General features: G+C 45.6%; 1 protein-coding gene across 1 annotated transcript; it reads right to left on the bottom strand.

Moving 5' to 3' along the window:
• Window positions 1-25,368: 25,368 nt before the first annotated feature.
• MAP3K9 (mitogen-activated protein kinase kinase kinase 9) lies at window positions 25,369-105,446 on the bottom strand. Its single transcript, XM_069595161.1, has 11 exons — window positions 104,682-105,446; window positions 96,855-97,268; window positions 57,047-57,227; window positions 46,370-46,518; window positions 45,258-45,433; window positions 39,935-40,175; window positions 37,395-37,517; window positions 35,542-35,695; window positions 31,681-31,793; window positions 29,606-30,412; window positions 25,369-28,054 (listed from the first exon to the last, which is right to left on the bottom strand). The coding sequence occupies exons 1-11, from the start codon at window positions 105,079-105,081 to the stop codon at window positions 27,570-27,572; spliced, it is 3,243 nt and encodes a 1,080-aa protein (XP_069451262.1). The 5' UTR covers window positions 105,082-105,446; the 3' UTR covers window positions 25,369-27,569.
• Between the last annotated feature and the right edge of the window lie 38,733 nt (window positions 105,447-144,179).

Consider the following 144,179-nt stretch of genomic DNA (forward strand, 5'->3'; position numbering starts at 1 on the left):
ACACACACACACATTCCTTCTTCTCTAAAGATCCTTACCTAAGTAAACTTTATCACCATCTCCCCAAAACTAAACTCCCTCACTCCTACATCCAATTCCCAAATCCCACCAAGCTTCACCTTCTTAATACTTCTTTTCATCACCTTTTCTACCAGTTGACTTTAGTCCACTGTCATCTCTCACTTAGATTACTGAAAACAACCTTCTTTCCAATCTCCCTACCTTTAATCCACTCTTTTCCTCTTCAACCAAAGCGATTTTCTAAAACATAAATACAATGATGCCACTCCCCTGATTAAGACCTTTTAGGGACTTACCTAAAAACTGCAAATTATTCCTTAGTCTGGCAAAAGAAGTTTTAGAAAAAATTGCAAATTCCTTAGTCTGGCAAAAGAATTTCTTCGTGCTCTGGGCCCTTCTATATTCAGCTTCGTCTCTCACCCATCCCCCTCAACACGATTACATTACATTACTTTATTACATTACATTATCCTATTACATTACTTACAGTTTCCCAAAGAGTTCTATACTCTGCTTCAGCCTCCAGCTTTTAGACACATTTTTCACTCTGCCTGTACTCCTTTTCTTTCTTTTCTTCTCCTGGCCAATTCTTATTCATATTTTAGGTCTCAGTTCAGACATTTCTTCCTCCAGGAAGCCTGATCATCATTTGAGAAACATCTTTGTCTGCAAACCATTTTCCAGGAACTGGCCTCCTCTCTCATCCTTCACACCCAAGAACACCCTCCCTGGCGAATTCTGTTTCCTAACCCCTGAGATCCTCTTGTCCTTTGTTTATGTCTTTGTTAAAGCATTTATCACACTGTAATTGATTTTTGTACTCCTGTCTCCCCTTCTCATAGGCAAGCTCCTTGAGGACAGAGGCTGTGTCTGATTTCTATGCTAGAAATCTGCTTGTCCTTCCAGATCCCCACTCTGCTCTTCTCTGCCCTGCTGTGAACCCCAAGAAGCTGATTCATACTGACAACATCAATCAATTGTCCAAGGAGACACACGTACTGACTAAGCAAGACTTTACTGGGAAGGGGCCCCCCGGGCAGGGAGCAGCAAGGTAAGGGCACCCAGGAGGGTTGCTGTGCCACGTGGCTTGCAGTCTCAGGTTTTATGGTGATGTGGTTAGCTTCCAGGCTGTCTCTGGCCAATCACTCTGACTCAGGGACCTTCCTGGTGGCGCACACATTGCTCAGCCAAGATGGATTTTAGAGAGGATTCTGGGAGGTTGGCAGGGCATATGGACTGGCATCTCCTTTCTTCTTTTGATCTCCCCAAATTCTTCCAGTTGGTGGTAGCTTGTTAGCTCCACATTCCTTACTAGGACCTCCTGTTATAACTCATGCAAGCAGTTACTAACTTGCCTGGCCAGGGCAGGTGGTTTGGGTCAGTGGTTTCCCTAACAGAGGGAAGTGAGGGAGATCAAGGTTTTTGTTTCACCAGAGAGATGAGTCCTTCAACCTAAGGCTACACAAAGCTCCTGCCAGGTGTTCCTCTCCACAGGGGTCTCTCCTGCTGGATTCTGGAAACATTCTCTCCTTTTATCCCTTCAGCCCAGGGTTGATAATACCATCCTGATGTTTGTAGTTCCAGGGAACTACAATATCCCCTGTTTTCCTATATCTATCCATCTTTGAAAATATCTCTCTATTCAGTTCAGTTCAGTTCAGTTTAGTCGCTCAGTCGTGTCCAACTGTTTGCGACCCCATGGACTGCAGCACGCTAGGCTTCCCTGTCCATCACCAACTCCCAGAGCTTACTCAAATTCATGTCCATCGAGTCGAGGATGCCATCCAACCATCTCATCCCCTTCTCCTCCTGCCTTCAATCTTTCCCAGCACCAGGGTCTTTTCCAATGACTCAGTTCTTCGCATCAGGTGGTCAAAGAATTGGAGTTTCAGCTTCAGCATCAGTCCTTCCAGTGAATATTCAGGACTGATTTCCTTTAGGATGGACTGGTTGGATCTTGCAGTCCAAGGGACTCTCAAGAGTCTTCTCCAACACAGCATTTCAAAAGCCCAAATTCTTTCTTTATAGTCCAGCTCTCACATCCATACATGACCACTGGAAAAACCATAGCTTTGACTAGACAGACCCTTTGTGAATCAAGTAATGTTTCTGTCTTTTAATACGCTGTCTAGGTTGGTCATAGCTTTTCTCCCAAGGAGCAAGTGTCTTTTAATTTCATGGCTGCAGTCCCCATCTGCAGTGATTTTGAAGCCCAAAGAATAAAGTCTGTCACTGTTTCCATTGTTTCCCCATCTCTCTATTAACTCTCCTCAAATGACATGACCAGTTACCCAATTTAAGTTTGCCAGGACTTGACTAGTTTCCTGTTTGAATCCCTTGCAAAGAATCTAGGACGTAAACGTCAAATGAATGAATGAGTAAGTGAATGATTCAGTGAGGGAAACAACCTAAAACATTGACTAGCTCGGCTTAATCAACCTCCAGCTCACCTCTATTTCATAAGGAGAATGGGGTGGAAATCCCAGTTTAGAATTTGGTACTAAAGTGAGAAAGTTTTAGGGTTGGCAAATAAGGAGATATGGGGGCCTTTTGGCAGGAGGTGTGGTGGGTAATTGGTAAGGGGCTGTTGGGCAGATAGATGGGCTTTTACAAGCATCCCCCAAGTTATTTTGCAGTGTTTTCACAGGGTTGGGTACATCCCCTCTGTGAGCCCCCAAGGGAAGTCCATGTCCTGCGGTGACTTCGTCCCAGGCAGTGCCTATCGGTGGGAAAGGCTCTCAAGCCTTCTTTTCTTCCTCTTGGTCTCACCCTTAGAGAAGTGCTTAGAAAATCACTAGATGCTTCGGGTCCTCCATCCTCCCACTCAAATCCAGCAGCCAGAAATTCAAACTCTAGAGGTGTGGGAGGGGAAAGGTCAGCCATTGTCAAAACAGGATCCACTGTACTATTGAGGAGAGTGGGGTTAAGGCCGCAGCCTGGGGGCAGAATCTTCCGGTGTGATTCATGCACCACACAACCCAGAGGTGTCCTCCCACTGTCCTGAGGGCTGTGGCTGGGAGAGACCTCAGTGCTCATCAAACCAGTGGAACCTGGGGCCCAGGAAGAGGAAGCAATTGCCCAAGATCACACAGTGGGTTAGTGGCAAAGGAGGGGCCAGAACCTAGGTCTCCCAACCAACAGGCCTACCATCTCCCTGCTTAAACACACCTCGCTGCCTCCTGAGGTCAGCGGATGCCCCCAAGGTGCCAGGTCTCAGTGGGAGGGACAGGTTTACAATAGAAGAGGGGCAGAGCAGCCACAAGGGTCTTTCGCTGTGTGACTTGGGGAAGGGAATTAGCACTGGCCGAGGCCTGGCTACACCCCAAGCCCTGTGCACGGGGCTGTCAGGGTTAAGAGCACTGGCTCTGGGCTCAAACAAATATGGATCTGAATTATGTGTGACCCTGGATAGATGAGTCAACTTCTCTAAGCCTCAAGTTCCTCTTCTGTAAAATGAAGATGAAAAGAATACCTCATAGGATTTGGGGGAGGATGAAACAAAATAATCCCCATTAAGCACTTAGCACATTTGAAAACTGACACCGATTAAGCCAGCATGCAATATATGTTGGCTATTATTTTCAACTACAGCAGTTGTCTTAATTCTCACTCCAACCTCTAAGGGAGGGAGGACATAGGATCAGAAAAGATGTGACTTGCTCAAATTTATGTATCCATTTATATCTGTTAAGTTCCTACCAAGAGCCAGACACTGTTCCCAATACTGGGGGTGAAGCAATGAACAAAGCTGATGAGAATCCCTGCCCTCATGGAGCTTCCATTGTAGTTGGGGAAGACAGACAATAAGTAAGAAATAGAGCTGAAATGCATAATATGCCAGAGGGTGGTGGTAAATGCTGTGGGAAAGCACAGCAAAGAAGGGGATGAAATGAGGGCATGGAAGACTGCAATTTTATTTTAACTGGATTATTATTTTTTAATTGAAGTATAGTTGCTTTACAATGTCGTGTTAGTTTCTGCTATCCAGCAAAGTGAATCAGCCACATGTATTCATATATCCCCTCTTCCTTGGAGTTCCTTCCCCTTTAGGTCAGCACAGAGCATTGTGTAGAGTTCCCTGTGCTGTACGAGGACTGCAGTTTTAAGCGAGTGAAGTCACTCAGTCGTGTCTGACTCTTTGCGGCCCCATGGACTGTAGCCTACCAAGATCCTCCGTCCATGGGATTTTCCAGGCAAGAGTACTGGAGTGGGTTGCCATTTCCTTCTCCAGGGGATCTTCCCAACCCAGGGATCGAACCTGGGTCTCCTGTATTGCAGGCAGTTCCTTTACCCTCTAAGCCACTCTTACAACTTTTAAAGTGATCATGTTTTAAAGTGATCATGATCACGCTGATCAAAGGCTTAAAGGAGGCAGGGGTGTAGTCATGTGGGTCTCTAGGGGAAAAGCATTCCAGAGAAAGGAAAGCACACGTGCAAAGGCCCTGAGGCAAGCAGCAAGGATTAGGAGGATAACCCAGAGGCTAATGCTCTGAAACAGCCTTGAAGTGAAGTGAAGTGAAGTTGCTCAGTCATGTCCGACAGCCTTAGAAAAATATTATCAACTGTGGCTCTGGAAGCTTGGGTTTGAAGCCAGAACTAATTGCCAAACCCAGGCTCACAAACACACTCTGCCTTGCTCGGTCGCAACACAGGCTCCCTAGATTATCAGCTCCTGTGATTGTGGGGTGGGGGGAAAGTTGATTCTGTTCTTCCTGTGGTTCAAAGTCAGATACCAGGAAGGGGGTGAAGAATTTCACTTGCAAATATGTGTAATATCTCTATCTTCAGAACCCCAATCCAGAATATAAATTCCAGTAAGTACAAATACAGAATATCAGGACATCCGGGACATGATCACCATAAACAAGCAAAAATGCTTTTCGGTCCTGAAGATGCTCAGCTATTTCTCCTTTATCCACTCCTAATAAGGAGCATCTGAGAAGCTTCTTTACTTGACCCAAGGAAGGAGAAACTGGAGAAAGGAGAAGCGTCCCAATCCTCTATCTGCTGTGATAGCAGCAAGGTCCAAGTAGAAAGCATGCAGAAAGGGCGGCCAGGAACCCCAGAGACCCAGGCCTGATTTCTGATCCCTCTCAAGACCTTCTGCATTGCCTCCCTTTTCATCCTCTAGGAAGAAGCCCTCCATTGGCCCCTAGCCCCCACACCTGAAGGTATTGCTAGGAAGGATGAAAGAGAACCTCTTGAAAGGGCTGGTTCCCATTCCAGATAATTGCCAGGTAAACACGCAGTGTCTTTATGATGTAATGGGCCTGTGCTGGCAGAGCTGAAATTGCTCACTTTGGGGAGGGGCAGGAACTCTTCCAGGCCATTACGGTCCACTAAGTAAGTTGCCTCTGCCAAGGTGAAGTGGTTCCCTCGTGACTTGAAAACTGAACTATCATCTACCGTTCCATAAAGCTTTTCAGTTCCCTGGGCCGTGACCTTCCTCTTCCCTCTCCATGAAACATCTGCTGCAGGGCTGCCATACTTCGGGCCAAAAGACTGGGAGAACAGCAGCATCTCAGGAGGGTGGGAGTTCATGCCAAAAGAGGTTGGGGCAAGGAGAGGGTGGCGAAGAGGTGACCTGCAGCTACGGGAGGGGCCTCAGGGATAAGACAGAGAGGACCCTCGCCCTGGCTCCAGTCTGGGCATTTCTTGATTCCAGCCATCCGCTAAACCACCTACAGGAAGTCAGCTCACAATTCTGGCCCTCGGATTTCTCATATACAAAGTGAGAAGATAATTGCAAGTTCATAGTCAGCTCTGGAATGCCAAGATGATAATCAGAAGAAGAAACTGCGTGGGGCTTTTGTAATGGCTGGGGTGGCTCGCGGCTGGGCTGAGATGATCTGTCTCTGTTTCCAATCTGGAAGCCCCCTCAGCTGACTTTATCGCCGCAGGACAGACCAAGACCTAGAGGAGGTTTTCATCCAGGCGGCAAAAACGAAACAAAGGAAGCAGGCTGGTCATTTTTACGTGGCGCTTGGAGGCCCAGAGGAAAAAGGTACAAAGAGGAGAGGGACACACACACACACACGTAGTCCCTGGAATTTTAATATCAGAAGATCACAAGTTGCGACAACAGCCTGGTGTCCCAGTTGGTGCCAACAAAACCCTCTCGCTTAATTACATGCCTAGAGCACCACAATTTAAAATCCTGGCAACGGTGTTCTATGCAATTAGAAACAAACTAACAAACAGCCCTTCCTTGCGCCCTAGTATTTCGTTAGTTTGTTCCTGCTGTTCTCCCACGTCCCTGGTAACACTTAATGCTTTTCGCCAAACAGCCTCCCTGCCCTGTTCCTCCAGTGCCCACCCATCACTCTCTGACTTTAGACAAGAGACCCATGCTCAGCTATGGTTTACTGCCATAAACAACAGTTTTGTTTACTCCCAGCCCCAACTGCCAGGTCACTGTGTTTCCATTTTTTCCTCATCAAGGAACAAGATCTTTGGACTGAGTTGAGGATGCTGAGTGGATTTTGCATTATCACTGGCTTTGAAAATGAGGCTTGAGCATCCAGCTTTGATTAGCCTCCATTCATTAAGCAGCTCTGTTTTTTCTGCCTTTCCAGGTTTTTGAGCAGAAATCTTGAGTGCTAAAGAGATGCTGTCCATCAGCCAGAATCACAGGGAACAAAGAACTCTGAACCCAGCACACACAGTTCCAGACATCATCCCAACCAAATGTTAACCCCAACTACATATTCTTGTGAGAGCTATGAACCAGCAGCTAGCTATTGGGTTGGGCTTGAAGCTTAACATTTCCCCAACCTCCCCACCCCCTCCCATCCCAGCAAATGCTTCCACTTCACCAGGGAGCAACGGAAGCCCCGTGGAGCTACCCTTAGTGATGGAATCGCCACATCAAGTCCATCAGTAAGACTTGGGTGTTCTCCTTTTCTTCACCTAAGGTTAGTTCATTAGTTAGTTCAGTTGCTCAGTCGTGTCTGACTCTTTGCGACCCCGTGGACTGCAGCATGCCAATCTTCCCTGTCCATCACCAACTCCTGGAGTTCACTCAAACTCATGTCCATCAAGTCAGTGATGCCATCCAGCCATCACATCCTCTGTCGTCTCCTTCTCCTCCTGCCCTCAATCTTTCCCAGAATCAGGGTCTTTTCCAATGACTCAGTTCTTCGCATCAGGTGGTCAAAGTATTGGAGTTTCAGCTTTAGCATCAGTCCTTCCAATGAATATTCAGGACAGATTTCCTTTAGTATGGACTGGTTGGATCTCCTTGCAGTCCAAGGGACTCTCAAGTCTTCTCCAACACCACAGTTCAAAAGCATCAGTTCTTAGGCACTCAGCTTTCTTTATAGTCCAGCTCTCACATCCATACATGACCACTGGAAAAACCATAGCTTTGACTAGACAGACATTTGTGGGCCAAGTAATGTCTCTGCTTTCTAACATGCTGTCTAGGTTGGTCATAGCTTTTCTCCCAAGGAGCAAGCATCTTTTAATTTCATGGCTGCAGTCGCCACCTGCAGTGATTTTGGAGCCCCCCAAAATAAAGTCTCTCACTGTTTCCATTGTTTTCCCATCTATTTGCCATGAAGTGATGGGACTGGATGCCATGATCTTAGTTTTCTGAATGTTGAGTATTAAGCCAACTTTTTTACTCTCCTCTTTCACTTTTACCAAGAGGCACCTAAGGTGCCACGGCCTAGTCTAGGCTGCCATCCTTTCCTGGGTGTTGGGCAGACAACTTCTACAACAGCCTCTGTTGACAGCCACGGCTTTCTCTGCTACCCTAGTTAATCCACCCTTCACTCCACAGCCTAAAGAAGCTTTTCAAAATTCAGAGAAGATGATGTCACCCATGACTGAAAACAATGATTTCTTTCTACTTAGAATGAAATACAAATGCCTTACTATGGCCTCAAAGACCCCCAGAGCAGTCCTCTTTTGGTGGGTTCCTCATCTTTCAAATCTTGGCTTCAATCAGCAGTTCTCAATCAGGAAAAATTTTGGTCCTGAGGAACTTTTAACAATGCCTGGAGTCATTTGTTTTTTCATTCTTACAAATGGGGGTGGAAGGTGCAGCTATTGGCATCTAGTGGGCAGAGGCCAGGGATGCTGCCAAACATTCTACAACACGCAAGATAGTCACCAGAACAAAGAAATGTCTGGCCTAAAATGCCAGTGGTGCTGCGGCTGAGAAACCTTGGCTTAAATTGCTTTCCTCAGAGAGGCCTGCCCTGACCTTCTTTATCTCAAGCTGGTTCCAACCCCATTGTCCTTCACATCACTAACCACAATCTGTCCATACGTTTTTGTTGTTTACATACTTGGATGCTCCACCAGGTTAGAGACCAAGTATGTCTTGTCCAACTTTGTTGCTGGATAAGATATCTCACTTAGTAGATGCTCAATAAATATTCATGGAAAAAGAAGGACAGAAAGGAAGAAGGAAAGAAGAAAGGGCAACCAAGATTAAACAGCATCCCTTCCTACTGTTTCTGAGCCTCTTGTATTGTCATGCCCACCTTCATCTTTATGTAGGAAATCTTCCAGTCAACTTGACCAGTTGCACTGATGGTTTCCTAGAGAATAAGCTCAGTGGATTTTGAAACATTTTAAAAAGTCTATGCTGGGTAGTGGCATGAAGATATGTAGATTTCTTCAGTATTGACTTGTGTTTTTTCAAATAAGCCCACCTCAGGGTAGGAACTGTTTCAGGCTCCACTGTAGACAGAGCATGTTGCCTAAGGCCTGGCACATGGATGGTAACTTCCAAATGATGTTTATGAATGAGTGAATGAATGAATAAATACCAGAGGAGGGGACACATAAACTCCCAACCTAGAGGGTGGGGAGAGCTGATACCACCCTGCATCCATTTCTCTAGCAGCTCGTAGGCCCATTCAGAGAGCCAGTTCCCAGTTTGGACTCTAGTTCCTCTTCTTGGTGACCTTTAAAAGAGCATTGCCAATAAACACTTCACCTCTGGAAGAGAATTCTGTCCTTCGTCAGCGATTTCAGACTGCTCTTAAAGGAAAAATATATTTGGCTTGAAGTTTTCCCAACGCCTATTTGTAGTCCATCACACAAAACCCAGACATTTATACTGTTTTGTCATCCAAAAGCCTGCTAACTCTCTCAAAGGTGACCTTCTCTCCACCCCCACCCCAACAACTCCAACTCAGTCACCTCCTCCCCCGCCGGGGGCTGCCAGGACCTGTGGGAAGGAGCTGCTGGCTGTAAGGTTACCACAATGCACTCCTTACTGGAATGAATCTGCCTACATTTCACTCCTAAATCCCAGAGATTAATGTTATCTTATTAACAACACAAAATGGAAAAAGACTGAGCTCTTTTGGTTTAATCTGCTTAGTTTCCAAGACTTCAGGGAGCTTCTCCAAGGAATGTGCTTGGCTTTTGTTAGAAGTTAAAAAAAAAAAAATCCAATATATTATTTGGCATAAATCTGCCTATTTAATTTAGATTGTGAAAACCCACTGATTAAGTCTTGGGTCTGTCACTTACTTTCCTCGGAGTCTACAAATATCAATGCTATTAGGAAATCTCATACCTTAAAACTACTGCAAAGCCCACTTTTATTCTGTCTCCCATTACTCACACACACACAGTCTGCTCTTTATTCTCATCGGCGCCATCTGGTGGTCACTCAAATCCTCCAGGGCTTCTAAAAATTACTGAGGCCCCCAGAGTACCTGTTTATGCATGTGCTTTATATCTACTATGTTCGATAAAGCTGAAAAAATTTTTAAATGCATCAATTCATTTAAAAATAACGATAATAAACCTGTTAAATTGTAAACAAAGAAATTATCAATGAACATAACCATATTTTTAAAAAATTCTACGAAAAGAGAGTCATTACTTTACATTTTTGCGCGTCTCTAATGTCTGGATTAATAAAAGGCAGCCAAACTCTATACCTCCTGCCTTCAGTCTGTTTCAGCATCTTGTTTTGGTTTAAACATATGAAAAAAATCTTGCCTCACACCAATATGTATTTGGAAAAAAGGGGCTTATTTTAATTGCCTTTTCAGATAATCGTGGGTATTCTTCTCTGATACTATACCAAAACTCAACAAGCTATAATTTCTTAAATGCCAGTTGGAATGTGGAATTTGAAACCACAACCTTGAACTTTTCATGCTATGCTGTATTAGAATCCATTGGTCTATCTTGGGCTTTGCGTGGATTTCTGAATGCTTGATTTGGTAACTTCATTACTGTCATATGGAAAATATTGATTCACTGAGTTATGCAGAACTTCTAAGGGTTGACACATTTTATTATATGACATAAAAGAAATCACACTTATTAACATTGCTACCAATCGCATCAGAAAAATCTCCTAAGTATCAGCAGGTTGTCAAGCTCATGACAGACTCGATTTTCCAAAATCCTAATTTTTACTTGAAAGTTTGAATTTTATCATTGGAGACAAATACTGTCAGTTGTTTTCCTTGAAGTAACAGTCTCACTTTATTCATTTTCAAGAAAATATCTACCAAATACTCAGGCCTGAGTAATTGTAGTTGTCTTGATGATCATTCTTTTGAGTAAAACTGGTGTCCTATGAAAAAAAAAAAAAAAAGAGGACGCAGCCAGCTCAGCTGGCCACTCAATCACGTGTATGCTTTCCCTGAGACAAACCTTGTGTGTCTACAGGCAGCAGATACGGCTTTATGTGAACTTCACATTGCATCACACAGAACGCTAAAAAGATGAGTTCACAGTCAAGATGTCATTAAGTTAGTAATGTCCACTGTTTTATCATGGACGTTCTTCAGTGGACCTGACATCCCCGCTACTGTGAGTACATGATGGTGAAGAATACCGGGAGTTCTGTCCAGTGTGGCAGGTGCTAAAAGATGCCAGTAATTTTACCCATTATTGTTTAAAGTCAACATTCAAAAAACTAAGATCATCCGGTCCCATCACTGCCTGGCAAATAGAAGGGGAAACAACGGCAACAGTGACAGACTTTATTTTCTTGGGCTCCAAAATCACTGCAGATGGTGACTGCAGCCATGAAAGAAAAGCTATGACAAACCTGGACAGCGTGTTAAAAAGCAGAGACATTACTTTGCTGACAAATGTCCTTCTAGTCAAGGCTATGATTTTTCCAGTAGTCACGTATGGATGTGAAAGTTGGACCATGAAGAGGCTGAGTGCTGAAGAACTGATGCTTTCAAACTGTGGTGCTGGAGAAGACTCTTTAAAAAGTTTTTTTTAATTTGTTTTTTAATTGAGGGGTAATTGCTTTACAGAATTTTGTTATTTTCTGTCAAACCTCAGCATAAATCAGCCATATGTCCCCTCCCTCTTGAACCTCCCTCCCATCTCCCACCCCATTCCACCCCCCTAGATTGTTACAGAGCTCCTGTTTGTGTTCCCTGAGACATAGCAAATTCCCACTGGCTGTCTATTTTACACATGGTAATGTAAGTTTCCATGTTACTCTCTCTATACATCTCACGCTCTCCTCCCCCCTCTCCATGTCCATAAGTCCATGTTCTCTATGTCTGTTTCTCCACTGCTGCCCTGAAAATAAATTCTTCAGTACCATCTTTCTAGATTCTACACATATGCATTAGTATACAACATTTATCTTTCCGACTTACTTCACTCTAGGTTCATCCACCTCATTAGAACTGACTCAAATGCATTCCTTTTTATGGCTGAGTAATATTCCATCGTGTATATGTACTGTCAGCTACAAACTGGTGCTTACCCAGAGCACTGCCAACGACCCAACCACAAAGGCGTTTGCCATCTGCCTCTACGGAGACTGAACGCCATGCTGCCACATCTGTTCACCTTCAACAACCCCTGAGGGACTTCAGGGCGCAGTGAGGCACTCTGTGTGCTCCAGGGAATCTGGTGGGACAGGTCTTTAGATAGTTGGATGTTTTTAGCAACAGATTTTATGATCTCAATCCTTGCATCTCCTCATATCTAGTTCAGTTCAGTTCAGTTCAGTCACTCAGTCATGTCCAACTCTTTGCGACCCCATGAATCACAGCATGCCAGGCCTCCCTGTCCATCACCAACTCCCAGAGTTCACTCAGACTCACGTCCATCGAGTCGGTGATGCCATCCAGTCATCTCATCCTCTGTCGTCCCCTTCTCCTCCTGCCCCCAATCCCTCCCAGCATCAGAGTCTTTTCCAGTGAGTCAACTCTTCGCATGTCTAGAGAAGCACTAAATCCCTTCATGGTGACATCAGACCCTCATGACTAGCAAACTCCCCCTTCACCCAAATCTTATATATTGACTTTCCCCCCACTACTGCTTTGGAGCAGTCTCTCAGAGCTATCTGAGATGCATAGTCTTCTTTTTGCCCCAAATAAAACTTAACTCACAACTCTCAAGTTGTACATCTTTGTTTAGTCGACAGGGTGAAGATTTCCAGGAATTGGGCCACTGTCCACTCCTTGGTCTTTTGACAGTGCCTTGGAACTGTCATAGCGCCTCAGTTCAGTTCAGTTCAGTCGCTCAGTCGTGTCCGATTCTTCCCTGTCCATCACCAACTCCTTACTCTGACTCACATCCTTGGTCCGTGATGCCATCCAGCCATCTCATCCTCAGTCGTCCCCTTCTCCTCCTGCCCCCAATCCCTCCCAGCATCAGAGTCTTTTCCAATGAGTCAGCTCTTCGCATGAGGTGGCCAAAGTACTGGAGTTTCAGCTTTAGCATCATTCCTTCAAAGAAATCCCAGGGCTGATCTCCTTCAGAATGGACTGGTTGGATCTCCATGCAGCCCAAGGGACTCTCAAGAGTCTTCTCCAACACCACAGTTCAAAAGCATCAATTCTTCGGCGCTCAGCCTTCTTCACAGTCCAACTCTCACATCCATACATGACCACTGGAAAAACCATAGCCTTGACTAGACGGACCTTAGTCGGCAAAGTAATGTCTCTGCTTTTGAATATGCTATCTAGGTTGGTCATAACTTTTCTTCCAAGGAGTAAGTGTCTTTTAATTTCATGGCTGCAGTCACCATCTGCAGTGATTTTGGAGACCAAAAAAATGAAGTCTGACACTGTTTCCACTGTTTCCCCATCTATTTCCCATAAAGTGATGGAACCGGATGCCATGATCTTTGTTTTCTGAATGTTGAGCTTTAAGCCAACTTTTTCACTCTCCTCTTTTACTTTCATCAAGAGGCTTTTTAGTTCCTCTTCACTTTCTGCCATAAGGGTGGTGTCATCTGCATATCTGAGGTTATTGATATTTCTCCTGGCAATCTTGATTCCAGCTTGTGCTTCTTCCAGTCCAGCGCTTCTCATGATGTACTCTGCATATAAGTTAAATAAGCAGAGTGACAATATACAGCCTGACATACTCCTTTTCCTGTTTGGAACCAGTCTGTTGTTCCATGTCCAGTTCTAACTGTTGCTTCCTGACCTGCATATAGGTTTCTCAAGAGGCAGGTCAGGTGGTCTGGTATTCCCATCTCTTTCAGAATTGTCCACAGTTTATTGTGATCCACACAGTCAAAGGCTTTGGCATAGTCAATAAAGCAGAAATAGATGCTTTTCTAGAACTCTCTTGCTTTTTCCATGATCCAGCAGATGTTGGCAATTTGATCTCTGGTTCCTCTGCCTTTTCTAAAACCAGCTTGAACATCAGGAAGTTCATGGTTCACGTATTGCTGAAGCCTGGCTTGGAGAATTTTGAGCATTACTTTACTAGCATGTGAGATGAGTGCAATTGTGCGGTAGTTTCAGCATTCTTTTGCATTGTCTTTCTTTGGAATTGGAATGAAAACTGACCTTTTCCAGTCCTGTGGCCACTGCTGAGTTTTCCAAATTTGCTGGCATATTGAGTGCAGCACTTTCACAGCATCATCTTTCAGAATTTGAAACAGCTCAGCTGGAAAGCCATCACCTCCACTAGCTTTGTTCGTAGTGATGCTTTCTAAGGCCCACTTGACTTCACATTCCAGGATGTCTGGCTCTAGGTGAGTGATCACACCATCGTGATTATCTTGGTCATGAAGATCTTTTTTGTACAGTTCTGTGTATTCTTGCCACCTCTTCTTAATATCTTCTGCTTCTGTTAGGTCCATACCATTTCTGTCCTTTATTGAACCCATCTTTGCATGAAATGTTCCCTTGGTATCTCTAAGATTCTTGAAGAGATCTCTAGTCTTTCCCATTCTATTGTTTTCCTCTATTTCTTTGCACTGATCACTGAGGAAGGCTTTCTTATCTCTTCTTGCTCTTCTTTGGAACTCTGCATTCAGATGCTTCTAGCTTTCCTTTGTCCTTTGCTTTTCACTTCTCGTCTTTTCACAGCTATTTGTAAGGCCTCCCCAGACAGCCATTTTGCTTTCTTGCATTTCTTTTCCATGGGGATGGTCTTGATCCTTGTCTCCTGTACAATGCCAGGAACCTCCGTCCATAATTCATCAGGCACTCTATCTATCAGATCTACACCCTTAAATCTATTTCTCACTTCTACTGTATAATCATAAGGGATTTGATTTAAGTCATACCTGAATGGTCTAGTGGTTTTCCCTACTTTCTTCAATTTGAGTCTGAATTTGGCAATAAGTAGTTCATGATCTGAGCCACAGTCAGCTCCTGGTCTTGCTTTTGCTGACTGTATAGAGCTTCTCCATCTTTGGCTGCAAAGAATATAATCAATCTGATTTCAGTGTTGACCATCTGGTGATGTCCATGTGTAGAGTCTTCTCTTGTGTTGTTGGAAGAGAGTGTTTGCTATGACCAGTGCATTTTCTTGGCAAAACTCTATTAGTCTTTGCCCTGCTTCATTCTGTGTTCCAAGGCCAAATTTGCCTGTTACTCCAGGTGTTTCTTGACTTCCTACTTTTGCATTCCAGTCCCCTATAATGAAACGGACATCTTTTTTGGGTGTTAGTTCTAAAAGGTCTTGTAGGTCTTCATAGAACCATTCAACTTCAGCTTCCTCAGCGTTACTGGTTGGGGCATAGACTTGGATCACTGTGATATTGAATGGTTTGCCTTGGAAATGAACAGAGATCATTCTGTTGTTTTTGAGATTGCATCCAAGTACTGCATTTTGTACTCTTTTGTTGACCATGATGCCTACTCCATTTCTTCTGAGGGATTCCTGCCTGCAGGAGTAGATATAATGGTCATCTGAGTTACATTCACCCATTCCAGACCATTTTAGTTCACTGATTCCTAGAATGTCGACATTCATTCTTGCCATCTCCTGTTTGACCACTTCCAATTTGCCTTGATTCATGGACCTAACATTCCAGGTTCCTATGCAATATTTCTCTTTACAGCATTGGACCTTGCTTCTATCACCAGTCACATCCACAACTGGGTATTGTTTTTGCTTTTGCTCCATCCCTTCATTCTTTCTGGAGTTATTTCTCCACTAATCTCCAGTAGCATATTGCGCACCTACTGACCTGGGGAGTTCCTCTTTCAGTATCCTATCATTTTGCCTTTTCATACTGTTCATGGGGTTCTCAAGGCAAGAATAGTGAAGTGTTTTGCCATTTCCTTCTCCAGTGGACCACATTCTGTCAGACCTCTCCACCATGCCCACCCGTCTTGGGTGGCTCCACAGGGCATGGCTTAGTTTCATTGAGTTAGATAAGGCTGTGGTCCTAGTGTGATTAGATTGACTAGTTTTCTGTGATTATGGTTTCAGTGTGTCTGCCCTCTGAAGCCCTCTTGCAACCCCTACTGTCTTACTTGGGTTTCTCTTCCCTTGGACGTGGGGTATCTCTTCAAGGCTGCTCCAGCAAAGCACAGCTGCTGCTCCTTACCTTGGACAAGGGGTATCTCCTCACTGTCACCCCTCCTAACCTTGAATGTGGAATAGCTCCTCTAGGCCCTCCTGTGCCCATGCAGCCACTGCTACTTGGACGTGGGGTGGCTCCTCTTGGCCATTTCTGTGCCATCGCAGCCTGGCACTCTTGGCCACCGCCCCTGGCCTTGGGCATGGTGTAGCTCCTCCCGGCTGCTGCCCCTGACCTCGGATGTGGGGTAGCTCCTCTTGGGCACCACCTCTCGGGCATGGGGTCCTCCTGGCTTCTGCCCCTGACCTCAGACGTGAGTTGGCTCCTCTCAGCCGCGCCCTGTGTGCCACTGCAGCCGCCCGCGTTCTGTACCATCTTGTGTGTCTGTGTGTCTGCCATCTTGGACCCATTTAATTCTAATCAGTTCATGTTGTGTCCTTGGGCTATGTTATTCTTTCAAAAGTTGTGCCCTGCCCCTTTCCCTCATGTTACAATCTGATTTCCTTGCTTTCCAAGGGATTCTCAAGAGTCTTCTCCAGCACCGCTGTTCAAAAGCATCAATTCTTTGATGCTTAGCCTTCTTTAAGGTCTAACTCTCACATCCATATATGACTGCTGGAAAAACCATAGCTTTAACTAGATGGACTTTTGTCAGCAAAGTGGTGTCTCTACTTTTTAATATGCCATCTATGCTTGTCATAGCTTTTCTTCCAAGGAGCAAGTGTCTTTTAATTTCATGGCTGCAGTCACCATCTCTAGAGATTTTGGATCCCAAGAAAATAAAGTCTGTCACTGTTTCCACTTTTTCCCATCAATTTGCCATGAAGTGATGGGAAGAGATGCCATGATTTTAGTTTTTTGAATGTTGGGTTTTAAGCCAAGAACCTGAGCTAATCATTAAGTCCTGAGACCAAGTGTGTGATTGCAATTAGAAGACAGTGGGTTCAAGTCCCAGTCTGAGTTCTGGCCAATGGGTTCAAGTCCTATTTCAGTTGTGTGGTTTCATGCTCATACAAAGGAGAATGGTTTTCCAACAGGAGGTCTCTGTTCCTGGAAGATCAAGTCTTACAGGTAGCAGAGAAGGGTAGCATCTTAGGTATGGGGATGGCCTGGGGCAGGGACAGTGTGGTAGGAGTTTGGGAAGGTAGATTGGGACCAGATGGTAAAGGGCCCTCAAGGCCATGCTAAAGAATGTGAATCTTCTCTTACAGACCTTAGGGTGTAACATGATCAGACCTGTATTTGGTGAGCATATTTGCTAGGGCTGATCCCCCTTACCCCTTTCACAAGGAAGTCTCCAGTGCCCGCCATTGAGACTGCACAAGAGACCCTCCCAGTTGGGTAGCTGCAGTGTGACCAGCCTCTGAGAGGAGGGGTAGGGCAAAGTGCAGAAGCCCACTCTTCACCACCACCACCCCCATGCCCCTACCCCAGAACGTGTTCTCCAACTTGAGCTGGTCAGACTAGATTGGGTGGGGACTGGAGGGCTCAGAGGATTAGCACATCCCAGCCTTGAATGAAGCACATTCCATCATCAACTAAACAGGGTGTGGTGTGCCTTGGCCCAGCCTGGTTCCTTTCATGGAGGGGTGTGTCTATGTGTTGCAAACCTAAGAGCTCATGACAGGCCCATCCACAACCAGACATTCCTAACCAGCTATGCCCTGTTGAAGACCTCCATGTGCCTTCTCTTTTAGGACTGTCTTCCTGTCTCCTCACCAGGTTTTGCTTGCATTTTGCAGGTGGCTCACCAGTCCAGCACCATCTCTCCATTGGGAGGAAATGATGAGCAAAGGAGTAAGGAAGAGAAGAGATACCATTTGGAATGGGAAGCTGGCCCTGGCCCCAGCACCAATTTCATCTTCCAAGAGCAGGGCTTCTGCAGTTACTGTGCTGTGTTACTTGGCAAAAGGGGGTCAGCCTCAAAGCAAGGGACCTGTGGAGCATCTGCAGAGACCCCTGGGGTCATGAGGAAGTACCCCCAAACTGCTATAGTCATCATTGTTTTACTGATTATAAAATGAACATATATTCTTTGAAAAAGGCCTTAAAAGTTTTGAAAGTAAAGAACATTTTTAGGTTATCCATAACACCTCTCCATAGAGACATCAATAACTGACTATCTTTCCATCTTTTACTTATGCTTATCAAAGGAATATTTTTAAAAGATGGAAAGGAAAGGACGTATATTTTCTGTATTAGGATCAAGTTATTTTTGAAGCTTTTGGTATCCTGCCTTTAAACTTTTGAATGCTTCCCTCTCTTCTTATTCTTGAACAATCTGATTTTAATGGCTACATAACCTCACATATGGTTGAATCGTAAAATCAGAACCTATGTGAGGTATCACCTGGGGTCACTTTCCCACAAGAAGGAGACAGGCATGTACTGCTTGCTATGAGAGGAAGCCATCTCATGCCTTTGTGCTCCACCATCCCTTGAGACTCCACTCGGATGTCACCACCTCGGTGAGGTCTGTGAAGCCCCAGCTCAGGCTGATGCCAATCCATGGTGCTCCTGTAGCACCATCGTAACACTGACCACCTTAAACAGGTGTCTGTATATTTCAATCTCTTCTAGCAGACCATGAAGTCTTGCAGAACTGGCCTGTATCCGAACAAGCTGTAAATCTCCAGTGTCCAGCTGGCACCTGGCACAAAGATATTCAATAAATGCCTTGCAGAGCTGGAAAGTTTAAGCAACCCCATTGCCAGGCATTTAGACTGTTTTTAATTTGTAATTAGAAACATGCTTTCATATTGTTAGATTCCATGTTGACCGAGGAAGAGGGTAGAAGTAGACCCCCAAAATCTTGTTTGGGTCATTTGTAGTCACTAGAAGCCTAATAACACTGAGGAGACTTGTAAACAAGTCTTTGCCTGCATCTGACTCATTCCTATGATATGAAAGCAGAGGCTAGAATCAGACAAAGCCCAGCTGCACTGTTTGATAGTTCTGTGGCTTTGGGCCTGTTCCTTGACTTCAGTCTTCATTTTCCTCAGTATAACAAGGAGAGAATAATGGGATCTACTCTTAGGATGCTGAGATATTGTAAATGAAATAATGCAGGTCAAGACAGTGCAAGGCTTGGCACACTGTAGCTAGTTGTGTTACTAAATGAAATTTCTGAGTCCATGTTATAGAATTAATGCCACAAGATCAAACTGCTCTGCAGAAACATGGAGCAATTTATATACATATGTCTCTCATAGCATTTTTTTGAACAAGGAGTCAATTTTCTCAAGGAAAATTTTGAGTCAATTTTTTTATCCTTGCCCAGTCAGCCTGACAAAGGTCATATGGCCCTGGTCAAACCAGCTTTGAAGTTCAGCACAAGGTCATCTTTCTCCTCACAGTCTAAGCGTCTAGCACTCACCCCGGACACCCTCCCCAGGTAGCAGAGAAAGGGGCTAAGAGGTACGGAGTGAGTGAAGGTCGAGGTGTTAAAGCATGAGCGGGTCAACATGGAAGTTCAGAAGCCGCTTTTCCACATGCAGCTGAGTGATGAGAAACAGCGGACTAAAGAATGGTCCCAAACAAAATTCTTCTGCTTTCGCCCTCAGCGCCACCCAATGTACAGCCACAGAAAGTGAGCACAAAGGCTGCTTTGTGGCGAGCTTGCTCCAGAAGAGGCGCAGAGAGGTTAAGCGGCTTGCCGAGGCCACACAGCTGGCAAGCGCCATTCAGAGTATCAAGGCCACAGGGAGCCCATGACTCACAGCTGGCAAACCTTGTCCACAAGCGCACGGCTCCACTCGTGTTTGTCCTCCCAGTCACATTCCCAGCTTCGCCAGGAACATCAGAGTGGACACTGATGGGGGTGAGAGAGCACATCCTTGCTAGGAGTTCTGAAAGCCAAAATTCACTACCTGGGCAAAGTCAGTTTTGCAAAGAGACTGAACTGCTTCGGTAGACACCTGTTGGTGGGTCTCCATGGTCTGGTTGGGGGTCTCTAAAATCTTCAAGGAGGTTCCTCACCTACCTCCTCTTCCCTGCACCATATCTACCCCTCCCTCCCATTATTTTACCCCTACATATGGCAGTCGTCAAGAAACAGTTACTTGGACATCTTGTGTACTTATGAAGAAAAGATGGGAAAGGACAAGTTTAAAAAGCACCACAGCAAACTAAAAGTCATGATTGTAACAGTTTTATTCAAGTCTGTGTGTGCTCTGGTGGTGAGACCAGGCTGACATCAGCCTTAACGCTGTAATACGATAAGAGGTTTAGCCATTGAACCAAGCCTGCTTGGCATCCCTAGTTAACAATTTACAGTACCTTGAAAAAAAAAAAAAGCCAAAGAAAAGAACCTGATAAGTTTCCTTCAGGACTTTTCTATTTTTAAATATTGTTGACAAATTACAATAACTTAAATCCCAAAGCGAAATGGGAACTCAAGGACACAGGGTCAGCACACAAGGAAAGGACACTGGAGCAGGGAAGGCCTGGGAATGAAAATTAGGAGCTACACACACAGGAACAAAACCAGCAGGGTATGTGAACTTCCATTTCACCTGGACGCAAAGGCTCTAACGGGGAGGAAAATCCCAAAGAAAGGTTTTCTGTGAGTTAAATAAAACCCATCTCCAGCTCCTTTCCTTAACCTCCCGAGAAAATACTGATACAGTCTCAGACTAAATCTGCGTGTATGTGTGTGTGAACATGTGTGTGAGTGTGAGTGTGACTGTGTGAGCATGAGTGTGTGTGTTTAGCGTGGGTAGTAAGGAAGATTAGAGGAAGAAGTAGACAAGTTCATCACCTTCCTTCTTTGCCACAACTGGGTAACAAGGGCACGTGATTTGATACGATAAAAAGACAAAAGCCTGATTTCAAGTTCCCAAGAGGAGCTACAATAAGGCTTCCAAATTCGAGAGGCCCAGAGGGATGTGGGTCGAAGCTGCGGTAAAGAGTGGTCAGTCATGGGGCAACTGTGGGCTGGAAAGAGAAGCGAGAGCCCACAGGTCTTCGGTGATGCTGGGAGAAGAGCTACGCAATTGACGTATTCAACACCCCCTGCACAATCATAAAGAGGAAACGATGGAGAAGAAAGTAGCAGGTGCAGAGAGGAGGTCGGCTGAGCTCCAAGGAGATTGCAAGCCCTGTTGGGTGTCTCCAGTCTCAGAGGCTGGTGGTAGATTAGTCACAGGACAACTCCTCCTTGGATAGAGAACCATCTCAGAGCCATGGCGGACCTAAGCTAGGCTAACTTTACCCCAGAGTGTCTAAACAGTGGCCTAAAATGTGCTCAGGAGAAAACAAGAGATGACTTTGGAGCCAACAGATCAGCAACAGTCCTAGCTGTGTGACCTTGGGCCTATAACCATCTGAGCCTCGGTTTCCACATTCTTAGCTGGAGGTAATATACTCCCACCCCACGCCCAGGGTAAGTGAGTCAAAAAGAAAGAAAAGAATATACACTTTCAGGACAGCACCACTCACCTAGAAGAAATATAATGGTTTCATATAATTTATTGTTAGTCCTCATACCCAGACCAGGATGAACCCATGCCTCATTCTGACAGTGATGAAGCAAAGAGCCATAGCCAGCATGGCCTCTGGAACTGGAGGGAAGGATAAATGATGAGAGTAAAATAAAGATGACAGAGAATAATAACGGTAGCAAAAAGGATACCGATGGAGGTGACGTGATGGCTGACATTATGAAGGTCACTGAGGGCCAGGCAGTAGAGTGCCTGTGGAACAGAATAAAAATGCCTGTCCGTTTTGGTCCTTTCTGGAAATGGGAAAATGGTTTATTCACTTCTCTGCAGGTTCAGAGATGTCCCCAAGTTTTCAGATGGAGACTCTAAAGCATCCTTCCCACTATAATCCCTTCCCTTTACACATGCACTCCTCTAAGCGGCCTCAGGGTTTCAGAGAGGCTGACAGGCAGCTAGGGGACATCCAGGAAAAGTCACCCCAGCCACAGGTCCAAGGCTGAAAACTGCCCTTGGTGTTTCACTGCTATTAAGTCAACACATTCCTATGCAAACACTCCCAGGGTCACCACCCAGCTCAGAACCTGAAAGGAAGGAAGCCCAGAAAAGACCTGAGCCTTCCTCACAGCTCTGCCCTCAGCATGTTCAGGTGAGGGGCAGGCAGAGCTGAGATCAGGGTAAGGTGAGGCAACTCGCCTTGGATGTAAGATTTAAGGGGGTCACAAAAAAACACCAAAAAATCCCTCTGCTATCCAGATGAATCATATTTCAAAGCAGTACTGGGGAGGGAGGTGGGAGGGGGGTTCATGTTTGGGAATGCATGTAAGAATTAAAGATTTAAAAAAAAAAAAAGTAAAAATTGAAATGAATGAAAAATTCATGATGAACATAAGATTAGAATTTTTTTAAATGCCATCTCTCTCAAAGCAAGTAGTTAGAGGTGAAGGATTTCAGGAACACGGGCAACAGGTTATTGGACTGGCCAGAAAGTTCCTTCGCATTCTCTGTATTTTACAGAAAAATCCTAACTAACTTTTTGGCTAACCCAATACTTATGAAACTTGGTTTTAGACTTCAGGAAGTGTAGAGAAAGACCACTATCTCCGTGGGGCCATCATCCACCAGGACCCCTCTAGATAAACCAATCTGACCTCTGGGTTCTGATTTCCTGGACATCTACCCAACACAATCCAACAGGAAAGGCCTGTCTCCGAGCCTCTGGCACTGTACTCTGGTGTCTGTCCTGAGATTCCTATCTAGTTGCCAGGTTCACGCCTGCCCGTCAGGCGGGTAAAACTAGATTGTGGGTATTTGCGGGGAGGGTGGATCAGACCAGTCAGGAGGGAGACTGGGTCAGGGGAAAGGCAAGTCTGTTTCCAAAAGAAACAAAGAGAGGAGTAGACAAGCTCCTGGCTCTGCCAACAGCTGGGCCCTGAGACGCTTCTCTATTTCCAGCTGTGGTCATGAGTGGAAGACCCAAAGCCAGGCCACGGGCGGGAGATGCAGAGAAGCACAGCCAAGAAGAATCAAGAAGGGCCAGTCCTACTGGCTCCAGACCATGGAGTAGCCCAACCTTCAGAAGAACAAATCACGGCTCCCCGAGCAGCCTCTGGAGGCCAGGGTGCTCCCCTAGGGCCCAAGATCTGAAATGGACAAAGGAGGGGGTGAAGCCTGTCTACAGTGCATCAGGACAAATGGAAAATAATCTAAGCGAATGTGAGGCTCACCCGGGCCATAGGGCCATCCAGAAGCGCAGGGCCAGGTCAGGCTAATTAGACACCTACCCCCCCCCCCCCATTAATTAGCCTTAATCAGCCAGGACTCCAGTTTCTGCCTCCTGCCCTTCCAACGCCAGTGACTGCAGTGGTGGGTGCTGGGCAGCAAGGCCAGGGCATAGCCAGGGAATGAGGCCTCTCCAGAAGCAGTAGAGTGTTTCCCTTTCTGATGTGGAGTTTTACTCATTTGAATTCCTGATCTAAGAAAACAATGATACGTCTGACCAAAGAGAGACATTTGGGAATGTGTTCCTCATAATAACTGTGACTTGACAAGAAGGCATCTCAGGCCTGAAGCCAAGGAGAGAAGCAGGTGGTCTAATCAGTCAAACCACATGAGACTGCCAATATTTGACTTTCAAACACACACACACACACACCGAGTCCTCTACAAAGGGAAGCAACCCAGTCAGGGGGTGCTTATCAGTGCTGGATGAGGGGCCCTGGGACTACAGACTTTCAAGCTAGAAAGGTCCCGTACTACAGGTGGGGAAGGCAGCATCACCCTGGGCTCACAGCTGGGCTGAGATCCAGAGAGAGGGAGAGACGTGTGTGACATCACACTAGTGGGTGTGTAGCTCTGATCACCAGTTTCCTGCTGCCCCATTCCCTTACAAGGCACCATGGGCGGCTCTCCCCCGACCCCAGTCCACAGTCTCCGGCAGAGACCTCGAAAGAGCCTGGCACTACAGAAGCGGCAGCACCTGCCCCCTCCCCAAAATTCTTTAAGAGACAACAGTGTTTCTGACCTGCCCTCACACGCCTGAGTCAAAGAGGTGGGCTAACTGAGACACGTGTGGAAATGGTCAAGGTTCTGCATTCACAGCAGGGCCTGCCCCACCCGCACAGACATACCAACCCCGCAGTGCACCACTCACAGCTGTCCTTTAATACCCACTGCTCTGTACTTTGAAGAGTTAGGAAGGCTCAAGACGGGGTTCCTTCCTTCTAGGGGAGGGGGCGGGAAGGAGTCTCCCACGGGGGGCTGTGAGCAAGAATGCTGACACGGTATCAGGCCTAGATGCTCTTGGGGTGACTTGTGTCCTGAGGGAAAAGCAGCTTTGTGATGAAACCCCCACCATGACATGTATCCCATGGGCCAGCAGACCCTTTCCTAAAGATTGTTTCAGGAGCTGGCCTGATTCCTGCCTCAAAACACATCAGACTCCGGGAAATGACTCCAAGAAACAAGAGGCCCCGAATCATCATTTGGGTGCTGCTTCCAGCTCCCTGTCACCCACTTCCTGCTCCATAAGACACTCAGGACAGCGATGATCAGCCTAACGACTTAAGTGGGGCAATTAGGAGTGATGCTTGTAAACACCAGGTGCCATATAAATACAGTAGAAAAGCACATGCCTGACCACGGTCCCCATTAGTCATTAGGCCAACTCCAAATCTTGCCTCTTCCAGAAGCCAGAGGAAGTAGGCAAGTCCCCCAGAGGCAAAGGTGGTGGGGACCGCACCGTCAACTTCAGCAGTTTGTCCTGTTTGCTGGCTGGGAGCCACGGGCTTCTCGGACCTGCTCTGATACATGCTTTTTTTGCCCTTGTGAGGGAAGCAGGTGATGGCTGCTCTTACAGGAAGGAAATCTAAGAGGGACTAAGAGACAAGTCCGAGGTCAGACAGCAAAAGCAGAACAGAGAACAGAGCCAATGCATTCAGTCTTAGAGCTGGGTGCCCAACTCAGCCATCAGTCCAAGCAGCTTATTAACTTCTCTTCACTTGGATCTTCAGCTTTAAGCATTTCCCCTTCTCTACCACCAAGTATATCAAAGGTAGAAGGCAAATAATGTACTTTTGTAAAGGTTAGGAGGAAGGGTTAGCCCTATTCTGAGTCATCCAAATGTCAGGTACCATCACCATCATCATCACAATAGACTCTCCCGATACTAAAGGATGTGAAGCTAAGGGCATCCTTCAAAGCCTTTTAGACATAACATATGAAAATAACTGGGACATCTATTCAGCCCCTGGCAGTGACCTGGATCCTCAAGGACAGAGGACAATCCTATGTAGAATCAGTGGAATGAACTGAAGAAGCCAGAGGGGCAGAGAGCAGTATCTGTTTCCCATCACCATCTTCCATGAAGGAGCACCTGCCGAGAGCAGTGGAAAGTGTCCAAGGAAAGGGAAAAGGGGGGGCAACCCAAACCTTATTCTATAGGATCCTATCCCACCCAAGCCTTGCCCCAGAGAGAGAGAGAGTGGCAGATGGGGGCCCCTCAGAGACCCAGTTTGAAGGAGCTGAGAGATGGAAAGTCCTCCATCATCATGGAAGCCCACAGAAGCATCTTCAGAATAACCCCGCTTCTGCCTCTTGTAGGTATAGCTCCTCCCACAGTTGAGCCCCCCCTTCCCTTGTCATCCCCTAGGCGGATGAGGAAGAAATGGGTTCAAGCTGTCAGCCAGTGGCAAGGGTTTACTCTAGACAAAATGACAAAAAGCAGAAAATGAGCTAAGACTCCTTGCCTCATTCCAGAGCACTGGCCAGAGCCAGGGTGGTCTGGACTACACTGTAGGCTGCACCCACCAGAGGACCAGAGACTGGGGCCAAGGGTTTAGAGATGTGAAAGTGGCTTAGGGCCTGGGGCCATGGAGAGCCCTAGGAAAGGGCACAGGCCATCTGAGGATGAAGAGCAGTCACTTGGTTGGCTGAGCTGATGAGATTCAAGCACCGCCCCCCCCACCCCACCCCCTCTAGCCAAGGAGTGGGGTTGGGAGCAAAAATCATCTCTTTTGGACTGTCTTCACTGAACAAAGAAACAGAGAAATGAGACGCAACAATAGAACCCTGGGCAACAAAACCAACAGTGCCTCCCCGCCCAAAAGTAGGTGGGGCCCTTGAACCTAAGTGCCTGCCAGTGGGCTCGTAAAACAAGGAACAGCTTGAAAACCAAGGCCGCACATTTTGTCATCCTCAGGGCAGGACTTCTAGCAGTCACAGAGAGAGCAGTGACCAAATCCATCACTTGTGCCAACAGCGCTGCTCTCCTGTCCTGCACCCGGGCAGCAAACGCAAGGAAGCTGCAGGTGGGCCCCCAAAGCCTGCAGAGAAACAGCCCAAGATAAATGACGAGGGAGTGGCACAGAGAGTCTTGGGTCGGGAGGAGTGCGAACTATGGACTCTGCTCCTGTCTTATCCCCACTCAAAGACAACTGTTCACACCTGCCTCGGCAGCCTCAGGGTAAGAGGAAGAGAGGAGACTCGTGTGAGAAAGCTCCAGAAGATCAACATTCAAGCCACAGAAATGAATTCCAGAAAAGCCAGGATTGGCCTTTGTTCCTTCCTATCCAACTCATGGTCAGGGGTCCCGCAGTGGGGGCTACCTGTGCACGGAGACAAAAAGCCCTGGTTGGTCTCCCACACTCGCACTTGAAGATGAGGGTACATGAGGAGCTCACAGGGCACCTTACAGGTATCGTCAGCCACCACATCCATTCACGCAAGGAACTACTAAGGGCTCGTTTGACTTTAAGGGCTTTGCAGAATGACAACGGGCGAGCAGGAAGCCCCATGGCTCCAACTCCCAGTGACTAGGACCCAATTCTACATGATATTCTGGTGCAGGGTAGAGACACCTCCCCACCAAACATGTAACCTCAAATCCACTAATTCCAGGGACTGGAGGGCAGATCAAGGCAAGGGAAGACACATACAGATCAGATGACAAAAGGGCCAAACACAGGAACTTTGTCTCTGGTTTTAGAACTGACACCAGAGATTGAGCCTCCCCAGGCAATTCCTGGGATGGGTGCATATTTGATTCAGAAGCAGGTCTGATCACATCTGGACCCCCAAGCAGGAGATGGGTGCTGTCAACATGTGCTGGTTTCTGCCCTTCTTTGAGTGTTTATGAAAGGAATGAGGACAGACAGACTTTGTTACCCTCTTTACTGCAACTCGACTGTATTTCCTAATTCCCTCCTCATTCCAGTTCTCACGGAGGCAGGTCCCGTACCACTGGGAGGCTCAAATAAAGAAGTGGGGGTGCATGGAAGTGCAGCAGGTGGTCCCAGCTCCCTCAATTCCTGTGCCCAACGCAGGGGCACTCTGTCTTCCATTCTCTAGCCGGCACCATAGGGCTTAGGACGCAGAAAAGCTCACATCTCACACCAAACGAGATTCTCATTCATGGGTGTCAGGAAAGCACGTGGAAGAGGAGCAAAATCAATCAGAGAACATCCGATACTGGGTGTGTGCGGAAGGCTGAACTCAGGGCTAACAGAGGGAGCCCAGGAGGGCACCCCCTGGGGGCTGAAGAGAGGGAGCAGCAGGCAGATTCGGCTGAGTGACTGCAGTCACCCTGAAGGCGAGGAAGACTGTGGAGGGTGGGGGACATGCACGCACCCCTCCCTCCCCAACACAGCCAGAGCTGATGGCCACAGCCCCTCCAGCGGACCTGGGGAGAAGGGCCCTGCAGGGTGAGAAGCCTTCTGAAGGGGCCCTGCTTCCATCCCTTCCATCTTCAAAGTGCATTATCAGTGCAAGAAGTAGGGCGGGAGGCTCTGGGGGGGTCCAATTCTGAGAAAGGGCTGTGCCAGCCAGCTCCCCTCCCCATCTCCTCCTGCGTTCCCCCTTGCCCGCCCTCAACCCTTTGCATGCTAAGACCAGAACTCTTGCTGGATCTCATAAGGGGCAGGCCTGTGTGTGTTCAGTTCAGCTCTGCACAGCGGCACAGTGCTGTCCTGACTCTGGCCCTCCGCATCCAGGTCTAGAAGCGTCCGCTCGGTGGGCGGCAGCGGCCCCGCCTGGAAGGGGAGCAGGGCTGGCAGGCCCGGCCGCTCCTCCACGGTGCTGCTGCTGCTGGCCAAGCAGGAGTCCAGGTTGCTGGGCGTCTCTGTGCTGGAGCTGTTGGCTGGGGAGGCGCTACGGGCGTGGCTGGGGGACACAAACCACCATGGGTCCAGCCGTTGCCGGTTGGCCGAAGGACGTGGCCGAGGCAGAAACTCCAGGGTCTTGGGTCTCTCCAAGGTAGAGTCCTGCTGGGTGTTCCAGCGCCTTGGGGTCGGGGGAAAGACCACATTGGGGTCAGGGAGACGGGGGAATTCACCTGGGTCTCGGCTGGGGCTGGGGGTTTTCAACATTCCTGGTCCAAAAGACAAAGAGACAGGCATCAGACGACAGAGCACACTCACGGACCACACGCGCTACTTACTCCCTGCCCCACCCTCCCCCCACACCCGACCACGGCCCTGACCACCTGGGATAACTTGAAAAATGAGCGCCTACTCTGTCATGCAGTGTGTTGGCAGGCACTGGGGGTGTAACAGTGAACTACAGACCATATCCAGGGGACAGACCATGGTCCCTGTATCTTATAATAATGGGACACATGAGGTCATATCTGTAATGAAACAACTTAAGGAAATGTCTTTCATTCTCAGTTCATCCATTTAATAAACGTGTGACAAGAACAAGGGCTTTCCAGGTAGCGCTCATGGTAAAGAACCCGCCTGCCAATGCAGGAGACGTAAGAGACGCAGGTTCAATCTCTGGGTCAGAAAAATCCCAGGAGGAGGGCATGGCAACCCACTCCAGTATTCTTGCCTGGAGAATCCCGTGGGCAGAGGAGCCTGGTGTGCTATGGTCCATACAGTTGCACAGAGTCAGGCATGACTGACTTGACTTAGCATGCTCGACAAGGACAAAGCAGGTATCAGAAAGCTGCTGCTGCTGCCGCTGCCAAGTCACTTCAGTCGTGTCTGACTCTGTGCGACCCCATAGACGGCAGCCCACCAGGCTCCCCGGTCCCTGGGATTCTCCAGGCAAGAACACTGGAGTGGGTTGCCATTTCCTTCTCCAATGCATCAGAAACCTAAAGACTAGTAACCTGGGGGTCTCCTTTTCCAAAGAGGCCACCCGATTTTAACAAAAAATCTGAGCAGGAGAAGGGCAAGCTGAATAGTAAAGTACAGCTGTCACTCATATTCGAGTCTCACTGAAAGGGTATTGCCATGCCCTCCTCTCCTACGGGATTTCAGGTGGTTTTATGTCAGATAGAGGTCTTCTAGGGAGCAAGGGATGGGGCAGGAGTGAGAGTGTATGCTCAGGTGTCTCAGATGTCAGCCAGAGAAGGACTGGGGTGTGCTGCGGCCCAGCAGTTCACCTGGCCGCATCTCCACGTCTGAGCATCAGGTGTGAGTAAGGGATGAGTGATGCAGGGTGTGATGCCCGGCTGGAAGCCTGCCTTACGAGTGTGTCTGTACTCATGGTCTGTACTCACTCTGTAATGACAGGCAAGAGCCGGGCTACGTGCAGAAAATACCGCCCTGTGTGTGGCCAGATTCCTCCCTGTAATTGCAGTCTTCTTTCCAGGGAACAAATAGAGCTTGCCTCCTACCCTTGATGCGCCCTCAAAGTACTGGCCCGAAGGCTCCCAGCATCTCACAGGAGTCCCAGTCAGATTCTCCCCAGATCCTGCCTGTCTGCTTCCCCTCTTCAGGGAAGGCCCCCCTGAGGCACAGGATGGACAGACGTCAGTCCCCTCCCAAGGCCCAGAGCAGCCTGTCTCAACTGGCTGAGGTAGAGGAGGAACTTGAGGTTGGCCTGATATCTCCACTCCTGGGAGAGAGGCCCCAAGGCGAAGGAGGCCCCAAGAGGAAGGAGTAAGGAGGAGGAGGAGGAGGGCAGGTCTCACCTGCTCCAGGGCTGGGACTCAGCCCATTGCTGGAGGAGGGGCTCCTGCTGGCTGGAGGGGCAGCCGGCTTGAGGGCCCCGTCGGAAGGAGTCCGCCGGTGAGCGCTGGGCTGCGCTGGGGCCGTGAGGGTGACGTGGGTGGGGGTCAGGGACTGCTTCGGGTCTCGTTTGAAGCGCTCCACTCGGACGTTGACCAGTGGGTTGCGGGTGCAGGGGCTCAGGGCCGGGGCCTCCACGGGGCTGACGGGCATCTCGTACACCACGATCTCATCGCTGTCGGATCTCAGCAGGGAGCGGGTGGAGTTGCACTCGGAGATGGAGGAGAGAGACAGCAGCGTCAGCGAGGCGGAGGGGTCTCCTAGCAACAGCACGGGCTCCTCCTTCTTGAAGAGCTTCCGGGATGGGGGGCTGGTGCTCCGGCGGGGCCGGCTAGCTCTCAGGAAGAGCCCCTCGCGCCTCTTCTTCTCCTCCCGGGCTGGTGGCTCGGGCTCCTCCGGGGGCGGCAGCTGGCACTTGCCAGCTTCCAGCAGGTCAAACCCGAGGCCCGTGGCGGCGAGGACGGCCCCGCAGCCGAGCAGAGCCACCTCGCAGCGGCGGTGGTGGGGGCCGCCCCGCTTGAGGCTGTTGGTTGGCGTCAGCTGAGGGGTACTGGTGGCCGAGTTGACAGGGGTGGGCTCCTCGTGACCGCAGTCGCTGAGGGGGCCATCCCCATCTTCCCCGCGAGGGAATGGGATACAGAGGTAGGACTGGCTGGGTGACGGCGGGAGACGACTCTCCCCACTCCGTGGGCCTTCGCTGTCTTCGTCCTCTGCGGAGACGAGAGAAGTGGAGGGAGAACAAAAGATGGGAGCGAGGCTGCAGGAATGAAAATCTGGTCCTTCTCCCCTACCCCAGGTCCCTGGCTTAGTGCTAGGGAAGAGCACTAAGGTTGAATAGTCAGGGGTGCAGGACCAGGAGCCAATAGGACTTCACACTCAACAGCGACCAACACGGGGAAGTCGCTCTCCATCTCAGAGCCTGTTTTCCCATTTGCAGAAAAGGGGGGTCAACCAATTTGCTCCTTCTGTCATAGAAGTGCCGTGTCAGTTTCCCAGAACAGGTACATCCTTAATTATTTTACGACTTGAAACTGGAAGGGAATGGGAAGGCAGTTCAAAAGGGAGGGAATATATGTATATGCATAGCTGATTCATTTTGCAGTACAGTAGGAACTAACACTGGGATTCCTTAGTAGCTCAGATGGTAAAGCATCTGCCTGAAATGCGGGAGACCCGGGTTCGATCTCTGGGTCGGGAAGGCCCTCTGGAGGAGGAAATGGCAATCCACTCCAGTATTCTTGCCTGGAGAATCCCACGGACAGAGGAGCCTGGCAGGCTCCATGGGGTCATAAAGAGTTGGACACCACTGAGCGACTAATGCACACACAGGAACTAACACAATATTGTAAAGCAACTATACTTCAATAAAAATTAATTTTAAAAAAATGGGAAGGGACCTTGAATTTCTAGAATTGACAACCTACAGACTTGTCTTAAGACCCATTTCCTGCAAAGGATTAGAATACTCGGCATGGATGAAGGCCAATCTACCCTATGGACTGACTGATTATGACCTTGGAATTCTAGAGAGAGGAATACTTTCTGAGAGACAGCCTGGAGAAGGCCTTCCACATTTAGTAATCACAGGGCCATACTGGAAGAGCTTCCTTGGAGGAACACTGGGGTTCTACTGCCATCTCCCATTCTATGGACTCCCCAAGTTAAAATACAAGGAAGCAGACCCAGGAAAGGCAAGTGCCTGATTCCATGCCTCCCCGTGCCTCACTGCCCTAAGGAGACTATAACCAGCCCCTTGGGACAGGAGGTCAAGGGCAGAGTCCATGGCAGCGGTGGTGATGTGGAAATATCCCTGTAATGGGAGTAGGGCAAACAGAGAGAATAGGGTGCAGGGCCAAGAGTTGAGGAAAGGAGGAAACAGCCCCATGAAGCAGTGCTAGAGGTCTTGAAAGAGTCCAAGAAGCTTGGCCACGAGTTCCCTGAGGGATCAGGGGAGAGTTAAGACAAAGGCAATGCTTACCCATCTCCATAAGGCTGGTGAACGCCGGCAGGGCTGGACTACTCCTCGGGCCCTTCCCCAGGTTTGGGGCACTGGACGACCACTGTTTGTATCCATCTACCAGGGACTTGAGGCTGAACGAGAGGAAATGATGAAACTGTCAGAACTGGTTACTCCTTTTACCCTCAGCTCCGTGGGCCTCTCCCCATCTGCTTCATTACAGCAAAGCCCAAGAGCCTCAGGGTACAGGCAACAAAGCTTGCTGAGCCCACTTGCTTCTTTAACAGAAGTGCACATGCTCTAGGGACAGAAAAGCAGGGGCATGACACACCCCTACACATGCTGCCATGGAGCTGTGGGAGGACCTCCTGGGCAGGCTGGCAAGAGAACAGAAGGAATGAGGACTGCCCGGTCCTGGCCAGGGTCTTGCCTAAGCCCAACTTAAGGGAAAAGCCAAGACTCCACAGACACTGACCATAATATAACACACAGGTGACATTAGAAAAACTGCAATGCTGAGATGTGCAGGGCAAGGCAAGCACTGGGCGATGAGCTCACAGAGATGGGCCAGGCCACTCCACTCACACCACTTCTCAATTTCTTCTTCCAAGCCTCCAACATGCTTAGGCAACTTCCAAAGCCATCCATGTTTCAAATACAAAAATCGACCGACAAAAGCTGCGTCAACCCAGTGCACTTTGGGACAGACCTATGTGGGTAGCACATAAGGCTGGACTCGAACCCTCGGCCTGTCTGGGAATGGAGAGGAAGAGGACAGGAGCTGGCTTTCAAATCCCCGTGATCAGCTCCCAGTGGCAAGTCAGTAATTCCAAGGACACAGACTGGGTACCCCGCCAACCCTCTTACAGGACAGGGCATCAGAGGCCCACAAGCACTGGTCTTTTTCCTAAAGAACAGTGAAGGAGGCCTGAGGAATCTGTGGGCTATGATTGCCAAGGAGATACTGGGATTATAATCAGGGGCAGCTCTCATTTTAGCACTAGAGAGAGCCATTCAACTAAAGCCCACTCTTCCCAGCCTATCTCCAGGGAGGGAGAAGGACCAGCTTTTTCCCCTGCCTGCAGATCTCTGTTTCCAGTGCTATCAGAAATACCAGTGATTAAAGTACATTCCAGACATCAGTGATTTCAACCAAAATACACAGCCAGAGAGAAACATGCTGCCAAACCCACAGCCTGAGACTTCTGACTGAAAATCTTATAAATCCCTTCCAGCTCTGGATCCAGGGAATTCAGATCAGCAGCATCAAAGCCTGTGCTGAAGACCAAAGGATAAACAGCCATATACTGACTCCCTAAAACGAAGGATGCTGGGAGAATCTTAACAACAGGAGTGGTCAGGGCAATGAGGAAACGTTAAGTCGGACCAACACAGGAGTTTTCCCAAGGTGCACGATGGTACTGCTTCCCAAAAAAAAAGTCAGCATGGCGCTGGCAATAATGAGGCTTGATTCTGCAGGGTGTGCTGTGAGGACAAGGAAACAGGGGCAGGGAGGAGAATTACTATAGTACATGTGATGAGGTGGTGAAGATCAGACTCACCCCAAGTGGAAATGTGGAGACTCTGATGGGGTACTTAAACCATTAGCTTTCTCCCGTCTCTGAGGGGATCTTCAATGAATAAAGAGAATCAGTAGCAGGCAACCGTGGATACATGCCGCTCAGCCTCTCCCACCTGAGAACCCTCAAGGCTGGGCTCCTGTTACGTCACCAGCTGCCCTCCCCTTGCAAAGCCCACACCATGAAGGGATCACAATAAGATGGCCCTGCTGGAATGGTCACAGGTCCATGACCTCCCTATCTGTGGGATAAACATCCCAGGGGCAGCCACAGCTTAATTAGCGGGGGGGGGGGGGGTGGTGGTGGTGGTGGGGGCTGTGAATCCATAGATAGCTGCTGATTACAGACAGGTGCATATGTTTCCTATAGAAACATACCGTTGTTTTAAAGGATGGGGATGCAAATCCACCTAACGTTGTTGAATTCAGTACAGCTTTTTGTCATTATATATTTTCTTCAGTCAACAGGAACTAACATTAGAAATAGTACCATACGGAAGCTCTCAAAAATTCCCAACATTAAGTCTTTTCCTGAGAGTTTATTTCTTCAGAGGAATTGATAATCATGAAAAATTAAGTCACATATTTTGAACTGCTTCAAAAGTGTTGAGGGCAAATCTATGTAAGAAGGAAGAAAATTCTAAAGTTAATGTTTCGTGTAATGTTGAAATGCAGTGAGTTTACTGGCAAGACAAAACATACACTGAAATGAAACAGAACCATTGAGACTGTTGGGATCCATAAGCCAACCTGGCAAAGCCTACCTGGAATCACACTAATGTCAGAAATACCAAGGGATTCAGGGTAACTAGGTTCCTCAGCCCGAGCTCAACCCCACTCTAGCCAAGGCTCAAGGGACAGACTGGGGAGTGCTTGCACTTCAGAACTTAGTACAGCAGAGCAACCAGGGGACTCGGTCACTGAATTCTTACATAGCTTAGGGAGGCCTGCCCTAAATATCTAAGTTTTCTGTTCCAAGGTAACTAGTGAATTCCAAAGACTGGCTTCAAAGAGTCCATTCTTCATGAACCAAAACTTATTTTCACCTTCTAGCATAGCAAAATAGATTTTGGACATGAAATCTTAGTATTCAGAGAAATAGCAAGGCCAAGGCCAGTTACAGGTTGAGGGCAACTTTAAGTCTAATAGTCAACCTTAGAAGCTCTTTGGAAAGCCACTAAAAAGGAGGAAGAGGGCTGCTGCTTAGCCTCACACTCAGCAAAGTCAAGAAATATGGTTCTAGATTCCAACACAAGAATAAGAAGTATACCCCATCACGTGCATTCTTCAGGTATGAAGCAGAATTGCATGAGAAGCGGCGTGGAAGAATCATCAGAGTAAGTCTTTACATAAGTTTATTTATGCAAGTTTACTATGAGCTAGCCTACCTTTTAAGGGACTTCCCAAAGATAAGCTTACTCAGGGTCAACTCCATGAGACGGGTATGGAGAGAATCCCCATTTAACAGATGAGGATACCTAAGGCCCCACTGCTGGGTGTGGAGGAGTCGGGATTCACACCCAGGCAGCCTGGAGTCAGTGTTCATGCACTTCACTACCACACTGCAATCAGCTGGTCTATGAAAGACCAGGGCCCGTGGGCCACAAACCCTCAGTGAGAACACGAGCACATCCAAGGCAACAGGGCCTGCTGTGTGCTTTGTCCAGAGGGGTCTCTCACACATCAGCGTGGTTATGGGGTGGGCTCATAGAGAAGGGCTAGTGGCCCTGGAGTGACCTCCGCCTGCACCTCCAGGGCCGGGTAGCTCCGCCTGCCTCTGGTTCAGGACAAGCCTCTGCTCAAGAGCCCTGTCGTCTCGCCTTTCCTTCTCTCTCCTCTGGGCAGATGCTTTAAGGACAAGAGCCAGGTGTAAGTAAAACACAGGCGGAACTCCTCGCAAGTGCCAAATGCTTGGGCTACTTGCTCCTCTGAACAGGATGCTCCAGGGGCTGGCAAACTAACTCATGAGCTACATCCTGCCCATCACTTGTTTTTGTCCCGTTTTACTGGAACACAACCATGTTCATTCATTCACATATTTTCCATGGTCTGTGGCTGCTTCTGCATTACCACCATGTGGGGCTGAGTAGTTACTACGGAGACCACATGGCCCACAAAGCCTAAAATACTTCCTACTGGGCCCTTTATGAAAAAACTGTGCCAACTCCTGAACAAGGCAATTGGAAAACCTTCTTGTAAAGATCAAGAGGCATGTAATTTCTTTGAACAAGGTGAAACACACAACAGAGAAAAAGGTATTTCACGCCACATTTTTAAAGGATTTCCCATCATCTGGCTCTTACCCTTCGTCTCCTGAGGCAAATTCCTTCTGACCAAGTGTACTTGGCCCCCACGTCCGCCCCTTCTTCTTGGGGGCCCTCTTCTCCTCCTCCTCCCCCTCCTCCTTGGGGATCACAGAGCTCCGGCCCCAGGTTTTGCTGCTTTCGCCTGGTGTCACTGTGAATAATAAAGGTCACATGGGATTAGGAAAACAGAGCGGTGTCCCCCTAAACTAGCTTCTCCCCGACCAGACACACACACTCACATAACTGGAGCTGCAGGTGTGGGGGAGTCAGACTTGGTGCCCAACTCTGTGCCCCGCCGGGCATGTAAGGGAGTTCCCAGCCACCATTCACTCTGCGCCCTCAAAGTGCCAAATGTGGGAAAACCACCCAGATTCTTCCGAGTCCAGTGGAAGGTGGATACCCTGGCCAGCCAGTCACCAGAGCTCCAAACAGACCTGACTTCGGGAACGTGTTTTATTGGGGGTAGGTGGGTGGGAATTGGCCTGGGGGATGATGTTGGGGGGGGGGGGAGAAAGTAGGTGGGAGAGATTAGGAGTAAAGATGATGTAAAAGTGAAGAAATTTTGGTAAGAAAGTGCTGGAAAGCAAGGAAGTGAGAAGTTCAACACTATGGAGAGGGAAGTTAGGGACTGGGAGCGACAGGCCTGGAGAAATATAACAGAGAGGGGAGGAGGAACCTTCTCCTGACCCTGACACCTTAGAGCAAGGGCTAAAACCCAAATTCTTCAGAGACTGGCCTTTTATCATCAGTGAGTAGAAGGAGCGTGTTAGTTGCTCAGCCATCTTCGACTCCACAATCCCATGGACTATAGCCCTCCAGGATCCCCCGTCCATAGAATTCTCCAGGCAAAAATACCGGAGTAGCTAGCCATTCCCTTCCCCAGGGGAGAATGGAAGGAGCCAGTTATCAAAACACAAAGAGTTAATGGGACTGAGGCAAAATACAGAGCACACGAAAAAAAGAATCCACTGATTTGACTTGATTTTTCAAGGAAAGCCAAAAATTCAGGTCTTGGGGGGTTTTCTCTGGGATGAAATCTCTCTATCTTTAAATTAGGGCATATGCCCCTCCAACCTCTCCCTCCCACACACTAGGAATATATGTATTTATGTGTGTGTATACCTAAGTTCTTACTAAACACCATCATAAAATAAAATTGGCTCAGATTTGGACTATTGTAAAGTATTTGGCAAGTTTACCTTGGAACCTGCACTTTGACAAAGCCCCTTCCTAGGAAGCATGGACCAAAGAAACACCACGATGCCCCAAATATAGCAGAGGTCCCAAGTCCTAAATATACCAGATCCCAAGTCCAGGGTACCTTCATCACATCCCAAATTACTCTGTAATTCACTAAAGATCCCGCCAACACCCACAAACCCCTCTGCAGGTATCTGGCTAATAGTGAAAGGTAGAGGAGGCAGGGTCAAGTTCACGGAGAGATGAGGTAATGGGGGTAAGGGCCTGCATACATATGTGAGTGCAAGCATGCTAAGTCACTTCAGTCACGTCTGACTCTTTGCAACACTATGGACTGTAGCCCACCAGGCTCCTCTGTCCATGGGGTTTTCCAGGCAAGAATACTGGAGTGGGTTGCCATGCCCTTCTCCAGGAGATCTTCCCAACCCAGGGATTGAACCTGCGTCTCCGAGGTCTCCTGCATTGGCAGGCGGGTTCTTTACCACTAGCGTCACCTAGGAAGCCCTCACACGTGTGGATGTGTACACATATTGTCCAAGAGAGGTGGCAGAGTTAGGATGGAGCCAGCCTGACCAGTCTGTGGCTGGACAGAGCAGGGGACAGGTGGCCTGGTGTGTTCTGGCCCCAGCTAATTTGGGAAACAGACGTACACTGGATGGCGCGAAGGCGAGGGATGATGGTGGGGCTCGCAGGAGGACTGGACCGGCTGTTGATCAGACTCTTCCTTTTATCCATGGTGGGTGAGGCCTGTACCGTGAACTTGTGCTGGAAGTCTGCTTGGGGGAAGACAAACAGAAGTGTGTGTGTTAGAATTTTCCCATCATCAAATTCTTATGAACTACAGGGATATATGGGCTCCCCTGGTGCCTCAATAGTAGAGAATCTGCCTGCCAATGCAGGAGACTCAAGGTTCGATCTCTGGATTGCAAAGATTCCCTGGAGAAGGAAGTGGCAACCCACTCCAGTATTCTTGCCTGGGAAATCCCATGGACAGAGGAGCCTGGTGGGCTACAGTCCACGGGGTCACAAAGGAGCTGGACACTAGCAATTAAACAACAACAACAGGGATATGTGGTCCAAAACAGGAAATATAGCCAATATTTTATAATAACTATAAATGGAATATAACCTTTAAAAATGGTGAGTCATTATGTGTGCACCTGAAACTTGTATAATATTTCACATCAACTCTACTTCAATTGAAAAAAATTCCTATGAGGGAAATGACACTTGCTGGCAGCCTTGAGGGATGGGCACTATGTCCTGAGAAGCTCCGTTACAACTGGGAAATGTCCTCTTTTAGAATCATTTCTTTTTCCCATAGGGATGTGGCAGCTGGATGTATGTAGAGACGGAAGCTTCATTACCCAAGTGAACTTCATTAGACTGTTTTCATAAAGCTGTCCATGTAATGTACATAGAGGTAGCAAGTACCTACTTGGAATAAATTTTTTAAATATCGTGAGACCTTGTCGATTATTCTGTGTGTGTGTGCTTAGTCACTTGGTTTTGTCTGACTCTTTGCGACCCTTTGGACTGTAGCCAGCCAAGTTCCTCTGTCCATGGGATTTTTCAGGCAAGAATGCTAGAGTGGGTTGCCACTTCCTTTTCCAGGGGATCTTCCTGACCCAGGGATAGAACCCACATCTCCTGTGTCTCCTGAGTGGTACGTGGCGTCTTTACCCATTGAGTCACTGGGGAAGCCCAGTTGATTATTCTAGGAAATCTAATATAAACTACATAAACTACTCTGTCTCATATAATCTATTAGTACACATCTCCTTTCCTCAGGGACCAAAGCAGGGAGACCGATGCTTCTCATTAAGTGCAGGGTAACAGGATTAACCCATGGAACCTGAGAAAGTGAGGGAGATGCAGTTAATGGTCCAAGTTCCGGTTTATTCCAAAAGCGTTTACATCAGAGCATGAGGAATGCAAAATGTACATTCTCTGAGTTTCTAGGCTTCATTCTCCCCAACTATTGAAGGGCTTATCACAAAGATCTGCCTGTGGGCACCTAGGTTTCCCCTCTAGATGGTGATCTCCCTGGAGGTGGGATCCATGGCTTTTCTATCTGCTTTCTTAGCACACATCAAGATGCTGGCACGTTGCTCCAGAGATGCTTAAAGACTCTGTGTTGCCTGAAAAAAAAAATGCGCAGCAACACTCACTGAATTTCACTAACTGGATTCTCTTGTCTGTACCTAAGCCACCATCCCAGTGCTTAAAATCATCTACTACTGCTCCCGTTACGCTATTTTCCCTTGATTCCTTACACTTCTAATAAGCCTGCTTCCTGGGGACTGACAGGCTCAGAATAGAATGAACTTTTTAATCTACATAAACACACACTTGAGTACTCACCTCCCTCCGTGGGTACGTAAACTCCAAAGACTCTAATTCACAGTTTCTTACTTCTTTGCATTTTCCCAAGGTGGTACCTACTACAAATGTACCTTTGCTCAACTAATGTGTTTCTGAAAGGTTACGTGTAAATCAAATTCTTAAACATTCATCCTAATCTCAACTGCACATAGAGAACTAATTATTACGGAAACCCTGAGTTATTTTGAAGAGCCAGGAGTCTTCTTATCTCATAGGCACATACACACACTCACCCTGGGATTCTTTTACCCCAGTGACATCTTCATTCTCCAGGTTTTCCTACAGTAAGAATTGCCTGTATGCACGGCCATGCTTTCTAGCCGATTTGACCACGCCACGGTCATGGCCTTGCCCTCATGTTCTGTGTGCAGTCACACTCCAAAATCCCACTTGGAAGGGTGAAGCTTCTCAGCAGGCCAGGATTTCCCTGGAATAGAACCTGGGGTTTCCAACCAGCTCTATAAGGAACCTGGGATCTCACATTTCTGAGCCCAGTCCCTGGTTCCCACAGACCCCGTGGCGCATGAGCCCCTCGGCCCACTCATGCTTCCCCTAGGTTGTGCATGCTAGCTGCTTCAGTCGTGTCTGACTCTTTGTGACCCCATGGACTGTAGCCCACCAGGCTCCTCTGTCTATGGGGATTCTCCAGGCGAGAATACTGGAGTGGGTTGCCATGCCCTCCTCCAAGGGATCTTCCTGACCCAGGGATCGAACCCGCTGGTCTTACATCTCTTGCACTGGCAGGCGGGTACTTTACCATGAGCCTCACCTGGGAAGCCCTCCCCCAGGTCTCCCGGGTACCAACCAGAAGGGAGGCTAATGCGATTTCCGTCCTTGAGCTTCAGCCGGCTCTTCCTAAACTTGCCCTTGCGCTTCTTGACCCGGGGCTTCTCCTGGCATAACTGGTGGATGATGATGTTGAGCTCTCGTTCCAGAATGTCGATCTCCCGCTCAGCCAGCTCCTGCTCCCGGCGCCGCAGCAGCTCCTCCTGGTTCTTCTGCTGGAGCGCGGCCCGCGTCAGCTCCTCTTCCCAGGTGCGTAGCTCCTGTCGGGCAGGTAGAACCATCAGAGAGAAGGGGGCACCCCCTGGGGCAGTGGGGGGGCTCACCCCTGGGAGAGCAGTGCTCACAGCAACCTGGACAGCTCTCCTCTAATGCCCCACACTTCACTCTCTGGAGGAGATGGAGGTGCTGGATAGCTAGTCAGCAATGAACACCTGACCACCCCAAATGGTAAGGGAAGACAGGCTCAGAAGAGACATCCTGAGTACACAGCTAGGGTAGCCACAGGCCAAGCCCTACAGAAGGGGGCTGAGAGTTCCTGGTGCTGGAGAAGACTCTTGAGTGTCCCTTGGGCTGCAAGGAGATCCAACCAGTCAAACCTAAAGGAAATCAACCCTGAATAGTGATTGGAAGGACTGATGCTGAAGCTGAAGCTCCAATACTTTGGCCACCTGATGCGGAGAGCTGACTCATTGGAAAAGACCCTGATGCTGGGAAAGATTGAAGGCAGGAGGAGAAGGGAGCGATAGAGGATGAGATGGTTGGATGGCATCACTGACTCAATGGAGATGAGTTTGAGCAAGCTCCAGGAGATAGTGAAGGAGAAGGAAGCCTGGCATGTTGCATCCATGGGGTCACAATGAGTTGGACACAACTTAGAGAGTGAATAACAACAACACCTTGACTGATTGATTAAAATTATCTGTGACCAGGAAAAACAACAAAGTTAGGTAGAAAATATAATCATAACCATATGATGATGATCATATAACCATATAATAGTCTTGGTTCTATTTTGATTTGTTTTTCTGTTACATAAAGGAAATTTTTTAAAAACCAGAGCCAACTTAAGGTAATCTAGCTTAAAAATGAGCCTGCTATAAATGAGTCATACTCCAGGCATCATCTAACGTGCAAATAAAAATAAATACATTCCCAGGGTGGCTGTTCAAAAGGTTCGTGAGGCATGTCATCTAAATCTTGGTTCACCTTGGTTCAGTGAATCCACTGAAGCATGTGGTTGAAACTTTCATCTTATCTTAAAGGGCAACCATGTGCTCTAGAGGGACAGAGACAGCCCAGCAAAGAGAAGCAAGAACACTTCCTGAAGTTTTTGCCAGGCACTTGCTCTAGAAACACTACCACACTGGGTGGGCAGAACCTCTTCCTTGCCTTCCCTTTGTCCTTCTGCGTGAATTTATAAATGAACTCAGCATGGAGTTCCTAGGAAGAGGCAGGAAATTACAGCATCAGGAAATAGGATAGAACCCAGGAAAGAGAATAAAGCATCCATAAACAACTTTATAGATTCTAAACTATTAACACTGGTTACTGTAGGCCCATGATGAAGTGAAGAAAGGCTGTGGCTCAACTGGTAAGGAACCCCACCTGCCAATGCAGGAGACACAAGCGATTCGGGTTCAATTCGTGGGTCGGGAAGATCTCTTGGAGAAGGGATGGCAACTCACTCCAGTATTCTTGCCTGGAGAATTTCACAGACAGAGGAGTCTGGTGGGCTACAGTCCACGGGGATGCAAAGAGTCGGACATGACTGAGCAACTAAGACTTTTACTTTAAGGATTGAAATGGGGTGGGAGCAGAGGGGTAAAATTTCAGAAGCTTTCATGTCAACAACCTAAGAGAACCAGGTCTAAAAAGGGGGGACTTATTTTTTCTCCCCAATAAAGCAGCCAGAGCAACACTCCTGTGATTGGAACTTAAAATTCTCAACGAAATGCTCCACTCTAAGACGTCATTCTGCTCTAGAAAAAAATATAGAAATGGAACCCAGGGCTAGAAAAAAAGGATGTGAACACATACTGGGGAAGCCGAGCAGCAGGCAGAGAACAGAAGACAGAACAGAGGCAAAATGGGAATGAAATATTCTGATGAAAGGAGTGTTTCATTCAACTTGCCTTCTGTTCGCAAGACTACCTGCTAATGTCCATCAAAGTGATAGAATAGAAATGAGAAGAGGGTGAGCACTTTGAAGGTTGGCTCATTAGTTGCTGATTAACCTTTGAATCAATGAACGAAAGAAATGAGGAGAGGAGAAGACAGTGTTATAAACGCAACCCTTCTTTATGGTAATATGCATTCATCACAAGTGCCTGAGAAATGAGCCTGAACTTCTGAACTTCTTCTCTGATGAACAGATTGACTGCTGTGTGCCCTCCAAATCCTTGGCTTTCTTGTTTTCACCATCAGAACAAAAACATGTAGAAGATTCAGAAAAATTATTCTTGGTTGGTTATTTTGCTGCTAAATGGGAAAGCTAAAATTAGTTCAAGCTACTCTCAGCCTTCCTAGGTCCTCTCTCCTACATGCTTTTGTCTAAGGAATGGCTTGAGTCTAAACTCCTTCCTTTAAGGAAATTCGAACCCCAGCCCAGAAACCAATCCATCCTCACATGCAAGGGAGCAGCAGGTTGAGCTAACCTGAAGAGTGAATTATATGGGAAACCAGGACATTTATGGAGTACTGGCCTATGGCACCATATACCTGGCACCCCTCCAACATGGTAAATCCCCTTCTTGTAGAACACCTATTTGGGCATCAACTCCATACTATATAAATCACGCCTTTCACATACAATGATTTAAGAGGAATCTCTCCAGAGAGAAAGCTCATCATCTATCCTTACCCTCACTTGCTGAACTCCAAGATTTATAATGGAGAGGCATCCATGCTCAAGGCAAGGACTCCAAAACAGAGTGGTTGAATCTGTGGCCTTGGGCAAGTTAAAATGGGCATCACATTTAATATGGAGGTAATAGCACCAACCTCACAGGGTTGTATTACCTAAAACAATTACTAGCTTTTTATGCAAGATTATGTAAGAATTCATATAAATTACTTAGAGCATGGCATATAGCCCATGCTCTACACATGTTAGCTCTTATGAGAACTGGTTTGACTTTTCCTAGTAACTACTTTCTGACAAAATCCAGCTTTCATTTTTCTTACTGGTTGGTACCCTTATAGTGTCATCAATCAAAAGAAATAATCAGAGAACTATATTCAATATCCTGTGATAAACCATAATGGAAAAATATGAAAAGAATATAAACATATATATATATACACACACGTATACTTGCATCACTTTGCTGTACAGCAGTAACAAATGCAACACAGTAATTCAATTTGTTTTTGTAGTTCAGTCACTAAGTTGTGTCCAATTCTTCTGTGACCCCATGGACTCTAGCCTGCCAGGCTCCTCTGTCCATGAAATTCTACAGGCAAGAATACTGGAGTGGGTTGCCAGTCCCTTCTCTAGGGGATCTGCCCAACCCAGGAATCGAACCTGAGTCTCCTGCATTGGCAGGTGGATTCTTTACTGCTGAGCCACCAGGATAGCCCATAATTCAACTACACTTCAATAAAAAATAAATTAAAAAAAAGAAAACAGGAGTTAGTGATTCAAAAAAGGTCAGGAACTCTGGGGTTCTTCTAGTTGAAATATAATTAGTAATTGGAACAGTCTCTTTTAATCATTCTGCTCAATGGTCAGTGAGGATCCACCCCCTCTCCGAGCTAAAGAATTGTCACAAGCTCATTGCATCCCCCTGCAGAATGCTCCTTGACTTGCCAAACAGTACCCTGGTGGCTCGCTGGTAAAGAATCCACCTGCCAGTGCAGGAGACATGAGTTTGATCCCTGATCTGTGAAGACACCCTGAAGAAGAAAATGGCAACCCACTCCAGCATTCTTGACTGGGAAATTCCACAGACAGGAAATTCCATAGACAGAATTAGAGGAGCCTGGTGGGCTACAGTCCATGGGACCACAGAGTCAGACACGACTAAACACAGAGTCAGACACGACTAAACAACAAAATCAGGCTTAGGATTGCTAGGTTGCAGCAAAAGATCTACATCTTCAGATCAGCTCTGGAAATGATTTTTAAGTCATTTGTTTAGGGAACAACAATGATATTGGAAAGAAGAGATGGTTTTGGAACCAGAAGGCCCTGGTTCAAGATTCTGCCTCCTCACTTACTAGGTGTATGACTTTAGGTAGATACTGATCTGCTAAGATACTGCTCTGAGATGCAACAGTTAATAACACCTGCCCTACATGCTGTAGCAGAGGGCATAAGACTCCTGGATAAAACAGATGAAAAGGTCTCTTCATACCTTCCAAGTGAAAGAACTGGGAAGCCATGAAGACAATTTTAGACACTACTATTATATTGCTTTCCGAATTTCCACAGTGGGGAGTGAGAATGGAAAGAAGAAATTAACCAAGTCTACCCATGGACATCCCTCATGCCCCGAGCTGCAGGTCCCGAGGAACAAGCAACATAATTGCTTTGATTTGGATTAGCTTCCTCCATGTGGACCCTGACTGTTAGCTAGATACTACGGCATAAAACAGGGCCATTCAGAGAACGGTCACCAAAACAAAAAGGCAGATCTCTAATGGGCTATGAGTCTCTGAACTCCTCAGTTGGTTCAGCCTTTGAGCCCTTTCTCATGGTATTTTTAACCCATGTGCTGTTTCTGATCCTGATCCCCAAAGACACTGGCAGGATGTTCTGCTAACTGTTCTCAGTGTTCAAGTATCCCTATATCCTGTTAACCCCCTTTGATGAGTCCATTGCAGAACCAAGACACCTTTCTAGAACCTTCTTGTAATTTGTCCAGCCGCCAGAGTGAGACAACCTGTTGGTACTTGCCCAGTGGTGCTCCTCCTCCAGTTTGGACATTGAAGTAGATACTCTGCAAGGAGAGCTTTGGACTCATGACTTCTCTTACTTATTCCTGTGCGTGCATGCTCGGTCAATTACTTCAGTTGTGTCCAGCTCTTTGTGACCCTGTGGACTGTAGCCCACCAGGCTCCTCTGTCCATGGGATTCTCCAGGCAAGAATACTGGAGTGGGTTGCCATGCCCTCCTCCACTTATTCCTACCACATCTCCAAAAGAGAGAAAAACTCTCTTATCATTTCAGGTCACACCTGAGGCCTGGAGAACACTCCACATAAAGCCAGGAAGGAAAAAGCTGCTTTGATATCACAAACCAAGCAGGAAGGTGGCTCACCTTCCTCATCACAGTCTTGCTCAGAGGCCCCAGGGGAGAAGGTCCACTGAGTCAACACACGCCTTCCACTTCTCTTTCTTACCTTTTCTTTGGCCCTGAGTTGGTCAAACATCTCCTGAATCTCGTGCTTCCAGTCATCCTGCAGGCAGTGGAAGGAGTCCTTGGGCATCTCAAAGAAACCAGACTCCTCTATGGTAGTTAGCTGGTCCAGGATACTCGTGAAAGATGGGCGTGAATGGGGGTCAGGATTCCAGCAATCTGCATGGAGCACACGAGTCAGGAAGCATGAATGGACAGAGGCAGACGGAAGACTTAGGATGTCACGGGACCTCATCTGACAGAACACCATCTCTCATTTCTTCTTGCAGAAACAGAGAAACTGGCATTGAGGGAAGCCCCAACAGGTCTCAGGAGGTAAAGCAAGCTGCCCAGCATCACAGTCATCAAGACGGAAACTGGAAACACAGCAGAGCAACTCTGCACCCACTCCGTTCTCCTCATTTGGCAGAAGAAAGGCAAGTCCAAAGAGTTTTCGTGCATCAAGTACAACCACCACAGTTTATGAAGTTAGTATAATACATGATTCCGGGTGTGACAATGGGTAGTTACACCTTGGGCCTCGATTTCCCGCAAATAAATGAGCTACCCTTCCCCTCCTTGATGTGCTGATGAGATGAAAAGCACGAGCAGGGGGCCCAGAAAAAGCGAATTCTAGCTACTCGCAGCTCAGTCCCTAACTAATGGAGTGGCCTCCTATCCATTTAACCTCTCTCAGCTTAGGGTTTCTCACTGATAAAAATCATAGGACCTAACTAGATGGCTTTTAGAATTTCTCTCTTCTTGGATCGCCTTCATTTCTACACATAAGACACTCAGAGGTCTTGAAATAAAAGCTACTATCCTTTCTTATTTTGCATTAACTAATATACCGCAGCACTGGATAGCAGCCTTTAGTTTCTAAGTTAAGTTCTATAGTCACTAGATGGACAGAAGGGACGTGGGTGACACCAGTGTAGCAGGGTGCTGATATCATCTTGAGCTAACTCTTGTAACCATCTTTAGGATTCCTCCTCAAGTGACTCCTACTTCACCTCCTCTTCCAGTTACTGGTTATGCAGAACTGGCCACACTCTATCCAGTGCTGACAGAAAGGTCAAACAGTCTCCAGTTTTGTTCCAGCCAGGGGTCACTCACCTTCCATTAGTTTGGCAAAAGGTTCCGGGCATGTAGAAGGGATGGGAAGGGCGAGCTTGTTCATGGCCACTCCATAAGCGACGGCTAAGCCATCGATTCCCCGGAAGGGCACCTCACCAGTCAGGAGCTCCCAAAGCAGCACCCCGTAGCTAGGGAGAGGAAGAAGACAGAAGTCATACAAGAAACCACAGCTGTAACTTCATTGAAATAGCTCATGAGGCTTTGACGAGCATCCCACATCTTCTCTAACATGTAGGGAGACTTACAGAACAGATACACTGCCATAATAGAAAAGGGAGGCCAAGCCCTACTGGCTATGAGCAAAAACTCTGGAGTCAAGCACACTAGGTTTCAAAGTCTTATTCTTCAAATTCTTCATCTGTGAAGTGTGAATAACATGAGCAGTTGGACAAGGCTATCGTGAAATGAATGCTCTATTGTTTAAATCACTGCTCAAGGGCCACAGCTATTCTGTGGTTGCTATTGTGAATGTAATAAACTGGATGAAGAGGAAGGCTCCCAGGAATATATTTTTTTCTGCTTTAAGAAAACTTCAGCTTTAGTCACAAGATATATTATTTTCTTTTAAATTTTATTTAAGTATAGTTGATTTACAATGTTGTATTTAATTTCTACTGTATAGCAGAGTGATTCAGTTCAGCTCAGTCACTCAGTCGTGTCCAACTCTTTGTGACCCCAGGGACTGCAGCACACCAGGCCTCCCTGTCCATCACCATCTCCCGGAGTTTACCCAAACTCATCTCCATTGAGTCGGTGATGCCAGCCAGCCATCTCATCCTCTGTCATCCCCTTCTCCTCCTGCCCCCAATCCCTCCCAGCATCAGAGTCTTTTCCAATGAGTCAACTCTTCACATGAGGTGGCCAAAGTACTAGAGTTTCAGCTTTAGCATCATTCCTTCCAAAGAAATCCCAGGGCTGATCTCCTTCAGAATAGACTGGTTGGATCTCCTTGCTGTCCAAGGAACTCTCAAGAGTCTTCTCCAACACCACAGTTCAAAAGCATCAGTTCTTCAGTGCTCAGCTTTCTTTATAGTCCAACTCTCACATCCATACATTACCACTGGAAAAACCATAGCTTTGACTAGACAGACCTTTGTTGGCAAAGTATCTGCTTTTTAATAGTATACACACACACACACACACACACACTCCCCCCACATATATACTTTTTCATATTCGTTTCCATTATGGTTTATCACAGGATATCGTGTATAGTTTCCTGGGCTATACAGTGTGCGTGTGTGCTCAGTTACAGTCATGTCCAACTTGACCTCATGGACTGCAGCCCACCAGGCTCCTCTGTCAATGGGATTTCCCAGGCAAGAATACTGGAGTGGGTTGCCATTTTCTCTCCAGGGGATCTTCCCAGCCCAGGGATCGAACCCATGTCTCTTGCACTGGCAGGCTGATTCTATAATACTGAGCCACTTGGAAAGCCCATACAGTAGGACCTTATTGTTTATCCATCCTATATATAATGGCTTGCAATGCTAATCCAAAACTCCCCTCCCCTTTGGCAACCACAAATCCGTTTTCTATACCTGTGAGTCTGTTTTTATTTCGTAGATATGTTCATCTGTGTCATATTTTAGATTCTATGTATAAGTGACATATATAGTGTTTGTCTTTCTCTTTCTGACTCACTTCACTTAGTGTGATCATCTCTAGGTCCATCCATGTTGCTGCAAATGGCACTACTTCATTCTTTTTAATGGCCAGGTAATAGTCCATTGAATATATATACCACCCACATCTTCTTAAACCAGTCCTCTCTTGATGGGCATGTGGGTTGTTTCCATGGCTATTATAAACAGTGCTGCTTTGAACATAGGGGTGCATGTATCTTTTCAAATTACAGTTTTGTCTGGGTATATGCCCAGAAGTGGGACTGCTGGATTATATGGCAACAGATACATTGTTTGTTTAGCTTTAGAAAAGCAGAGAGATGACCACCAGAAATAAACAGATTTTGTTCCTGTGAAAGATTTCTTTCAGTGCCCATTAGGCTGAGTAGATTCTTGCCCATGACCAGCATGAGTAAATCCATAACAATGAACTCTGTCTAATTCAAAGGGGTGAGTTTCACAAGGGTGGACTGCAATGGCGGAGCGGGACAAGCTTCAAGTTCCCTCCCTACCTTTTAAATGCACATGAAGAATTTCTTTTCATTTGTCCTTGGAGTTAGAGAACTGGGAATACAGAGTTGAGTGGAATAGTTATCCTATGAATTCACAATCACAACCAGGCAAACTCATGTAGTGTTATTAACCACTCATGTAATTATTCCTTCCAGGAATAACTCAGGAACAGAAACCTTGAGGCCATGGGCAGTCGGAAGAGGGGCTTTCCTTTTATTTGCAACACGAACCTCAATTTTTTGGTAATACTCATCAGTAGTTTACAATCAACAAGAAGACATATTAATGTTAAAAAGAATAATAAACCCAGTAACTATTTGACCACGGTATCTTGCACATACCGCACGCTAAGACATTTACCAGTGTCCTCCTGAATCCCTACAACAAACCTGCAAGATAAATATTATCATTTTTCAGATGAGGAAAGTTAAGTTTTACCCACATCTATTAAGGGCGTATTGGAGAAGGAAATGGCAACCCACTCCAGTGTTCTTGCCTGGAGAATCCCAGGGATGGGGGAGCCTGGTGGGCTTCCGTCTATGGGATCGTACAGAGTCAGACACGACTGAAGCGACTTAGCAGCAGCAGCAACAGCATTAAGGGTGTATATAGAGTAAGTCATAGTGGACCTGGGCCAATTCTCAATTCTTTCTCCCTAGCATGCCCTTCTACCATTTCTCTCTGCTTGGTAAACTCTGCTAATTATCTTTCAAGATCTGATTCAAATGCACCACCATTTATTCATTCATTTTAAACATCTAATATGCATCAAACTCAATGCCAAGCACTAGAATATAGGATTAAAATACACAGATCTTATCCACAAAGAAATCAGAGAGAGGAACAGAAAAAACACTACTTAGAATACAAAGAGAGAAATCACAACAGAAATACTATGAGGGCGCAAAGGAAGGTCACCTACATCAGACCAGGACAGAGGAAGGAGGCAGCTAAGCCCTGAGCAAAACTTGGCTAAGGGAGGGACAGAGACCAAGGATCAGCATAAAAAAGGGTGTGGACTTGCCCTCAAAGGGCTCCAAGTGGCCTGGCTTGGCTCCAAAGGAAAGCAACGTGCCCACCTCTGTGCCAGGGCATCCCAGGGGTCTCTACAGAGGGACCCTCAGAGTGGACTGGCCAGTCTCTTTGGGCAATGTCTTTCTCCCAGTGAGCCCTCCAGATACTATACTTTTTTTCATGTATTTTGACAGAGTAGGGGGAATAGCCTAGTAGACTGGTAGTTACAGGTCTTGTCTTGTCCTGACAGGAAGTTGGATTTTAGTCTGACACTGATGGGAACAATTGGACGCTTCAGGAAGCCTTCCCTGACACCCCGACGTGTTACTCAGCCCTTCAGTTGTTTGTTTACCAGCCTGTGGCCTCCTAAAGGGCAGGGACAACCGGTTCATAACCTTTGCATTCTCAGGACCTTGCCCAGGCTCCGGTACGCCTACACCCTCACATAGTGAATGAGCTGATGCGTGGATGTAGGAGCGAGGGCACAGCCAGACTGTCCCACAGGCTGCACCAGATGCCGCAGAGTAAGCCCCAAATACCATCAGGAACTGCACCAGGGCACTTCTGGCCAAACCTCTCAGGTGACTTATCCAGACAGCAGCCATGCTGGGCAGTACCGTCAAGGGACCTCTACGAGTTCTAGGCACTGCTACCTAGATTCTATGCTAGAGTCATTCCCGTGTACGGCTGTGTGTTCCTGGCACTACTGCCTACTTCTAGTCTGAGGAATAAAAACTCAATGTTCCCCAAACCCCTTTCTTCCATATAGGTAAAGACAATCGATATCCCAACCCTAATGACCTGGAACAACAGGGTGTTTTCAAAGATCCAAACGTATCCAAAGATCCAAACATATCCTGTCTGTGTCCTCGAGTCCTGCCTGCTATGGTTTTTACACTGTGTTCTACTCCAGGGTGATGTTTCAGGCCACCAGGAAGGGGGAGGAGCCAGGGGCCCACCCTCCAGCTTCCACAAGGGCAGCTCTGCTCTCACCTGTCTTGGTCCTTTGTTCATGGGCATTCCACTCCATCTGAAGGGCTCCACAACAAGGAGAAGTGGGAGAAGTGCTGCTCAAGAAAGACTTAGACTTAAGCCAAATGCCTGCTTTAACACTTAGAGCCGTGTGACCTTGAGAAAGCAAGTTCACCCCTCCAAACCTATTTCCTCAACCGTGTAACAGAGCCAGCAATCCCAACACCTCACAGAAGAGTTGCAAAGAACAAATAATAATAACTACCCAGCATCCTGAAACTGCCACCTATTGCTGGAAAATGCTGCATGCTCCTCACGGCAAGGGCCTGAGATGAGAAAGCGTCTGGAGGGGCACTAGCATTCAGGGAAGGAGCCCTTCTGGGGATGAATTAACCAGTCAAAGTGTTCCTCTGCCAATGTTCCTCTATTTTTATAACAGAAGGTGGGTGATATAAATGAAGGTCTGGTGTTCCTTTGGCAGGAATAGAGTCCAAAAGGGGGACTGGAGAAACACCCAGTAAGTGGATCTGAGCCGCTGGGGAAAGGTAGACATGATTTACCTTGGGTTTAGCCTATTTTCTTGCCCTCCCAGGGTTAAGAGAAGGTCAAGAAGTCTGTTCAAGACCATTTACAAGTGGCCTCCTGGAACCAGCTCAGCTAGAACTCTGCTTCAGCATCCCTTCCACTGAGAGAACTGCCAGCTCTCACAGGGCTGCCAGTAATTTCCCAAGAGTCCTCAGAGCCCAACCTCAAACCCTCGGGAATGTACCCTGTGTCAATCATTAACCACCTTCAGAGGTGCAGTAATCCTTTCCACCGGTAATGCTGGATGTGGGGGAGGGGTGAAGGAAAGGCTGAGAGTGAACACCTTCCAAACCAAAGGTACAGCAATTCTGCACCTGTCCTGGGCCAGAGCTGTTTTTCTTATTAACCTGCATGGACTTTAAGACTGTCAGCTCAGAGGTCCACTCTCTAAAATGAGATGGTGTCCTTTGAATGGGCTCCTGCACTTGGTCATCAGCTGGGACCCCAGGTTGCAGGAACCACACTGACCATTTAATAATTTTGGCAAAGACAACTGAACTACTATACGTGAATGCACTTTGCAAACTGTGAGGTAGCATACAATTGCTCTTCTTATTGTTAACCAGACCCTCATTCAAAATGACAACATATTTACTAATTTATTTACAAATATACATGTTAATATATTTATTGACATAATAAATTAACATGGCAATGTGGGGACCTCCCTGGTGGTCCAGTGGCTAAGACTCTGTGCTCCCAATGTAGGCGACCCAGGTTCAGTCCCTGGCTGGGGAACTAGATCCTGCATGCTGCAACTAAAGATTCCACATAGATCCCACATGCCCCAAACCAAAGATCCCGTGTATGACAACTAAGCCCTGGCACAGCCAAATAAATAAGTTAATTAAAAATAAATACTGGAAAAAAACCAAAGAGCAAAAATCATAAAAAATACACATAACCATTTTTTTAAAAAAGCATGAGCATTCATGTAAAAAAGGAGAAATACCAAAAAAAAAAAAAGGCAATATGTTCATGCTGCATTACATTCAAAAAGTTAGCTTACAAAACAGAAATGATCCCATTTTAAGGGACGGGTGGGTGATCATGGGAACAGGAATAAACACACCAAAATGTCATCATAGATTATCTTTAGAAGTGCACTGTGGGTGATTGTCTTCTTTTCTTTCTTTTTCTCTTTGGTTTATCCATATTTTCCAATTTTTTTTTCTGCAGTGAACATGTTTTCCTTCTATCATTTAAAAAACTTAAAATCGTTAACAAAATGCCCCCACCTCATCCTACATACCACAGGTAAGGAGTTACCATGGGAGGATGCCTTCCGACTATCACCACTGCCCTCCCTGCACAGCACAACCAGAGGGAAAGAATGTCTTCTTGAGGGAGTGTGGGCCATTCTCATCCTACCCCCCATCACAGCATGGAAGAGGTCCAAAGAACTATCCTTGAAGAACACTGAGACACACTCTGCTGGCCCTGGGCACCTGGCAACTGCAGCGGCCCAAGGCCCTGGATGAGTTCAGCAGAGTGAAGGCAGGTAGGGGAGTGCAAGGAAAGGTGGCTGGACTCAGGCTCAGCCCAGCATCTGACACTGAAACCATACCATTACCTCCCGCACTGAAGGCCCATAAGGTAGAAACGAGATAGGAATAAAATGATACCTGGAGGATATCAAGCTTGTTTTGCAGAAAACCAGGGAAACCACAGATACAGAAAACAACCTGCTGAGAGCCTCCTTCAAGGCACATTGAGGGACTAGGACAACCAATAGTGAACTTAGATAATGAACTTCACACATTACAGGCTGAAAATCCACCTCACATAATGTAAGGAAGCCCCCTGAATTTGCACATGCAACCCACGCAGTGGCATGAAGAGCAGTCGAGACTGTGCAAAGAACTCCAGAAACTGAAAATCACTTTCCACCAATCATTTCCCAGTCCCTTCCCCTCTTATCCCCTACTTCCACATAAATATCCCACTCAATAGCTGATTGATTTGTTGTTGTTTAGTCACTAAGTCATGTCCAACTCTTTGTGACCCCATGGACTGCAGTACACCAGGCTTCCCTGTCCTTTACCATCTCCTGGAGTTTGCTCAGATTGATGCCCATTGAGCTGGTGATGCCATCCAACCATCACATCTTCTGTCGTCCCCTTTCCCTCCTGCCCTCAATCTTTTCTATAGCATCAAGGTCTTTTCCAATGACGTGCCTCTTCACATCAGGTGGCCAAAGTATTGGATCAATCGATTAGGGAGACAGATCTGAGCACTGCTTCCTGCTTGGCTGCACTGGAATAAAAACTTTTTCTCTGCAAAAGTCTCGGTGTTAGGTCTTTCTATTATGCAGCAGGAAGCGAGCACACTTGCTTGGTCATAACACAGAGTAAGTAATTTTTAAATAAACATTTCTTGAAGGAGTAATGCATTATAAGTCAGTTTGGGAACCAGTTTGTCCTGAGTTCCTAGACATGCTTTGGCCCTCTTGGGACATCCTGCTAGGTCTCAGGCATGATGGACCATGGGCCAATCCCCCTGGAAGAGGGTGCCCAAAGTACAGGATTAAGAGTACACAGATGGTGAAGTGGCTGCAAGCACAGATTTTCAAGAGACACATATCTAGTTCAAATCACAGCTTTACCTTTAGCACCTGGGTGAACCTAGGGAACTAACTTCAATCATCTAAGCCTCAGTTACCTCATCTGTAAAATGGAAATAAGAATACCTACTTTTGGAGTCATCTCCAAATTAAAGACAAGCTGCTTCCTAGGGATTAGCTCTCTTTCCCCTTTTCTGTGGGATATAAATACAATACTTCTGCAGAAGTAACTGTCACTCAGATGTAACTGTTCAGATAAGAACAATATGCTGAGGGATCCTGAAAGAATCTGAGTCCCTAAATGATCTCAAGGTGCACAGCTCTTCCACCAGTTTGGACAGGCTGGACTACTCCTTGAAAAAGAAATACATTTCTTTCACTGGTAGGTCTCAATGTAATAGCCAGTTAGATTAATACATCAACTAATCTAATTAGCCAACAGTCAAGTAATGAAAGTGTTAAGTTGAAGTATATGAAATTGCTGTTTTTGTAGGTCAGAAACAGTTGACTATCAAGATATAGCTTAACCCAATGAGATCTGGTCAAATATTTGAAGGAAAGGAAAACTCTTTTCTTTACAATAGCTACTTCCCCCTGTAATTAATGTGCATGGAAATAAGATTCAATATTCAGAAGCTATAAAGCATCACTGAAAGAAATTAAAGAAGGTCTAAATAAATAGAAAGATATCCCATGTTCATGGATTGGAAGACTTAGTATTACTTAGATGGCAATACTCCCCAAGGTGGTCTAAAGATTTAACACAATCCTTACAAAATTCTAGCTGCCTACTTTTCAGAAAAGGACAAAAAGATCCTAAAATTCATGTGGAAACTGAAGAGATCCAAATAGCCAAAATAATCTTGAAAAAGAAGAAAGTTGGAAGACTCACACTTCCTAATTTCAAAATTTACTACAAAGCTATAGTGCTTAAAAACAGGTGACATTGGCATAATGGTAGACACAGATCAGTGGAGTAGAAGTGGGTCCAGAGATAATCTCTTACATTGTGGTGAACTGCTTTTTGACACCGATGTCAAGACAATTCAGTAAGGAGAAAAACAGTCCTGTCAACAAGTGGTTCTGGGACAATTAGATAGCCACAGGAAAAATACCTCCACCTCACACCACATACAGAAATTAAGTCAAAATGGAACAAAGACCTATACGTTAAGAGCTAAAATTATAAAACTCTTAGAAGAAAACAAAGGTATAAAACTTCATGACTTGGTTTCTTGGATAGGACACCAAAAAGCACAACCAATCAAAAAACAGCTGATAAACTGGATACCAAAATTTTAAAATGCTTGTGTTTCAAAGGATAACATCAAGAAAGTGAAAAGAAAATGCACAGAATGGGAGAAAATGTTTGCAAACCATGTACCTGATAAGGTTCTTGTATGTAGAATATATAAAGAACTCTTTCAACATAAAAATGTAAGGATTCAATATAACTCAATTTTAAAACTGGTAAAGGATTTGAACACATTTATTCAGAGAAGATATACAAATGACCAATAAGCACATGAAAAGATGCTCAAGATCATTAATTAGGGAATACAACTTAAAACCACAATGAGATACCACTTTACATCCACTAAAATGGCTACAATAAAAAATAACTAGTGTTGAGATGATATGGAGAAATCGGAACACTCGTGTGTTGCTAACAGTAAGCCATGGTAAACAAAAAAATTGTTTGGCACTTCCCAAAAAAGTTAAATAAAGAATTACCATATGACTCAGAAAATTTCTCTCTTAGGTATACACCCAAGAGAACTGAAAACATATGTTCACACAAAAACTTACACATAAATGTCTGCAGCAGCATTATTTACATTAGACAAAAAGTGAAACAACCCCAAAGTCCAACTAATGAAATGAATAAACAAATTGTGGTATATCCATACAATGGGATATTATTCAGCTATTTAAAAAATGAAGTTCTGACGCAGGCTACAACATACATGAATCCTGAAAATATGCAAATGAAGGAAGTCAGACGCAGAAGACCCCTTACCGTGTGATTCCATTTATACAAAATGTCCCAAACAGACAAATCCATCGAGACAGAAGGTGAATTAGTGGTTTCCAGAGAGTGAGGGCAGGGATAGGAGATATTGGGGAATGACTGCTAATAGGTATTGAAGGCTTTTTTGAGTGATAAAAAATATTCTGCTTGTCATGGGTTGAATGGTGGCCCCAAAAGGTACATCCAAGTCCTAATACCTAGAATCCTTATTTGGAACAGAATCTGTCCTATAGTCTCTGGAGAGAGCACGACTGGAGAGAGTCCAGAGAGTCTCTGGAGAGAGTTTCGACTGACACCGATTTCAGACTTCTGGCCCCTAGACTAAAAATTTCTACTGTTTTAAGCCATCAGGTTTGTGGTAATGTGTTAAAGCAGCTTTAGGAAACTAGTAACAATGATGATTAGTCTAAAACAACGTAAATTCACACAAAAAAACCACATTGACTTAACTATATTTTAAAAGGTATACCTTATGGTATGTGAATAACATCTCAATAAAGCTGTTATTTAAAATATACACACAAACAAGCTCGCTTTACAACACAGTGAGATGCAACAGCTTCATAGACAAAATATAATGATGATCTATAAGTCCTTGTACTTCTAGATATAAAGATGATCTAAAGTCTTTTCTTTTGTATACCAAGTGATGCTCCTGTCTCACAGCCATATGGATGCTTAGATTCTGTAGATGTTCACCCTCCCATTAGTGGGAACAAGATCTTTAGCTCCATATCTTTGCAACCTTTTGGGCTGACATTAACTAGAGGGAGGGTTGGTCTAACCTTTGACCCTGCAGTTCTGGGCACATGCTTGAGACCCATCTTCTCATGTCTTTATCAGTGCTCAACAGACAAGACAGATCCTTAACCAAAAGCTTAACTGGATAACTGGAAAGGATAATTTCCAGCCCACCCAGAAAAAAGAGACAGCAGAAACAATACTCATCGGCTAAAGAGCGTACAGTGAGAACAAGTTCATCAGTACCAGCCACTGATGCTAAGGAATCCAGGGTGACTGTGGGGAAGGTCTCCAGGAGTGACTGGGTCCCCCACCATCCCGTAGGTCAGTACACACTGCCCCTAGAATCTCCTGGTCTTTCTTAGGAATCAGTCGCCAACACAAAGGAGCCTACATAGAACTGGTACCACAGCACTGGGGGGGGGTTTCTGGTTGATAAGGCATTAGAAATTGTCATTCAGCAGTGTGGAATTTAGTATAAATCGCTCTGAAGAGGTCACCCAGGCCTTCTTTGGGGTGCCTGGGATTGTATACCAATTCTCCAAGGCCTGAGGCATCTGTGCAGTGAAAATACATCTGGGGAATGCTGACTGTTCACCTCTGGACCTTACCTCCACACATCGCTGCCTTTGGAAAACATGGAGGCACGAATGACTTCAGGGGCCATCCAGGCATACGTCCCAGCTGCGCTCATCTTGGTGGTTCGGTGCCATTCCCGAGCCAGGCCGAAATCAGTGATCTTCAGAACCTTGTTGCTCAGGTCTCCATTCTCCACCTTCTGGAGGATCAGTACTGGACAAGGAAAGGAATACAGAAGAGACCAGGGAGTCTGCATTAATGATAGGAAGCCACGCAATACAGAGCCCTCCCGCCTCCCTCTGGGCCCCTCCTGCAGGCTCCGTCGTGCGGCTACCGTGGGTGGATGGTGGAGCCACCATCCGTAAACACCTCGGATGTACTCATTCTGGTGCCAGGTATATTGCAGGCATGATCTTCAACCCTCACAACAACCGTATGAGGTAGATACTATTGCCATGGCTACTCTAAAGATGAGGAAACTTCAGTGCCACTAAATACATTTTCCAAGGTCACTCAACTAATAAGCCAGGACTGAAACTCCGGCAGCCTGACTCAAGAGCTTCTTCTGTTACCATGACACCATAGGGCCCCCTCACACCCCAGGACAGAAGAGCAGGGGGTCACAGCCCACTCTCCTGAGGAGAAGCTCCCCGGGCTTCCTGTCTCTTCCAGGGCACTCCTGGGCTTTCACCACTCTCAAACCATCAAGAGTGGAGGTGCTTGTTGGACTGCTAAGGTTTTCAGACAGTGTCTGAACAGTTTCCATGAGCCTCTGCAAGTGACTTTATTTAGAGTCTTATGAAAGTATATCTTGTGGGCAGAGATTTTCCCCTTAATTTGAGCTCCTGAGACATGAGGAAGCCAAGCCTCCATTTCCACAGCTGGGACGGTTCCCAGGGCCCCTGGGTTAGCACCCCTCTGAGGCCCAGATGCTGAACCACCTGGAGTTCAGAGCTCTGTGCACAGGATTTCAGAGAAGGGAAGATTCTCTCTGCCATTCAAGTCTAAATGGGAAGAGCAGGAGAAGGGGGTGGGTTTTAGGACAAGAGCTGAAGTCAACCCCTGAAGTCATACAACTGTACTTTTCTTTTCCTGCCCCCTGAACTGCACCCAGCACACGTCCACTAAATTGTTACACAATGAAAGGATGTGGGTCTAAGTTTTCTATGTCCTGTGTGTATCCCAGAAAATCAGCAGTAGAGAGGGATTGTTGTTGTTTAGTTGCCAAATCTTATGCAACCCCATGGACTGTAGCCCACCAGGTTCCTCTGTCCATGTAATTTCCCAGGCAAGAACACTGGAGTGGGTTGCCATTTTTTTCTCCAGGGGATCTTCCTGGAGAAAACCCACGTCTCCCGCTTGGCAGGTGCATTCCTTACCACTGAGCTACCAGGGAAGCCCCAAAGAGGGATGACAAGCAGCTATGGGGATAGAAGCACAAAAGAAAACAGCACCAGCCACTCCCTGGATCTAATGGACTAAGTTTCTTTCCTCCACACCCTCTCCCCTGCTCCCCTGACCCCTGACACACCCCCGCCCCACTCCAAGCTTCTATCATCCTGAATGGGTCCCAGCCTTGGAATGCTTGGGAGATAAAAACAAACAACAAACAACTTTCTACATCTCATCTAATCACAAAAATCTTCCCGGATTCTTCTGTGCCTCTCTCCCCTTCTCTGAGAGAGAACAGACTAATAAGCACTCAGACTGCTGGGGAAGCGGCACCACAGAAGCCACCACGCCCGCCGCAGTGGCGGTAACTGGTCGCCGAGCATTTCTCTGAGCCACCTGTAAATCGAAGACTCTGGGAGGGCCCTTCCCCTTACAGATCCAATGGGGTGACAGGACCAGACAGGTGGCTGGGACCGGGTGCAGTGGGAGGAGGGTTATGGTTTCACAATGCTTCATGAGTCCAGCTGAGCTTTCTCAGAGCCTATGCTGGAACGGGAATGCAGAGAAGTTTAGATGCTATGACAGGAGATGGACTTTTAGAAACGGGATGGCCTACTGAAGGTGATTTTCTAAATATATTAGTCTCTGGATGGCTTAAGAGGGATAGCCGAAAGATGCAAACAGGCAAGAGGCAGCCCAGGGCAGTTTATGTAAATTGGAATGCCTTTACGCAGTGCCCATCCAGCCCAGCTCCACCTAATCTCCATGACTCTGCTGCCTTACATCCAGACGACCTCAAACATCTGTTCTAACAAGTTGGGCCCCTGAAGGCATGGAAGTTAGAAATCTCTGGCCTAGGGGTCCTGCCCACAGCAAAGGAGAGAGGTTATAATCCTGGCAGTCAGTAATTCTAGCAGATGGTTGCAGTCAATGGTTCTCAAGAATAGTGTCCTGAAATACTGGTATCTACCAAATGTGTATTACTATTAACAATCAAAGCAACAAAGTTTGTAAAAGCTGTTTTTTGGTAGTTTTTTAAAACTGAGATGAAATCCACAAAGCAGAAAATTAACCATTTTGAAGTGAACAATCCAGCAGCATTTAGTACACTTGCAATGCCACACAACCACCACCTGTGTCTAGTACCAAAACATTTTCATCACCCCCAAAAGGAGACCCCATATCCGTTAAACAGCTATTATATGCAGAGTACATCATGTGAAATGCCAGGCTGGATGAAGCACAAGCTGGAATCAAGATTGCAGGGAGAAATATCAAGAACCTCAGATATGTAGATAATACCACCCTAATGGCAAAAAGCAAAGAGGCACTAAAGAGCCTCTTGATGAGGGTGAAAGAGGAGAGTGAAAAAGCTGGCTTGAAACTCAGCATTCAAAAAACTAAGATCATGGCATCTGGTCCCATTACTTCATGGCAAATAAATGGAGAAAAAGTGGAAACAGTGACAGACTTTATTTTCTTGGGCTCCAAATCACTGCAGACGGTGACTGTAGCTGTGAAATTAAAAGATGCTTGCTCCTTGAAAGAAAAGATATGACAGACCTAGACAGTGTATTAAAAAGTGACACCACTTTGCCAACAAAGTCCATATGGTCCAAGCTATGGTTTTTCCAGTAGTCATGCATGGATGTAAAGAGTTGGACCATAAAGAAGGCTGAGTGCCGAAGAAGTGATGCTTTTGAACTGTGGTGCTGAAGAAGACTCTTGAGAGTCCCTTGGACAGCAAGGAGATCAAACCAGTCAATCTTAGAGGAAATCAACCCTGAATATTCACTGGAAGGACTGATGCTGAAGCTGAAGCTCCAATACTTTGGCCACCTGACGTGAAGAGCCAACTCACTTGAAAAGACCCTGAGGCTGGGAAAAATTGAGGGCAGGAGGAGAAGGGAGCAGCAGAAGATGAGATGGTTGGATGGCATCACTGACTTAATGGTCATGAGTTTGAGCAAGCTCCAGGTGATGGTGAAGGACAGGGAAGCCTGGTGTGCTGCAGTCCATGAGGCCGCAAAGAGTTGGACACAACTTAGCAAGAGAACATTATCATCACACAGCATCCCCGTTCTCCCCTCTTCCTAGCTTCTGGCAACCACCAACTTGCTCTCTAACATTTCCCAGGTTCACCCACGTGGTAGCTCACACCAGGACTTTAATCCTTTTTTGTGACTGAATAGTATTCCATCATATGTATATACCATACTTTGTTTCTCCTTTTGTCCACTGATAGATGAAGAATCAACGCTACTCCATTTTGTAAGGTTCCAGGAAAAGAGCCTTTGGAAATCCCCTGACCTCACCCCACCACCTGTGAACCAATCAGAACCCTTGGCCAGCCCAGGAAATTCAAATCAAGCATGGGAAAGGAGAACCAATCAGAACTCAACACCTAACCCTTCACCAGAAGGTGACCAATCAGACCCGGAGACCCGTTTTTCGAATTTTTCGGGCGATAATACCCTATATAAGCAATGTAACCCAGAGCTCAGGGCTCCTCCCTATAGCTGCTGCGTCGGTATCGGTGGGAGCCCCAGCTCGAGCTTGGTAATAAACTCTTCTGCTTTTGCGTTGGATATCGGCTCCCTGGTGGTCATTGGGAGATTTCGCAACTTGGGCATAACAATAGACATTTGGGCTGTTTCCATCTATTGATTATTGTGAATCTGCTGCTATAAATACATGTGCACATATACTTGTTTGAGTGCCTGTTTTCCATTTTTGGGGCTGTATACATAGGAGTGGAATTATTAGGATATATGGTAATTCTCTGCTGGACTTTCTGAGGAAGCACCAAATTATTTTCCACAGTAGCTGAACCATTTTACATTCCCATTAGCAATATATGAGGATTCCAATTTCTCTGCATCCTCACCATACTTGCTATTTTCCTTTTCCTTTTTCTTATTATAGTCATCCTGCTAGATGTAAAGTGGTATCTCACTGTGGTTTTGATTTGCATTTCCCTAATGACACTGAACATCTTTTCTCATGCTTGTTGGCCATTTGTACGTCTCCTGTGGAGAAATGTCTGTCCTTTTGCTGAGTTATAAGTTCTTTATATAACCTGGATTCTAGACCCTTATCAAACACATGATTTGCAAATATTTTCCCCTCTCTATAGGCGTTTTACTTTCTTGATAATGGTCTTTGATGTACAAAAGTTTTTAATTTAGATGAAGTCCACTTCAGCTATTTTCCCTTTTGTTGTTTCTACTCTTGATGTAATACCAAAGAACTGCCAGATCCAAGTTCATGAAGATTTGCCCCTATGTTTTCTTCTAAGAGTATTCCGGTTTTAGCTCTCACATTTAGGTTGTTAATCCATTCTTAGTTAATTTCTGTATTCATATGAGATAGGGGTCCATTGCCGGTCTTTTGCATGTGAATATCCAATTTTCCCAGCACTGTTTGCTAAAAGGGAAAGCTTTACTTTTTAAAACAGAGTGGAGCATAGTTTCCTCCAAACATGTTTTCCTAGGTAAGAGAGAAAGGTTATATTCATAGCAGCTAACTTATCTACACCACTGCTGTGAGCCCATTCCAAGCATCTACGGCTGATAAGCACAGGTGCAGCAGTAACAAGCTATTGTGCTTTTACTTCTTGGACAACTTAAGGATGTTTTATCAAAATCTGGTGATTTCCATGAAAGGGCATCGTATAAACCCCTCCTCTCGTGGCGGGTGTGGTAGAACAAATGCTGAAAACTAACAAATACAAGTCAAGAGGGGTCTGGCCAGGCAGAGGAAGAGAAGAAAAAGATGCATTGAACTGAAATCCTAGTGATTAATCAGATAAAGGGGCTTGACAGAAGGAAGACATCTCTTGTCTTTCAGATATGGATAACAAGTAGAATGGCAGTACCCCCACTGAGAAGTTGAAAGACAAACCCATTTGAGGAAGCCAAGTTCAGTCTGGGACATAATGGGTTAGGGTGACAGTAACAAGAGTCAGTGAGAATAGAAAAAAAAACAAAAACGAAAACAGGCAATCTAAATTCCAGGCTTGACATTTTCCATGCAACGCTTGTTAAGTTTCATAAACACTACATCATGATTCCTGATTCTATAAAATGGGGATAAAGATTAAAAGCAATACAGTGATAAGGCACCCACCAGAGTGCCTGGCACATAAATAAATAGGCACGCAGGACATTACAGCTATCGTTACCACTATTACGATTAAGGGGCTCATATGTATGTGGAAACCATGGGACTCTGAGCTCAAAGTATTGAGAACTCTATTGGAAAGGCTGGCAGGCCCTGACCCATAATAAACATGCAATACATCTTTACTGTATAAAAACATGGGCTTCTCTGGTGGCTGAAACAGTAAAGAATCTGCCTGTAATAGGCGAGACCCAGGTTCGATCCCTGGGTCGGGAAGATCCCCTGGAGAAGGGAATGGCAACCCACTCTAGTATTCTTGCCTGGAGAAGTCCATGGATAGAGGAGCCTGGTGGGCTACAGACCATGTGTCGCAAAGAGCTGGACATGACTGAGTGACTAAATCAAATGGTTGATTAAATAATAATGATAGCTAACCATTATTGATCACTTATCATATACAGACTTAGCTCGTTTCATCGTACTTTGCCTTATTGTGTTTCATGCATACCGCATCTTTCTAAACAAAACTGAAGATTCGTGACAACTCTGCATTGAGCAAGTCTGCTGGTGGCATTTTTCCAACAGCATTTGCTCACTTCATGTCTCTGTGTCACATTTGACAATTCTTGCAATATTTCAAACTTCTTCATTATTATCATGCTTGTTATGGTGATCTGTGATCAGTGACATTTGTTCTTACTGTTGTAATTGTTTTGGGGAACCATGAACCATGCCCACAAAAGATGGCGAACTTGATTGGTAAATGTTGTGTGTGTTCTGACTGCTCCACCGGCTAGCTGTTCCCCCGTCTCTCTTCCTCTCCTCAGGCCTCCCTATTCCTTGAGACACAACAGTATTGAAATTCAGCCATTTATTAACCCTACTATGGCCTCTAGGTATTCAGGTGAAACTCTCTCACTTTAAATCAAAAGCTAAAAATGATTAAACTTAGTGAGGAAGACATGTCAAAAGCCGAGACAGGCCAAAAGCCAGGCCTCTTGCATCAGTTGTTCAAATGGTGAATACAAAGGAAAAAAACTCTTGAAGGAAATTAAAAGTGTTACCCCAATGAACACATGAATGATAAGAAAGCAAACAGGCTTATTGATGATATGAAGAAAGTTTGAGTGGTCCAGATAGAAAAATCAAACCGGTCACAACATTCCCTTAAGCCAAAGCCTAATCCAGAGCAAGGGTCTAACTCTCTTCAATTCTATGAAGGCTGAGAGAGGTGAGAAAGCTGCAGAAGAAAAGCGTGAAGCTAGCGGAAGTTGTTTCAAGAGGTTTAAGGAAAGAAGCCATCTCCATAACATAAAAGTACAAGGCGAAGCAGCAAGTGCTAATGTAGGAGCTATGGCAAGTCTTCCAGAAGATCTAGCTAAGATCATTAAGGCAGGTCACTCCACTAAACAGCAGACTTCCAATGCAGATGAAACAGCTTTATATTAGAAGAAGCTGCTACCTAGGACTTCCATAGCTAGAGAAGAAAAGTCAATGCCTGATCTCAAAGGACAGGCTGTCTTTCTTAGGGGCCAATGAAGCGGATGACTTTAAGTTGAAGCCAGTGCTCATTTACCATTCCAAAAATCCTAGGGACCTTAAGAGTCCTGTTGAATTTACCCGGATGGGTACCAGGCAAGCCTGGATGACAGCACCTCTGTTTACAACATGGTTTACTAGTTATTTTAAGCTCACTGTTGAGACCTACTGCTCAGAAAGACTCCTTTCAAAATATTACTGCTCACTGACAATACATGTGACCACCCAAGAGCTCTAGTGAAGACGTACAAGGAGCTTCCTGTTGCTTTCACAACTGCTCACACAACATCCATTCTGTACCCCATGGATCACAGAGCAACTTTGCCTTTCAAATCTTAAAATTATTTAAGGAATACATTTCTTTAGACTATAGCTCCCACAGTGATGTATCTGATGAATCTGCACAAGGCCAATTAAAAAACTTCTGGAGAGGATTCAACATTCTCGATGCCAGTAAGAACACTAGTGACGTTCAAAATATCAACATTAACAGGAATTTAGAAGAAGTTGGTTCTGATCCTCATGGATGACTTTGAAGGGTTCAAGACTTCAGTGGAGGAAGTCTCTGCAGATGTGATGGAAAGAGAAATAACACGAATTAGAAGTAGAGCCTAGAGACATGACTGAATTGCTGCCGCCTCATAATAAAACTTTAACAAATGAGGAATTGCTTCTTAATGGATGAGCAAACAAAGTAGTTTCTTGAAATGCAATCTACTCCTGGTGAAGACTGTTGAAATAACATAGGTAGACTATTACATAAAACTTAGTTGACAAAGCAGCTGCAGGGTTTGAGAGGATTGACTCCAATTTCATTCTACTGTGGGTAAAAAACTAGCAAACAGCATTGCATGCTACAGAGAAATCATTTGTCAAAAAAAGTCAATCAATTCTGTCAACATCTCTGTCTTATTTTAAGAAATGGTACAGCCACCCTGATCAGTCAGCAGCCATAAACACTGAGGCAAGACCCTCCACCAGCAAAAAGATTATGACTCACTGAAGCTTCAGATAAGGGTTAGCATTTTTTAGCAAGAAAGTATTTTTAATTAAGGTATGTACCTTGTTTTGTTCCATTCTGAAGGAGATCAGCCCTGGGATTTCTTTGGAAGGAATGATGCTGAAGCTGAAACTCCAGTACTTTGGCCACCTCATGCGAAGAGTTGATTCATTGGAAAAGACTCTGATGCTGGGAGGGATTGGGGGCAGGAGGAGAAGGGGACGCCCAAGGATGAGATGGCTGGATGGCCTCACTGACTCAATGGACGTGAGTCTGAGTGAACTCCGGGAGATGGTGATGAACAGGGAGGCCTGGTGTGCTGCGATTCATGGGGTCGCAAAGAGTCGGACACAACTGAGCGACTGAACTGAACTGACCTTGTTTTGCGGACATAACAGACTACACCCAATAGGCTACAACACAGTGTAGCCTGTGTTTTATATGCACTGGGAACCCAAAAAATTTATGTGACTTGCTTTATTGTGATATTTCACTGTGGTGGTCTGGAACCAAATCCAAAATATCTCCAAGGTGCATGCCTGTAGTGGAGTTACACTCTTTACATGATGTATGTAAATAGCTTGCCATCACCTTAGTTAACCCTTAAACCAACCCTGTGAAGTAGGCATAATTATTTTCCCTATTTCATCCATGCTGAAACAGACACAGAGAGGTTAAGTCAGCTGCCCACAGTGAGTGAGGGATGGAGAGGTGTTCCAAGGCCGGATCTCTCCTCACGTGTTGTGCCATCCAGAGAATAGGAAAAATCCTATACATCTTTATGGCTTAGCTCAATTTCCACCTGATCCCTAATGCTGTCATTAATCAACTAGTCTTCACTGCTCTCCTTTTTCATGAAGTATTCCTTCAGCAACCAAAACCAGTACCACGTAATTTAACACTATATACTATTTTTTTAAAAGATTTTTTCTTTGGCTGCACCAGGTCTTAGTTTCTGCCCACTGGGTCTTAGGTATGGCATGCAGAATCTTAGCTGCAACATGCAGAATCTAGTTTTCTGACCTCCAACCGCCTGCACTGAGAAAGCAAAGTCTTAACCACTGGACCACCAGGGAAGTCCCCTATATGCTTCTTTTAATTATTCCCTGCTGCATGTACTTGTCTCATCATTCCCTCTAGAATGTGACGGAAAATAATTTCTAGAAGGCAGAAACTCAATTCTCTTTTTTCTGAGACTCATGCCAATGCCGCTCCAGGAACCAAGCAGAGGACCATGCTCTCAGAAAGAACCGACTCCTCACTGGTCCCTTATTTCACTGAAGTTAGTCCCTGTGCACCTTCTCAGACTATCCACTTCCTCATCCTGTTGCTGCCGGGGCTGGAGGGACATCCCTCCTACATTATCCAACCGTGAGACACTACGGGGAGTCGGGTGGGTACCAGGCAAGACAACAAGACCGGAGAAAGGGGGAATACCTCAGCCAGGGTTACTGGTGACGAATACATCCTGCTGCTGTCAGCCGGGCTGGGGGACCCAAGGATAGATAAGATAGAGATGTTGTCCTTAAGCGCCCCTGCATGATGTATGCAAAGACATGTGACAAATCTGAGGATCAGCTCAAGACGACATGTGCTTCAACTGAGGGCTCAGGTTTTACTATCAGCAGTAAGATAATCACAGTTTTCCAACCCTCAGTAAACCAAGGACACTATTTCCAGACAGGCCACCACCTATATAACATTTACTTAGTATTTTTCTTTAATCTGACTTTTTAAAAATTACAAAAAGAAGAAATTTTATATCATTATTTTAAGTGGAAAAAAACAAATATTCTTCTAGTATCAGGTAACCTGTGCAACTAAATAAAACAAGAACAAAAATTAATGTTAGTCGTTTCAGCAGATCCTGCACTAGTCAGAGTTCTGAGCCTAAGACCAGCTGCCTCTGTTAGAAAGAAAAGATTGCAAGGGCTAGAGAGGAATAAAGGCAAACTCGCACCAAAATGAACCTTAATCCTCCATGAATTCAGGGGGTGAATGACTTTCTACTGGATTTGATGTTCTCTAACACAGACCACCAACAATGATCTCAAGTCCATCCCCTGCTAGAACAACAGAGGGAGAAATGAATGAGTTAGGCAGGGGTGGCCACAAAGGACATTGTGAGTCCAACCAAGTATCATTTAGCTGGAGGCCAGGCTCTCAAAACTTGGCATAACTGAGGACACTTTCCCATATGTCCTAATGGGAAATTGAGCTTTGGTCGATGATTTATCATTTTGAGGTTTCTTATTAATTATTCATCTCCATTAGCACAAGGGACTTTGATTCGCTAAATGTTCACCTTGGCGCCAAGGTTCCCACATCCCCAAGCTTTCATTTGGCCCAAATGATTCAACATCATCTCTCCCAGATTAAATAATAGGTCCAATTCTGTTTTGAGTGCTGTGTTTTGCTTGGTTTAGTCTTTTTTTTTTTTTAAAAAAAAGCTTACTGTCAAATATATATACACATGAAAAAAAAAATATATATATATACATGAAAGGGTATATAAAACACATAGGATTTAAAGAATAAGATGAAAACCCACCTGACTCCGTCCAGTCCCCACACGTTCCTCTCCATCACATCCCTTCCCCTCTCTCCAGATATCTCACAATCTTGACTTGTACTGTCGTTGTTCAGTCACTAAGTCCTGTCTGATTCTTTGTGACCCCATGGACTGCAGCACACCAGGCTTCCCTGACCTTCAGTATCTCTTGGAGTTTGCTCAAACTCATGTCCATTGAGTCGGTGATGCCATCCAACCATCGCATCCTCTGTTGCCACCTTCTCCTCCTGCCCTCAATCTTTCAAGGCATCAGGATATTTTCCAGTGAGTTGGCTCTTCTCATCGGGTGGCCAAAGTACTGAAGCTTCAGCTTCAGCATCAGTCCTCCCAGTGAATATTCAGAATGGATCTCTTTTAGAGCTGACTGATTTGATCTTGCTGTGACTTCAATTATTCGCCCCTGTTATCTTACCCCCTATGTATACATCTGTGAATTAAGATGTAATTTAGTTTTGAAAAAGTGAATGACAAGCACAAATGTAGCTAGGTGTACTAGTTTCCTGGGGCTGCTGTCAAATTAACACAAATATGGTGGCTTAAAACAACAGAAATCTACTGAATCTCAGGTCTGAAGCAAGACCTCTGGTCCAAAATCAAAGTGTTGGCATGGCCATGCTACCTCCAAAGGCTGTAGGGAAGGACCCTCCTGTCTCTCTTCAGGCTCCTGGTGGCTGCCAGCAATTCTGTGTTCCCCAGCTAAGGGCATCGTGACTCCAGTCTCTCTACTGGCCATCTGCCCTCTGTGTCTGTCTCTGCTCTTCACATGGCACTCACACCACTGTGTGTCTCTATCCAAAATTCTCTCTTCTTATAAACACACCAAGCATTGGACAAGGGCCAGTTCTCATACCACAGGACCTCATCTTCACTTGATTACAGAGACCCTATTTCTGGGAATTCCCTGGAGGTCCAGTGGTTAAGACACCCTGTACTTTTGCTGTAGAATGTTTGAGTTCAATCCTGGCTGGGGAACTAAGAGGCCACAAGCCACATTATATGGCCAGAAGACAAAAAAAAAAAGAAAAAATAAAGACTATTTCCAAATAAGGTCCATCCACAGGTTAGAACTTCAGCATGTCACTTTTAGGGAGACACAATTTGACCCACAATATAGTAAAAAATATTGCCCCTGCTAGATGAAAGCTCTCAAGGAAATAAGCTAAACAGTGTCTGGCCATGGTCCCAGAGAACTGACAAGAGCCCTTCCTGAGAAAGTCAGTAAGCAAGATCATATGTGAGGGCTAGAAAAACTGGATAGGTGGCCACAGTGGGGAAAGCTGACTGCAGGGAATTGTGGAGAGAGATGTAGACACTGGACATCCATCAGAAATATGTTTGCAGGGGGTGGGCTCCCTCTATTTTCTGTTTTGAAATTCACTTGGGGGCCTACTTCAGGTTCTTGGGGTTGGTCAGAGAAAACATTTTTGTATATCCAGGCAACAGAGTTTCATGAGCACATGAGCAAGACAGCCAAGGATGGATAAGAATCCTGATGAGACTCCCCAGGTAGTCATTCCTCAGGTTAAACTGCCGGAGCAGCGGCAGCAGGCGAGCTGGAGATGACAGTCCTGAGTCACACTTTGGGATCTAGACTGCCCCCTCTATGTCCCATGCACAGCTCCTCTCCCAGGGTCTCCTTTCCCAGTCCTCAGGGGCTTCCCTTCACTGGTGTCCTCTGTCCTATACCCTGCTTTCTCTTTCTGCTGCTTTCTTCTCCTATTTTAGTGATAGGCATTCTCCAACAACTCCTTCGAAAGAATGCACGGAAGGTACACTTTTTTGTTATAAAAGCTCTACATTCTATCCCCATACTTGGCATAAAAATGATGAGATTTTCCTTCATCATCTTGAAGGCATCATGCATCAGTTTCTTGCTTTCAACATTGCAATTCAGGAATCCGGAACCACTTTGCTTCCTGATGCTCTGTATGTGACGTGTCTTTTTCTTTCAGGAAAATTTGAGTCTCTTTTTAATCCCCAGTGCTCTGAAATATCAGAGGGTTGTGCCTTGGGTGAAGACTTTGTGAGTCCTCTCAAATCTGAACAAACTCATGTTCTTCAGTTACAGGGAGTTTTCTTGAAGTATTTCACTGTTGCTGTCTTCCCCATATTTCTCTATTTTCTCTCTCTAGAGCCTCTATTGCTTAGGTCTTAGGCTTTCTTTATTGGTCTTCCAATCTTCTTTTCTCCTCTACTTTTTCATCTTTTTTCTCTTTTTGATCTTCCTGAAATGTCATCACTTTGTCTTCTAACCCTTCTATTAGGTTTCTCATTTCCCCTCTCATGACTTTAATTTCTAAGGGGCCTCTTTTTTGTTCTCTGAATTTTTTTTTTTTTTTTTTCAATTGAGAGGCAAGCTCCTTCCCAGAACAATCTCTGAGCTGCAGCAAGGCAGAAAGGGGAAAAGCAACAGATGAAGAGGCAGAATGCCTGGGTTTCTGGCTTCAGTGCTATGCAATCTTCACCAGGCCCCTGTGGTCCACCTCTGACCTTCTCAAGAGTCTATAATTCCTTGGAAGCTGTGATGGTCTCTCGCGGGGGTCAGCGCAGCTCCCCCAGCCATCTGAGCTGAAGGCCAGCTACAGTTAAGGGCAATTAGGCCAGAGGCATTAGACCAGAGGATTCTAGCCCAGAGAAAAGCTCCCCTCGCCAGACCCAGCCAGGCCTTGGGGCACCTGAGTCAGCACCGAAGACACTGCTTCCTGCAGCCCGTTGTCTCCAGTGGAGGAAAGACCACCTCCGGCTCAGCCCCATCCAGCGCTCCAGGGAACCGGCAGTAAAACCCCACGGCAGGCTCGCTGTAGGGCTGAATCCGCCGGAGCCACGTGGAAGAGCCTCACTTCACTGACCACTCGCGTTCGGTGAGAGCACAGCCAGCACCCAAGCCCGGCCTCTCCCACGGCCTGGCCCTCAGCCCACTCTGTCCGCCCCCCCGGGCGAGGCCGAGAGAGGCCGGACGGACCTGCTCACCGAGGCAAATGATTCACCGCCTAGACTCCCTGACTGTCCGCCTCGGGAGAGGTGTGGCGTTGCCGGGAGATGGCAGAGAGATGCCGGGGCCGCTGCGGCCCCAGCCGGGTTCAGCACTGTCAGCAGAGCTGCGCCGAGCTCCGCGGGCACAGCCAGCAAAGAAAACAGGGCTTCCCGGCAAACCCGGGGCGCAGGCAGCCAGAAATCCCTGTCGAGAGAACTACAGAAAGATGGAGCAAATCGGGTGCTTGGGGATTTAGGATCCACTCGCTGTTAGTACAAAAGAGGAAACCAAAGGGAAGGGACGTGTGCAGTGCACTCCTGGCCAAGCCAGAGAACTCGGTAAAAGGAGGGACTTCGTCCGAGTGCCAGGGCAAATCTGAACTGTAATGGCCCCCTGCTGTAACCTGAAGAGGCCTAATAAGTGTTCAAAAAATAATGGTCTTGAACGAATGAATGAATACAAACTATCCCCAAAGACTTCTAATTAAGTCAGTTAAGGCAGTAGCCCCAAATATGTGTTTGAGGACTGGTTACACTAGATTCACCAGAGGCTACAGCAATCACTCCTGATCTTTTAAAATATGTCCTTTCGGCTTAAGAAGAAAAATGCTATTATGATGGCAGCTGTACTTATAGTGTGTGTTGATTAAGGAGAAAACACTAACCAGAGCTCATGTTTATGGGAGCCTTCGTGTGTGCAGGGCACTAAGTGATTCATGTGCATAATCTTATTTAATTGTCTCAACCATTCTGGAAGGCACTGCAGATATGGAGAGTGAAATGAAGAGAGGCTGGTCCACAGGTGGCAAGAGGGAGGGACAGGACACAACCCAGGTCTGAATGAAAGCACAAGGAGAACCCCAGACTACCAGGCTGTATTAAACACCCTGGAGAAAAGTGTTTAAATGAGTTTGCATTTTATCAACACAGTAGCACCTACACACCTTTTAAAAACAGAAATATGAATACTTATCCTTTCTACGGTGCATTTAGATTCAAAGGCACCTAGCAGCAGTCCCCTCCCCCAGGGTCTGCAGCCCACCCTTGGGAATCGCTGATGGCCAGGCTGCCACCGGAAGCCCATTTTGCAAAAAAACAGCTGGTTACTGCCCCTGGGGAAAGGGTCCACTCATCTGCTATCATCTCCCATTGAAGAAACAGGTGTCCCAAAGCCTCCGACTCCAGAGGGGTGGATGGGTGAGTACCTCCAAGGAAGGGTTAAAAGAGAAGGACAGACTCAGCAGCATTTGTGAGAAAGAAAACAAAGTGGAAACACAGCAGAAACGAACTGCCACATTAGCAATCCTGGCAACGTATCATGAAAGGACTAACAAGGGATTAATGGTAGGGAAAGAGCTTAAAATGTGTGACCCAGACTGCCAGTCGCCCTGCAGTGGTTATGCCCCCCTCCTCCCATAGTAACAGAACCCTCCATTTCAAGATGGGCACCAGGCCACGGATAACATTAACATTTCCTAGGCACCTTGTTCCAAGGTACAGCCAGGTGCCTAAGAAGTATCATGTGACTGCTTTCTGTAACCTGTCTTCAAGGACATCAGCTCAGGGCTTTTGGCCCTTCTTTTCATCCCTTCCTACCCTGTCCTGCCTGGAACATGAATGTGATAGCTGGAGATCGAGCTACAATCTTGGACTAGGAGGAGAAGATCATGCCCAAAGGCTGGCTGAGGTACAGACAGGAAGGAGTCTAGGGCTCATGGAACAGAGATGCTGTGCCAGCCATGGATTGGTCTCCTGTTAAGACCTTTACATACAAGAGAAACAGATTTATTTCAGCTACTGTTACTTTGGGTGTCTTTTTTTCATAGCTAACCTAATCTAACTAATACAAAGTTCAATTTCACTACTATAAAGTCTCTTTATAGCAAAACAGAAATAGACACATTAAAACTGAAAATCTAAACCAAAAGCCACATTCCAGGCAATAAGATCTCCATATGATTTAGCCAAAGATTTGGACAGCCTCTCCAAACTGCTATAAAATGATTCCATTTGAAACGGGTTTCAGCTGCATATTTTTTTCTTAGTAGAATGTCATGTTCTATAATAAGTGTTGACTTAAATCCTTCCCCCCCCAAAAGCCCACATGTATAGAGGGCCCATATGCATTGTGCTAAGTACAGAGTGTTCAAATATAAATAAAACCAGTACCTCCCCTCAAGAAGATCACTAGCCAGGATGGAGATTCAGGGAGTAAGAAGGGCAAGAGCAGGAGAGCTTTATTTATTATGAGCCTTGTGATATATCTGGCTTGTCAAACCAGATGATACACATGTGTTACTTTAAAAATATGCATAAAAGATATATTGCTGTTGTTGTTTAGTTGCTCAGTTGCGTCCATCTCTTTGCAACCCCCTGAATGGCAGCACATCAGGCTTCCTTGTCCTTCACTATCTCCTGGAATTTGCTTAAACTCATGTCCATTGAGTCAGTGATGCCACCCAACCATCTCATCCTCTGTTGCCCCCTTCTCCTTCTGACCTTAATCTTTCCCAGCATCAGGGTCTTTTCCAGTGATTTGGCTCTTCACATCAGGTGGCTAAAGTATCAGAGCTTCAATTTCAGCATCAGTCCTTCCAAAGAATATTTAGGGTTGATTTAAGATTGACTGGTTTGACCTCCTTGCAGTCCAAGGGACTCTCAAGAGTCTTCTCCAGCACCACAGTTCGAAAGCATCAATTCTTTAGCACTCAGCCTTCTTTATGGCCCAACTCTCACATACATGACTACTGGGAAAACCATAGCTTTGACTATATGGACCTTTGTCAGCAAAATAATGTCTCTGCTTTTCAATACACTGTCTAGGTTTGTCATAGTTTTTCTTCCAAGGAACAAGCATCTTTTAATCTCATGGCTGCAGGCACTGTCTGCAGTGATTTTGGAGCCCAAGAAAATAAAGTCTGTCACTGTTTCCATTGTTTCCCCATCTATTTGCCATGAAGTAATAAATAGGACTTTCCTGGTGGCTCAGACAGTAAAGTGTCTGCCTACAATGCAGGAGACCTGGGTTCAATCCCTGGGTCGGGAAGATCTTCTAGAGAAGGAAATGGCAAGCCACTCCGGTATTCTTGCCTGGAAAATCCCATGGATGGAGGAGCCTGGTAAGCTACTACAGTCCATGGGGTTGCAAAGAGTCGGAGATGATTGAGCAAATTCACTTACTAACTCACTCACTCAATGGGACTGGATGCCATGATCTTAGTGTTTTGAATGTTGAGTTTCAAGCCAGCTTTTTCATTCTCCTCTTTCACCTTCATCAGGAGGTTCTTTAGTTGCTCTTCACTTTCTGCCATTAGAGTGGCGTCATCTGCATATATGAGGTTATTGACATTTCTCCTGGCAGTCTTGATTCCAGTTTGTGATTCATTCAGCCCAGCATTTTGTATGATGTACTGTGCATATAAGTTAAATAAGCAGGGTGACAATACACAGTCTTGGCGTATTCCTTTCCCAATTTGGAACCAGTCCATTATTCCATGTCTGGTTCTAACTCTTGCTTCTTGACATGCGTGCAGGTTTCTCAGGAGGCAGGCAAGGTGCTCTGGTATTACCATTCTTAAAGAGAATTCTTATTCTCTTTATGAATTTTCCACAGTTTGCTGTGATCCACACAGTCAAATCCTTTAGCATGGTTAATGAAGCAGAAGTAGATGCTTTTCTGGAAGTCCCTTGCCTTTTCTATGATCCAAGGGATGCTGACAATTTGATCTCTGGTTCCTTCTAAATCCAGCTTATACATCAGGAAGCTCTAGGTTCACGTATTGTTGAAGCCTAGCTTGAAGGATTTTGAGCATTACCTTGCTAGCATGTGAAATGAGCTCAATTGTTCAGCTGTTTCAACATTCTTTGGCATTGCCTTTCTTTGGGATTGGAATGAAAACTGACATTTTCCAGTCCCGTGGCCATTTCTGAGTTCTCCAAATTTGCTGGCATATTGAGTGCAGCACTTTAACAGTATCATCTTTTCAGATTTGAAATAACTCAGATATTTAAAAGATACGTAGAAGGCAATTTAATGATATATGTGACTATATATTAAGAAAATATTAGTATACAAAAATACATAATTTGATCAGTCCTTTCTGTTAAGAATATACTATCTACCACATAGATAAACACCTGAATGCTATGGGACTGGGACTTGGGGTGACAAGCTTTTCTCTATGTTCATCTATATTTTTGAAATCATTTAAAATAAGCACATAGTCTTTGTTTAAATTTTTTAAACTTAGGTCATTTAATAACACTAGTAGCTACCATTTCTTGCATGCCTGCTATTGTCCTAGGTACAAGAACTTCTCATACATCACCTCATTCAGTCCTCATGACAACCCTGCAAGGGGAGATGACATCCTTATTTTACAGATTGGAAAGCTGGGCTCAAAAGTCAAGTAACCTTCCCACATCTAGGCAGAGAGAGAGAGGCAGGATGTGAACCCTGCACTGGATTCCATGCCCATGCTCTTTCCCCTGTACCACGCTGACCCTCCCCTCTGGGGTTCTGATGTTTAACAGATCCATCTCTACAAGACCTTGTGTCTCTATAATGCTGGTCTCTCCTACACCAGTGTACGAACCACATCTGCATTTGATGTGTCTTGGGGCGGCCTCAGATCATAAATTAATTGGGCAGACTGCTCACCAAATTCTATATCCTGTATGGACAGAGCCACTGCTAAGGGTAGTTTTCTCTGTCAAGTTGAAGGTTACTTCTCAATGGAATGGACAAGGAGGGATAATTGTGTTCAGAGCGGAAGAAAGCTGACAGAGAAACCCCAGAAACTAGGAGTCAAATGTAATTCTGAGTCCACTGTCCTTTCCACTAGAACCTGGGGGACGTGGGGGGAATCTCTAAAGCTAAACCATTTGAGCATTGCTCTAGATGCTTCTAGAGAAGGGAACCTGCCCTTTATATGTAAATGGAAGGGCTTTAGAAGTGAAGTCTGTACATATTTGGGGAGCTAGAAGCTACTCACACTAGGACCGCTTTGGCAAGGTGAGGTGGGAAAGGCTTGCTGGGGGGCAGCTTCTCACCAGCCCTAATTCAGGACACAGGTGTGCTAGAAGCACCAGGGCTAGCATGTTAACTTGAGGGTTGGGACGAAGGTCTCATGGGCAGGACAAGCAACCCTCCTGCACCAGGTCTGACACCGCTTCAGAAGCTGTGAGATTTGTTTTGGGTTGTACAAGCCAACCCTGCGAACTCAATACCGCCGACCATCTCTCAGTCACAGCCCTCTAGATGGCACAGCTAGGCAAACCATCAGTAAGGTCAGTGGAGAGCTGGGGAGAGAAAGTGAAATGTTCAAAAGTGTGAGGATAAGAAGTCATAAAGCAGAGACACCCTAGGCTCTTCAAGTTCACTATCACCCCTGGACCGTCATCCTCGAGACAACAGGTGAGCCAGGTGCTGACCGTAGCAGGTGGGACCGATATGGCTGTTCACTGGAGCCCAGAACAAAATGTGCCTGATCCAGGATCTCCACTTCAATTTACAGAATCCTCTCCCAGGGGCCCTTCAGCCATGAGGCTGTAAGAACCAAGAAACGCCTCTGATGCCTCATCCAGCTGTCCGCCTGACTCTAGGTCCTGGTGCTTGGCCCAGGGCAAATGTCATTAACCCTTTCACAGGCGAGTCTTCAGTTCCTGCCACCACCCATACCAAGCCACCATCCACATCTCTTTTTCCTTTTCTGAAATGTGTGCCCTACCCAGTGATTCACCTCCAGATCAGCAGAAGCATCCCCCAGAGAGTGGTAAGAAAGGCTGAGGTTCAGACATCAGAAAAGCAAAGAATAAGCATCAACGCCAAAACTCTGCACCTGGGTCTACCAACAGGGAAATGTAACTCACTGCTCATCCACCCCAGGAAGGACAATTCATCATGTTCAAAAACGAAGGGAAAGGTTATTTTAGACAGGAAGATTCTCCTCGCTCCATCACACTCCAGGGCTCAGAAAGACTCCTATCAGACCAGCCTGGTGCTATTAACAATGATCAGGGTACCCTGGAGGGAATTCTGAAGCCCCTCATCAGAGGGCAACGTGCCCCAGCTAGTCAACTCTTGAGATGCTGGGCTCTGTCCACAGACCTTAGGACCCCACCCTGACTAACTGGAGCATCCACCCTCCTCTCCAGGAAGGAGCCAACATGGATGGAAACTGATTTGGTTAACTAGTCTCTAAAACACAACCTACACCCAGGATCACAATGAGAACTGAGAGAATATCCAGGCTGTTACTCCAAGAGATCAAGACTCATCCCCATTAAACATTTCTGTGTGAAAGTCCACTGAGTTTGGCCAGTAAAAGATACCAACTGCTTCAGTTATTGGAAAAAGTCAGCTGACACTTAGATAGGCAACGGGAGAGGAACAGAATGGGATGAAGAGATGATCTTATCAAGGAACACAGGATGGCAGTTTGCTCATTCTCACATTTCCATGCCCATTCGTTCTGGCCACAAAGCTACATCTATAACCACTTTCATCATCATTATTGGATTTATGTATTTATGAAGCCCTTCCTACATGCCGGGCACTGTGCTAAGCATTTCACAAGCACTCTCTCTTTTAAAAACCTCAAGAGATGGGCAGTGTTCTCATCTCTATTTACAGATGAAGAAACTGTGGCTGAATCAAGTGAGGATCTAACTCAGAGTCACACAGCCAGGAAGTGGCAAAGCTGGATGAGTGGCTCCAGCTGCCATGTGCTTGACGATGATCTGATTCTGCCCCACCTTATTTGAGCATCTCCTGCCGAATAACAGGCAAAGGAAGAAGCTCCTCGGAAGAAGGTCACAAAATATACATCTGCTCTTGCACCTGTAAAGAAGGGTCAGGGCTTAGTCCATGGGAGAGCATCAGAAGGCCACTCTAGGGAGGGGGAATAATGTGATTCTAAGCCAGAGAGGGGGAAAAAAAACCTTGATGCCGCAAAGAAATAGGAAAGAGTCCCTTGAAGCTGGAGCAGAACCTTCATGAGGGGAAAAAGGAAAAGATGGAGCTGGAGCACTGGGCTGGGGCAGGACCGGAAGATGCAGGCCACACGGAGGGGGAGCTGGTGGAGGGGCTGGGATCTACCCTGGAGTCACAGGCAATTTTTAAGCAGGGAAGCAGTGTGAGCAGATTTGTGTTTTAGTCAAACAAGCAAGGCTAGAGTGAGACAAATGGAACTGAAAAAGCAAGAGGTTGGCAGCAAGGACACAAGAAGTAACCTATTAACTGTTCAGGGAAGGCGATGAAGAATGAACTAGGTACTGAGGGTGGGGATGATGGGAAAAGAGACGGAGTCATTAACTACGCTAAAGGGAGACGGAGTGGCCAGCAAGTCCTAGGGACATCCTCTGGGTTTGCATGACCCGCTTGCTCAGGCAGGGACTCTGTATGTCATCAGTCTCATAGAAAGGTACCAGCATTCAGTGAGTACAGGGGCTTTTAGATGCCCCACTCCCCTACCTCTGTGCCAACATCTGCCCACCTATTCTTTCCTTCCAGCAGGGACCAAAGCTGCCCATCTCCTTCCAGCCTCTCCACAACCACCAAGGAACATGGTTCCTTTGCTTTCAGTTGTAACTACCAATTCACACCTTACTAACTGTCCCTGTCTGGACCACACGCCATTCCACAGTCCAGACACGCTAAGACCAGAAGAGCTCCATGCTGCACTGGTCTGGCACAGTGGGCCAGCCCCAGATGCCAGGGCCCTGTGCTTCACAGTGTCAGCCAAGGGTGTGCAACCGAGAGCTCAGGGAACAGCGAGGGCTAAGAACCAGGCCAGAGGGGATGGATTTGATAGATGAGCTTCCCTCAGCTGGCTAGGATGTTGTCCTGGAGAGCCAGTCCTCAGTCAGGTACCTGGGCCTTAAGATAGCTAATGGGACTGCGACACAGAGGCCTTGGTTCACATCCCAAGTGTGTCCAAGGTTCCAGGCCAGTACTAACTGGCTGGCCATGTCGTGACGACAGGCCACGGGGAGCAAGCGGGAATCACATATATACATGTGGACCAGCACTTGAGAAGCAGCTCAAAGCACCAGGCTTCTTCATGACGTGCCCACGTCTGTGCTTGCCACGTGATTTAACAACAAGAAGAGTGGCCTTCTGCTACCTTTCGGGGCTGGAAGATAGAAGAGAATGTGGTAGGGAATTACTTTGTTTAGAGACTGACAGTGGCTCCAGTAGGCACAATAATTCATCAGCCTGTTTCAAGCTATTTTTCAGTGACCCCTTGACTAGCCTGTTTTCCACAGAAGCTTCCCTTTCATCTCTTCTCTGGATGTCATACCTGCTTCTTACCTCCCTCATGCTGCTAAGGAAAAGTTTTCTTACAGCCAAGCTTCCTGTGATTAAAACAGAAAAACTGGTATCACCTCCCTGATCAGAGTCGCCAGCACATGTTTGCTGGATACCTTGCTCTCAGCAATATCCTAAAATATGACTATTTCAAAAGTCAGATCTTTTGGGCACCTATAGCCCAAAAATCTCAGATCCACTTGGGCACCTATAGCCATTGCTATCTTGTACAAATTAAGCTCAGATAACACAGCTGGGACTCCAGTCCTGAGCTCTTCCAGACACAGATGGCAGCAGCAGGAGACAGAAAGCCAGAGACAGAGCCCCCACGCAGCCACTTTCCTTATTAAAATCATCTCCAACACCCGCCTGCCCCGAATATCCCTACCATCCGGCTCAAAGTGACTGAGGACAGTGGCCCGATCTCTGCCATGCCTAGGAAGCACCCAGCTACAAACTAGATTAAAAAATAAAATAAAAAAGAGTCAGCACATCAGACTCTTGATGATTTTGTCAACAAAGAGTCACTCTTCTTTCTTGGCATGTGGGTGTGGGGAGCTGCTGCATGACTGGCTCCCTAAAATCTTGTCACACACTCACACACACACACACACACACACACTCCTCAGCTCTGCCATCAGAGTTCCTGGGGCAGGCCTGGCAAGTTGATTTTCCAAATGGCACAACACCTCCCATCTTAAATGCTTCCTCCAATGAGACCCATCACCCCTCCCCTTGAAAGATGTGTCTATGTGGCCTGTCTGTGAACCTGGGTGGGCCTGAGACTCGCTTCCACTGCCAGGAAGCAGAGGAAGTGACATTGTGTGATTTCCAAGCCAGACCAGAGAGGATGACGCAGCTTGGTCCCTGGAGCACTTGTGCTTGAAGTCTTGAGCCACCACATAAAAAGGCTGAGAACCCAAGATACCACGCTCCTGGAGGAGCAATACACCAGCAACCTCACCAGCCATCCTAGCCTTCCAGTCCTTCCAGCCCAGACACGGATATGGACATGAACAAGTCTTCCAGATGATTCCTGCCTTCATCTGCAGCCTCACCCCAAGCCTTCAAATCTTCCCAGCAGAGGCTCCAGACACCGAACGGCAGAACAAGCCATTCGCACTGAGCCCTCCTTTCCTGACCCCAAATCTCCATGAGCATAATGCAATGGCTCTTGTTTGAAGGGTGGTGCATTCCGAGGCAACAGTCATGGAAGCAGCTGGTGACGCACTTGGGAGTCTATTCTCAGATCTGCTGCCACCAGAGAAGCAGCTGCTCTTGGAAACGGAATTTTAAGAAAAAGAAAAGTTCCCTTTTATTGAGTGTTTACTTTGTGCCAGGCACTGTGCTAAGCTAAACCTCAGTCGTGTCTGACTCTGTGCGACCCCATAGACGGCAGCCCACCAGGCTCCCTCATCCCTGGGATTCTCCAGGCAAGAACACTGGGGTGGGTTGCCATTTCCTTCTCCAATGCATGAAAGTGAAAAGTGAAAGCGAAGTCGCTCAGTCGTGTCCAACTCCCAGCAACCCCATGGACTGCAGCCCACCAGGCTCCTCCATCCATGGGCCTTTCCAGGCAAGAGTACTGGAGTGGCATGCCATTGCCTTCTCCACTGTGCTAAGAGCTGGTGTATAATTTCACTTAATGCTCATTCTGGTGCTGTGAGTTAAAACTAGGATTATCCCCATTTGACAGAAGAAGAAACGGGCTCAGAGGCTGAGGACCTTGCCCAAAGCCAGGTCTGGCTGACTCGGAGCCCCTAACGCTATACCACACTCTGCTCTTTGGCCATGCAGAGACAGAAGCTGTTTCTATAGCGAAGACTCAGTTCCTTACCACAGACAGCCTGGCTTTCCTGTTCAGTAGGCCAGGTCTGGAAATTCCCCAAAGAAGCCAGGCAACAGGGCACGGCACTGAGAAACACTTGGCCTTATCTGAGTAGGGGCCGGCTCCTTTCCCTATAAAGCCACTGCTGTGGCCTACCACCCTTTGGGCTCCCCAGGTGGTGCTAATGGTAAAGAATCTGCCTGCCAATGCAGGAGACATAAGAGATGTGCCAGTCTGATCTTTGGGTCAGGAAGATCCCCTGGAGGAGGGCATGGCAACCCACTCCAGTATTCTCGCCTGGAGAATCCCATGGACAGAGGAGCCTGGCGGGCTACAGACCATAGGGTTGCAAAGAGTTGGACACGACTGAAGTGACTTAGTGTGTGCGCACACACACACACACCCCACCCTTTTATTGATTCTCCCTGAATCCCACTCCTTCTTTAAGGTCTATCCATCAAGGCCTTCCAGAGAATTCTCTATACCCCTGCCCGTCTCATATACACCTGGCACACTATTCCATATGGCTTCATACTGTTCTGGTTGTTGGGGGGTGTTTACACAGCACGGCTCTGAGGATGGGAAGAAGGTGGTGGAAGAGACATCTATATAGGCATGATAAAATGACTGACCCATCATATTGCCTACGGCATCGTTATAATAGCAGACACAGCCGTCTCACACAAGGACCAGCTGGGCTGGGAATCATCACCCAGGCACAACACAAACACTCCAGGCTCTGTGACTTGCGCTTCACCCGAGGCATCAAGGGGAGAAAGGATTTGAGGGTGGAGGAGGAAACGGCACAGCACACCATAGAGACCCATCACATCACCTTACGATGGAGGGAGCCCCAGCCACAAAGGCTCAAAACAATGGGGGCTGCCATTGTGAGCCACAAGTCCTTAATCGTCCTAGAAAGCTAAGAGACACAGATTAAAGCTTCCTGTGAGTCATTCCTCAACCTCTCTGCCTAAGTAGGGAGGGACCAACCTCCAGACCTCCTCAGGTCAGACTAGCTTTGTTCTGACTCACCGTCTTCCTGTTGGTGCTATGGATGCTCTTGCTAGTAACTTCCTTCCACCTCCATGCCCACTGGGATGGGTGAGACAAGGCGTGTTGCCTTCACCTTTCCAGCCTGCCTCCAAAGAATACTGTTCTTCCTCTGGGATGGAGTGGGAGATCTTACTATGGCGGTAAAACTCAAGGCCACACAGATTCTCAAGGTGGCGCAGTTCAGTTTCCAGGAGAAAGCCAGCCTGTTCCTTCCTTCCTTGGTACCTGGGAAAGTGGGCATATTGGGCACAGCCAGAAACTGCTGGGAATAAGCTCCACTGCCTTATGTGCTGTTCTTAAAGAACTTCTTTCTTTTTCCTGAGCAGGGACACTCTTACTCTTCCTGGAAGGTTATTATTGGTACACTTTCCATTCCCAGTCACTTCTCCTATATACTACATATCAAATCAAGCACCAAAAAGCTTATGATGGGCCTAAAACTGGCCAGATTCATGGTCCATCCAACCTAGAGCCACGCAAATAAGGCCAGACTCACATGTTACAATCATGGGGCAGAGATGTGTTTAATGGCCAGAGGAGGATCCTAAGCAATTCCAAATTAGGTGGACTTGACTTATTTCATTAGGCAGGGGGCTCATATGGTCCACTGCAACACTTCTTTAATTCATTTTTGCCTCCCACTCATTGTCTTCCAACAAAGCAGCCCACAAATGTCCTGCTTAAAATTCCATTTTAAAAATGCTTCTGTTGGGCTGAATGTGCAGGATTCTAGTCCTTGCCCCCTTGCCTGTCCTCCATCACAAAAGCGCAAAGTACCAGGAGCAACAGAGTCAAAATTCTCTCTGTGAGGCAGGAGAAGGGGACAGTTGGGAAGCTTCACTTAAAAGAGATCTGTGTGTGCGTGCTCAGTCTGACTCTTTGTGATCCCATGGACTGAGGCCCTCCAGGCTCCTCCGTCCATGGAATTTTTCAGGCAAGAATACTGGAATGTGCTGCCATTTCCTCCTCCAGGGGATTTTCCGGAGCCAGGGATCGAACCCGCATCTCCGGCATCTCCTGCATTAGCAGGTGGATTCTTTACCTGTAAGAGTTTGGGTACTACTCCCTCAGCGATCAGTCCCAATCAGGGCAGTAGGGAATGAATGGTGAAAAGTCTACAGCAAATCCCCTACATACAAACCTTCAAGGTGCCAACTTTCACGTATCTGGTTCCAGCAAGGAATCAGAACCTGTGTCATCAACATCAGGTGTGAGTGAAATTGCAGCTTGCCCTCCACCTCCTACAGCTGAGGATTCTTCAGCTCTACTATCTTCCACCTCCTTCCCCAGCTCCAGTCAGTAACTCTTCTTGCCTGTGTGCTTGATGCCAGACTCTGTATTCTAGCTGTTGTACTTTTCAAGATACTGTACTATAAGATTAAAAATCATTATTTTTCGTGCTTGTCTTTTATATACTATTCGTATGAAAAGTATTATAAACCTATTACAGTACAGTGCTATATAGCCGTATTAGGTAACTAGGCTAACTTTGTTGGATTTAAAACTGGCCTTATGAATGCACTCTTAGAAGGGAACTCATTCATATATAGGGGATTTATTGTGACTTCTATTTCACAGCATTAATCTAAGAATATAAGCGGGGACCACAAAGCATGCCTAGCAATCTGTCTTCCACGGGACATGGAATTGCCATACTGGTGCAACACAGTCCATCTGGTTACACACTCAGCTGCAAAAGCAGTGCCCTAGGAAGGCCTGCTTACCTCCCAGATGACATGGAGCTAAGAGTTGTGACATCTGAACAACCACGAAGGGCTGTGCCATTAATAAATGTGTCCAGACACTTTCTAAATGTTTACATTACTCTTCGGGTTAGAAATTTTTAAATTCCATAAACAAGCATCTGTGAACTTATCTGGAAATCTAGCAGACACGTCCCTTGTTTAACCAAACACAAAACCATAACACAAACACAAGCAAAACCAAGATAAAACCAATAGAGCAGAAACTTCCAGAGGCGCCAAAGGCCCCTGAGCTGGAACAGTGCAGGATCACCCCCCTGCAACTCCAGATGTGGGGACAATCCGCCCCACAAAGCCACGGGATTTGAGTTTAGGCACCATCATTCTCTAGTTCTGTTCTTGGGCAAGGCGTTAAACGTCTCAACCTCAGTTTCCTCTACTGTTAAATGGGGGTGATCACCACCTCTGCCTGGAGTAGATACTGTTCCAAATCAAACCCTATAGTACCAAATACAAAATACGGTTATTCTTCATCCTAACTCTAAGAATACGGGGGGGGGGGGGGGGGGAGGTGGGGGGGGGAAGTAAAGGGACACGTATTTCTTCACCATAAATAACAAGCTAAGGGAACAAAATCAGATAGTGCCACAGCACATTAATCATCTTAAATCACCCTAGAGAAGCTTTTACTGGGAAAATGTAAGTTGATTTCCCATTACCATCCATGGCACTTGATGGAGTATCCTTCCATGTCACCAGCTGCTATGCACTTGGGACAGACAAGTAATTTAATCCAAATAATTAGGAAGGTAGGTCTCCTATGGCATTGGGGGTAGGGAGGGGAGAATTGCCAATGGTAGTGAGATTACTGATCCACTCCTAGGCCTCTTATATCTAAATTCAGGTAGCCAGGAATTCACTGCTTAAGACATAAAAATGTTTTTCAATCTGATTAAAAAATGGGCCAGGATAGAAATTTTTCCTAGGAAGATACACAGATGGCCAACAGGCACATGAAAAGCTGTCCAACATCACTAACCACTAGAGAAACGCAAATTAAAACCACAATGAGGTATGACCTTGCACACGTTAGAACGGCTATTACCAAAAAAAAAACAAGAAACAAGTGTTGGTGAGGATGTGGAGGAAAGGGAATCCTTGTGCATTGTTGGTGGGAATGTAAGTTGGTGCAGCCACTATAGAGAACAGTATGAGGTTCCTCAAAAAAATTTTAAATATAGAAGTACCTTATGGCCCAGCAATCCCACTTCTGGATATATATCCAAAGGAGATGAAATCACTATCCACAAGAGATATCTCCACTTCCATGTTCACTGTAGCATTAGTGAACAATTAGCAAGTTACATAAAAAACTAAGTGTCCGTCTTTGGATGAACGGATAAAGACGAAGTGTATATATATTATGGAATACTATTTAGCTATAAAAAAAGGACACCCTGCCATTTGTGACAACATGGATGGACCTTGAGGGTATTACACTAAGCGAAAAAAGTCAGAGAAAGACACATGCTGTATGATCTCACTTGCCTGTGGAATCTTATAAAAGGTCAGAATCACAGAAACAGAACAGAATGGTGGTTCCCAGGGGCTGAGAGGTGGGAGAAATGAGATGCCGGTCAAAGAGTACAAACTTCCAGTTATACGATAAATAAGCTCTGGGGATCTAATGTACAGCATGGAGACTATAGTTAACAACACTGGATTATATACCTGAAAGCTGCTAGGAGAATAAATCTCAAATGTTCTCACCACACAAAAACACGGTAATTATGTGAGGTGATGGATGTGTTAACTACTCCTATTGCGGTGATCATTTCACAATATTTATGCGTGTCAGGTAATCTTGTTGTACACCTTAAATGTACACAATGCTATACGTCAATTATATCTCAGTGAAACGGCAGGGGGAGGGTGGCGGAGGGAGAGACAAGAAGAAACAAAGATTTTTTTTTTCACTGTTTTTTCCCTTCTGAAAATTAAACCACCTAGAAAAACAGTGAATACTGTTATCCTTCTACATAATACAGAGAAGAAAATGACCAAGTTCACGTTGGCAAGCAGGAAAGACAGACTTCACTCCTCGGCTCCTACCACTGGGTCCTATAAGTTAGTCATCACTGATTCCCTGGTTGGTGTTAAGAGCCTCATGCCACCACTGCCCACCACACTGGCTGGAAAGCCAGGCAGAGTAACTGACCATTGTCAGGGTCTGGGAGTGGCTGAGAGAAAGAACACAGTCACGAGATTCAGGAGCCCCAAGTGGATGGCTTTTAAGCAAGCCACTCAACTTCTCCGGGTCACAAAAGAAGGTTCCTTTAAGCTCTAACCTTACCAATAAACACAAGAGAAAATCAGGATCACTGGAAACTGAAGACTATCTCTATTTCACTCAACCATGGCCCTTTGCCCTTCCTCTTGAATTCTGAAAATTAACAGGAGGCAGGAACAAAAAAATGTAATAAATGTCCAGACAGTATGTGAACTATGACTATAATGGTAGGAGAAGATGAGGTCTATTGGGCAAATCATATACAACCATTGGAACAGCCAGATTTGCACGGTGGAATCTGGGATAACTTATTTTTTTCCCAATCATCATCCTTCTTCCTGTTACACTGCTGTATCAGGCACATCAGGTTGGAACAAGTCACTAGGATTTGCAGGGGAAGGTCTTACCTACAAGATCCCTTACTACCTTGCCCTTGTGCCAGGTTTGAGGTGTCCCAACTCTGCCCCCAGGGAGGGGAAAAAAGATGGAGCCTTCAGAGGTAGGCAATTCTGGAGGCCGACATTAGGCTTCCAAGCAACTTCAAGGAACCCTTTCTGTAGGGCCCCCAAGCTCCCAAAAAGTTTATGAAATGGATATATAAAAGCCAAGGCTGGATAACCATAAAGGCAGCTCACCCAGTAAAGGAGTTTGAGTCCATCCAGAAAGGAAGTAGGAACAGAAAAGGCAAGATTTCACAGCAAAATCGGAACTGCTGCCCAATATCTGGACTGCCATATGTAAGTCCTATGTTAGGCAGGGTTGGGGAGCGGGGAAGGCAGGAGCAGGGAAGATGGAAAAAGGAAAAACAACAACCCTTCTGCTATGGAGAATCCTAGTGGGCGGGGTATAAATTAGGAGATTGGGATTAGCATATACACACTATACATAAAACAGACAACCATCAGGGACCTACATATGTACTGGTTCTCCAGTGGTTAGGGCTCTGTGCTTTCACTGCTGAGGAACTAAGATCCCATGTCACACGATGTACCCCTGACCCCAAAAAACTTACTGAAAAAAAAAATCTATAGTGCAATTGGAGAAAATAAAAATAAAATACTGAAAATACAAGTATAAGACAAATCATACCCAAAAGTACAAGATCACTAATTGTGGATGTAAATACCGAGGGAGTATAGCTGCTGGAATTACAGTAGATGTATGCACCACTTACTATGTTTTGCACACTGCTAAGAGCTACACCTACATGATTTTATTTAATCCCCACTTCTACCCAGTAAAATAAGGGAGGTGGGATTACGATTATTCCCATTTTACATTTGCAGAAACGAAGAGAGTACATCCTTTTCCGAAGGTCCCAGCTAGCATCAGAGACAGGATTCAAAACCAATGTCACCCAGAGCTCACGTGGGTTCATTTGAAGTGGAAAAGGGGATTCATCTCTCAAGTGCGGGCTCTAAAGGAGGAGAGCTTGGGCATTGTCTGGAGAAGGTTTCTGGGGGCAAGGGGATTCATGCATGGGGAAAGGCCCTAGGGTAGAATCTGTGATGATCAAAACCACAAACATCTCTTGAGGACCTTTTAAGTGCTGGGCACAACCAGATTTGGAAATAAAGCTGTAATACCAAGGAAAAAAGGAAATCATACTCCATTCTCCTTCCAAAAGAAGACAATAACACTTAAAATAAAATCTCTTTTGCCCACTCTGAATATTCCAGGGTCTCAAAAGAGACCATGCCACAAGAATGCTACATTGATTTGGGTTAAGTCGGGAGGGGGATGCAACAAAGGGCATTCCCTTTGACCTTGGCAGCAGACGAAAGAGCGAGAGAAATATATTGCCTTCCTCCTGGGGCAAAAGCATTTTAATTATCAGCTGAGAGGCCAGCAGAGCCATAAAACTGGCCAGCTGTCCCATTCAATCAGGCCAAAGGCCATAACAAGACAAGGCAGTGTTCTCAGGGGGCCAAGCGCTCGGAGTTAAGGCTGGGTCCGGAGAAAGCAAGAGGCCCGCAAACAGTAGGAAGGAGCGGCTGGGGATAGATGCCTTCCGAGGCTTCAGCTGAAACAAATCTGCCTGTTTCGGTGGAGAAGGAAATGGCACCCCACTCCAGTATTCTTGCCTGGAAAATCCCATGGACAGAGGAGCCTGGTAGGCTACAGTCCATGGGCTCGCAAAGAGTCGGACACAACTGAGTGACTTCACTTTCTTTTTGGTGAGAGGGATAAAACTACCCCTGGCTGACTTGGCAGAAAGCAGGGCTTTCTGGCTGCCTAAATCCCCATACTACTTTAAAAAGGGAAACCCAGCTAGAGCCTGTGTATACCTAAAATAACAAGAGATAGAAAGAGCGGGGAAAGGGGCAGCCCTTCACTGAATGTGGTTCCAGGTGATACCTTCATGGTAAGTTTCTTCCGTCGTGTCCGACTCACTGCGACCCCACGGACTGTAGCCAGCCAGGTCCCTCTGTCCATGGAATTCTCCAGGCAAGAATACTGGAGTGGGTTGCCATGCCCTCCTCCAGGGGACTCTTCCCAACCCAGGGATCAAACCCATAAATCTTACATCTCCTCCACTGGCAGGCGGGTTCTTCACCACTAGCAATACCTGGGAAGCCCAGGTGATACTTGGCACACATCATTTCAGGCCATCTTAAAACAGCACTGCTCTCTTTTGTCTTGTCCACGTATTACAGATGAGAATCCTGGAGCTCCAAGACACACACCCAACGTCAGGGGCACAAGAAGTAGCCTAAATCCGAGTCTCTCTGACTCCCAAGCAGTGTTCCTTCCGTGAGACCACATGGCTCCCAATGTCAAGGGAGACATGCTTACTTCTCAAAATCTTCGAGTTTCCCACAGAGAGCAAAAATCCTGGGAAAGTTATGAAAGAAGGCAAAGTGTGATCCACAGCCTTAACATTTCTCATTTCTGTGTCTCATGGCCACTTCTAGTGTGCTGCACAAGCAGTCTCCCTCACTTCTGTTGGTGATGGGCACAGAGGCACAAGATTAAAAGCGCCTAAGTGGACTGGAGGGCTTCCCTCACGGCTCAGCGGTACAGAATGCCCCCGCGAATGCAGGAGACATGGGTTCGATCTCTGGGTGAGGAAGATCCCCTGGAGAAAGAAATGACAACCCAATCCAGTATCCTTGCCTGGAAAACCCCTTGGACAGAGGAGCCTGGCAGGCTACAGTCCATGGGGGTCGCAAAGAGTCAGACACGACTTAGTGATTAAACAAGTGGTCTGGAGCCCTGCCGGAAAAAGCCTTGTGTTGTTGATTCAGAGGAGTGAGTGGGAAACCAGCCGCAGAGCTCTGACAGGCCAGGATGCCCCCTTGCTCAGCTCCAAGGACAGAGGTGGCCTGTGATGAGCTGTGTCCTGCTTCCAGGAGGAAGGCTGCCCTTGGTATATTGTAAGTCCCTGGCATGATTCTCATGGCTGGAGCATCTTGTGTCAGCAAGGCCATCTGTCACGCTCCGAGCAGCAAAGAGAGAAGGGAGAACCTGTGGGCTCCGGTCAGCTGTTTCCCCACTGAACCGCTTGGTGAAGACTCCCCATCGGGAGCTCTGGCCCCTGCAATGAGCCCAGGCAGCGGGGAGCCTGGGCACACTGTAGTGTGACACAGATTTAGACAGAGCACGAGGTCATCATCCACCCCCAACACACACATACTCCCTAGATCGTGTAATGTCAGCTCCAGGAGGGAGGGATCTCAGAGACCATCTCATCCAAACCTCTCATTTCACAGATGAGGAATCTGAGGCCCAGAGAGATGATGAGATGTGCCTGGGACCACCCAGCCCATGTGCCCAGGGGGCACCTGGTCAGTGCTCCTTCCACTGCCCCATCCTCTGCTTACCCAGACACCCAACTAAGAAGCTCTCCTTTCGCCAGAACCTTCTCTGAGCCTCAGATGAGTATAAGCTGTAACCCTCTTCTCCCAAAATTAGTACGAGCTGTAACCCTCTCCCTTCCAAACCTACACACATTTTGCATAGATCCTTCCTTAATAAGAGGAGCAAGCGTGGTTGACCAGGAAGCTGATGGAGGTCCTGACAGGGACTTCTAGGGAAAGAGATGGGTGACCTGGGAAGAAGCTACCTTTTCCTTTTGCCTCAACCAGACCACGGTCTCCGCTCTGTGTCCCAGTTTCCCATCCATAAGTGACCCCGAGCTACCTCCTGGGAATGAGGGAAAGCACCACATCAGGAAGGGAAAACTGTCCAAGAGCCACAGAGGGGGAGACTCCTGTCTCCTCCGAGATCCCGAAGCACAAACCTTGACCCTGAGCAAGACAGTGCCACAGGCCACCCGCAGAAAGGGGAGATGGCTACTTAGCTGTTACCAGATTTGGGAGGGGTGTGGGGAAGAGAAGACAGAACAATTTTCCTGACTTTCAAGGTAACCAAGGCTCGAATCAGAGGAAACAGAAATAGTGGAGAAGGGACAGAAGAACAGTGTGGAAATTCACGATTTCCATCCAATCCTTTCCTGCCCTGAACCCAACCCTTACCATGGTGTTCTCCCCAAGCTCAGGGCTCAGTCATAGTCCAGGAACACCGACCAAGATCCCCCATACGACACAATCCTCTGACCACTCCAGCACAGGCTCTGCAGGTACCTACATGCTGCCCAGGGCTGGCTTCTCCCTGCACCTGAGTAAGTTACAGAGGAGAACCCAGGATCGCCAGAGGAAAAACAGGTGGACAGCCTCTCCAAGCAAGCTTGGCAGAATGAGGGCAAATGTTCCATGAAGAGGGCAGCACCCTTTGCGAATCCTAAGAAGGGGACCCGAGCCCCTCCAACTTCAGGAAAGGGCTGAGGCAAGAGAATCCATGGGGATGTCCAGGCACCATCACCTCCTGGGGGGCCATGCTTGCACTGGGCTGGTTTTAGGTCCTTCTCTGTGACCCCACAGGGAACTCCTTGAGGGCAGGGCTGTGTCTACTATAGTCCCAACACCAAGCGCTCAAAATGACGCACCAACGAGAGCCATCTCTGCACGGGAGATGGTCATGTCCCAGTGAAAGTGGGAAAGCAAGGCTTCCAGGCAAAGCTGCAGAACTGAGAGGTGCACGTGGCCTGCAGGTCAGACCTCCCGGCCTCGCCTGCTGAGTCACACTCACCAGGATGGTTCTTTGCTTCATTTCTGCTTTATTTACTTATGTATTTATTTTGACTTGCAGAATGTGTCTCTGTATCCACAGAAAATGCAATCTATCCACTGAACACAATACTTTAGGACATGCCTGGTATACCTGCTGGGTAACCTTAGAAACAGCCTCCTGCTTAGCACTGACTCCAGAGATGGGCTAACAGGAAGTGGTCAGGTGTGACTTGAGTACAGGAAAATGAGTGGGGTTTGGCCAGGCAGAGAGACGAGGTGAGGGTACCTCTGAAAGCAAGCTTGATCCTACAGCAACAGTAAGTGTGATGAGGGCCCAATGGCTGGGAAGTAATACACAGCATATTCCAGGGAAAGACGAAACGGGCCTGTAAAGGGAAAACACCTTCAGAGGAAGAAGAGGGAGATAGGATAGCAAAGACCCGTGAGAAGCTGACATCTGAAAAGAGGAAGGCTAGCTGAGTTCAAGCTGACATTTGAAAAGGCATGGCTAGTCCTGAACCAAATCCAGTTCATCAGTCACCTCTGCTCTTTCAGCTATGAAATTAACAATGAGTTCTCATGTGTTAATGACATGCGGACACTAAGGCCCAGTGAACAGAGTAACATTATTCCTAATTATACAAAACAAAAGCACTATATGAAGTAAGTAGCAGGGCAGTGAAACACCCCAGCTAACCCTCAGCAGAGTGCAGCCATGAGGAGTCAGACCTGGGCTTGGGACCAGCAGCGAGAGCCCAGAGCAATGGCTGCCCACTTTGAGCCTCTGCTTCCTATTTGTAAAATAAAGACACGCACAGTCTTCACTCTGCAGGGTTGCTGTGAAATTTAGACGGGAACCCACATAAAATGCTCAGACAGGGCCTGACCAAAAGAGCACTCAATAAGCATTAGTTGCTTGTTGTTACTATTATTTAGAGGTTTGGTGATGATGATTATATACGGGTTTGGTTTAGTTAATATATTATATCTAAATACTGTAGATGTTGCTGTTTAGTTGCTAAGTCGTGTCCAACTCTTCTGCGACCCCATGGACTGTAGACAGCCAGGCTCTTCTGTCCATGGGATTTCCCAGGCAAGAATATTGGAGCGGAGTTACCATTTCCTTCTCCAGGGAATCTTTCTGACCCATGGATCGAACCCGTGTCTCCTGCTTGGCAGGCAAATTCTTTACACTGAGCCACCTGGGAAGCCAAAATAGTGTAGTGGAAAACTGTAAAACCTTTAAATATCTTGTGGTAGAAGAATATTTATTTAATAAGAAAGTGGTCACAATATAGCAAGTTGGCAGTGGGGAGAGAAAGCATGCTGCAAGCAATGTACTTATTAGGATCTCCTGTGTAAGATTTGGGGCTTCCCAGGTTACTCTAGCAGTAAAGAACCCACCTGCCAATGAAAGAGACATGGATCAGTGTAAGAGACGTGGGTTTGATCCTTGGGTCAGGAAGGTCTCCTGAAGGCAGGCATGGCAACCCACTCCAGTATTCTTGCCTGGAGAATGCCAAGCATAGAGGAGTCTGGCAGGCTACAGTCCACAGGATCACAGTCACACACAATTGAAGTGACCTAGCACACACACACACAGTTAAGATTTAGGGGTGAAAAGAAATATGCAAAAATGCCAAAAAAAAAAAAGGAAAAACACACACTGGGTTTAGCTCTATGTTCTTCCATGTTTTTTAACGGGAGGAAAGAAGTTAATAACAAAAGTAATACCACTACCTTCACTTTGAGCAAGGCTTTTCATTTTCCATCACCTCATTTTTATACTAATTTTATTTTTAATAGCCCCTATTAAACTGTTATTTTGCCAAATGCCCTTAAGCCAAAACCCTGAAATCCACTTACCTACCTCCAAAAGGAAAATCTTTCCACTAAAAGACCATCCTTCACTAACATCTTTGCTAACAATCAAGTGGCTGGTTTTCCCCAGTGTGAGGAGCAGAGACACATAAATCCACTTTTATAGCCAGGACTTCAGTGAGTAGTTTCAAGAAGAGATGTTTAAGTTAATGATGCACTGCAGTAGAGTAGTAGAAACCACTCCTTAAATCAGAAGTCTGGCCACACGTCCCAGCACCTGGCTAACCCTGCTTTATTGGCTGTATGATGGTAAATATCTAATCAATACCTAAGATAACACTTCTTCCCAATGCATGTTCCCAGATTTCATGGTAAGAGGCCAGCTGTGTCCCCACCATCCATGCTCTCTCTCTTCCTTGGTAACAGACCCTGATTATTGGCCAGAATCCATGCCAACCCAGAATAAAACCCTCCACCACCCAGTGGCCCTTGCGCTAGCCATGGCTATGGGACTCCACTCTAGCCACTGAATACACGCAGATGTGTTGTGCTGGATTTCTAGGAAGCTAATGGGAGACGACTCAGCCACAGGAGCAGCTTCCTCTATGCTTCTGCTTTTCCTGCTCCTTCAGGCCTGTGACTCAGACCAAATAACTGGCATTTCAGAAGTCATCTTGGATCCTAAGGCAACCCTGAGAGGCAGTAAAGAGATGTGGAGATGCTTTAAACACCCCCGGCCTTCTTTTTAAACACAAATGAATTATACCTTGTTTTAGCCACTGTTACTTTGTTTTTTCAAGTTATGTGCATTAAACCAAAACTTACTTAAGATGATACATGAACAACCTAAGATGTTCTATGCTACACATATGTCGTAAATAGCACATGACTTTTTAAAACGGATGATCAAGATACATTAAACCTTTTAAGAAATCACTTTTTTACTGAACTTTTTGTAACAGATTTTATCACCAGCTACTTTCTTTTTTCCACAAGACAGCCCCCATGTGTACCTTACTCTTTTCTCTAGGGGTTCAAAGTCAAGTAACACATGTAATTCACAGAACTCTGCCCTCACATGACTATGAACAAAATGCGACTCTCTGGAGCTCCTAATAAAAACCAAGAGAAACAGGCCAGTATCCCCAAGTCTGCAAAACACAAAGAAGTTACAACTCTCAAACTGGAGGCAAAGAAGTGACATAACATTTCTAAAATGATTTTCAAGTTGTGTACACACAGCAATGGAATAAGAACAACAGTGTCATCAAGGCTCATATTGGATAAATTCAATCACAGACAAACAGCCACCCACAGACAAATACCAAGGAGTTACCACAACTTGCATGTGAGATTTACAGCAGGCATCAACATCAGCACCAACCAGCAGCCCAGTGGACTATGGACATTTCAGGGCATCAACTGTCTTGCTGGGTGAGGTCCTTTAAAATAGTACCCTATGTATGCCCTGCCACCATACATTGTACCTGAAGGTCCCCCTTGGGAATCCTAAAACCCACATTAAGACAAAGGACCAGGGTTTTGTCTCCAAGGAGACAGAATGACAGTCAGGTCCCCTGCACCTCGTTAGCAAGTTAGCTTTCCCTTCCTAAGAGTCTAGACTTCCAACATAAATCAGAAAATGTAAAACCTTGTATCTGCAGCTTGAAATTATACCCAGATGTAAAACTTCATAGAGGAAATTATTAACTTTTACAATCACCCACCCTAGCCCAAGTTTTTAAATGGGCCCAAATTATGTAAGATTAGTGCACAATGCCTAGTTCACCCAGCATGATAAGGATATAAGAATGCATTCTTTTTTTAATTCAGTTTCTATATCACATTTTCTACCAACACATCTGCTTATTCTCACTCCATCATCCAAAGCAATCTCTACATAGAAATTTTTTTTTCTTAAAAAGGAAGTCAGCAGAAGTTTTAACTTATTTTATTTTATTTTTTTAATTTTATTATTTTTTTTTTAACTTGTTTTATACATTTAAAGGTTAAAGGGCTTCCCTGGTGGCTCAGATAGTAAAGAATCCGTCTGCAATGTTGGAGACCTGGGTTCAATCCCTAGGTTAGGAAGAACCCCTAGAGGAGGGCATGGCAACCCACTTCAGGATTCTTGCCTGGAGAATCCCCATGGACAGAGGAGCCTATAGTCCACAGGGTTGCAAGGAGTTGGACACAACTAAGCACACACACACACATTTAAAGAACAGAACTGTGCAGGAAGGATGAGAATAATCACATAGTAAAGAGATAGAATAATGCCAGAAGGAAAAGAGAAACCAGATTTATTTTAAGGAACTGAAATCCTTCACATGCATTATATCCAAAATACATATCTAATGCTCCATACTCACCAGGAGGAAATTTGCTCTTATTAAAGGGGAAGAGGAGGCATGTAGATGAGGTAAGGGTAACAGATGCTATTTTAAAGTAAGTAGGAGAGTATATTTCTGTATATATGGGCCATATATGCTTTTTAAATGTCTGGTAAAATATGCCAAATGTAATATATACACTTCCAGAAGGAAAACTGGACAAAGCAATGGCACCTCACTCCAGTACTCTTGCCTGGAAAATCCCATGGACGGAGGAGCCTGGTAGGCTGCAGTCCATGGGGTCACTAAGAGTCGGATACGACTGAGCAACCTCACTTTCACTTTTCACTTTCATGCATTGGAGAAGGAAATGGCCACCCAGTCCAGTGTTCTTGCCTGGAGAATCCCAGGGACAGGGGAGCCTGGTGGGCTGCCGTCTATGGGGTCGCACAGAGTCGGACACGACTGAAGTGACTTAGCAGCAGCAGAAGGAAAACATTATGGGTGATCCTTCTTTCTGTTTATCTACACTTCCTAATTTTTGTAGAACAAAAGCACTTACTACTTATGTTATTTAAAACGTATTTTTTAAAGTTAACAGATTCACAATAGCATCAACACAAAAATAAGCCACATGTGGAACAACCAGGAGGAAAACAAGGTCTAAAGGATTTCTGGGCTCAAAGCTGAAGGACACAGAGTGTGAAATTCCTGGGACCCCAAACTCCTAACGCCCTCCTCTCTGGACAGGATGCCCAAAGTGACTTCAGGCATATACCACTTAGCAAATTGTATCCTCTCTACCATGCAGTTTAGGTCAGGGAAAGTCCAAATTACCACACAAAAGAAGCATACTCCCAAGGCCTGCTGATTCAGCCAAGGAAAAAGACTGAAGTTTATACCAACCCACCATTTAATTATGTCTAACACTTGCTTTACAATCCAGTTTATGGGTTCTAGATGTTTAATAAACAGTTACTTCTCAGTTCCCTGCTATTAAACACTATGTAGTTATGACAATTAATTAATACCACCTTGAGGCTATCAGGAGAGCTGTAGGTCTACCAGTGAGGTCGTGTTCCCCAAGCTGACACCGTCACCTGAACGGGCTTCATGGCTTAAACAACACGTGTCCTCTCTCGGAACTCAGGTTGGATAGTTCAGACAGAAATGCAAACAGATGGTATTGGTTTGCTTTATCTATTGTTTCACTGAAGAGGAAACCTGCTTTTGTGTTCAGAAGCACCCACCCTTTCCTCAAAATGGAAAAACGAATCTATGTTTTGTTTGAACAGTACATCACAGAGTTACACACTGCCAACCATGCCTGCTAATTGGGTTTTTTCTTTTTTTGGTACTTTTCTTCTTTTCTTTTTTTGGTATTTTTTTTTTCCTTTTTCTTTCTCTTTTTGGCTGAGGTTAAAGCGTCTGCCTCCAATGTAGGAGACCTGGGTTCGATCCCTGGGTCGGGAAGATGCCCTGGAGAAGGAAATGGCAACCCACTCCAGTATTCTTGCCTGGAGAATCCCATGGATGGAGGAGCTTGGTGGGCTACAGTCCACAGGTCACAAGGAGTTGGACATGACTGAGCGACTTCACTTTCACTTTTCATGTGGCATGCAGGATCTTAGTTCCCCAACTATGCCCTCTACAGTGGAAGCACGGAGCCCTAACCACTGAACCACCAGAGAATTCCCAAAGGATGGACTGGCTTTAAGCAGAGCATTTCACTGCCCACTAAGATTCCTGAGACATTCACTTCAACCCAAGCTACGGACCGGGTCTGAAAGTGATCTCAAGCCCTCCAGCCACACCTCTCTGTACTCACTGTTGCTGGATTTAAGGTCACGGTGGATGATGGGGACAATCGCCTCATCATGTAAGTAGTTCATCCCTCTGGCAATCTGCACGGCCCAGTTCACGAGGATGTCTGGGGGAATCCTTTTCCCAGATAACACTCTATTCAAAGGCCCTCCACGAGCAAACTCCATGACCAAGCAGAGGTTGGGTTCCTTCAGACACACCCCCCGAAGGGCAATGATGTTGGGGTGCTTCAGCATGGCGAAGAGCTTGGCCTCCTGGCGGACGCTCTCTATGGTCTGGCTGACGTCCTCGTCGGGATCATGGCGAGCTGCTTTTACAGCGACCTCATCCCCTATCCAGAAAGCACGATAGACCTTCCCAAAGCCCCCGATGCCAATAATCTCTTCCAAGGTCAGCTCCGCAAAGTCAATCTCTAACACTGAGAAAGAAAAGGGGAAAAGGAGCAAGTCAAAACCATTTGAAAAACACCATTTAATCACCCATTTGCCTAGCTGGGTAAACACAACAAGCTGTCTGTCCACTTGGCTTTTCAGTCTCCCCACAATAAACTCCCCAACGACAGGAAAAGTGGGTAACATTTTTTTCTGTGGCCAGTGCGTTATCTTTAGTGACCGGCACATTGTAGGTATTCAATAAGTATTCACGAAATAACTTCTACTTGGAACTTCATGAAGAATACGGTACTGAGAGCAACCATTTTAACTAAAAGAAAAACTGGGGGAGACCAATCATTGTGTGGCTTATTCACATTTTACAGTGTATATGCTAGGTAGCAAGAAGTATATGATACAGTGCCAAGGCAGACAGACAACAACCAAACTAGTGTAGAAGAGCTTCGGTGGTGGTATGGTCCAAAGATGAGGGAAATCACTCCCTCCCACCACAGGACAGGGATTAAGAGAGTGGGTGGGAAAAGGATTCTCAAGGAAGGAAGCATCTGAAATGGGCCCAAAGAATGAGAGGAAGGGATACCATCAGGAAATGAAGACCAAGGTGGAGGAGACAGTCGCGGCAGATGGAAGGTCGTGAGCCAGAACATAGGGCACGAAGCACTTATTCACAGTAGACATGACATGGAGACAAACTAGATGTCCATCGACAGATGAGTGGATAAAGATGTGATGCACACACACAATTGAATGTTACTCGGCCATAAGAAAGAATGAAATCATGCCATTTGCAACAACCTGGGTGGACCTGGAGATTATCGTAGGAAGGGAAGAAGTCAGACAGGGAAAGACAAATACCGCATGACAGCACGTGCACGTGGAATCTAAATTATGACGCAAATGAACTCATCTACGAAACAGAAACAGACTCAGAGACAGAGCAGACGTGGGGTTGCCAAGAGGGGGAGTGTATTGAAGAGGGACGGAGTGGGAGTCTGGGGTTAGCAGATGCAAACCAGTACATATAGAATGGATAAACGACAAGGTCCTGCTGCTCCTACAAGGGAGCTGCATTCAGCATCTTGTGATAAACCATAATGGAAAAGAATTAAGGAAGAAAGTAAGTATATGTGCAACTGGATCACTTTGCTATACCGCAGAAATTAACATAACATTGTAAATCAACTCTGCTTCAATAAAGAGAAAAGGGGGGAAAAAAAGAACATGGGCATGAAGGCATATAGTCTATCAGGAATTTCAGGGAGTCCAGGGCAGCTGGATTATATATGCATTAGGGTAGATGAGGCTCAAAGTCTTGCTGGGGTCAGACTTGTGACTTAGAAAGGAAACCAACTCTGGCAGCTATGTGGAACGTAATAGCAAAAGGGACCACTAAGGAGAACACTGCAGTAATCCAGGTACACAAGCACAGAGTCAAATCTCAGGAGCCGTGAAGACTGAGATCAGGAAAAAAAAATAGGAGACCTTCAAAACTTGGTTTTATCAGGACCTGGTGATTAAAGTGTGTAAGAAAGAGGAGTCTCCAAGGCAACATCTTACCCTCACCACAGTTCCAGCCCTGAGGTTCCCAGTGACACCCCCACCCTCTCATTTCCCATCCCAAATCCAGTTTGAATCTACCGTACTTGACTGTATCTTTAGCTGTTTGGAAAGACTCCCATGGGTAGGGAATAATAACCAGCAGTGATTATGAATCTTGAGTTAGATATGGTGTTGCTGTACAAGCGATCTCTCATGAAAACCCTATTCTCTGTCTTCTCAGTCTCTTTCCTTGTCTTCACCCAGCTGACCCAGCTGGTCTCAGGTCTCAGCTTAACTATAATCTCCTAGAGGAACTTTTCCTAACCCCTCTACTAAACGAGGCCAGGCCCCCATCAAGCACTCCCATGGCAGTCTCTATTGGCAAGACTCAACAAAGTGTTATAGTTGCTTATTCAATGCCTATTGTCCTACTAGACTGCAAGATGCATGAGGGCTGATCCTCTCTGCCTGGTAAAACCACCACTGTCCTGTACGTGCTGAACATTCAGCTGGTGACCAATAGAGGGTAAAGCAAAATGGGGAGAATCTACTTCAGTATGAAAGAAATCAAACTCAGATCTGTGGACCTCCTGAAACAAACACAGAGAATAGTCACACTGCTACAAAAGCAAAAACTGAACATAAAGATCACGTATTTCTGAACTCTTGGCAAGAGCGAAAGAGGAGATGCCCATTGCAGACTGTTCTTTTCTATTCTCACCCAGCTCCACAATGTCTCCATTCTCCATTCAGATGCTGGTGGTGCTCAGAACTAGGTTTCTGCTCAGTTATAGTACTTCCATCCTATCTAGGGCTAATATTCATTTATATTTTGTAATTCACCTGGCAGTCTGCACAAAGAAAATTCTTAGGAAGTTAGTCGGACTGCCTTTAAGTATACAAAATATGTGGCCCATTTGCACCCTCAAAGTTCCAATTGTTCAGGATTATCACCTCAGTAACCAACACAGCATTGTAAAGCAATTTTCCTCTAATTAAAAAATAAATTTAAAAGTGTTATGAGAACAAAAGTAAATAAATGATAGCAACAACAAAAGCTCATCACCTTATCTAGCACCCTTCTTGAAAAATAAATGGTGTGTCCTGCAGACTAACAATCTACATCCATTCTACAATCCTCCAGTATACCTTCCAGTACTACAGAAGCTGGAAAGTTTAAAAACTATATTTCCCAGACTTCTTGACAGAGTGCTGGTTCAGCCAAAGAGATGCATAAGATTCAGAAGGCAGAAGTGATATGGAGACCATCTCCTTGCTGATTCTCCTGGTAAGCATGGCTGTGGAGAAGTGGGTTTTCTATATCATGTCAGTGTCCAATTATTAGGGTTCCCAAGTGGCGCTAGTGGTAAAGAATCTTTCTGCCAATGCAGGAGATTAAGAGATGTGGGTTCAATCTCTGGGCCAGGAAGATCCCCTGGAGAAGGAAAAGGCACCCTACTCCAGTATTCTTGCCAGGAGAATCCCATGGACAGAGGAGCCTGGTGGGTTATAGTTCATGGGAGTAGCTTACTAGTTTTGCAGATGTGGAAGGAATGTTGCAAGGCCAAGTAGTCACCTAATCTCCAGACAGCAACTACAACAGGGTATTGGAGAAGTCAACTTCAATGATAATTCCCGATTCTATACCTTCTCAGAGAAGCAGCAGCTTGTCTGGTAGGCCAGGTCTGCAATGGACTGGGAGTTGGTCCCATAATTCTAGCTGAGAGCCCCTTCTCCCTGCCCTTCCAACAAATCTACAAGCACCCAATTTCTTCACTAAATTGTTTTCTGTTTAAAGTAGCTCGAGTGTTTTTAGGTCCTAAAACGAATCCTGACTGATTACTAATTCTTATCTTATCTATTACATGAATAAGAAAAAATATGCCTACCTCAAAAAGAGATTAGAACCTTCCTGGAGAAAAATGTAAGTTATGTTAGGAATCCCTTGGTTATGGAGGGAGCACTCATATTTTTTCCTACCAGATTTTTTTTCATGGATGAAAAGGTAGGTGCCTATTTAATAAATGCACATTTACATATCTTATTCCTCAGATATCTGAATTCTCCTTAAGGAAATTAAGTGCTATATTTTCTTGTGTATCCACCCTCTTCTTCCCTCTGGTCTGAAGCATAGTTGTTAACACACAGGAGGTGTTAAATATTTATTTAAACACTTATCATCGTTGTTTAGTCACTAAGTCATGTCCAACTCTTTGCAACCCCATGGACTGTAGCCCACCAGGTTCCTCTGTCCAAGGGATTTCCCAGGCAAGAATACTGGAGTGGGTTGCCATTTCCTTCTCCAGGGGATCGTTCCAACCCAGGGAATGAACCCATGTCTCCTGCATTAGCAGGCAGATTCTTCACCACTAAGACACCAGGGAAGCCCCTTATTTAAACATACGAGGACTTAAAAGATGTGATTCTGAACGAAGGTGCTGAAAGGACAGCTCCTCTGATGGCATTCCACAGAAGACAGAAAACCTCTGTGGGGAAGGCAAAGCCATGACCTCTCTCTCTCTCTCTCTGCGTAGAACATAAACTCTCATGTTCTTGCTATTTAGTCAAGGAAATATTTTGACCAGCCTTCAAGAAAAGCATAGAAGAGTACTTACAAGCAGACAGAAGACAGAATAGTGGGGGATGTGGGGAGGGTCCTCTCCTTTCTCTTCCCTGTTAGGAAGTCCTTGTGGATAGAAACTAGACTATCACTGCAGCTGAGAGCATGTGGGACTCCTTCCCTTCCCTGCTCCAGTCAAGACCTGGTTTTAAGTAAGAATCAGGTCAAGTCTCATGCAGCACATATTTCGGTTTCTGCGGAAGAATATTTCCAGGAATATCAGGAAAAAATCCTTATTTCTTTCAGTCTTGGAGTCAAGACATTATTCCCTCTCAAATGTATCCTTAGAAACTATAGACATATAGGCACATTCTGATGAGTTTGGGGTAAGTGAATAGTACACACATCACTCATTTAAAAATCTTAAGTACATCTGAAAATACACCCTTATACTTCTAGTGAGTGCAAGAAAAAGAAATGTAAATCAAACATATCCTTAATTTAAGCCCTGCTTGAAAACAAAAACAGCTCTCCTGCAAGAGAAACTTTTTCTCAATACCTACGGTTATAGATCTCCAAAGATGATATAACTGTACATTTTCCATCTTTCACTAAAATAAAGAAGATGAGTATGCTCTTGGGTTGTTTATATTTGTCAGCCCCACGGACAGCTAAACTCTAATACCTACATTGGAGATGATAAAAGCACTCTATGAGTGTTGGATGATTTATAATATCCTTCCTATATGTTTTCCTTGTCACAAGATTTAGCAATTTCCTCCTCTTCTGTTTTGATTAAAGACTGCAACAAAAGTTTTACTCTGAAAAGCAGTATTTGAAACTGAAATTGAACATTATTCATGGCAACCCACTCCGGTATTCTTGCCTGGAGAATTTCATGGATAAAGAGGAGCCTGGCTGACTAGAGTCCATGCAGTCAAAAAGAGTCAGACACAACAGAATCACTAACACTTTTGTGTCTTTTATTCACAATCTAACAGCAAAATTCATGCCCCAAAGAGGAAGTTCAAAAAACCAACTGGAGAAAAGTTGTCAAAGGTTCGATTTCATTCAGAGTCTTTGGAGACAAGGTCGTCAATCACCTTTATTTTCTGAGTGACAGTAACTGAACCAATGGACACAGCATACAGACCAGAAACACTTGATCAGATCAGCAACTTCCTTTAGCAAAGCACTGCACTGAATTTATATATTTTCCCTCATGCGTGACTTTTAAGTACCTCCTCACTTTCTCATTTCTTTAACCCCTGGTATTTAACACAGTATCTCTCTTTCGCTAGGCACTCTAATTGGTTTTTGATTAGAACTAAATTTTCTGAATTATCAAGAATTAAGCCCAGTCAAGATCAGAACTCCCAGTGTGGCTAAATAACAAGACCTTCAAAGGCAATGCTGTTCAAGTCAATTATTTCAGTAAGTATAAGATGCTTCCTAACTTCTCATCATCTGAGTTTTAGATATGGGAATCTATTCTATCCAAGGTAACTTTTGTTATCGCAAAGGTGAAGTCCTGGGCACCCAACGGAGAAGGCGCTTCTAACGTGGTGCAGTGAGTGTGGACCTATCTGGCTTTCTGTGCATGGGGTTCTTCCAGCCTCGGTCAGGTTCACTCCTGACTGCTCTGACGGCAGGAGCACAAGCTACTAAAGAAACTCAGTTCCTGCTCACGAACCTGACAGAGCTCTTCTGCTCTGACACCAGATGTCTCTAAAAACCAAACATCACCCACAAAGAACCTCAAAATATGACATGTTTAGACTACACTACACTACTCTCTAACATGCCAGGCCAACATCTCTTCCAGTATGGGACCAAGTTCATCTTCAGCACTATTTGGGACATTATATGCTAGGACCTTTACCCTTCACTTTTCCAGCACTAGTGCCAAAAAGATGCAACAACTGGAAACAATTTAACTTGTCACCTCCTGGTATTATAAAGATCAACTAGCAGAAGCAGGAAGTTTTTAATTGAATAAAACAGAGAAAACAAAGGAAGCTAAATACTTGAATGTCAATTTGACAGTCAAAACAAGGAAAGAGGCTGTGATTTTTTTTTTTTTACTAATGGCTGTTATTTAATAAACAGGTTAAGATATAATACAATTGTTTGGGTGAAAATAAGTCATAGGATCAGAGAAATAACTGTTACAACTGAAAGTTTTAAACTATTTAAAGTTATCCCTTGGTAATGATTTTTTAAATCAGCTAAGGGGCAAAGTACATAAAACACGGAATAAAGATACATGTGTACTAACAATACATTTTAACAGGAAAGAAATTATGGAAACCCTCAAATACAAAATAGTGTAAACTGTACCGGGAGATATTTACATCTTTCTTCTAAAACCACCTAGCATCACGGATTATAGAATTCCAATGGCAAGTTAACTCCTTTGAAAAAACAAAGAAAAATTCATTACAGGGTGTGTTACACGGGGCTCCTGGGAAATTGGTGAAAACCAGGACACTGCAAGAAAGGCCCTGGGAGGGACCCCTGGGTATCATTCCCCTGAGATTTGGCAAATACCAAATATAGGCAAGGATCTAGGGTGAGAAGAAAGGAGAAATATATTGTCTAGGTGTCAATGGGCTGGGATTTAACCACTATACCCTGTGCTCCCGATATCTCTGGGGGGAATGACATACTTTACCCTTTCTATCATTTCTCCACTCATCACCTCCCCTCCACCCACTCTCTCTCTCTCTCACACACACACACCCTTCTTCGCACATTATTCAGTGAGACCCTAAAGTTACCACTTTTGAGATACAAGATTAGGATCGAAGAAATCAACACGGTATTTCAAAGGTGTTTCAGAGGCTTCTAAGACTTGTGAACCAGCTCGGCCCTGAGGGAGACACCACCATCTCCTTTAAAGCAAAAGTAAGGGGCGAGGACAGGCGATAAAAGAGGTAGGGAAGGTCCCTGATTTGAGGACTAAGGTTATTACAGAAACCACCAGCTTGCCTAAAATCCTGCCAGATTTGCGGGGCGGGGTGGGGGCGGGGTGGTGTTGGGGCTTCAGGATGTGGAATCGAGCTGCTGCTGAGGTGGTCAGGTGAAGGTGAAGAAGCCCAAGCGCCCGAGGTTCCAGGCGAGGCCTGCCTGCGGCGTGTCTATCTTAGCCACTGCACCCACCAAAGCCCGTGCAGCCTGAGCGCGCGCGCGCGCACACACACACACACACCCAGGTCAATCATTGCCCACCCCAACCTAACCCTCAGGGAGGTCTCCTCTCCCTCCGCAATCATCCCCAGGCCTCCATCATTCCCCGCCCCACTCCAACGCCGGGCTCCCGGGCCCGCCTTCGCCTTACACTGAATGGGCGGGTAGCAACTGGGGTCCTCGCCGCCGGGCTGGCAGCGGCTGGAGAAAGCGCTGCGCGGGGTCACGTAGTTGCTCGGGAAGATGCCCACTCGCTGGTTCAGCTGCCCGGTCCACCAACCCTCGTCGCCGGACACCTGCGAGTCCTTGGACAGCACCTCCACCACGTCGCCCAGCCGCAGGGTCAGCTCGTCCTCGCCGGCCGCCTCGTACTCGAACACTGCCGTCCAGTAGGGCAGCGGCGCGCCGCAGCCCAGCTCCCGGGGGGCCGCCACCGCCTCCTCCTCCTCTTCTTCCTCCTCCTCGGCCCCAGCCCCGGCTCCATCCTCCCCCGGCGGGGCGGCAGCGGCGGCGCTCGCCAGGCAGCCGAGAAGCGCTCTGGAGGGCTCCATGGAGCGGCCGATCCATAGGGTGCGGGGCTGCCGCCGCCCGCAGGAGCCGCCGCCGCCTATTGTTCATGCGGCTCCGCAGAGCTGGGGGGACACCCCTCCCCCGACGGCGGCCTCAGGTAGGGCCGGGGTTGGCGGGGCGGGGAGCGCCGGATCGCTCGGGGCTGGGGCCGGCCGGGCGCGGCGACAAGTGCGCGGAGCTAGAGTGCTCACCGCAGCATCGGGGCGAGGCGGGCCGGAGCCCTAGCCTTCGCGATCGCCCCCCTGGGGCGGCCTGGCTACCTCCACCGCGGGTAACCTGCTCGCGCAGCCGGTGCCAGCAGCCGCCCGCCGCTGCCGCCACAGCCGCCCGCCGGCCGCTGCTCCCCGCTTCGCGCTGCGCCCCGCCCCCTGCGCCGCCCTCACGCCCTGGACCACCTGACGCGGACCTGGCTCCACCCCAGCCCTGCGGAGCCGAGGGGGCGGGACCTATCTGCTCCCGGGCCCGCCCCCGGGCTATCCGGCCTTCCCATTGGCCGCCACCGACCCCCGCCAGCCATCCACCCCGCCCCTCTCCACCCATCCTGCTCCTACGTCACGGGTCCCCCCTGGCCCCGGCCCCCGCCCTGTGCGGGCTCGCTCATTCTCAAACCCCAGGTTGACCCATTTCTCTCTCCCATTGGCCCGCCGCAGCTCCAACCATTGGTCTGAGCTACCTGTCCGTTTCCTGGGAGTGTTCAAGGAAGAGGCTGCGGCTTCATTGGGCGCCTGAGGAAGGATGGGTGGTTCCGCAAAGGTAGAACCGAGTCTTCCTCATTCAGACCAAAAAGGCTGAAGGAGACCGTTCCCTTTGTTTGCTGCGAAGGGGTAGGGACTCCCATTGGGCACCACCTGTGTTTTTGATCTTAAAGTGAGCTTTTGAGAGTGAGCGGAGGAGAGGCGAGCTGGGTAGCGCCCTCTGGGAGAGCTCTTTCTTCTCCAGCTCCTTCTTACAGTTGGATTCTCCCTTCTCTTGGAGATGCCTCTGCCTCAGTCCCTACGAGGTGGATCAACTTCGACTCCCCTCCGACTGAATTGCACCCCTACTCCATCCGTAACCTTTCGTCTATTAAGGCCTTCAGGCCCACTGGAATGCTCTTTGGAACTCTTAAAACTACAGTTCTTGCCCTTTATGAGGACTGTATACAGCTTGCCCTTCCTTGGGTTCTTGTTGGAAGAGAGTCACAATATCATCGATTTTTAGAATTCAGACGAGAGAGAGAGACCACTTTATTGGGGCTCAAATTGAGGGTGGCAAAGCTGTCGGTGAAGTGGGCTTGGTCTCTCTGAAAAGACTCCATTTTTCTACAAATCTTTAATTTGTTTCACCTGGGGGAATTGCACCTTGGATCGCGGTAACCTCTGTAGAAATCAGATTAAGAATCAAAGCTGAATATACACACAAAACGATACTGCAGTTCATGAGCAAGGCAGACTTTCCATCTATCTTTTTGTTATCCTCCACTTCTCAAACCTTAAGAAAGAGATAGGTGGCCCCGAACATTTCTTCTGTGCTTAAATTCTTTCACAGCAATATAGATTTTCAATGGGAAGATTCTGTGACTTTTCAAAATAAGCCCATGCTGAGAGGTCCTGCCTGATCTCTGCTAAAGTTTTCCCCTTCCGTGGTAGGAATAGGTCTGATTTACTTGGCAAGTTTAGTGCTTCACTGTTTTTATTGTTGTTGTTATTTAATTTCATTTTTAAAAAATTTATTTATTTTAATTGGAGGCTAATTACTTTACAATATTGAATTGGTTTTGCCATACATCAACATGAATCCGCCATGGGTGCACACATGTTCCCCATCCTGAACCCCCCTCCCACCTCCTTCCCCATACCATCCCTCTGGGTCATCCCAGTGCACCAGCCCAGAGCATCCTGTATCATACATCGAACCTGGACTGGTGATTTGTTTTACATATGATATTATACATATTTCAATGCCATTCTCCAAAATCATCCCACCCTCGCCCTCTCCTGAGTCCAAAAGACTGTTCTAGACATCTGTGTCTCTTTTGCTGTCTCACATACAGGGTTATTGTTACCATCTTTCTAAATTCCATATATATGCATTAGTATACTGTATTGCTGTTTTTCTTTCTGGCTTACTTCACTCTGTGTAATAGGTGCCAGTTTCATCCACCTCATTAGAACTTATTCAAATGTATTCTTTTTAATGGCTGAGTAATACTCCATTATGTATATGTACCATAGCTTTCTTGTCCACTTGTCTGCTGATGACATCTAGGTTGCTTCCATGTCCTGGCTATTATAAACAGTGCTGCAATGAACATTGGGGTACACTTGTCTCTTTCAATTTTGGTTTCCTTGGTGTGTATGCCCAGCGGTGGGATTGCTGGGTCATATGGCAGTTCTATTTCCAGTTTCTTAAGGAATCTCCACACTGTTCTCCATAGTGGCTGTATTAGTTTGCATTCCCACCAGCAGTGTAAGAGGGTTCCCTTTTCTCCACACCCTGTCCAGCATTTATTGCTTGTAGACTTTTGGATTGCAGCCATTCTGACTGGCATGAAATGGTACCTCATTGTGGTTTTGATTTGCATTTCTCTGATAATGAGTGATGTTGAGCACCTTTTCATGTGTTTGTTAGCCATCTGTATGTCTTCTTTGGAGAGATGTCTGTTTAGTTCTTTGGCCCACTTTTTGATTGAGTTGTTTATTTTTCTGGAACTGAGCTACAGGAGTTGCTTGTATATTTTTGAGATTAATTCTTTGTCAGTTGCTTCATTTGCTATTATTTTCTCCCATTCTGAGGACTGTCTTTTCACCTTGCTTATAGTTTCCTTTGTTGTGCAGAAGCTTTTAATTTTAATTAGGTCCCATTTGTTTATTTTTGCTTTTATTTCCAATATTCTGGGTCATAGAGGATCCTGCTGTGGTATATGTCAGAGAGTGTTTTGCCTATGTTCTCCTCAAGGAGTTTTATAGTTTCTGGTCTTACATTTAGATCTTTAATCCATTTTGAGTTTATTTTTGTGTATGTTTGAAAGTGTTCTAGTTTCATTCTTTTACAAGTGGTTGACCAGTTTTCCCAGCACCACTTGTTAAAGAGATTGTCTTTTCTCCATTGTATATTCTTGCTTCCTTTGTCAAAGATAAGGTTTCTATAGGTGTGTGGATTTATCTCTGAGCTTTCTATTTTGTTCCATTGATCTATATTTCTGTCTTTGTGCCAGTACCATACTGTCTTGATGACTGTGGCTTTGTAGTAGAGCCTGAAGTCAGGCAGGTTGATCCCTCCAGTTCCATTCTTCTTTCTCAAGATTGCTTTGGCTATTCGAGGTTTTTTGTATTTCCATACAAATTGTGAAATTATTTGTTCTAGCTCTGTGAAAAATACCGTTGGTGGCTTGATAGGGATTGCATTGAATCTATAGATTGCTTTGGGTAGTATACTCATTTTCACTATATTGATTCTTCCAATCCATGAACACAGTATATTTCTCCATCTATTAGTGTCCTCTTTGATTTCTTTCACCAGTGTTTTATAGTTGTCTATATATAGGTCTTTTGTTTCTTTAAGTAGGTATATTCCTAAGTATTTTGTTATTTTTCATTGTTTAATTTCAGTTTGAGGTTAATCGTTAGACAAACTGAAGACAGTGAGGCAATTTGAAAAGGTAGCCAGGGCTGGCATCTCCAGCTTTGCTGCCACCAGCTGCAAAATCTTGGGCAAGTACTAAACCGTCTGCTCATCCTTAAACAGAGGGGGTGATCTGGAAGATCTGTCATCTTACAGACCTGAGATCCTGTGGTTTGCACATGAGTGTGACTACACTGTATGCCAAGAAATGGCTACCCACTCCAGTATTCTTGCCTGGGAAATCCCATGGACAGAGGAGACTGGCAGGCTGCAATCCATGGGGTCACAAAGAGTCAGACACGACTGAGGGACTAAACAAAAACCATCACCCATTTCAGGTCTTGAAGAAGGGAGGGTAGAATATGGTCTAAAGATCAACTGGAATAGGTCTTGAGAAAAGACTTCTGAGTAAATGCCCTAAAACAGTGTTCAGATTCTTCTTGTACATAGATTCAGTGAACTGGAAAAGATACAGATGAGTCTTTGCATAAATTCTCTAAATATTGTTCAAAATAAAACTGTGCCACTCCTAAGCAGAAGAGAGCAAGCAGGGAGGGGGTATAGGCATTTTGTGTTTTTAAAAAACACAAGAAAGAAGATCTTCTTAATAAAAATTTAATTTGGAGGAAGAAGGACTTTTCCAAAATGGTATTAACAGAGAGAAACAGACAGAAAAAAAACTAAAAAGATACAGAGAACAATCATCAATGGTGCTCTCTTTCAAGTGGTAGAATTATGAGTATGGGCAATTTTTATTGTCATTTTGCTTGATATTGTATGTTTTACTATATAGTTTTTATCTCGACTCCTCCCCTACCCAGAAGAGAAGAAAAAAAACCCTTGGGATCTGTCTCAGTAGGAAAAGTCTAATTCTCCACATAACTTAAATCTTGGATACCATAGCATGTGTTTAGAACCTCATGAAGAGTCATTCATTCATCAAACATTTCAAGAAGTCACTCAGTAAATATTTGTTGAATGGATAAGTGCTAGGAATTCAAATGAGGGAAGATCCTTCAGGCTAAAGCTGTCTAGCAGAGGTTGTCTAGCCAGGTTTCATGGAAGAAGCAGAACTAAAGCTGGTCCTGGAGATGGATGTGGGGAAGAGGGAGGAACCTGCATTCAGGAATAGAGGGTGAGCATGGGCCCAGCCACAGAGGTGGGGAAGCCTGAGTAACCCCAGGGGTGGAGTAAAAGGATGAGAAAGAACTCTGAAAAGATGGGTTGAGACCAGATTTGTTGAGGGCCTTGTAATTACTTGATTCAGAGGAGTAAGTATTTAATTCATTATTTGTAATTATTTACTATCTAGCTTGTTCACTATGAGAGAAGCAACTATCTGTCTGGTTCTCCACAGTTGTCCCAGCACATAGAGTGTATCTGGCGCATAATTGGCTCTCAGCACGTGTTTGTGACTGAATGACTGACTTGAATACCAGACAGAGAAAAAAGTCTGGGTTTGGTTAAGCAGACAAAAGGTTAGCCCTGAACGCTTTTACACAGGGCTGGGAGATGATCAAATGTTGCCATCTCTAAGGATGAGAATAGATGATGAATGGATAAGGAGGTGCTTAAGTTGGGCATCAAAGGATGCATACAGCTTAATTAGTGGAGACTAGGAATCGTGAAAATGGAAATCAACGCAGTGGACAGAAATACCAGCCTTAGAGGGCCTCCCAGGTGGCTCAGTAGGTAAAGAACTGGCCTGCAAATCTAGGAGATGTAAGAGACATGGGTTTGGTCCCTGAGTCGGGAAGATCCCCTGGAGGAGGGCATGGCAACCTACTCCAGTATTCTTGCCTGGAATCCCATGGACAGAGGAGCCTAGCACGCTACAGTCCATGGGATCACAGAGATGGACATGACTGAAGCAACTTAGCACACAAAAGTTCTTAGCATGCTTAACACCCACTAGATAGTTAGCATATTTATTTTCTTCTTTCCTCTGTCCATCCCCCACAGAAACACTCAAGGGAAGAAAATAATTAATGGCACCCTAGGAAACTGCAGAGACTTCTTGACTGGGAGTTGAACCAGGTCTTTCCCTTTAAAAACAAGAAGGAAGGAAAAAGGAAAGAAAAGAGAGAAAGAAGGAGGGAGGGAAGTTAGGAAGATGGGGAGGGATAAAAAGCAAATAAGTATCACAGACTGATGATTAAAGTTTGGGGCCTTGGATTTTGACTGAATCAGAATTCATACTCACTGTTTGCCATTAGGCAAGTTAACGCCCTGGTACCTCCGGATCCCTTGTCTGGAAATTAGGGCTAATACTATCTCATTGGGCTCCTGGAATGATTAAATGACAGGATGTATATTATGTGCTTAATACAGAGTTGTCAAATAATAGTAGTAGTTATTATTCAGTTCAGTTGCTCAGTCATTTCCGACTCTTTGAGACCCCATGGACTGCAGCATGCCAGGCTTTCCTGTCCATCACCAATTCCTGGAGCTTGTTCAAACTCATGTCCATCAAGTCAGTGATGCCATGCAACCATCTTATCCTCTGTCATCCCGTTCTCCTCCTGCCTTCAGGGTCTTTTCCAGCATCAGGGTCTTTTCCAATGACTCAGTTCTTCACATCAGGTGGCCAAAGTATTGGAGTTTCAGCTTCAGCATCAGTCCTTCCAATGAACATTCAGGACTGATATCCTTTAAGATTGACTGGTTTGGTCTCCTTGCTGTCCAAGGGACTCTCAAGAGCCTTCTCCAACACCACAGTTCAAAAGCATCCTTTCTTTGGTGCTCAACTTTATAGTCCAACTCTCACATCCATACATGACTACCAAAGCTTTGACTGACTTTTGTTGGCAAAGTAATGTCTCTGCTTTTTAGTATGCTGCCTGGGCTGGTCATAGCTTTTCTTCCAAGGAGCAAGTATCTTTTAATTTCATGCTGCAGTCACCATCTGCCGTGACTTGGAGCCCAAAATAATAATAGTTATTATTATTTGAGCCTAAAGAAATAAAATGTATTTATTTTATTGATAACTGAGCCTAAATAAATTAATTAATTAAGCCTAAAAAATAAATGAAACTATAAGAACAGTTACTATTATTCGAGCCTAAAGCTTGATTTGATAAATGGATATCACCCTATCCTCAGATCTTCTGGAAAGTATTTTTTAAAACTATTAATTTACAAAACAGAATAGTCACAGATACAGAAAACACACATATGGTTATGAAGGGTGAAGAGGGGAGGGATAAACTGGGAGATTGGGACTGACATATATACACTACTGTATATAAAATAGATAATTAATAAGAGCCCGCTGTATAGCACAGGGAATGCTACTCAATATTCTGTAATGACCGTGTCCAACTCTGTGCGACCCCATAGATGGCAGCCCACCAGGCTCCCCCATCCCCGGGATTCTCCAGGCAAGAACACTGGAGTGGGTTGCCATTTCCTTCTCCAATGCATGAAAGTGAAAAGTGAAAGTGAAGTTGCTCAGTCCTGTCCGACTCTTAGTGACCCCATGGACTGCAGCCTACCAGGCTCCTCCATCCATGGGATTTTCCAGGCAAGAGTACTAGAGTGAGGTGCCATTGCCTCCTCCCTGTCATGACTGAAAGATTCTAAAAAAGAGTGGGTATATGTATAACTGGTTCATTTTTCTATGCAGCAGAAACTAACTATACTTCAATAAAAATAAATTAGAAAAAAAAGTATTTGGTGCTAAAATCCCTCTGGCCGATCCCTTAAGCTTTTCCAAGAGTCAGCCAACCCCTATTGCCTCTCATGTTACACCATTTCAGGAGAGGAGCCCTAGTTTCTGATTCATAAACCCCATTTGCAGTCATATGTCATTCAATAAATGTTTTGGGACACTGTGTGGTAAGGTTGACAGGACAGAAGTTGGAGCCAAACATTCAAGTCCAAATCACTGTCACTGTCGCTGTGAACAAGGCATTTCATGCCTCTGAGTCTCCGTTTCATTTGTTGTGAAATGATGTTATTGTGAGAAGTAGATGAAGTCAGAAGCACTCCCTGCAGTACCTAATACATAGAAAGTGAAATTGAAATCGCTCAGTCGTGTCCGACTCTTTGCGACCCCGTGGACTGTAGCCCACCAGGCTCCTCCGTCCATAGGATTCTCCAGGCAAGAATTCTGGAGTGGGTTACCATTTTCTTCTCCAGGGGATCTTCCCAACCCAGGGATCGAACCCAGGTCTCCCGCATTGCAGGCAGATGCTTTAGCCTCTGAGCCATCAGGGAAGCCACACCTAATACAAAATAGGTGCTCAAAAAATTGTAAATGTTTTATTGCAATCAATAGTATTTTAATTCCTGTCTTCTGAGAGTTTGAAACATCAAAATGGTGAGACATCGTCCCTCTTTTCTTCTCCCTCCCGCATCACCTACAAAAACTTCAGTTCAGAAAACAACTGTACTGTGGCAGCTGTTTAGAATGTCTCGTCTCTGGAGACTGAGCTGCATTTTAACAATGATTAGAGTCTTTTAATCAAGGAATAAAGATCAAGCAGTATTTCTGCTTCATTAAGCCCTATTGCAGTCCTGTGGGACAACTCTCTATGAAATTACTCCTCTTACAACCATGCCGGGTCTGTAAGGACTTCCTTTAAGCCTTTTAGTCAGGGACCCCAAAGAGATTCAATCAGAAGAGAATTAAAGGGAAAATTATCCATACCATCAAGGTCTTTGAAGAAGAACATGTAATGACTAGGAAAATGATCACACAAAGTGGAAAGAGAAAAAAGAAAACTGTCTGTTGTAATCTTAAAATAAAAGTAAATTGTATAAATCAAGAAAAAAACTGAATATGTAATATATTTCCAATTCTATGGAATATATATTTACATTAATATTATTGAAAGAAATATATCAAAATGTGAACAGTTATCTCCAGTCTAGTTGATGGGGTTAGAAGTGATTTTTTTTTTGTCCTGTACTTTTCAGTATTTTCTACCATTAAAATGTACTGATTTTCTAATGAGAAAAGTAGTTTGTAACTAATAATTATGAAAACTATTAAGGATGTGAAAAGTGCATAGTATAACAATAAATGGAAAAATAGTGAAAAATCCCTTCATAAAATTTGGTCACAAATGTGTGTGTGTGTGTGTTAAGCATAGTTCCAGAATCTTATTATTGATTATTTCTGAGCTGAGTGGTGGAGTATGGGCAATTTGTATTACCTTCATTTTACTTTTATTTTCCATATAGCTAAAATAAACCATGCAATACATTTGTAATTAGATTACAGTTAAAATAAAGAACCAAAAATATTTTTAGGGAATAATGAAATAGATTTCAAGCTGAAAACATCGTTGCTAGTTGGAGAGATGGCAGAGCAAGGGAAAAAAATAGACCCTGAGAATAACAATAATAATTACATTAATAACAGTAATGATAAAGTCTACTATAAATTGAAGGCATACTGTGTATGCCATCACTGTTCACAATCTTTTCTTATTTAAGTCTTTAATGACTCTTCCAAGCAAACAAAAATTTCCTAGAATAAGTCCATTGCTGAGAAGGAAATGGCAACCCACTCCAGTATTCTTGCCTGGAAAATCCCACAGATGGAGGAGCCTGGCAGGCTATCTATCATCCATGCAGTCACGAAGAGTCAGAGGACTGAGTGACTTCACTGTCTTTCTTTGCCTATCTTTTCCACCTCCTGGAGGGAACATTCTTGGTTATGTACAGACAGATATGTGGCTAAGTATTACAGATCTAATTTAGCTTAACTGTGGCCTTACTTGTCTAACACTGGTATGCTGCTGCTGCTGCTGCTGCTGCTGCTGCTGCTAAGTTGCTTCAGTTGTGTCCGACTCTGTGTGACCCCATAGACGGCAGCCCACCAGGCTCCGCCGTCCCTGGGATTCTCCAGGCAAGAACACTGGAGTGGGTTGCCATTTCCTTTTCCAATGCGTGAAACTGAAAAGTGAAAGTGAAGTTGCTCAGCCATGTCCGACTCTTTGCAACCCCATGGACTGCAGCCCACCAGGCTCCTCTGTCCATGGGATTTTCCAGGCAAGAGTACTGGAGTGCGATGCCATCGCCTTCTCCGAACACTGGTATAGACTTCTTTTATTCCTCAACTTTTCGAATTGGTGACCAAGACTCAGCTGAAAATTCAGCTCACTGTTTTGCTTTTGAGGTTAACGTCTTTTTATCAGAAAATGATCAATTTAAATTTTTTTATATTTGTTATTTAAATAAACCAGCCAGATCTGATGAATAAGCTGCTCTCACAGTTGCTAGTGAAATGTAGATTTCATGACAGCATGAGCTGTTTTGGTTGCAGAGGTGGCACAGCAATGCTAGAGACCTTGGTGGACAACCTCGCCACCGTGTGGTATTGAGGAGTATGGGGGCCATTTCTCTCTTTTTTAATAATTTTATTTTATAGTTTTAAACTTTAAGAGCTGTAAGTAAGCTTCATGATCCATGGATAGAGCCTCTTCAAATGTTGCGAAAATGAAAACCTAGCACATGGCTATCACTGGGACTTGGACCCAAATCGTCAGACCTTCTTCTAACCTTTCTTGCCACACAACTGCTTTTACTTCAAATTCACTCAGGGACTAAGTTGCAGGGAACCTTAGCGCCATCTAGTGCAATAACTCAATTTTACATTCAAGGAAACTCAAGCCTGTTCGGTCGCTAAGCCGTGTCTGACTGCGACCCCATGGACTGCAGCACACCAGGCTTCCCTGTCCTTCACCATCTCCCTGAGTTTGCTCAGATTCATGTCCATTGAGCCGATGATGCTATCTAACCATCTCATCCTCTGCTGCCCTCTTCTCTTTTTGCCTTCAATCTTTCCCAGCATCAGGGTCTTTTCCAGTGTGTTGGCTCTTCACATCAGGGGGCCGAAGTATTGGAGTTTCAGCTTCAGCATCCATCCTTCCAATGAATATTCAGGGTTAATTTCTTTTAGAATTGACTGGTTTGAGCTCCTTGCAGTCCAAGGAATTCTCAAGAGTCTTCTCTATTACTATAGTTAGAAAGCATCCGTTCTTTGGCACTCAATCTTCTTTATGGTCCAACTCTCACATCTGTACATGATTACTGGAAAAATCACACCTTTGGCTAGACAGACCTTTGTCAGCAAAGTGATGTCTCTGCTTTTTAATATGCTGTCTAATTTTGTCATAGCTTTTTTCCCCAAAGAGCAAGTGTCTTAATTTCATGACTGCAGTCACCGTCCCCAGTGATTTTGGAGCCGAAGAAAATAAAATCTGTCACTGCTTCCACTTTTTCCCCTTCTATTCACCATGAAATGATGGCGCTGATACCATGATCTCAGTTTTTTCAATGTTGAGTTTCAAGCCAGCTTTTTCACTCCTTTTTTACCCTCCTCAAGAGGCTCTTTAGACAAATGACTTGATAAAGGTCCACAGCTAATTCTGTGTCTCTTATTTTCCTTTACTCATAAAATATTTACATTTGTGTCTACTATGTGGCAGGCACTGTTCAAGGCACTAGAGATAGTGAATGAAAAATAGACAAAAATTCCTTCATAAATCTCATCTTCTAATAGGCTGCTACTGCTACTGCTAAGTCACTTCAGTTGTGTCTGACTCTGTGCGACCCCAGAGACGGCAGCCCACCAGGCTCCCCCGTCCCTGGGATTCTCCAAGCAAGAACACTGGAATGGGTTGCCATTTCCTTCTCCAATGCATGATAAGTGAAAGTGAAGTCGCTCAGTCATGTTCGACCCTTAGCAACCCCATGGACTGCAGCCCACCAGGCTCCTTCGTCCATGGGATTTTCCAGGCAAGAGTAGTGGAGTGGGTTGCCATCGCCTTCTCCACTTCTAATAGGAGAGAGAGACAAATAAGATAAGCAAGTAAAATACATGATATAATATTAGAGAAGGATCAATGTTAGAAAGGGGGGAAAGTCAGGGGAAGGAGAGAGAGGGAAATAAAAATGTTAGAAGAGGTTGTATTTCAGAGTGGCCAGAGAAGGCCTCTTTAACAAGGTTGACTTTTGAAATAAAGGTCTGAAGAAATTAAGGAAGCCAGCCATACAGATTTGGAGAAAGAGCATTTAGGCAAAGGAAACAAGAGTGCAAAGACCTCGGTGCAAGAATGCGCCTGTATACTGAAGAAAAGATCTTCACGACCCAGATAATCATGATGGTGTGATCTCTAATCTAGAGCCAGACATCTTGGAATGTGAAGTCAAGTGAGCCTTAGAAAGCATCACTATGAACAAAGCTAGTGGAGGTGATGGAATTCCAGTTGAGCTATGTCAAATCCTGAAAGATGATGCTATGAAAGTGCTGCACTCAATATGCCAGCAAATTTGGAAAACTCAGCAGTGGCCACAGGACTGGAAAAGGTCAGTTTTCATTCCAATTCCAAAGAAAGGCAATGCCAAAGAATGCTGAAACTACCACACAATTGCACTCATCTCACATGCTAGTAAAGTAATGCTCAAAATTCTCCAAGCCAGGCTTTAGCAATACGTGAACCGTGAACTTCCTGATGTTCAAGCTGGTTTTAGAAAAGGCAGAGGAACCAGAGATCCAATTGCCAACATCCGCTGGATCATGGAAAAAGCAAGAGAGTTCCAGAAAAGCATCTATTTCTGCTTTATTGACTATGCCAAAGCCTTTGACTGTGTGGATCACAATAAACTGTAAAAGATTCTGAGAGAGATGGGAATACTAGACCACCTGACCTGCCTCTTGAGAAATCTGTATGCATGTCAGGAAGCAAGTTAGAACTGGACATGGAACAACAGACTGGTTCCAAATAGGAAAAGGAGTACATCAAGGCTGTATATTGTCACCCTGCTTATTTAACTTATATGCAGAGTACATCATGAGAAACGCTGGACTGGAAGAAACACAAGCTGGAATCAAGATTGCTGGGAGAAATATCAATAACCTCAGATATGCAGATATGCACAGAAAGTGAAGAGGAACTAAAAAGCCTCTTGATGAAAGTGAAAGAGGAGAGTGAAAAAGTTGGCTTAAATCTCAACATTCAGAAAACGAAGATCATGGCATCTGGTCCCATCACTTCATGGGAAATAGATGGGGAAACAGTGGAAACAGTGTCAGACTTCATTTTTTTGGTCTCCAAAATCACTGCAGATGGTGACTGCAGCCATGAAATTAAAAGACACTTACTCCTTGGAAGAAAAGTTATGACCAACCTAGATAGCATATTCAAAAGCAGAGACATTACTTTGCCGACTAAGGTCCGTCTAGTCAAGGCTATGGTTTTCCCAGTGGTCATGTATGGATGTGAGAGTTGGACTGTGAAGAAGGCTGAGTGCCGAAGAATTGATGCTTTTGAACTGTGGTGTTGGATAAGACTCTTGAGAGTCTCTTGGACTGCAAGGAGATCCACCCAGTCCATTCTGAAGGAGATCAGCCCTGGGATTTCCTTGGAAGGAATGATGCTAAAGCTGAAGCTCCAGTACTTTGGCCACCTCATGTGAAGAGTTGACTCATTGGAAAAGACTCTGATGCTGGGAGAGATTGGGGGCAAGAGGAGAAGGGGACGACAGAGGATGAGATGGCTGGATGGTATCACTGACTCGATGGACGTGAGTCTGAGTGAACTCCGGGAGTTGGTGATGGACAGGGAGGCCTAGCGTGCTGCGATTCATGGGGTTGCAGAGAGTCAGACACGACTGAGCAACTGAACTGAACTGATTGAAGAAAAGATCAAGGAGACTGACCTACTGGACATGAGAATTCCAAGGTAACAAGAAACAGGAGCAGTAATGGGGGGCAGGTCATGTGGCACTTCCCAGGCAAAGGAGGACTGTGAGTTTACCTTTGTGAGCAAAGAACCAAGAGTGTTCCTCATCACCCAGTTCTATGAGGGTGAAGTCCCAGCCCCTGGCAGTCACACACACACTCAGCGCACCATGAGAGGAATTCAGGATGAGGCACTTGTGCTTTCAATAAATGGACCACTGGCTAGTAGACGCATGTCTCAGGAAAGATTTCACTGCGCCTGGATGCTTCCATTGTCCATAACCAGAAAAGCACTAAAATCATTAACTTGAGATATCTGTTCTTGATGACCAGCAACACCAAGATGATGGTTGCTTGACTGCACGTATTCCCTAGCCCCTAAAAAGTGTATATAAACGGACTCCTCCCCTACTCTGGAGCTGTTCCTCAGACTGTCTCCTGGGTTATAGTCCTCAGTAAGTCCCTGAATAAAACTTAAACTCTTATGTTGTGTGTTTTTCTTTAAGTCAACACTTTAAATGAGATGGGAGCCATTGAAGGGTGCTGAGCAGAGGAGATGCGTCATCCGACTTACTTAACAGTAACGCTCAGGCTTCTAGGTTCACAAGGGGCTGCAGAAACAAGGGCAGGCACATGAGATGTGGAGGCTCTTCAATAATTCTGGCACCAGATACCAGCTGATTAGGCAAGGGAGGTGATAAGGGGTATGGTGAAAGGTGGTCAGAATTGTTAAATGTATTTCGAGAGTAGAGCAGCTAGCTTTGCTGGTGGGTTGGAAGAGGTGGGAAGGAAAGAGGGTTTGGGGCCTGAGCAACTGAAAGTGTAGCATTGCCATTAGTGGAGAACAGAGAGCATCTCAGAGGCTCGCTCTTAGACATGTTCAGTGTGAGATCACTGTCCCACCCCCAAACGGAGATGTCAGGAGGGCAGCTGATTATGTAGATGGGTCTGGAGTTCAGCCCAGAACTGTTAAGTAGTAACAGTCCAGTCCAGAGAACACAAACTCCATAAAGTGACTAAGGGCACCATAGTGATCAGAAAACATTCAAGCCCAAATGGTAAAGTACCTCCCATTGTAGCATCTAGATTTCTACCCAGAAAAAAAAAAAAAATTTTTTTCATTGAATGAAAAGTTCTGTAAATTCTATAGTGCTTCATAATTTCCAAAAGTTTCACACACATGATTTCATACAGCCTCCATAATAACCCTTTATTTCCCCCACTCCTAGACTGCCCCTTCCACCCACACTGGTAACCATAGTTTGTTTTGTATATCTACTTCTTTTTTCTTTTATTCGCTAGAGACTCCATGGACTGTAGCTTGCCAGGCTCCTCTGTCCATGGGATTCTCCAGCCAAGAATACTGGAGTGGGTTGTCATTTCCTCCTCCAGGGGATCTTCCCAACCCAGGGATCGAACCAGCGTCTCCATGTCTCCTGCACTGCAGGCAGATTCTTTACTGCTGAGCCACTGGGGAAGATCCATGGAGTTTGTTAGATTCCACATATAAGTGATATTATACAGTATGTATCTTTCTCTGACTTATCCAAAGAAACTTTTTTTAAAATGGCTCTGCATTGCAGTGTTGAAGGCTGTTCACAGACATTACGTGAGTTTCATGACACTGGTTGGTTAGATCTTGAAGATGACATCTGTGTGTTCTCTGGGTTACAGGATGGAGCCCCACATGGAGCCAATGGGAGCCCCAGCGGGCCACCTGTCAGACCAGTGGAACATCAGGGAAATGATCTTGGGCTTCCTGTGGGACTAACAGTGGGTCAATCCCAAATCTAAAGACTTCCCTTCTTTCCTCTTTGGCTGGTGTTGATGCCCGGATCAGATGCAATTGTTTGCAGCAGGGTGATCTGCCTCTTTTTTTATTTTATTACCTTCCCTTAACCGTCCCCTTGACTTCGCCCCCACTCTACCCTCCCATAATTTTATACATGTTGAAATTGATTTTTTTTTCTTTTGCATCTTGTCATCTCTTGGGGACAGAGTACCTGTGTTTGAAGCCCAGTTTCGCTATGACTCGCTGTGTCTTTTAGGACAAGTGACTTAACCTCTCTGCTAAACCTCAGTTTCTTCAACTGCACAATAGGGGTTTAAAAAAAAAATCATACCTACCTCCTCCAGTGCTTTTCTATAGCTTTATTGTGGTATACCTGATATACAAAGAACTGGACATACTGTAATGTGTACAATTGGATACGTTTGGATGTATGCAAACACTGATGATCTGAAGTGGTTTTAAGGATTAAGTGAGGTATTTCCAGCTGACCCTAGTGGTAAGAACTCACCAGCCAATGCAGGTAGACATAAGAAATGTGGGTTCCTTCCCTGGGTCAGGAAGATCCTCTGGAGGAGGGCATGGCAACCCACTCCAGTACTCTTGCCTGAATAATCTCATGGACAGAGGAGCCTGGAGAGCTCCAGTCCATAGGACTGCAAAGAGTTGGGCATGACTGAGTATGCACACACAACATAATACATGGGCAGCTCTGAGTGCCTGCAGCCTAGTGAGCCCTCAATAAAGGCAGATGGCATTATATTACCTCTTTGGGCACTCAAAAAAATCCTATAAAGCAGCTATTCTTTTTAAGCAACTTTGCTAATAAGGAAACTGAGGTTCAGGGTAGCCATTCAATGTGATAAGTCACAGAAGCCCTAGACCCAGTCACAGGTAACAACCTTCAATCCTCAAGTTTTTCTCTCCGGAACCCATTTCCTCCAGAGGGTTGGGTTTTGTGTTAACTTTCTCACCAGGCCTTCTGGAGTCCACTGGCTTTGTCTTTGTGAAAAGACACGCTGGGATGGGAGAAGAACAGCAAGAAGAACCTTTCTCAGGCACATTACAGTGTATCAGGCCTGTGCTAAGCACTTCTCAAGCTTTTCCCATTTCATCTTCACCAAAAACCTACACACTGAGTCCTTTTTAATAACCCCTTTGTATATAAACGGGCCCAGAGCTGTTAAATTACAGGAGTGGTGTTGTTACCTAAAGACATGTGGTAGGTCGGCTGCTCACTGCCCGAAAGCCAATAAACAAGCCAGATTGGTAGAAAGGAAGGTTTGCTTCATTTCAGAGGCTGTCAACTGGGCCAGGTAGAGGGCAGACATCTGCCCAAATGCAAATTCCCCCCATCCCCACCAGTGGCAACTAGTGGGGCAAGAGCTTTTATACACAGAATGAGGGCGAGAGGGCTGCATGCAGAAACAGCAGTCGTCTCTGATAGTCATCTTGAAATTGGTCATCAGTGGTCTGACTAGCATCATCTTGATTGTTTTAGGTACAGTTAATCATCAGTTCTAGGGTTTGTTTGTTTCCATTTCTTTGAGGCCAGTTCTCAAAATTGTAGCAGCTCATGTCACGAGTGCAGTCTGGTCTTCATGTAGTTAACTTCTTCCACCTAGAGGTTTAGTATTTATCAGACAGCTCACAGGATATGGCTCAGAATATCATCTAGAGCCCTTGAGAAAGAACTAAAGTCCTTGACTACGCTTAATAACTACATTTTTAGTATTTGGTCTCCTTTGACTGTTTTCCTTTGTTTTCACATTTCTTACTTCTCTGATTAAATTTATTCTTTGTCTAAAGTTTTCCATGGACAAAAGACAGACATAGGACATGGTGGGGAGTTGGGCAAGGACCAGGAGGTCCTGCCCTGTTACAATGTGAGTTGGAACAAAATCTCAGCCTCATCCCAGTTTATGCACCGGAAGGCTTTCAGCTGAGCAATTTGTCTTGGGCAAAATCCATCACACTGTAGAGATTCCCTTTGGAAACTGCATTCAGATTGGAGGAGGCAGATTGTCCCTTTATGATAACCTGTCCCAGACCCTACTGTGGCTGCTGCACAGCGACCCCGCCCACCCTGCAAACTCAAGAGGCTGTGCCCGCTCTCAGCCCTGCCAGCCTGGGGCCAGGCTGAACCACTTCGCATGCAGTGTAGCCTCCAGCTCAGAGAATCCCTGGTCCACAGAATCACTCCAGGCACAGAGGATCGGCTGAGGATGTCTGTTTGGGCCCAAGGAGAGCACAGAAGGCGTCTGAGGTCTGGACTCAATCCCACAGCCGTTTCCGCCCCTGATCAGGAACTTGCAGGCTCCGTCCACCCTCTCTTGTCTGGGCTGGCAGTCTGCGTTTATTCCTCAGCTCTTGGCGTTTAGATTCCCTTCCTCCACTTCTGAACCTCCAACACATCATAAGTGGAATTTCCTACGGTTAAATGGGACAATTTTACTCACTCAGACCTGAAGTTAGATGTGGGAGAACAGAAACCTCTGGGGGCTTTGCCTGAGCTTGGGGGGTTTGGGGGGTTTGTTTTTAAATATTTATTTGGCTGCACCTGGTCTTACTTGGGCAAGTGGAACCTTTAGCTGCAGCACATGGGATCTAGTGCCCTGACCAGGGATCAAACTTGGGCCCCCTGCTTTGGGAACACGGAGTCTTAGCCACTGGACCATCACGGAAGTCCCTGAGCTTAGGTTTTGATGTAAGCAACCTGGTGTCCTTCCTTCCTCTCCCTCTTGCCTTTCTTTCTTCCTACCTTCTTCCTGCCTCTTCTTCCTTCTGTTTCAAGAGAAGGGCAGAACCACAGCATGCAGTTTGAGCAAGCTCCAAGGATCTCCCTATCCCACCTGAGGCCATCTGCTTCTGGGTGAGCTGGGTTTGGAACACTTTGCACCGTCCAGTTGTCTTTGGTGTTGGGCGTGGCTGGCTGTGACTGTTCGGCCCCTAAGTTTAGCCACTGGTTGTAAGTATGTGCCCTAGTGCCTATTAATAACACACAGGCAGCACACTTGTCCCCTGTCACTCCAGCTTCTCCAACAGTGATCCCCTCTCTGCCCCGCGCTCCTCCCACAGCCCCACGTGTGCAGGCCGAGCCATCTGTGCAGCTCGTGAGCTACAGCTGGGTCTGCAGATGCCATCTGCCCCCTCCCTCAGGGTGTCTCGCCCTCTGCCCTGTGTTATTCCATTCTGAGGCTGTGGCACCAGGTCACTAGGAAGGGCAGGTGAGAAGGAAAGGAAAGAGGAAAAGAAAATAATAGCAAGTGATTCTGATAAACCCTCCAGCCCTTAACTTTCTTCACCGGGGTTCCTCCCAGTCATTCGCGATGAAAATAATGGTCCTGGTTCTCAGAGATTCTAAGACCAGTGGTTTGGTTAAGGAGCCTTTCCACTGGGTAGGCTTGCTTCAGCTTCCCAGGTGGCACACTAGTGGTAAAGAACCTGCCTGCCAATGCAGGAGATGCAAGGGATGGGTCCGATCCCTGGGTCGGGAAGATCCCCTGGAAAAGGAAATGGCAACCCACTCCAGTGTTCTTGCCTGGAGAATCCCCATGGACAGAGGAGCCTGGCTGGCTACAGCCCATGGGGTCATAAAGAGTCGGACACGACTGGGCAGCTTAGCACAGTGCAGGCTTGCTTCACTGAAGCCAGTAACAGCCCCGGAAGTTTCTCCTCTCGTTGCTGAAGCCTTCTGCCCTCTCATTCGGTTTGCTTCTTGCCTGACTCAGTTTCTCTCCTGTTTTATAACCTGCTGCCAAGGAAGGACTTGAAGTTTGAAGTGTGAATAAATAATACCTCAACTATTACCTGAAATGAGGATTTGAAACTTAAAATGGACACAAGAAGAAAAGCATCTCGATAGAGAACAAGAGCTCTGGGAGAGTCGGTTCTGGTTCTATATGCCTGGTGACCAACTGGGGTGACTCTCGCCTACATTCAGCTCATCGGTAAAGTGGGGACACCAACCCATTCCTACCTGGGAGCAGAGGATGGCACCAGATTGTCCTCAAGATCTCTTTAGCTCTGAAGAAACGGAGCTGAACAGAGGAATGAATGCCACCAGCAGCTGGAGAAAAGGTATTTTAAGAGCCTTTGATTTCAAAGAGTCTTCTGGTTGGGACCTCTGAGATCCGATAGTCAGGTGTGACCTAAGCAGCACAAATACTGTGTCACTGACAGTAATGATGTCACCCGCAGGCCCATGTATAATTCCATCGCCTCAATATCATCCTCCACCTTCGAGCATAGCTTCCTCCGCTGAGTGAATGGCTGCCTGTCCTTGAAGACTGAGCTCCAAAGTTCCACACTCTGCGAACCCTCTCCTGACCATCCTAAAGACACACAGAGGCCTCTCTGGGTCACACAGACTGACCCACACTTAAGAGTCCTCATCACTTTGCATTGCCATCGGCTCCCCTCCCACCCCTTGACCATCAGATCTCTGAGGAAAGAGACTTGGCCTTCTCCATCTTTGCCTGGTACAATCCCTGTTTGTCCTACAGAGAGATAATAGTGTTATCTCTACCGCCACGAAGGGCTCTCCCCCTGCATTTTCTCGTTTTGCCCTCCCAGAGCCCTGGAGGATGGACACAGAGTGGTGATGTGACTTGCCCAGGTCATTTGATAAATCGCAGAGCTGGAAGACTTCACCCAGTTTGGGGACCATCAACTCTACTTCAGAGGTGTCTCTGAAAGCCTCTTATCATGTAGGAGAAAGCTTCTTCCAAAGGTAGCATCCCCCTCAGGCCCTTGCTCCCCTCTCCTATCAAGTTCAAATGTCAGGCCCGCTAAGGCAGCTGAAAGTTCCAATGACCCACCTTCTTTTCATGTTTGTCTACCTTCTCTGGCAAAGACCTTACTTGAAGAACAGACATTGATCTCCCAGAGGCCATCAGACTTCAGGCCTCTAATGGCAGAGCCTGGGCCCTCCATCTTAAGGTATGATCTTCCTGAGTTGCTGGAGACCCCCCTCTCTCAGATGGCAACACAGTGTAAACCATGATATAATGGAGGGCTCTTGAGGGCTTATCTGTAATTGCTAAGAATCACCCACTGGGTTTCCCTCATGGCTTAGCTGGTAAAAAATCTGCCTGCAATGTGGGAGACCTGGGTTCGATCCCTGGGTTGGGAAGATCCCCTGGAGAAGGGCTAGGCTACCCACTCCAGTATTCGTGGGCTTCCTTTGTGGCTCAGCTGGTAAAGAATCTGCCTGCAATGAGGGAGACCTGGGTTTTATCCCTGGGTTGGGAAGATCCCCTGGAGAAGGGAAAGGCTACCCACTCCAGTGTTCTGGCCTGCAGAATTCCATGAACTGTATAGTCCATGGGATCGCAAGGAGTCAGACGCAAATGAGCAAATTTGACTTTCATTTATCCACTGGGTAGAGAGGAATATTCGACATTCATCATCACAGTTCATCAGGTTGTCTGCCTTCTAGCTGTGTTTCTCATAGCAAGACATTCAGTGCTCTGGACCTCAGTCTTCTCATCTGTGAAAATAAGAATTTGACTTAATCAATATAAATTAGACACCACCACATACAGAGCCCAGAGCTAAGTAGTGAGATAAAGGAGATATGGAAGAAAGCTCTTAATACCTAATTTGCCAACCTCAAGCAGTTGGGCCAAGAATCAAATGAAGTCATGAAAATCAAGTATTCTTTTTTTAGAATTAAAAAATTTTTGATTGGAATATACTTGATTTGGGCTTCCCAGGTGGCACTAGTAGTAAAGAACCCTTCTGCCAGTGCAGGAGACATAAGAAACTCAAGTTTGATCCCTGGGTCAGGAAGATCCCCTGGAGGAAGGCATGGCAACCCACTCCAGTATTCCTGCTTAGAGAATCCCATGGACAGAGGAGCCTGGTGGTGTCCATAGGGTCGCACAGAGTCGGACACGACTGAAGTGACTTGGCACACGTGCACGCATATTTCACTTACAACATTGTATTAGTTTCAGGTGTACTCAAGTATTCTTGAAGCCCTCCAAACATAAGCAAATATGTTATTTGGCTTCTGTAGGAGACACCAATTGTGTTGTCTGCTCAGATCGCCCCTTTTCCAAGAACTACTCTTATACTCAAATCCACATCAAAATGGTGACCCATCTCCATTTTGGCCATTTTGGTTGATTGACCAAGAGGCAGATACCTGGCCCAAACTGGGTCACATAGGGTCCCTGCTGTAGGTTTGGAATGGGGACGAAGGCAGCTCAGGCTCAGTCACCCTGGGGTCTTGACTAGAGGAGATTCAAATCCTGGAGGTACAGGCAGCTGTTTTCTGGCAAGGTGGACTGAAAATTAAAGAATGCCAAACTGCCACATTTGAATGGAAAAAAAAAGGATCAGATTCAGAAAAAAGGCAAGGCAAGAGGCATTGGTTCCCTGGCATCCAGGTCTTGGTTCAATTCTGTCCCTGGCTGCCAGAAATAGTGTCCTAGCAAGGACCATCGCTGGTTAAAGACAATTCCGATGGCTATCAGTGACTTGCCGCTAAAAGATTTGTCATTAAGCAGTTTCTAAACAAACTCAACACAGGCTAATGTAAGACAGAAATACTTCACTAGCCCATGTAAAAGTTCATTGATTCATTCAGTTAGTCAATGAATATTATTGAATGCAGCTATTTACAAGGCTCATAAACCAAGAAAAGTTGACTGCACCGGCTATGATTTAAACCAGCCACTAGGTGTCAGCCTTCAGGCCTGCCAGCTCTCAGCGATCCTGAAATTCCCCAGTTGTGCCCTTGGGAGCTCTTGAGTGGCAGAAGTGTAGCTGTCACTTGCATTTATTCCTGAGACGCTCTGGAGCCTTGGACAGTATGACATTTGTCTGCCCATCACCCCTCTCCTTCTGGTAGCAGCCACTAAACTCCCCACTCTTACCCCCCACCAACACACACACCTTTGGGAGCTGCCCTATCCAAATCCATGCTCTTCTGATGAAGCTGTTCATCCTCTGGTTATGGGATGGACACAGGACCTTAGTGAGCAATCAGAATCTCTTCCTGGGGAATATGAATTTTGAGTTAAGACAAATACCCAGAGTCATCTCACAGCAACATCCCATAAAACAGATCTCCAAGGGCCCTGCTGCAACCAAGGTAACCTGCTCCCTGAACTCAGTTGTTCCTTTAAAGCTATAGCCACTCCAATATCCATCATTCAAAAAATAAATATCTTCTGAACTGAACTAGACAATCAGTTACTTGTAATCTAAGAGTCCTGACCCATCTCCTTTTCAGATCAAAGCTCATAGATAAGTGAAGGAAAGAGAAGGAAAGTAGAAGGAAGAAGGAAGTTGCCTCAGGCCCCTACCCCAGCTTACAGCCCCAATCTCCATCCTATTTTTAAGACCATTTAATGAACCTACATTTATCATGAGTTTGTTTTTTTTTGTTTGTTTATGGAAGTCTACACAAGTCATTTGGCTGAAGGCTGGAACTTATTTCAGGAAAGCAAGTCTGTCTTTTCCCCAATGCCCCTGTTAGTTCCTCCTGCACCTGTTCTGTCTTCTGTTAAGCTACCTACTGCTCGTTCCTAGAGCAAAAAGAGCTGGGATCCAGATTCCAAAGTAGGGTGTCAGTGATGCTTAGAGAAACAGGCATGTGATTTTTATCATAAATTGTCTTGCTATAATCTTTACAGTCAACCCAGATCCTTTATCAAAATGCATTTCTTATCTTACAAAGGTTTCCTTCCAAAGTAAGACTCATAGAATCCCCAAATAAACCATTAGTCCCACCCCCTCATTTTATAAATGAGGAGACTAAGGTGTAGAGCAAATAGGTGGCACGCTCGGTAGCACAGTGCTAACCAACAGCAGATCCAGGACCAGAACACAGGTCTTCTTACCACTAGGTCAGAGTTCTTTCCACTATTTCATGCCTCTTCCCACACTACAATTCACTTTCTTTAAAGATAAGAATTTCCTTAACCTGTATATACATAAATGTTCCATCAGGCAGTAAACGTGACAAAGAAACTGGATACAGAAACCCTAAAATACTCGCTTCCACTACTATTCAAGACCTATGCATTATGTAAATTGTCACTAAGGATACAGAATACCCAAGTCGCACAATTTAATGCACATTCAACTCTTAACTAAACATAATGTAAACAAAGTTACCTGGTACTCAGCTGTTTATTGTTTACTCCCTAAAGTGACTGGTGGGCTTCCCTCATAGCTCAGTTGATAAAGAATCTGCCTATAACGCAGGAGACCCGTTTGATTGCTGGGTTGGGAAGATCCGCTGGAGAAGGGATACACTACCCATTCCAGTATTCTGGGGCTTCCCTGGTGGCTCAGCTGGTAAAGAATCCACCTACAATGCGGGAAACCTGGATTTGATCCCTGGGTTGGGAAGATCCCCTGGAGAAGGGAAGGCTACCCACTCCAGTATTCTGGCCTGGAGAATTCCATGGACTATACAGTCACAAAGAGTCGGTCACAACTGAGCAACTTTGACTTTCAAAGTGACTGGTAGAATTAGAACCGATTAAAGAAAAATGACATGGAATTTAATTTGGGCAAGATGTGTTTAAGAAGACGCTCAGAGGTAGTGAGTTCTCCATCACAAGAGGTTAAGCAGAAGTCAGTCAAGCAACCATTTGGCAAGGATGTCAGAGACCAGTGGTTCTCCAAGTCTTTCATAAGCCCCAGAATCATCCTGAGAGCTTGTTAAAACGGGGATGGCTGGGACCCACCCAAGAGTTTCTGATTCAGGGAGTCTGGGATGGGGTGTGAAGTTGAGCATTTCTGACCAATGTCCAGATCATGTGATGCAGCTGGTCCCGGACCACACTATGACAGAGGGAATTCAAAAGCAATGGGATGAGCCACTTCATTTCAGCTAAAGTGTACAAAGCAAGGCCACATTTCTGGTCAGTGTCCTATCAAGTAGCTTGAATTCAGTGTTGCCCTGTGAAACTGGGCTTCTTTCCTGCCTGGGGTTACCTTTGGTGATAGTCCTAAATTCTGCTGGGACCAAGAGAGCCTCCTGGAGGCTGATGCACACCTGAAGTTGCTGGTAGTGTAGGATGAGCTGCCAGAGACAGAAGCTCACACTCAGAGCCATCCCTCTGGAAGCAGCACCGTGGGCACCGGGACACACTGTTGATGGTCACGACGGAGCAGTCCTCACGCATTCCAGGTACCTCCTAAAGGGAGAGCTGGAGAATCTGCCATGGCTGCCGATAGGACCACAGTGAAAAAAAAAAAAAAAAACAAACATTTGCACAGCCCTATGCGATCCCTGCCTACACCGGTAAAAGCATACAGCTGACATTAATTGATCTTTCACCGCATGTCAAGTATTGTTCTAATCAAGTTACATGTAGCTCTTTTAAAATTTTCATTTATTTATTTATGGCTGCTGTAGGTCTTCGTTGCAGTGGATGCACTTTCTCTAGTTGAAGCGAGGGCAGCTCCTCTCTAGTTGTTGTTCGAGGGCTTCTCATTGTGATGGCTTCCCCTGTTGCAGAGCATGGGCTCTGGATACGCAGGCTTCAGTAGGTACGGCGCATGGGTTCAGCAGTTGTGACTCACTGACTCTGGAGCGTGGGCTCACAAGCTGTGGTTCCCAGGCTAAATTGCCCCACAGCATGTGGGATCTTCCAGGATCAGAGATCAAACCGAAGAGGGAATTCATAGGGCCTGGACTCCATCTTAGGCTTGTTCATGCTGATCATGCTCGGCCACCTTTCCAGTGGACTCTGAACTCTGTGTTTAGTGCCTATGAAAACAACAACAGAAGGATAAGACCCCCCTCCAGACAGGGGAACCTTGAAGATCGTATCTAGGTTACTCATCACCTAAGAGAAAAATACACTAATCACTCCTTCCTCCAGACAGGCCATAAATTTTTCTGTATCTGTCAGAGTATAACCTCGGCTTTATTGATTACTGGCTAATTGTTTGACTGTTTAAGCACCTGAGCACATAGCATGTGAATGATGGGGTTATTGGGATTGTATTCTCCTTGGTTTATGTAAGTCTCAAGGAATTTGGACTGGTGGGTTCAGACACGTACACATGGGGTATAAAAGATTGTCACAAATGCTGGTTGGGGTCCTTGGCTAAGAGGAGACTCTGCCTTGGGCCCGCCAGTGTAATAAACTGCACTCCACTATCTGCATTGCCCTTCTGAGTGAGTCTGTTTCCCAGAACGCATGGCTACAACAAAACCTGTGTCCCTGGGATTGGCAGGTGGATTCTTCACCACTGGTCCACCAGAAACGTCCACACGAAGCTCTTATTTAATCCTTGTAACAACACTATAAGGTAATAAGGGATAAAATTGGGGTTTGTACCCAGATACTTCAGCTCTACACCTCACACATAAATAAAATTGTTGTCAGTGTAAGGAATAGAGAAAGAGGTTGTCCCTCCTCATCCTGTTAGGCGAGGCCAGAGTTTTGGCCCCTGGTTGTTTTATCCGTTAAGGTCTGGGCTCCTTAAGTGCATGCATGCACCCAGTTATTGATTCCAAAGCTCACTCAAAGTGCTAGGTGACTAGGTCAGGCAGAGTTTCCAGCCTTAGACATGTTCTACCTACAACAACCTTTCTAATCTGACAATCTCAGTACTGGTATTGAGCCCAAATAATCCTTCCTGCGCCACCCCACCTTGTTATTGATATAGCCTGCCCTTTGGGGAGTCTTTGTGTCTCTTCCTGCCTGCTGACCCCAGCTGGGACCACCTCAGGCCCTGGAAGTGTCAAATAACATTAAACCCTAAATACGTGTAGTCTGAGTCCTAAATCCCTTTCATTCAAGTAGACTCCTTGTCCCCTGAAACATATTTCTCCAATCTTTCTCCAACATCAACCATCCAGGGCATCAGACCAAGCCCTCACTGCAAAGCTTGCCATATTTGCTTCCTTCTCCAGAACAGTGGGCCACCACTGGCTCTATCTTTGGGCCAAGTTAGACAATTCTAGCAAAACAGGATTTGCCCTAGGTCCTTTGTGATACCCAACTTAGATGAGAGCTTCAGCAGGTACCTCTTTTAAAGGGCAGCTCCTCTCTCAAATGAAATAATTATATTTTTAATCTTCCTTGGGTCCTTATACTGGAGAGAAGGGGCTCATTCCAGTTAAAGCATCTGCAGTTTTAAAGTGTCATCGTTCAAGGGGTATAGAGCACCTATTGCACATAGGGCACTGCCCTAGGAGCAAAAGATAAAAGCAGGATAGAGGCTTTCCTAAAGGAAAAGAATAAAAGCTGTAAAAGTCTGCAGCATCTCCAGGTCTCCTGCCCCAAAGATGACAAGAAGGGCCTGGGGTAGGGAGAAGGAAGGGAATGAGAGTAGACAATCCGTAGTCTGAAGACTGTCTGCTAGGAAACCCAGAACAGACTGACATTAAGTCTATTTAAGGGCAGCCTCAACAAAGAAACCTTATTAGCCCAAACCATCAAAATAGACCCACTTTCTAAATACGTAGCTAAACTTTTCACTCCCCCACAACTACATATAGAAACATCTCACAAGAATAACTTTTCACAACACACCCTCTGAAATACATGATGCTGTTGCCATTTAAACAGCAGAATAACTGAAGTGCAGATGGTAAGCGATTTGCCTGCTATTGTGATGCAAGGCAGTGAAAACACTAGAAACTGGCTCTGAGGAGCTTTCTGGGAACTGCCTTAGATTTCACAAAGGGCCCTTAGGTAAGCATTATCACTGCATAACAAGCCACCCCAAAACGGATCCACTTACAACAACAACCATCTGTTTGCTCACGATTCTGCACTGGCAATGGACTTACCCGGGTAGTTCTTCCGGTCTTACCTGGGATCTCTCATGAGTTTGCAATCATCTGGTGGGTTGACTAAAGCAGGATGATCTGAGATGACCTCACTGACCAGATGACCTCACTGACCAGACCAGGGTCTTAATGCTACCTGCTCCTCTCCAGCTGATGTCATTCAGTTATCTACTGGAGGCACGCCTAGCTGCAGGGGCATGCCAAGAGGGCCACAGAAATGTTGCAAGATTTCTTAGGCCTAGGTTCTGGAACGTGTGCCCTTATCACTTTTGCCACATCCCATTGGTCAAGAAACAACTCACAAGGCTAACCCAAATTCGAGGAGTGGGAAAACAGACTCCACCTCCTGATGAAGGGAGCAGCAAAGTATTGTGGCCATACTTCTTACAATGAGGGATAGCTAGGCTTCACTGTTACCAGTCCACCCACCCTGGCAATTATTGTCCCTGCATTGACCCAACCAGCATCTACCTGCTCTTGCTCCCTATGGGGATGGTTGTAAGAAGCATCTTCTACATTGGAGATTGAGAACTTGGCACTTAGCTTTAGCCCCTGGATAATGCCTAAGTTCCTGGGATATCATCACATATACGTGCTGAAATGATAAATGGAGTTGCAGACCAGCAATCACTGAGTAGACACATTAGTGGGAATTGCTGCCTAGGTGTCAAGACACAGGTACACAGAGCAAACATTGTGTCATCACATGACTTTTCAGCTGACAGCCTGATGCCTCCAGGCATGAAACATCATTTGTTCAAAGACAAGTGAATACACAGCAAACTAATTTTCTTCAGATTTCAAAATACGTTTTAGAAGAAAATAGTGTGCTAGATTTGATCATCATTTTTCTTTATAATCAGGCCTTTCAATATTTGGTAGAACACAAGAAAATCCTTGCTCAGGCAAGGAGATCAAGGAGTGAGGAAAGAGCCAGAACTCACTCTGTACAGGTTTACCTAAAACAGAGCAAGCTTGCTACAAATGGATTAAACTTGTCCAAGTGAGGGCTAATTAGATGCAAAATTTTTGCAGATTCACTGAGGCATAATTGACACAAGAAGCTGCGTGTATTGAAAGTGGACAGCACAGTGATTAAACCGTTGCCGGCAAAAGCCTGACACAATCAAGATAATTAACATATGCACCAAACCCATAGATTTTCTTGTGCTACTTTATATTCCCTTCCTTCTGTTCCTCTCCCCTTTCCCCATCCTCAGTCCGTCACTAACCTGCTTCCTGTTGCTACTGATGACTTTGCATTTCTAAATGCAAATGGGATCGGCTAGTATATACTTCTCTTTTGTCTGGCTTCTTTCAATCTGCATGATTACACTGAGTTGTATCTACAGTGTGGAGTACATAAATAATTTACTTCTTTTAATGGATGACTAGTAGGCCCTTATATGGCAGCACCATAATTAGATTGTTTGTTCCCCTGTTGATGGACATTTCAATTTGCTATGTACTGAAGTGGGCTTCCGAGGTGGCACTAGTGGTAAAGAACCCGCCTGCCAATGCAGGAGACATGGGTTCCACCCCTGGGTCTGCAAGATCTCCTGGAGGAGGGCATGGCAACCCACTCCAGTATTCTTGCCTGGAGAATCCCATGGACGGGGGAGCCTGGCGGGCTGCAGTCCACAGGGTCACAAAGAATCCGACATAATTGAAGCGACTTAGCGCGCACATCTGTACTGAAGTATGTCCCGACAAAGTTGAAGCCCTAACCCCAAGATGACTGTATTTGGAAATAGGGTCTTTAGGAGGTAGTTAATGTGAGGTAAGTCTCAAGGGTGGGGCCCTGATGGAACACAATTAGTGTTCTCAGAAGAAGATACACCAGAAAGCCCTCTCTCTCCCCCTCTCTTTTTCCTTCTGTTTCTCTCTCTCCGAGCATAATCAGATGAAAGGACAAAGCAGCCAGCTGCAAACAAGGAAGAGAGCCCTCACCAGAACCAGAATCTTGGTCATGGACTTTCTAACCTCGGAATTGTGAGAAAACGAAGTGCTGTTGTTTCTGTTGTTCTGTCCACAATCTGTGGTATTTTATCACAGCAGACTGCCTGCACCAATACAGACTGTTTACAATGTAGGGCTATTTCAAACAAAGCTTCTGTGAACACTTGTGTCCAAGTCTTTGTGTGGACATATGCTTTCATTTCTCTTGGATAAATAAAGTGAAATGGCCTGGTCACATGGTCCATGCATACTTGCCATTTTAAAAAGCTGTCCACATGTTTTCCAAAGTGGCTGTACCATTTTGCATCTCACCAACAGTGTATGGAATTTGCAGCTGCTTTACATTTTACCAATACTTACTATGCTCAATCATTTTAATTTAAAATTTAATTTTAAAACAATTTAATTTTTGGCAGAAAATTAAATTATTTATTGTTCACCATTCTAGTGAATGTATGGGCTTTCCTGGTAGCTCGACTGGTAAAGAATCTGCCTGTAATGCAGGAGACCCTGGTTTGACTCCTGTGTTGGGAAGATTCTCTGGAGAAGGGATAGGCTACCCACTCCAGTATCCTTGGGTTTCCCTTGCGGCTCAGTTGGCAGTTGGTAAAGAATCTGTCTGCAATTAGGGAGACCTGGGTTCTATCCCTGGGTTGGGAAGATCCCCTGGAGGAGGGCATGGCAACCTACTCCAGTATTCTTGCCTGGAGAATCCCATGGACAGAGGAGCCTGGCTGGCGACAGTCCATGGGCCACAGAGTTGAACACGACTGAAGCGACCTAGTAGAGCACAGTGAACGTATGGTGATATCTCATTGTGCATTTAATTTGCATCTCCGCAGTGGCCAATGATCTTAGTTTCCTGAATGTTGAGATTTAAACCAATTTTTTCACTCTCCTCTTTCAGAAAACTAAGATCATGGCATCCCGTCCCATCACTTCATGGGAAATAGATGGGGAAGCAGTGGAAACAGTGAGAGACTTTATTTTGGGGGGCTCCAAAATCACTGCAGATGGTGATTGCAGCCATGAAATTAAAAGACACTTACTACTTGGAAGGAAAGTTATGACCAACCTAGACAGCGTATTAAAAAGCAGAGACATTACTTTGTCAACAAAGGTCCATCTAGTCAAGGCTATGGTTTTTCCAGTGGTTGTGTATGGATGTGAGAGTTGGACTATAAAGAAAGCTGAGCACTGAAGAATTGATGCTTTTGAACTGTGGTGTTGGAGAAGACTTTTGAGAGTCCTTTGGAGTGCAAGAAGATCCAACCACTCCATCCTAAAGGAGCTCAGTCCTGGGTGTTCATTGGAAGGACTGATGTTAAAGATGAAACGCCAATCCTTTGGCCACCTGATGGGGAGAGCTGACTCATTTGAAAAGACCCTGATGCTGGGAAAGATTGAGGGCAGGAGGAGAAGGGGACGACAGAAGGTGAGATGGCTGGATGGCATCACTGACTCAATGAACATGGGTTTGGGTAAACTCCAGCAGTTGGTGATGGACAGGGAGGCCTGGCATGCTGCGGTTCATAGGGTCACAAAGAATCAGACACAACTGAGAAATTGAACTGAACTGAACTGAATGGCTAATGATATTTATTATTATTTGTTCATGTATTTGTCATTCCTGTATCTTCTTTAGTGAAGAATCTGTTCCTAATTTTTGCTCTTTTATTATTGGTTGAGAGCTTACCAAATGTAAATTTGAATAAGCATAAGCATAGAAAATTAGATCCAGAATCTTACTGGCTGTCCAGGCTGGGCAAGCCTGAGAATTGAAACTAGAACATGCAGGAAGAATGTTTGGGCATTGAAAACTTGGAGGAGGGTGGTCAGAGCTGAAAGGGGAGTGGGCTGTAGGTCTGAAGATGAATTCTGCCAACTTCACAATTTTGTATACATGTGGTCTTAGGGCCTCCCTAACAGTTTTCTCACCAGTGACACCTAATTCCAGCCCTAGATCCTCTGAGAGCCCCAATTTCATGACAGTTTCTGTGGGAGTTTCTTGTTTCAGAAATGTACCATATGTCATTCCTGCCTGGAGAAGTTTTCCAAGTTTGTAGGCAAAAACAGAGACACCCACAAGAAGTATCTAGACAAGATTTGGCCAGGAGTCCTACCAGCGAGCAAAGTGTAGAACAGGGCTCTGCTGGTGTCTCAGTGGTAAAGAATCTGCTTGTCAATGCAAGGGACACAGATTTGATCCGTGGTCCAGAAAGATTCCACATGCCTACATGCTGCGGGGCAACCAAGCCATGCACCTAAGCCTGTGCTCTAGAACCCGTGAGGTACAACTGCTGAAGCCTGCACGCCCTAAAACCCGTGCTCTGCCACAAGAGAACCCGCCGCAAGGAGAGTCCTCGCAAACTAGAGAGCAGGCCCTGCTCGCCGCAGCTAGAGAAAAGCCGGCTCGGCAATGAAGACACAGCCCAGCCAACACAAATAAAACTATTATTTTTTAAAAGTTGAGAGCATGGAGAAGGCAATACAACCCACTCCAGTATTCTTGCCTGGAAAATCCCATCAACAGAGGAACCTGGTAGGCTACAGTCCATGGGGTTGCAAAGAGTCAGACAGGACTGAGCGACTTCACTTTCATGGCCAAAAACATATAAATAAATGTATTTTTAAAGAAAAAAGTTGACAGCAAAGTAGTGTGTAAAACATATTCCAGTAAAGTGAAGACCTCGGAAAGGAGGAATGAAGAGAAAGGACTGAGAGGCAATGGGAATACGAACGTTGAGTGCTGTGATCAAGGTCACTGTATTCACCGCAGATAACTCCTTGCCAGAAAGAGACAAGTGAAGAGAACCCACGGGAGAACAGATGATGAAGGATTTGAGAAGCTGATTTATGAGGCCGACTTAATAGAGCTCACTGAGGCTAGCTCATTTAACAAAATGTGACTGAAGCGAATTTTCCATCGGAGGCTGAAAGAAAATGGAAACGCTCTTTTAAAAGATTAGGAAAATCGCAAAGGTACGAGTCAGCTTGTCTAGCAAGCCCATTAAGTAAAGGGAAAAGAACTTTTGTATTAAGCAGACCAGTTCTTGAACTAAACGTGTGCTCTCCATGTCCTGACAGACCACTCACTGGCATTCTCTTATCCTCTTTCACCTTTCTCCTCATTCCCTCCTTCTTTTTTTTCTTTTGTCTGGTGAGAGTCATATTACACAAAAATCTCCAGCTCTGGGATTTCTTGTTTCCTCGCCTTTTAGAAGAGTCTTTCTCCTTGGCCTCCACCCATAGATCTGCCCATCTGTGGCCATATCTGTGTTTCTTCAGCTCCATCTAAATGCCATAGACTGAGGTTTATCTTCATCTCTTCCCTTACAGACCAACTCCTCTTGAATTAGGACTTTTTTCATGCCAGGAGCTCACATGCTCACATGAGTTTGGGTGAACTCTGGGAATTGGTGATGGACAAGGAGGCCTGGCGTGCTGCGATTCATGGGGTTGCAATGAGTCGGACACAACTGAGCGACTGAGCTGAAGTGAACTGAATATCTAATCCCAAATTAAGCGACCTTCTCATTCAAGCTACTCATCCTCATATGTAACCTAAGTTCAGGATTCTTTGCAATGTCAGCATATTTTCTCTGCCTTTGGTTCTCTTGTTAGAGAATAATTCTAATGAGGTAACTAGTTTTTGTTGGGTAACATATTAGCAACCAATTTCAGATCATTTGCTTTCATCTAGATGTGAGGTCTTTCTTCTATTCCCCCGATATTCAGGACACTGGTATGAAACACATGTGGGAACTTGATTTGTATAAGAATATCATCTTTAATAAGATATTACTCATCCTTTTCTTTTGGAGGAAGGAAATGGGAACCCACTCCAGTATTCTTGCCTAGAGAATCCTGTGGACAGAGGAGCCTGGAGGCTGCTGTCCATAGGGTCGCACAGAGTCAGACACGACTGAAGCAACTTAGCATGCATGCATGAATCAGGCCAGGAGCTCAGGGAAAAACGATAAGTGATCCTTAATTCTACCATCCTAACTAATACAATCACCCACAGCATTTTGGAGCACTTCCTTCCAATCATTTTTCTTTTGCATTAGAATCACACAGAAATTATTCAACTCTGTGTGTAGTAGTATACTAGAGATAACAGAGCAACACTGTGTTGATGAACATGAGGGGATTTGGGGAGATTGTCCTGCTCAGAGAGCACAGAAGCTCCTTTCCCCTCCTCATACACCTTACCCTGTGCATCTCTTCCATTTGGTTGTTCCTAAATCATACCCTTTAATCACAAACTGATCATCTAGTGAGTAAGACGTTTCTCTGCGTTCTATGAGCCACTCTTGCAAATTCAATGAACCCAAGGAGGGGGTTGTGGGAACTTCTGATCTTTAGCCAGTCAGAAGCACAGGTCCAAAAGCACCTGGGCTTACAACTGGTGTCTGAAGTCGGGGGCAGGGGCAGGCTTATGAGACTGAGCCTTTAACCTGTGAGATTTGATGGTATCTCCAGGTAGACAGTGACAGAATTCAGTTAGACTGCAGGGTACCCAGCTGGTGGCAGAAAATTGCTCAGTACACACACACACATTGAAATTGGTACCAGAATTGTGGGAATAAACCACAGATACATACAACAACATGGGTAAAACTCAAATGCTTTACGCTAAGTGAAAGAAGAGTCAGAAGCTGCCTGTGATACGATTCCATTGATGTGACATTCTTGCCAAGGCAAAACTCTAAGGACTGAAACCCTATCAGTGGGTGGCCTGGGGCTGGAGTTGAGGAAACAGCTGACTATAAAGAAATACGGAGGAATTTAGGGGACGGGTGATTGAACGTGACTGTAACAGTGGTTACATGACTATATATTTTGGTCAAAATTCACTGAACCACACAGTATTGGATAAAATTTACTGTAAATAAAACTTAAATCTTCTTGAAAAGAAAGGGGGGAGGGAATTCCCTAAAGCCCAGTGGTTAGGGTTCGATGCTTTCACTGCAGGGAGCGTGGGTTTGATCCGTGGTCAGGAAACTAAGATCTTGCATGCCACATGGTGTGACCAAAAAATAAATAATAATGGTGGGAAAGTTTTGGCTTATGAAACCCTATGCTATCATTTGCCTACTTTGGCGATAAATGCTATTTAACATCAGGGAGGAATAAAGAATATAAGGACTTGCAAGAGAAAAATGCCCCGATTAATGTCTCAACATATACAAGTTGTCACCACAGTTGTTGTGAATTATCCATCCTGATTCTCCTCTCCTGCTTTCAGTTCAGTTCAGTCACTCAGTCGTGTCTGGCTCTTTAAGACCCCATGAATCGCAACACACCAGTCCTCCCTGTCCGTCACCAACTCCCGGAGTTCACTCAGACTCACGTCCATCAAGTCAGTGATGGCATCCAGCCATCTCATTCTCTGTCATCCCCTTCTCCTCCTGCCCCCAATCCCTCCCAGCATCAGAGTCTTTTCCAATGAGTCAACTCTTCGCATGAGGTGGCCAAAGTACTGGAGCTTCAGCTTTAGCATCATTCCTTCCAAGGAAATCGCAGGGCTGATCTTCAGAATGGACTGGCTGGATCTCCTTGCAGTCCAAGGGACTCTCAAGAGTCTTCTCCATCACCACTGTTCAAAAGCATCAATTCTTCGGCACTCAGCCTTCTTCACGGTCCAACTCTCACATCCATACATGACCACAGGAAAATCCATAGCTTTGACTAGATGGACCTTAGTCGGCAAAGTAATGTCTCTGCTTTTGAATATGCTATCTAGGTTGGTCATAACTTGTCTTCCAAGGAGTAAGCATCTTTTAATTTCATGGCTGCAGTCACCATCTGCAGTGATTTTGGAGCCCAAAAATATAAAGTCTGACACTGTTTCCAATGTTTCCCCATCTATTTCCCACGAAGTGATGGGACCGGATGCCATGATCTTCATTTTCTGAATGTTGAACTTTAAGCCAACTTTTTCACTCTCCACTTCCACTTTCATCAAGAGGCTTTTTAGTTCCTCTTCACTTTCTGCCATAAGGGTGGTGTCATCTGCATATCTGAGGTTATTGATATTTCTCCTGCTTTAGCTCCCACTTATTCTTGTGTGTTGACCTCAGAATCACGTTGAGTAGCCTTGTGTGCATGACATCGTGAGATTCTGAGAATGCCAGGTCAGTGCTGTGGGTGTATTTTAGGGTCTTCGCAAAGCCTTTTGTGAATATATCAGTGAAAGTGAAAGAAAGTGTTAGTCGCTCAGTTGTGTCCAACTCTTTGCTACCCAATGGGCAGTGTAGCCCACCAGGCTCCTCCATCTATGGGACTCTCCAGGCAAGAATACTAAAGTGAGTTGCCATACCCTTCTCCAAGGGATCTTCTCGACCCAGGGATCAAACCTGGGTCTCCTGCATTTCAGTCAGATTCTTTACCATCTGAGCCCCCAGAGAATCATCTGTTGATGTCAGAGTGGACATGAATTTCATGCAGAAGCTGGAAGAAGGGCCTCTTTCCTAACTCTGTGCCACACTTAGTTCCCAGGGTTCTAAAGCCTGGGCTTTATCTGTTAGGCACAATAAGTACAGGACCTAGGGCCCACAGTACTTTCAGGGGCCCACAGTATAAATTCTTTTAAAGTCAGGAGAAAAAACTAAACTTTGGGATCCAACAGAATGTTTTAATATTTAATATTAATATATTCATATCTATTGCTATAAAATGTAATTTCTAACATTTTCGTAGAGGAAGGGGTCCAAGAAGACATAAATACCTGAGGCATGGAAGTCATAATACAGTCCTTCCCAGCAACATGTGTTGCCAGAAACTCATAAAGTCTCTTTTAAAGGGTTGGGTCCACCTTTTTCCCCTGTCCTCTTAATCATAAAGATTCAAACTGGATCAGATAGTGATGAACAGTTCGGTCCTTCTTTTCTGGCTCCCCTTTCACCAAAATCCCTCTCCATTTCTCAAGTTACAAAATCAAAACTTCCATGCGCTCTTTGATCAGTCACTCAGTCGTGTCCGACCCTTTGTGATTCCATGGACTGTAGCCCTCCAGGCTCTTCTGCCCATGGGATTTTCTAGGCAAGAATACTGGAGTGGGCTGCCATTTCCTACTCCAGGGGAAAAAAAAAACTTCCCGACCCAGGGGGTCAAACTTGTGTCTCATGCATCTCTTGCATTAGCAAGTGTTTTCCTTACCACTAGCACCACCTGGGAAGCCTCCCAAAAACGTTCATGCAGGTAAACAAATGCAAATCTTCTCTAAGAAGTTGTTTGGTTTTATTTTTCAGTTATTCTGTTGGGAGTCCATGTCCTTTGGGCCCAAAGTCTTGTACTTAAATCGAACATTTGAGCATGTAGTGTTTCTCTTTCCTTCTCTTTTTCCCCAAATAATTATATTTATTTATTTATTTGGGGCTGTGCTGGGTCTTCAGTGTCGCATGAACTTTTCTCTGGTTGCGGTGAGCAGGGACTACCCTCTAGCTGCGGTGCGCGGGCTTCTCATTGCAGTGGCCTCTCTTGCTGCAGAGCACGGGCTCTGGGGCACACAGACTTCAGTAGTTGCAGCAGATGGTCTCAGTGGTGGTTCCCAGGCTCAACAGTTGTGGCCTAAGGGCTTCGTTGCTCTGCAGCACGCAAGAGCTTCCTGGACCAGTTCTCGAACCCCTGTCTCTTGCATTGACAGGTAGATTCTTTACCACTGAACCACCAGGGAAGCCCTCTCTCTTTTTCTTTAAACTTTTGCTTATTTATTTATTAGCGAGGTGTAGTTTGTATACAATATTATGTGTTTCAAATGTACCACACAGTGACTCACACCTTTTAAAGGTTAGACTTCCATTCATAGTTATCTTACAACATTGCCTACATTCCCTGTTCTGTGCAATATGTCCTTTTTAAAAACATTTTTATTGAAGTATAGTTGCTTTACAATGTTCTGTTACGTTATGGATACCAAGAGGGGATAAGGAGTGGGATAAATTGGGAGACTGGGACTGACATATATACACCACTGTGTGTAAAATGGGTAACTAATGAGCGCCTACTGTTTAACACAAGGAACTCTACTCGGAGCTCCATGGTGACCTAAATGGGAAAGGAATTTTTCGAAGAGGGGATATATGTAGTGTTTTTCTTTGATTCACCAAATCCAAACGATGATAGCCTCAAGGGTGATACCTTTGTCTCCCAATTCCAGTCCAGTTGCTAAACCCCTCTTTGACATGGAGCAGCTGCCTGGGAGGAGAATGCAGAGAAACCTAAGGAATATGTGGGAGACATGGGCTCAGCTGGCATCCAGAGAGCGAAGAAGCGGAAGTGTTGACTGCCTCCTTGTCAGATGGGATCTGGAGACCAGCCGCTGACAGCTCTAAGGACAAAAAAGAGTCAGGTATGGAGAGATTAGTGGACCCTCCCATTGCCCACCACCCCAGAAGGGCAGCACCATACTGGGTCTCACTGAGTAGAGTTCCCTGAGCTATACAGTAGGCGCTCATTAGTTACCCATTTTACACACAGTAGTGTGTATAGGTCAGTCCCAGTCTCCCAATTTATCCCACTCCTTATCCCCTCTTGGTATCCATAACATAACACAACATTGTAAAGCAACTATACTTCAGTAAAAATGTTTTTTAAAAGGACATATTGTACAGAACAGGGAATATAGGCAATGTTGTATGATGACTAGGAGAAACCAAACAGGAACAAGCTGGGCAAGCTAAGCTCCTTCCTAACTCTGTGCCTCACCATTCACAACTTTCCCTGGCTCAGAAGCTCCAACCACTTCACCAGAACTGTACCTTCTTAGAAGAGAAGCCACCAGATGTAGGTGAAAGTGTCCCTGACCTTCCTAAGAGGTGGCCCAGGTAGTTACCTCTTTTCATGTATAAGGGGTAATTTGGATACATAACCCACTAGCAATCTTCTTCAAGTTTCTGTAGGCTTTCAAAAGGTGAACTAGTGAGCCTTAAGTGAACTTCACTGACATTGAGACAAATTCATTTACACTGACATGGAATAAGCATTCCAACTCCGCATTAGTGGTGCCAAAGTCTAATTTCAAACTGTTAAAGTCTATGCATATGCATAGAAGAGAGATGCCATTTCTCCATCCACTTGAGCCAACCGCAGAAGCTGGTCATTGTGATTTATCCAAATCAGACCAGTTATATAAATGAGCAGAGGAATGATCTGGGAATTTAGAGCTCTATCCCCAGCTGGCTCTGTGACTGCCTAAAGGCATTCACTTCAGTCTTCACTGAAGAAAATTGAAAGATTGTGTCTGAAGATTTCATCCTATGTAACTACATTAGTTTCCTGGGGTTGCTCAAACAAAGCACCACAAAATCGGTGACTTAAACAACATAGATTTGTTATTGTCTTACAGTTTTGGAGGCCATAAATCTGAAATCAAGGCACTGGCAGGGTTGGGGCTGTGAAAGAGAATCAATTCTTTGTCTCTCTCCTAGCTTCTATAAAAGCAGCCTCAAGGGTTTCTTGGCTAGCAGATGCTGCCTTCCCCCTGCATCTTCACATTGTCTTCCCTTTATGCAAGTCTGTCTCTCTGTCCAAATTTGCTCTTTGTATAAGAACACATATTACTTTAGGGTCCACCCTAATGACCTCATCTTAACTTGATTATCTGCAAAGATCCTATTTCCAAATAAGATCACATTCATAAGCATCGGGGGTTAGGACTTCACTACCTCTTAGGGGACACAATTCAGTGCATAGCACTAACTATGTAAAAAAAAAAATCAAAAAGGGGAAAATATGTGAGCCCCAAAGTAAAGAGAAACATTTGCCAGGAGAAGTTGGAATGAAAATTGGGTAGGTCTCCATAGCCCACTTAGTCTGATTTTTGCCAAACTGTAAAGAGTATTTTATAGGTTTCTTCCATGAAGATTACAGGATCTACTGTAGGAATAGTACCAGGGAGGAAAACACAGTTTCAGAGGCTTCTTCAAATAGAACGAATAACACATACATATGAGGGCAAAGTGTAGATGGATATATTTGTCCTACATATCTGTAAAGCCAGCAATACTCAAGCACACAAATTTATCCTTTCATCCTTGTCGAGAAGCCAGAATGAACCTCCCACCCAAATCTCACTTGAAAATCTTCCACTGGACTCACTCATTCATTTATCAGCTAGATCCACCGGTCTACAGAAACCCCATCTTCATTTTGCCTGCTAGGTGAAAGTGGAGATCTCCTTGACTCACCGGCCCTCAGGCTCTTAGAAATAAATGGAGAGTCTTTCCTGAGCTGCACATTTAAGCCAGAGCCCAGA

The sequence above is a fragment of the Ovis canadensis genome, chromosome 7 (assembly GCF_042477335.2).
Source record: "Ovis canadensis isolate MfBH-ARS-UI-01 breed Bighorn chromosome 7, ARS-UI_OviCan_v2, whole genome shotgun sequence".
NCBI lineage: Eukaryota > Metazoa > Chordata > Mammalia > Artiodactyla > Bovidae > Ovis > Ovis canadensis.

Excerpts from the sequence above, each read along its gene's own strand:
- MAP3K9 (XM_069595161.1), bottom strand. The coding sequence starts at position 105,081 with ATGGAGCCCTCCAGAGCGCTTCTCGGCTGCCTGGCGAGCGCCGCCGCT. Across the intron at positions 57,228-96,854 it reads TGACCTTAAATCCAGCAACA|TACTGATCCTCCAGAAGGTG; the intron begins GTGAGTACAGAG and ends TTCCTTGTCCAG. Across the intron at positions 31,794-35,541 it reads TTTGCCTCAGGAGACGAAGG|CCTCAAGTCCCTGGTAGATG; the intron begins GTAAGAGCCAGA and ends CCTCTCGTTCAG.